The 144,179-nt window shown below is 42.9% G+C and overlaps 1 protein-coding gene across 3 annotated transcripts; it reads right to left on the reverse strand.

Annotated features, from left to right (window-relative positions):
• Positions 1 to 11,931: 11,931 nt before the first annotated feature.
• On the reverse strand, positions 11,932 to 97,814 carry KCNU1 (potassium calcium-activated channel subfamily U member 1). 3 transcript variants are annotated; one of them, XM_083588394.1, is made up of 27 exons: positions 97,564 to 97,814; positions 96,590 to 96,685; positions 93,954 to 94,015; positions 90,091 to 90,181; positions 85,716 to 85,827; positions 84,620 to 84,695; positions 81,897 to 81,972; positions 81,614 to 81,784; positions 80,084 to 80,175; positions 76,942 to 77,052; positions 75,554 to 75,659; positions 73,750 to 73,832; positions 72,469 to 72,538; positions 71,930 to 72,082; positions 69,319 to 69,431; positions 68,745 to 68,813; positions 67,087 to 67,173; positions 64,641 to 64,750; positions 60,017 to 60,119; positions 38,867 to 38,966; positions 32,119 to 32,343; positions 30,083 to 30,257; positions 20,802 to 20,888; positions 19,023 to 19,144; positions 15,898 to 16,098; positions 12,609 to 12,713; positions 11,932 to 12,145 (listed from the first exon to the last, which is right to left on the reverse strand). In XM_083588394.1, exons 1-27 carry the CDS (start codon positions 97,744 to 97,746, stop codon positions 12,113 to 12,115), a joined length of 3,012 nt encoding a protein of 1,003 aa, XP_083444520.1. In that variant the 5' UTR covers positions 97,747 to 97,814; the 3' UTR covers positions 11,932 to 12,112. The 3 variants fall into 3 exon arrangements, with proteins under 3 accessions (XP_083444520.1, XP_083444519.1, XP_083444521.1); XM_083588393.1 differs by having other exon boundaries at positions 11,932 to 12,713; positions 97,564 to 97,790; XM_083588395.1 differs by lacking the exons at positions 11,932 to 12,145; positions 12,609 to 12,713; positions 15,898 to 16,098; positions 19,023 to 19,144; positions 20,802 to 20,888 and having other exon boundaries at positions 30,091 to 30,257; positions 32,214 to 32,343; positions 97,564 to 97,790.
• Between the last annotated feature and the right edge of the window lie 46,365 nt (positions 97,815 to 144,179).

Below are 144,179 nucleotides of genomic sequence, written 5' to 3' on the forward strand. Positions count from 1 at the left end.
GGAAGAAGGCAAGGCAGCGAGCGGGATGGATCCCGCTCGCTGTTTTGTCTTCCCCTTTAGCCCCGTGCAGCCTCTCCCTCCCGGGAGAGGCTGCATGGGCCTAAAGAATCCATAGCCCCGTGCAGCCTCTCCTTGTGGAGGGGTTGCGCGCAGCTATGGAAGAAGGCAAGGCAGCGAGCGGGATGGATCCCGCTCGCTGTTTTGTCTTCCCCTTTAGCCCCGTGCAGCCTCTCCTTGCCAGGAGACGCTGTGCAGGGCTAAAGAAGCCATAGCCCCGTGCAGCCTCTCCCTGCCGGAGGGGTTGCGCGCGGCTATGGCACAAGCCTGCATTCGCTCCATAGGACGCACACACATTTCCCCTCAATTTTTGGAGGGGAAAAACTGCGTCCAATAGAGCGAAAAATAAGGTAATTTAGCAGCAGCAGAAGCAGCAGCAGTACTGAGATCCTCTGCATTTAAGAGTCCAGCTTGCAGCTCCTCTATGCTGCAATTGCCCATTCCTGCACAATTCAAACTGCTGGTCAAACTTTTGCAGGAGATCAGCAGCTGGTTTGCAGGAGAATATTTGACGGGCAGTGAGATTTCTGAGTAAAATGTAATAAACAGTAAACAGTTCCTTTGCATTGCTAACTGTGCATAGCTCCCTATAAAGAAGATGGGGTTGTGGGATGGGGTTGCTGTGCTGCTGTGAGCTCTTCACATGCCTCTGACCGGGGTCGGATTTAGGTTTGGTGAGGCCCTAAGCTACTGAAGGTAATGGGGCCCTTTATATGTCCAGCTGTCCTTTGTCAACAACAAATTGTCGCTTTTTTTTGGTGTTGAATATATGCAATATGGTAATTTATGGACCTAATAGGTATCTAAAGCCATTTGCACATAACAAAATATGTATTTTATCAAATGAATTGTTGAACTGAAATACAATTAAGAAGAAGTATATTAATAGTGATTGGGAGGGGGCAAGAGAGTGGGGCCCTAAGCTATAGCTTGTTTAGCTTATACGTAAATCCGGCACTGCCTCTGACACCCATATGTTCAAAGATTGGATAGAATTCTATCTGCATACCAACATGTGTGTGGAAAATGCCTCTTGGGGCAGGTTATCGCATTGCACGGATGAGCCTTTGTGCATCCATTGCTATGCATGGAAAACTCTTTCCAATATACTTTCAATACACAGATTTGTGCTAGTCGATGTGGCCTGACAACCCCCTCCATACCTTTAACAAAATGAGTTGTCCCCAACAAAATCACTGCAGAAGCTGAACAGCTTCTGCTCATGCAGAGGAACCTTCTCTACCTCTCCTCACCCTGAGAAACCTCCATCTTCTCTGGGTTTTCTCCAACCTCTGGAGGGGGTTGTGTGAGCCCCCATTGTGTAAGCTCAGCAAAGAGTAAAAATTTAAAGCCTGGAGAGAACAGCTTTCTCAGTGAGAGTAAACTTCAGCAAAATGCTATTTGGCAAAATGTGAATGTTAGTTTTTCCCTCCCAGTGGTGGTGCTTTTCAATTAACTTGATGGTCTTTTTTTAAAATAAATAAATAAATAATAATAATAATGGACAAACTATTTGGTAGCAATTTCTCCGGAGAGCCACTGTGTTGTAGTGCTGAGAGGGGGTCCTGTTGAGCCATGAATCTCCCTGGGAGTAATAGGAGCAGATAAGCATGTCTAAACCCTTGAGCTCCTAAGGATTGGGGTTGGAATGATAACAATTAAAAAGTAAAATAAAGAAAAATAAATACATAAAATAAAAATAAAATATCTGAATAGTTTGTCATCTGAAAGGCCACCAGCCCTGTGTAGACCTGCAAGCAAACTTAGAACTTATGTATCACCACTTTCGTAAGTTCACTACACCACTCTTCAACAGTGTGATGTGATGAGAGCCGTCATAGTATAATGGTTATACTTTGGAGACCAGAGTTCAAATCCCCACTCAGGCATGAAGCTCGCTGGGTGACCTTGGTTTAGTTACTGTCTCTTAACCTAAAGAATTAAATGGGAAGGGGGGGGGGGAACCATGTACCGTATTTTTCGGTCTATAAGACGCACCAGACCACAAGACGCACCTAGTTTTTGGAGAAGGAAAACAAGAAAAAAAATATTCTGAATCTCAGAAGCCAGAACAGCAAAAGGGATCGCTGCGCAGTGAAAGCAGCAATCCCTCTTGCTGTTCTGGCTTCTGGGATAGCTGCGCAGCCTGCATTCACTCCATAAGACGCACACACATTTCCCCTTACTTTTAGGAGGGAAAAAGTGAGTCTTATAGAGCAAAAAATACGGTACATCACGCTGAAGGTGGGTATAGTTCTAACAAATGAATAATACAGGGAAAATCTACCCATGATACTGAACCCTACACAATATCATGGGGCAGTAACCTGAAAATAGGCATTTTCTGCTATTCCCCCTGTACAGTGGTACCTTGGGTTAAGAACTTAATTCATTCTGGAGGTCTGTTCTTAACCTGAAACTGTTCTTAACCTGAAGTACCACTTTAGCTAATGGGGCCTCTTGCTGCCGCCACTGCACGATTTCTGTTCTCATCCTAAAGCAACATTCTTAACCTGAGGTAATATTTCTGGGTTAGCGGAGTCTGTAACCTGAAGTGTATGTAACCTGAAGCGTATGTAACCTGAGGTACTACTGTATTATGGAATGGTCTTCCCATTGCTGTACATGAAGCAGCAACCATCAGTTGTTTCAGATGTCTTGTGAAAGAATCCTCTTTGAGTAGGCTTTCTCTGACCCATAAGATTGGAGCACAGTTTTAATTTGTTTGAATTCCCCGAATTCTTGTTTTTATATGCTTTAATACTATTGTTTTACTGATTTTAAGTTGTAGTTTAGTATTAATGTTATTTACTGGTTTTTGTGTTGTACACTCTTAAAATATTTTTAAAATAAAGAAAGATCCAAGCTTGCACAAAAAGCTTCAGAATTTGAAACTGGTTCTTAAGATTTTGAATGATTTCAAACCCCTCTTCTGAAATTTGACAAATGTCCATATTTCTGTGTTTTATGCTTAAGTCTTGTGACATCCCATAGTGTGGAACGTTCAGCCCCTTGGGCATTCTCTCGGAAAACTTCATAGCAATTTCCCACTTCATCTGGGATAATATTTTGGGTTTTCCAATGGTTGTGAGTATCAAATTTGGCACAGACATCAATGCTAAAACACCTTTCTGCATTTCTTATAATGAAAAGAGGAATGTAAAACAGAATCAAGACATAACCCTAAAAAGAAAGGAAAAAGCTGATTTCCCTTTCCCTGCAAACAGGTGGGTTGTTTGCTGTTGAAAGAAAATTCTAGCACCTTTGAAGAGTTCCCATCACAGGGCAGTTGTAGCTCATGGTATTTCCACAGGAGAGAGACTTCCGTGTAAACAGGGAGACACAACCCCTCCCTAATTACATAATAGCTGTGCCAGATGCAAGCTCCCAGGTGGAGTCTTGCTTGAGACAGGTGAGAAGAGAGTGATGACAGAAATGAGATGTAAAGGTATTTTTGAAGAGGTGCCCAACCATAGCAGATCTCATCCCTCATCAGAGGAAAGGAACCCAAAATCATCTGTCACTCAGGGATTAGAACTTCTTTTGGGGGATTTCCAGTCTTTCATTCTGACAGTGTGGGTGGCTTTGACTGTTCGCTTGTCAAGGTAGATTTCTCCCCCTCCCTTTTCTTCCCTGGGGTGTGTTTGGCTTGTTATATACAGCAGTTCCAAGGCCCAGAGAGACGTCCTCTTCTAGGCTTGTCATTTCCATTCATAGTGCAAAGAGATGCTGCTGATCGACGGAGGCAGTGTCAGAAAACACATTGCTAATCATCATGAGGTTGCTGTGTACTACAAGCCTAATTGGAGACAATGAAGCTTAATGTTAAGAACAGACCCAAGAGCTCCAGACTATGGGGAGCCCAGAAAAATTAATAATTACAATTTGGTCTTTTTTATTTCTTATTTTTGTTTTTAATCATGATGTGGACATGTTGATTGGCTGTTTTTATTGCAAAATCAATAAAAATGATTGATTTATTTATTTTTTAAAAAAGAGAACAGCCCCCAGAGTTTTACATTGCAGGGATGTTTGAGTGAGACTTTGGTTGGGGTCTCAAGTGTGTAACATTCCATGCTCAGTGAGGACAACATCCCTCCCACTGCACTGGTGGTCACCACTACCACCCAGACTTTGCTTTTCCACTGAACCTTTGAGATATTTGATGTACAGTGGTACCTTGGTTGTCGAACAGCTTGGCTCCCAGACAAATCAGCTCCCAAACGCCACAAACCCAGATCGGGTGTTCCAGTTTGTGAATGCTTTTCGGAAGCCGAACGTGGCTTCTGCAGCTTCTGATTGAGTGCAGGAAGCTCCTCTAGCCAATCAGAAGCTGCACCTTAGTTTTCGAATGGTTCCAGGAGTTGAATGGGCTCCTGGAATGGATTAAGTTCGACAATCAAGGTACCACTTTATAGCGTTGTTCATTGTATGTGGGTTTTTATCTTCTTTGGGGGTATATCACCCTTACTTACTGCTGCTTGTTGCATTTTTAATGCTTGTTTTATTTGATGTTGTTTATCATATAGTTTTTTTTTTAAATGTGCCTATATTGTTAGCCACTGTGGACACCTTCATTTTAGGAGGGGGGATTGGGTGACTGTGTGTATTATTAACCCTTTCTCAGCTTGTCAATCTCCAGCAGGTTTTCCTCAGACATACTTGTTCTCACTAACATGTGCATAATTAATTGGGAGAGGAGGCTCATTCGCAGAGCACATGGTTTGCATGCAGAAGGTACTACCCCTATAATTTTCATTTAAGAAGATCAGTGAGCAAGTGATTAGAAAGTCATTTGTTGGCTTTGTGGAGGAGTGGAAATGGCGTCTGTCCTTTATGTGATATGGCTCTTGGAGAGTGTAAAATCCACACAGGATATGTTTGTTTTCAACCCGCTTGTGAAGATTATCAGAGATCACAAAGAAAGGAATATATGATAACAACAAGAAGATGAGGAAAATAACAAGGAGACTATCTGGACAGAATTGGACAGAACTGTGTAATAAATGCAGCAGCAAGAGTGATGTTTGGATCCCTTTCGGAGCTCGAAGTATGGGTACCCCCAACAAAATTTTAAAAATTTGGCTGTATAATTTGGAACTAATGTGATTTGGAATTAATGTGATTTGATTGGCCTGTTAATAAAAATTATTAAAAAGAAAGAAAGAAAGTCATTTGTCGGAACCACTACTAGTCAATTGCAAACAATTGCCCTCTTGGATCAAACTCAATACCTAAGTTGCATGAAGCTGCCCAGGTGAAAGTAAGATGAATAATGTGGTTTTTGGTGGAAGACAAACTGCAGGCGAATAGGAACAGTGTTGCATGCAATGAATACAGGGTGTAATGGAAAAGGATACCATCTTGCATCCCTAAAACCAGAGAATATGGTCACTGCCTCACTCCCCTGCATGGCCTAATTCCAGCTGGTCTTGACATACTGTCCTTCACTCTTTGCTAGCATTAGAAGTTAATAATAAAGTCATATACTGCTTATTCTTCTCTGAGTCTCCTTTATGTGCAAAGGTGTTTCTGCTTTGCAAGAGATAGAAAATGTGGAAACACAGCTTAAGAAAGGTAAAAGCATTATTTGGTCAAGGGCTTTTTTGCATAATACTATTATCACCCAGAGGACTTGGAAATAATCGTGTTATGCGTGTGTGGTGGAGCATTGAAGTGAATGGTCTCATCTTACTTTTTGATGTTGGAAGGATTTAGGTTCTTCGCAGGAACAAGGTACTTCAGACAGCTGATGGAGTCAGAATGTGCTTGATGGAGCAAAGCATAGGCTGAATAAATGGGATAATTAAAAGTTGTGTGTGATCAAAAACATGGAAAAGATGAGAAGGCTGTTTTTGCAGGACCCAAAAAAATAAAAATGGTCTGTGCAGTGAAGGAGAGTTGGAGTGTGGTAGTGCACAGTTTGTTAGTCTTTGTTAGTCCAGCATAATTAAAAGATTAAGGAGCTACACATACATGAACTGCAATGCAGTTTTATTCATTACAAAGCTAATACTCCTTTCTTCCTTGGAATTCAGAGTAGCCTCCATGGGTTCTCCAAGTGATCTCCCATCTTAAACCCGCTGGTTGCATCGTTTGTCTTCACATCATGCCATGTTGATAGTGGAACTGCCCCCAAAGGGATTGTAAGAGCCACACAACCACTGTCTAAACAAAATTCACAATAGCAACCAACGTATAGGCTAGGCTAACATGGTGAGGTCTGAGGAATTGTACTTTATCAGCACCTACATAACAAATTTCTGTTTGAACCCTGGGGAAAAGGTGATTTCCTTGCAAAATAAGTGCTGATTTGAGGAAAGAGCTCTGAATCACCTGTAAATGGCGAATGACAGCTGTAAAGTAGCAGTGAGGTTCCTCCGGCCTTCCACTTGTTGGACTGCCATAATCCCTCACCACTGGTCATGGTGGCTGGGACTGATGGGAGTTGTAGTCCATCAACATCTGGGGGGGCCAAAGGTTTTTCCAGTCCCGATTTAAAGGATCCCATTGACCAAAACAATAATGATTGTACATTGTTAATGCTAAAAATATTTGGTGAGGCTCTCTATCTACCTTGTTGCCATTTTCAAATGCTTGTGCATACACCATTAAAAAAGAAAAAAGACTGCAGCATGCAACAGCCGACTAATCCATCAATCATAATCCTGGAGCTGCCAGAAGTCATGTAACTGCTTAAAGAATTTAGCAGCCCTCTGGCACTTATAGGGGGAGGAGGAAAGCCCCATCTAATTAATCACAGGTGAAACAGCTTGGCCTTACTCCAAAAAGCCTTGGAATATCTGCCAAGCTTTGATGGTAATTTTCTTTCTAAATAATTTACGATTAAGTAATTAAAGTGATGAATAAAGAGATACTTAGTAAATGGAAGGTGGTTTTGGGGGGAGAGAATAAAGTTCCAATCCATCTTCTCCCCTCCAGAATGAAATCCATTCCTTCTTTTTACATCTTCATTATGTATAGTATAGTATAGTATAGTATAGTATAGTAATCAGATCCTAATTCCCATAAATGTGTGCACTCTAACACTCCCTGTTTACCTTACCTTACCTTAATTTTTTGTTTTCTGGTGATGCCAAAATTGGTGCTTGAACAAACATTATTGTCAGGATGCTGTCAGCGGCTCCCAGCTGGTTGCCCAGGAAAGTATAAAAACAAGGAAATGTTTCTTACTGTCCTCTGTTTATTCAGTATTTACAGAGAGAGGCTACAGAACCCAGCCTCTTGGGTAATGACACTGTCCCTAGTGAATCTCCACCCTCCGTCTCTCCCACTTCCTCATTTGTCACTTATACAGGTGCTGCTACATACCCTCTGAGCTCTTTGCTCTCCTACTTTTAAGGCTCGCCGGGTTCTGGGAGATGGCGGGTCTGGAATGTTTCTAAAAACACCATGTCAGCCAGCTGCCATTCCAGTCCTGCCTCCTCCTTTCCCATTATTTCCCAACTTTTCCCCTCATCTGCCTCTGAGCTGTGACCTCCCTCAAACCACTGTTGTAAATCCATACTGTCTTCCTCTTCCTCCTCCCTTGGAAGGGTCAGGAAGTGGAGGCGGTCTCCACCATTCCTCCTCTGCCCAGTCCCTGACAATTATCTGTCTTGGAAACAAAGGCCTTGGAATGTAATGTGAAAATAGCCCTCTTCATGCATCCCTCCACATATATGCTAAATGCATGGAAAAGAGGGGCTGCTCCCTTCTGGCCCCATGCCAGCTCTGCCCCTGACACCCACATAGGCTGAGCAAAAAGTTTGTGGGTAAAGTATCAGCATGTGTTGCAAATGCGCAGGCATTCCATGTGACCAGAAACCCTGAATGATCTATAATCTCAGCTCAGGATGAAGGAGAAATTCAATTCAGTTTGCACTTAAATGTGAATCTATCTGATTTGCACTTTGCAAGTTGTCTTCTTGGAGCTATGCAAAGCCCAAGGAGTCCAGACTTACTGTACATATGTGCCTTACTAAGGCACCCTCTGTACTGCCCCATGGGCTCCTTTTCATTGTCAGGTCAGGGCAATGAGACCATTTCCTAAAGAGGGGAATTTGTGCTTTGAGCCCCAGAACCCATCCCCCATGGAAATAAAGACACAGTGGAGACAGAATTTAGTTTAAAGGTTAATAGGCAAATTTTAGCCACAACTTTATTAAAATACACACATGTGACTGATATTGGCTTAGGCATTGGTATCAAACTATATCTGGCTCCTGCCCCACCCTGCAGGAAACCTGTAAGGGTAAACAACCAGCAGGGGGATCTCCGTCAGTGTATATTGACTGGTGCTCACCCCTGGGGTTCCCCTGGGGTCCTGGCATGACCCTAGCCCCTCTCTGGGCTTCGGATGAGATCCAGACCCCCGGATTCCTTTAATGGAATACCCTACTCATTGGAGGTGCAGGTGATGGCCGCACCTCTCCTCCTCACATTCCCCTAAACCAATGCCTAACCGCCAAACCTTACAAAGTTGTGATGATTGCTAAGAGGTAGGCAAAAACCAAGTGGCCACAGCCAATCTGCCACATTGGAAAAAAAAATCCTACCTGGCCCCCATTCCAAAACAGGCGACCAACCGAAGTCCAAAGCAAGGCCAAACACAACCTAATTAATGGGTGGGTGGGCAAGTGTTTCACGCTGCCAAATAGATACCCCCAACCCCCAACCTTGCCATTCTACTGATTGGCTAAAGGCCATTGGCATAACTGTGGCACCACTGGCTTGGAGTGGGGCAAGCCCCACCCACAAGCCGGTTAGGGAAGAGTTTCAGGGCCGAGCACAACATGGACCCTCTGTTAGGAGGATCTAAGTTGCCAATCACTGCTGAGCTTTTTTAAACAACAACACCACAAACTATGTCAGTTGCACTAAGTTGCCAATGAAATCAATGGGATAAATTCCAGGAAGGGATTACTTCCTCTCATCATGGGTTGAGTAAATTCCAGCTGCTCAGTCCCCTCCCTTGACTTGGAGGACAACATCAAGGAAGACCAAGATTGAGGGCAGGAAATCCATCTGAATAATCCAGTCACCATCCAGACAATTTTGTTCCTGATACCAGACTTGTATATCATTTTTGCAGCGTGATTTTGTTTTTTTTAAAAAAGAAAAAACTTGCTTTGATAGCTTTTCAGGACTGTAATGTGGAATAAAAAGTATTATTTTAAAAGAAGTCATGACTTAAGTCTCATTGATTTCACTGGGCACTCAGCATAACTAATTGATGATGACATGAGGTTTTTATTTTGTCAAGAAGATATGAAAGAGATCTGGTGCATGTGTGTATATTTCTGGCAACAGCAAAATAACCACTCACATCAACTTCACACAAGGCAGTGCACATTTTATTTGTAGGGTTTTTTTTGTTTTGTTTTGCTTTTGCTTTTGCTACATGGAAATGATTTTCATGGGGAGAAAAAATGTTGCATGTGAAGCAGTGAAAAGGTTGAAAGAGGGAGCGACTCTGGGACCCAATGGGATATTTTTTGAATGACATGGTACAAAGCTGAAATAACTTTGGGGATCATCTAGCCATCGCTTCCTTTCCAAATGAAATGAAGCCTGAGGATAGTTTGCTCACCTTGCCTACCCCAACAGAATCCCTGAGGTGAAAAGCTCTCAAAGACATTATGATGACTGTCACTCGTGCTTAATTAGAGATGAGTGATGATCGGAGATGTTTTCCCTTCACATATTCAGAATGGCTGTGGGAAAGATATGGATGATTAGGATCATGGACAAAGGGCATAGCAAAGAGGTGACCTCGATCTCTTGGGCCTGAATTAAACAGGAATCCAGGTAACAAAAACCCAATGGCTGTGTTGGAAAATTTAAAGGATTAATTATCTTACACAGGAAAAGTGAATTATTTGGAAATGGAAGTTAACAGTAACAGACTTTACCAATCAGGTGTTTTCCAGATGTTTTGGACTAGGATGCCCTGAGGTCCTTGGAGGAAAACCAGGGGGAGATGCCATTAATAAAGGAGGAAGGCTTTCACAGGAAGGGTTGTGTCCCTTACTCTTGAGATTTTGTTGGCATCCATCTGTCTCGGAAGACGATGGGAAAGTGCACCTATGGGGCTGAAGTCAAACCACTGGAGAGTTACAGGGCCTGCTGTGGCTGTAGAAACTGATACAGGAGAGACATGTTTTGTTGCAGCTGAGGCAGATGAAGGCACCCAGTTTTGCTGCTACAGGTGCACCAAGGCACTTCCACTCTTTGCATTCCTCCTCTGGTCACCACTGTGGATTCACAACCTGTCTGTCTTGAGATTTAGTCTCAATATTTTCTGTGAAAAGGGGTCCATTTGCAAAGCAGGGAGAGACCTTGGCCTGAAATCCTGGAAAGATGAGGTTATGACCTATTGCTTGTCCATTAGATGTGTGAGTTGGGATGGGGGAGAATTTTGATTCAATCTGCATTTACATGTGAACCTCTGTTAATTCACTGTAATTTTCAAAACCATACAAGAACCGAAACACAACTGTGCTTCAAAATTGGCACATGCCTGAATTCTGCAACACAGTTCTCCAGTCAACTGATGTGCAAAAAAATCTGTATACTGGTAGAAAAATGTGCATAAAATGCGTAAATAAATGAAAATAACATAAAAAATGCATTTTTGGATAAATTGCATTGCAAAGCATGCATATTGGACTAAATAGCGTACAGACAGGTGTATCTGGAGAAATTCTCACTAAAATGCTGGTGAATTTATAATGACTTACCCCCATAATTCTCAAACTGATGTGAAAGTGTGGAGAACTAAACTGAAGATTAGAAAAATGAGAAACAGAGAGAAATAGAAATTGACATGTTTAGCCATCCCTGAAAAATAAGGCCTCTTCTTACACTCTCCAGTTTAGTCTCTGCTATGTCCAATATCTCTGTGAAATTCCACGGTGAAAGTCATGCTATTTATTTGAAACAAAGTCTAGTGCTTCCCCTTTTAAAGAGAAAGCAGCGCAGACCTTTGTCTCCAGCCTCAGGGATCACTTAATTGGCTCCCCCGTAAAAATGCAGTGAGCTCAGTTGCCTGATAATGATTATAAATGACAGAGACTATCAGATTTACCTTGGGACATCTCCAGGGAGTTTGCAGTTAGTTTAGTCTGAACTCTGCGTCAGCTGTTCAAGCTTCTTTCTTCTCAGTATGTGGTGGCTGGACTCAAGCTGCAGTCTTTCAAACCTAATTAGTGTTAAGGGAAGGAGGGGAACCCACAAACCCTCCTTTTCCTCTCCCCCCCCAATCGGTTTTGCAGAACAAGGCCAGAGATTTATTCAAGGTACAAGTAACTTACATATTTGTAGGGAGCTTGATCTTACATAATAAAGTATTTCATCCGTGCTTGCAGATTTGAGACTTTAGAAGGGCAGCTAACATTCTTGGGCCTGAAGACTAAAAACACTCTGCTGGCAACTGGATAAGCAGGGACTGGGAGATGGCATCACTCTTCAGCTTATGGGGATGCAAATCGCCCCTTCCTGACTCGTCAGATGATCAACAGGAGGAACAGTGAGGAGGTGATGTGCTTCCAGGCCAGGGGTTAACCAACCCTTCACAGACCTTGTGAAATGCACTGGTGCACCAGAAAACACACACAAACTCCTAATGTCCTTGTTGTTCCGTTCTGGCCGTTCTGGCCTGGGAGCAGCAGAATGCAAGTAGAATGCAAGCGGACTCCAATCACACTCCCTTCATGAAATGTGAGGTCTCCCCAGAAGCCCCTGAAACAATCACATGGGTTTGTCTAAACTATACTTGGTGAGAATTTTGGATTTGGATCCTGGAATGCTTAACCTTAAATCATACCGCAGGGTAAAGGATGGAAGCGGGGAGAAATGGTTGCAGACACTTCATAAAGAACAAAGTATTTATTTGAAGGGAGATGCTGGCATATTTCATGATAAAAACACTTGGTCTGGTGTCAGCAAAGCACCCTTTCGTCTGACTGTTCGAATGGACTTTACCACAGCTGTCAGGTCATTTACTAAAGTGTTGAATGGGACAAGGCAAAAGAACTGATCAGAGGCGTAGATCTCAAAATTGGTAGGTGGCCGAGCAATCACAAATCTGTTTTTAGAAAAAAAGAGTCAGCAATATCACAATTTGAAAAACTACACACTCAAAGGAGCAATTGTTTTTTGGACATATATATTAAGGGGTTTTGAATGTGTTTTTAAAAACTTGCATAATGGTGCAAAAGATCTGCGTAAAATGGGAAGGGGTTAATGGGAAAGAGAAAATTTCATTCTTACTTGTGTAATAATACCCTAAAATGTATCATACATACATGATACAATCTTTTAATGCAGTAGTACAGTATTCTCATTTTGCATTTTTATGTTGTGAACCGCCCTGTGATCTTTGGATGAAGGGCGGTATACAATTAATAATAATAATAATAATAATAATAATAATAATAATAATATTTGGACCAATACTGATCCATGCAAATGTGAACTATTTTCTTATTTCTTTTGAAACTGACACACTCAAACAGAGCTGCATCTGTACGTTTCGATTTGCAATATACTTTCCTATTTTCAACCAGACTGGTCTCATCTTTCTGACGGTAGAGGCCGAAGCAAAGGATTCCAAGCAGCTCAAGTGCTAGATTGTAGATATCCCCAAAGAAGAGCTGTGAAGAGGGGGAAAGTGACAATATTGTCTTAATGCCATATCAACATTCCTTGATAAGATTAATTTAATTGTTTATATCTTCCTGGGCGGGTGGCTTTGCGGGCGGGCCCTGGGCTTCCCCTGTGAACTGGCCTATTGCAGTCCACGTTGTCTTTCTGCCACCAAATTGGCCAATGGCAGTAGGAATGTAGAGGGCGTTCCCCCCTGGGCACGGTGCCAACTGACCAGTGGCGGCGCTTGGCACTGTGCCCATGGCAAGGATAAATGCCTGGCCTGCAGGGCCTTTCAGCCTCTCCCTTGCTGTGTATGTCCCATAAACTACTGGTTGAAGGCCCTGGTTTAAAATAGTAGTTTCCATGAAGATGATGGACTATATGGGACTGGCAGAAATGACTGGCAGAATCCGGGACCAGGGAGAAGAGGCGGTGGAAGAAGACTGGAAGAAATTTAAAGACTATTTACAGAAATATTGCAAAATTAATGAATGTTAGAATGATGTTGGATAGAAATTGAGTGGTTTCCAGCTGTAATGCTTTAAGAATATGGAAGAAGGGTTAATTAGGTAAAAAAACAAAAACTAAAATGGTGTTGGATTGGAAATAAGTGGTATTGGCAACAAAGTTAATAAGAATATGCAAAAATGGATTGATAATGTATGAAAATACTGAGTTATAAAATGTTAAGTTATAGAGATAAGATAAATGAAAGAGGGTAAGGATTTGCTGATTTGATTATTTAAATGGGAATAAAAGAAGGGGAGGTGTGAGGAAGTCAAAGAAACAAGCAAACGAGTTTTATGTTATGAAAAACAATTGTTCTTAATTTTTGTTGTTGTTTCTGTATGTTTTATTTATCTTTTTATTTTTTTTTCCTCTTTTGTTGTTATGTGTTTTTGTATGTTTGTTTTTGTGAAATCTTAATAAATATTTTTTTTAAAAAAATAAAATAAAATAGTAGTTTCCAAACTTATTACTCTCCTTGGTAGGGTAGGAAGCTAGAGCTAACTCTGAAACTCTCCTCATCCACTCTCCTTCCTCATTTATAAAGCACCCATCTCCCTCACCCAAAAAATGTGGAACACATAGATTAGGAATCATTTGTTATTCTGGTTTAAAATAAAATAAAATTCTTAATTTTGTATGAATTCATATGCATGTGCATTTTTACCACAGGTTCCGGTCAGGATTGCGGTGGCCTCACATATAATGCATTGGTCAATGGGGTCAGGTAGCTGTCGGGTTCACCGGTGCCTCCACTGGCAAAGTTGGATCCAGACGCACACCTGAAGTATGCAGCCTTTCTCAACCTGTGGGTCCCCAGATGTTGTTGAACTACAACTCCCATCACCCCTAGCTAGGAAGGCCAGAGCTCAGGGATGATGGGAGTTGTAGTCCAACAACATCTGGGGACCCACAGTTTGAGAACTGCTGCTTTAGAGGGAGTGAACCTTGTAGAGAACAGGTGACCTGCCAAAGTCCTGAATCCAGGAACCACCCACTCTTAGGATGTCAGGATTCAATCCCAGTATATTGGCCCTCATCCACCCCGCAACTGCTTCCAAGCCCTGGCCTAGGTCCTACACAGACTCCCCCTGCTTAAATGATGCACAGAAATAGAGCTGAGTACAGTAGCAGAAAGAGGGACGCGGGTGGCGCTGTGGGTTAAACCACAGAGCCTAGGGCTTGCCGATCAGAAGGTCGGTGGTTCAAATCCCCGCGATGGGGTGAGCTCCCGTTGCTCGGTCCCTGCTCCTGCCAACCTAGCAGTTCGAAAGCATGAAGTTCAAGTAGATAAATAGGTACCGCTCCGGCAGGAAGGTAAACAGCATTTCCGTGCTCTGCTCTGGTTCTCCAGAAGAAGCTTAATCATGCTGGACGCATGACCCGGAAGCTATACGCTGGCTCCCTCGGCCAATAAAGCGAGATGAGCGTCGCAACCCCAGAGTCGTCTGCGACTGGACCTAATGGTCAGGGGTCCCTTTACCTTTACAGTAGCAGAGCTGGCTGCATGGGCACACAGGGTGGCGGCTATGCTGTGCACTCGGGGGGGGGGGGGTATCTGCCGCGTGGGGGCGGGGCAATCTGCTGCGCGGGGGCGGGGTGATCCTCTGCGCATGGCGGCGGGGCGATCCTCCGTGCGTGGCGGCGGCACAATCCTTCTCGCACGGCTGCAGAGGTGAGATCCCTCGGGGGCGATGGGGCAAGTCGGGGGGTGCCTTTTTGTCATCCCATTCAGAGATGGCACCCAGGGCGGGGTGTACCCCCCGCATCCCCCTTCCTATGCCCCTGGCTGAGTGTCACATTATCTACAAAGTAGTAATATCTAGCACCAGATCCCCTAATGACCACTTCCCCAGGGCTTCATACAGATCACGCCTTTCCAAACTGAGCTTCATTTGGATGAAACAAAATAATAAAAATTCCTTCCAGTAGCACCTTAGAGACCAACTAAGTTTGTCACTGGCATGAGCTTTTGTGTGCATGCACACTTCTTCAGATACCTTCATTTGGGTGGTACACAGCATGTTTTTGAAGAATGGCAGATGTAGTGGCTGCACTTGAAAAGTGAGTCCGGTGGGCACAACAGAAACATCCACTGCATTAAAAATTCATATTGATTTGTAATTGTGCTTTTAATGCTTTTATTTCTTATATAGTACAATAAAATTTGATACTTAAGAAATAAAAGAAGCAATAAAAATACAATTAAGAATCATACAACAACTAGCAGTGCATTACAATTGCTACCACTAGCAGAAAAATCATTAGGGGGTCCACCAGGATCATCAGCATTTTTTTTTTTAAGAAAAGGAACCAAAGATATAGATGTTAAAAGGCATTGGCATCAACATGGTAAGGATGGATGGATCAGACCAATTCTTATTCCATCCAATTTCACACCTTCTCAGCATGTTCTAAACTGAGGTTCATCTGCCTTTGTCCCATTGTCTTCACTGACTTAAGCACTTCTCAAGTGGACCTTTTTAAATGAGGTTATTGATATGAATGCTGATACAAAGCTCATGCATGTGATTCAAAACAGTCTATGGATTGCAAATCCAAGAAAACAATAAATACAGCTTCCTGTCTTCCTAATTCACTTGCTCATGATGGTTTGAAGCACATCAATGAGATTTAAAAGAGGTACCGTAGCTTGAAGGAAATGAGCTAAATACAACTCACCAGTCGTCCGTCTGCTACACTTGGAGAATCTGTCAGTGCTAACAGTGCCAGTTTACACCTGTTCCTCGATCCAAAGTGCACCACATTGCTAGTACTGCCACTCAGTGAAGCCTCCTCTGCCAGATATTCTTCCAGTTCTGGACTGGTCCCCCCAGTCACCAGTGACTGCAGTAAAGCCAACACATGGTGATTATGGTAGGTCTGCAATGAAAATGTACAGAAGACAAACATTCATTTCTACCAGATGATACAAAAGACAGCAAATGTCTATCCAATTAGACTTGATAGGGCCTTCCTGTAGGTATTCTAGAACAATGGTTTTCAAATTTCCTATAGTCAAGCAATGCTAATTCACATTAATTTGCCTGCCACCAAGAAGCTTGAACATTTTCTGTGGAGTCCATGTGCATTTTCAGAAGGATCCAGCCTGCCTTTTCAAATATTAACATCGTTACGGTACTGCTCAAGGTTCTCAGACCTCATTTTCACACAACACAATTTGAGTGCACTCACAATGCATTTTCCAGCAGGAATGAATATCAGGGAAGGTTGTGGTGGACAGCCTCTCTGCCAGGTAATATATATGGCAGGATTAGGACTGCAGGATTAGGACCTCTGAACAATTTTGAGGGAATCTTGGAAAATTTCATCAAGCAAAGTTTGATTGCTACTCTAACTGATATCTCTTGAGTGTGCAGGGCATGCTGTATTGGCCATCAGCTTAATGTATATGAGGAATCTGAATCCTCACTGGTCTGACACTGGAAATGTCCATATTATTGTGGAGATGTATGAGCAAGAAAATAGAGGATCAGCATGGAGACCAGTATAGGGCCACAAACTATTAAATTCAGATGACTGGGTGACTATGATTATTTCCGAAAAATAAGGGGACACCAAATCTCTCATGACAGCCTCAAGCAGGGCCTTAAGCAGGCTTCCTCAACCTCAGTCCTCCAGATGTTTTGACACTACAATTCCCATTATCCCTGACCACTGGACCTGCTAGCTAGGGATCATGGGAATTGTAGGCCAAAAACATCTGGAGGACTGAGGTTGAGGAAGCCTGGCCTTAAGATTAGAAAATCAAGAACCAGCAAAGTACTCCAACCTCTTAAAGGTATTTAGGGAATCTGAAGGGATGGTTCATATGACATGTAGATGGTAGCATTATTTATGAGTGTTATTTATTTGTTTCAGAGAGGATGTACATGTTGGTGAAGTCCTTTCCTTTCAACCTGGCTTAGGTAAAGGTAAAAATAGAGGACCCCTGGATGGTTAAGTCCAGTCAAAGGCGACTATGGGGTTGCAGCGCTCATCTCACTTTCAGGCTGAGGGAGCCGGCATTTGTCCACAGACAGCTTTCTGGGTCATGTGGGCAGCAGGACGAAACCACTTCTGGCGCAACGGAACACCGTGATGGAAACTAGAGTGCACAGAAATGCCGTTTGTCTTCCCGCCACAGCGGTACCTATTTATCTACTTGTGCTGATATGCTTTCGAGCTGCTAGGTTGGCAGGAGCTGGGACCTGACATATTGTTATTAGGATAGTAAAGTAAATACCATAAAACCTGCCAAGCATTTAAATAACTGAATGGTCCTTGCAAACTTACAGGCCATGCTGGTGAATTGCACTTCAATTTTACTTGAGCCTTTTCTGCCTTTTTGAGGAGGGATTTTTTCAGAATTATCATGTTCTCTTGGCCAGGCTTATCTAGCTCAGAGGGAATCAACATTTTACATACTTTGCTGAGCTCTTTAACATATCATGGCTAAACTTTTTTGACATCAAAAGGATTTCATTTACATACTTGGCTTAATTAATCGGATTTATGTGTCACCTGCATTTTATTTGCTGAGTTATACACTGTTTGAGTTTGCAGAGTGAAAAGAAAGACAACTAAAGAGAGCTGAGTTTCTTTAAGAACATCCCTGCAGTAAATGTGAATACATTCAAAAGAAGCTTCAGTCTCATTGAAAAGATCGCACTCCTGCAAAAATCCTAATTCACCTAGACATTACTGATATGCTTAGCCACTGTACATTGATTAAACAGGGTAACAACAACAAAATCAGTCTTGATGTAATTGTATGCATGATTACATCAATATTATTTTGGTGGTGTTTTACCCATGCTCAAGAAGTGCATATGCACAACTGTAAAAACTGTGCACACACCAATGTTCAAGATTAGTTTTGGGCAGTCTTTGGGCCCTGAAAATGTTAAGAAATTTGCACATGCTCTAATTCCAGCATGAACTTTAGAAATTCCTCCACTTAACACCACAATTCAGGAGTAGAATGCATGACAGAGGCAAGTTATGAAAAGCAAAGCAGTGAAATGGGTGAGATCTACTCAAACCTGGCTTTAAGATTTTTAATAATATGGATAATTGGTTACATATTCACACAACTTTGTTATCTAGTGTTAACTATCATTAGTACAACATTGGCCTATTTCTAAAGTCAAATTAGGGTGGATTTGTATAGTATTCTGAGTGAGTGAATTTGCATTTCTTATTGTGTCCAACTCCGTTCCAAAGTCCATTCCAGGAATCTAGAGATGTCACCAGGTTGTGCTTGCATCCTCTAGGACCTTTCGGGAACCAAAGAAAACTATCCTACACCATGTGAAAATCTTATAGCCACACAAGTAAAGACATAACATTATACAGAGGCTCCCTGAGCTGCTCTAGACTTCAATGTACACGTCCAGAGGTTTTGTCTATTGCAGAAGAAGCTGTCCATTGCTGAACATGGTAGAGGTCTGGCCTTATATACTTACAGGAATACACTGCACCCTGGGCCCATTCTAGAAATAGTTCTGCCAAAATAAACCCTGCTCCTATAAACCCTAGTTATACATTCCACCAAATTTCAGAAAAGTAATTCCTGGCTTTAATGCGAAATAAATGCATGTTTTAGGTTAGAAGTGCATAATACACTTTGTAAACAAAGCAAACATGGACAGCAAGTCAAACTGCATTTCTGCCCATAGTAGAACTTTTCTGGAAGAGGTTAACAATTCAGTGGAGAATCGTGCTTAACCATTTCTACCCAGCAGTCTTCTAGAGATGGGTGATTTAATATGAGACTCAAGTTGGAAGGTCTAGAAGGGACTTACAGTGCACATTACAGCATCCAAAAAGCTGTCAGAAAATACTGTTCCTCTGGATATCTGTTGCATTCCATAAACAGATTCATTTGTGTTGCTCTGTTCAAAGAATTGTGCATTGGAGGCAATCTCTGAAAGAGGACAAAGCAATAGCAGAAGCTCAACCGCTTGCAAACACCAAGGTTGTATATAATCAATAGAAATTATCATAATTAAACTCAACAATTTCCTGTGCTGTAAAATAATGGAAATAATGTGAGAGAAAGGAAGGAGTGGTTGCTTTAATGGACTTGTATGACCAAATTATTTACTGAGGCCAGGAGTTGAGATCAATCAAGAAATGAGCTCTTGTGACAATAAATAATGGTGGTGATTATCAGTAAGCAAGCAAGCTAGATGCATTTATAACTTGGTGGCACTTGATTAATTATATTATGATAGATCAGAAGTCTTTTAGGCTTTGTGACAAGGCTGAGTACTAAGACTCACCTGGTTTGTGAAAACAAACAAGTCAACATTTAATTACATTTCCCCTACCACTCATGCCCATATTTACCATATTTTTTGCTCTATAAGACTCACTTTTTCCCTCCTAGAAAGTAAGGGGAAATGTGTGTGCATCTTATGGAGTGAATGCAGGCTGCGCAGCTATCCCAGAAGCCAGAACAGCAAGAGGGATCGCTGCTTTCGTGGCGCAGCGATCCCTCTTGCTGTTCTGGCTTCTGGGATTCAGAATATTTTTTTTCTTGTTTTCCTCCTCCAAAAACTAGGTGTGTCTTATGGTCTGGTGCATCTTATAGAGCAAAAAATACGGTATATTAATACAGTGGAAGATGCAGGCCAAAAATATTTGGAAAGCAATATTTGGAAAGTAAGTAAAGTTACTTAAGTAAAAATAGTTAAAATAAGAAAGATGTTCTCAGTTGAGATAATCATTACTGTGGCAGAAAAGCCACCATAAAGTGACTTTTTAAACCTGCATTTTTCATATAAGAACATTGTGAATGTTTCTGATATCTCAGGAGACCTTGACTATTCGAAATCCCTCACTGCCAGGCCTCCACTGCCCCCAGCCTTCCCAGAAACCAAATCCCTCAATTATTGCATTTCATCCCTTTCTTTTCCCCAAAGGCGATCTTCCTTGAGCAGCAACTGAATGTGGAGAGTGAAGGGCTGCTCCTCAGGTCTTGAATGGACCCATACACCTTCACAGCCCAAAGGTATCTTGAGGACCCAGTTGCTGCTGGGGAAAGTAACTATTTGGGGAAAGGATGGAGGAATATTTCAACAGGTTGAGCTTCTGTATAAGCCCAACCCAAACACAAAGTGGTTTTGGCTTGGAACATAAAAAGTTTGTTATTTCCAAAGTGGAGGTGCTGTTTTCAACCACCTCCAATTCTGAAATCCAGCCACATCAGTAGTTTTAATCATTACAAACTGTCAAAAGATCCAAGAACGGTGACTGAAAGGAATAGATGCTCACCAAAACTTAAAAGCACTTCTAAATCCTCCAGAAACATCCATGTGGATGTTGCAGGGATGAAAAAAAAAAGTTTTGCTTTAGTTTCATGCTGAGTCTTTGTAACACTTTGTTACATATATTCTCCTTATAAGCTATTGAGACTTCTTCAAAGCCTGTGAATTAACATTTAAGTCAAATCTTTTTTATGTTCCTTGGACACGGCATGCTGTCATTTTCTGTCTTTGAATTCTAAAGAGGTTTCAGGAGTAAATAAATAATGCATCAGGCATAACACTGGTGAAATTTGTTCCCAAAGAAGAACTTACTCAGCTCAGTGATGATGGGAGTCCGTTTGGAAAGGATGGGCACTGGTGGACTATCAATTGTTCCCTGACTGATTTCCATTCGAGTAACTTTCAGTAACAATGCAGGAAAAAGAAAGAAGAAGAGAAAGTCAGGGATCAAAGAGCTAAATTTTGAGACTGCCCAAAAGTGCTTATTGTATATTACTGTAACTATAAAAGACACTTCTGTTTTTTGCATGCTGTTCTCCCAAGCTTCATTGTCTTGAAAGATTTGAGATATCTACTTGAAAACTCTTCCTGGAACTGTTTATTGCATGGACAGGCGGAGTCCCCAGATCCCGCGCGGTCCCCTCCGTCATGTGGAATAACGACTCATGGCAACGTGCTATGGGATTAAATTGGCCACAACTTTATTAAATTTCAAATGTGAGTAGACCTTGGCTCAGGCATTGGGCGTTCTCCCTCCCCAGTCCCCAGCCGGGGACCTAGGGAGCATCAGGGTTATCCAATGTGTGTGGGGGGGATGGGCCGGCTCTGGAGAACATATGTTCAAGCAGAGATAGCCGCCCCCGTTACGCCGCCACCGCAGGGGAGAGCAATGACGACCTTTCGGCGTACGGTCAAAGCCTCCCTTCAGAAACCCCTTTAACGGGGAACCCTGGTATCGCTGCCGCAAAGAGGAAGATGGACTAAAGGATTCCGCCCAAGGCCTGATACTGCCAAAGTTGTGACATTTTGCTACGGGAAAGGCGAAACCTGCCAATGCAGGGAAATTCCTTTCCGGCCCTTTAACAGCAAGCTTAACGTAGCAGCGCCCACATACCTGTGAAGAAAAGTTAACCTGCAAAACCTGTGAAGAAAAGTTAACCTGCAAAATAAGACATTAACTGAGGGTGGGTAGGGTGGGAGAAGCTCTGGAGCCAAGTGAGGATTCCCAGGTAAGATCCTCCCTCTATTGTGTGGGCAGGTAATCCCTCCCCTACCTGGCCTGGTCTCCTTGGCAACGCTTCCCCCAGGTGGGATTGGACAACTGACTGAGGTAGGTGGAGACCTCCAGGTATCCCACCTGAGGGAAGGCAAAACAAGCCTATGCTGTTGGAGCCGCTCCAGATCTAGGGGCTGCGCGCGTCCACGCAAAGGGCGCCCTCCGTTTTAAGCGGGGAGCGGTCATTGTCATCAGATATCAGTCAGTCAAACCAGTGGTCCTGAAGCTGTAAATGAAGTCAATCCTAAATTCCGTAATTCCTCTTCTCTACTAGCCTTCCAGAGAGGGTACAAAGTAATAAGATCCCTGCTGGATCAGACCAAAGCCCATCTAGTCCCACATTGGTTGTATCCAACTATGTTCTACTCACAGTACATCTAGTGAAATTAATGAACCAAAGTTTGTCATATCAATTAGCTTCAATGGAGTAGGACTAGTGTTGGATACAACCAAGAGTGGTCAACTGGATTCCTACAGGAAGCCCCCAAGTAATTTTCCCATGCATAATTTCCTAGTGACTGCTATGTAGAGGTATAATGCCTCCAACAGTGGCGGCATCTTTTTTATATGGGTTGCAGCTCAGCCGATGAGTTGCTTCAGTGCTGCTTAGATCCAGTGTGCTTTGCAATTTTTCTCCTAACTGTTTTAGTTATCCCTCCGTGTTGCCTTGAGCATATGGGAAAGCTGCTCAACAAATAGATTTAGCAAGACATCAGTTGAATTTATCTTAGTTATATTAATTGTTCAATGAAGACCAAAGCCAGTCTGCAAGAGACATCTTTCAGTGTGCATGTGTGTGTACGTATGTCAGTATGCTTGTGTGTATTGTCAGCACCCATCTATCTCAAGAGACAATGGAGTGCGCCTCAGTCCAAAGCTGTAGCCATTTAAGGGTTGTGAGTCATCCCAGAGCCATCCCCACCACCTTGCCTGTAAAAAAGTGACTTTTTCTCATGCAGGCCAGCAGTATTCTTCCCAACTGCTCACTTAGACCTCCATCTGCACTTTACATTTTAGGGTGCTAAAAGTTTTAAGAGGAAACCCCTATTCCCCTCACAAAGCTATGATACAAAAAGGGATTTAATATCAATCTCTTTTCCCAGGGAACTCTGGGAATTGTGGCTCTCTGAGCATAACAGGGGTCTCTTAACAACTCTCACCACTATTAACAAAACAAAAAACAAAAAAAAAATTCCTTCCAGTAGCACCTTAAAGACCAACTAAGTTAGTTCTTGGTATGAGCTTTCGTGTGCATGCACACTTCTTCAGATACACTGAAACAGCCTTGCTTTTTCCTGTAAGACCTATTGCAGTCGTTAAGAGTCGTCAACAGGCTCATCACAGCTATCTGCCAATCACCCATTCCCACCACCCTTCTGAGTAATACCCCTCCCTACCTTCTCACTATATAGAAGGATCTGGCAACTTCTGTTTCAGTGTATCTGAAGAAGTGTGCATGCACACGAAAGCTCATACCAAGAACTAACTTAGTTGGTCTTTAAGGTGTTACTGGAAGGGGAAATTTTTTTTTTTGTTTGTTTTGACTATGGCAGACCAACACGGCTACCTATCTGTAACTGGCACTATTAACAAACTACACTTCCCATGATTTTTTGGCATAATATTTATTTATATGCACTGTGAACACAAGACTTTAGACATAAACTTGCTGGCTCCCATTTCCTATGTTTCTGGTCAGTGACTACAAAGGCATTAGAATAACCTCTGGGAACTAGGGGTGTTGGTGTTCATTTCAAATTACATATGCACACCTGAAAAAAGACCCAATTTATGATATAGGAACAGTTTCAGTTTGAAGGATTGGTACAATCTGATTGCAGATTGTGACATAAAAAATACACAGTCCTGTTTATTTGCTTGCAGACAAAGTAAAATAAAGCAAGAATTAACCCCCACCATTTCTCGATTTAAACCCAGGAAAGCATTTGGTGTATTTTCTTCTCTCTCCCATATGCTAATGAAGAAAACAAGGTCACACTACCAAGGTGGAAATAAATTGGATTAAAAATGGAATTGGCTGTATAAGCAGGAATTTGGGTGGTATTAAACTTGTTGGTGGGATATTTTTGTCACGAGATAAAGGAATTATAAAATAGATTTCGGAGTGCACATAGACGAATACAATCCTACAGGATTCAAGGGGGGCACACCTTTGTGCAGCAGTTAATCCAATTTCAAAGTCAGTGAGGCCTATAGTAGTCACTCAGCAAGTTGTTAAAAAAAACAGACCGGGAAGATGAAAATGTTTTCAAAGTGCTATAAGAGGCGCCTGTCTAAGACAATGAAATCTTCAGTGTCTTAGAGAGCAGATCCACCCTGTTGAATATTATCAATTAAGTCTCATATACCTTATCTGTAGGTACTTTACTGTAGGTATTTTACTGACTTCATTTCAGTTATTTGAGAATATCTAGGTAACAGACCAATGTCACACTCTGGTGCAATGATGGGACGAAACATCACTGCTAATACAAATAGGCCGAACGACTGAAACTGGAAAGTTATGGGGGCAGTATAATTAATTTGCCATATTGCTAAAGGAAGGTTTGTGCAACTGAGTTGTTCTATATCTTTTTTGAGGTTTCACTCAAAATGGCCACTGCCCTGTATTCCAGCCACAGCCTCCAAACCATCTTCAAGGGCAGACCCCAATGCTAGGTAGCAGGCAGGTTCTGCTGCCTATGAAGGTATGTGAGCTTGGCAGGACACTCACAGAGTCCTGTAGGCAGATTTGCAAGACCTGGCAGAAGCCATATGCTGCCTTTGCCAACTAAGGGCATGGCGCAAGCTGGACAAGGCAGTCCCACAACAGAGGGCCAGGTGGCAAAATGTAATAAAAGAGTGCATAACATTCATATAACATGTACGTGACCAGAGCATGGATTACTATGTCCAAGCTATCTTAAACTAGGGAATGGCTAACCAAAACTGGAAACAGTCACTCTAGACCAGTACTGGTAGCAGCTCTCCAGGGTCTTGCACTTTGCCACCGGATTATTTTAACCTGCTGTGCCAGAAATTGAACTTGGGACATTCCGCATGTGAAGCATATGCTAAACCACAGTTCCTCCCATAGGAGGGGGCAGATAGAAAAGGCCTGAAAGAAGGGGCAAAATGCAGCAAGTGAAAAAAGGATAGAGAAAGAAGTTGTTACATGAGGAAGACAACGTAGTAGGGGCCAAGATGGGGCAAAGTCACCTGGAATCGGGGAAGAGAATCTGACGTTCTTGCCCACTTTGTCACCTACAGTCTATCTTCTTGGCTGCTACCATCTCCACTATTTGATGGACAACTCTCTGATTTCTAGATTAATGGTCCATTCTTCTCACACAGCATAAAGTTAATGGAGGGAGAGAGAAAATCACAAGACATTCTTTTGACTGAATGTGGCTCTGTTGATAAGGAAAACTGTGTATTAAGATTTCAGTTACATGGTTAAAGTGGTTATGGTGGGGGAGGACATGTGACTGTGTGTGTGTGTGTGTGTGTGTGTGTGTGTGTGTGTCTGTGTGTGTGACACTCCATTGCTCATGCTTTTATGAAAGGTATTTCTAAAAAATATTTCTAAAATATATACGTTTTAAAGGGGAGGAGGAGAAGGAGGGTTCTGTAATGCCCTATTGAGGTTATTGGAGGGCATCGGTGGAGCTGGATCTGACTTCTGGCCTTGGCCCCTTTTACCCCAAACTTGGGAGAGTGTTTTGCACAAAAGCCAGAGGAGAAGAAGAAGAAGAAGAAGAAGAAGAAGAAGAAGAAGAAGAAGAAGACAATGATGAAGACAACGATGAAGACAGAATGGTGATGCATCACATTTCAGAAACAAGGCCAGGTAACTGAGACAGGTAACTATCCATGGTGGAAAACATGCCTTGAAAACATGCAAAAGACCTCAGGATTGATCCTTGGCATCCCCAGCTGAGTCTCAGGGGATGGAAAAGACCCTTTTCTGTCTGAGACCCTGGAGAGCTTCTACCAGGTTGATGAGACAATCATCTGACCAGATTTTAGGAAGCTCCACGTTACAAAGAAGCTCCTTTAATAAGGAAGCTCCATACAACTCCAAAAACTGGTGGAGAAAATCAAATGAGAATTCCAGCAGTGCACCTATTCAGATGAGACAGTTTGATTTTAACATGAAGGTAGCCATGCCCTGGCTACAGTTTCCTTATGTCAATATTTTTGCTCCCCAGGAGTACACAGCCCTATACCTGAAATCTCTCATCTTGGCAGGCTGCTATTACAAAAGATTACTTAATTGCACATTTCTACTGTATGTTTGGATTGTGGCAGCATATTAAGCTGTCAGGCTTAATTATTGTTGTATGTTTAGATTATGCCACAGATTATTTAGTTCAGTACCTAGGTTTGCCAACCTGTTTGTGATGGAACATGACAGGATACTAATTACAGCAATGCTGAGAAATCTATTTTTTTTCCTCCTATGGGAAACAATGTCATGTTTCCACCCCTATTAGGAGAGTTCCATACCCCTGTATTTAGATAACAGAAGGTTATCAGCTAACTGAGCCATATAAGATCTCCCATGAATGAAATGTGTCTGCCTGAGCTCATTGTGAGTTCTGAAAGGTTTTTATGCCAATGAAAAATCTTTAAAGAAAAAGATTTTATAAAGAACTTAAAAACAGCAAACAATATTTGCACAACAAGAAAAGATGGTATGAAAGCAGAGAACATTTAACAAAAATCTCAGTGTAGCAGCTGAAATAAGTACAAGCACATTTTGAAAGCTTACTATGAATTCCTAAGGAAGTGGAGTTAGTCTTTCATTAGACATCCTAGTCATATGATCCCTCTGAGCTTTCCCAATGAGGAAGAGAAGAAGCCTCAATGAAGTGAGGGACTAAGGCAGGTTGTGGGGAAGCTGTGGCTCTTCAGATGTTGCTGAACTACAACTCCCATCATCCCTGGCCATTGGAGTTGTAGATCGGTAACACCTGGAGGTTCCCCACCCCCCACCCCAAAGGTTCCCCACACCTGGGCTAGACTGTCATTGAGTTTCTCTGAACTGGGATCTAATATTTATACCCTTAAAACCATGAGCTTTGCTAATCATACCTAAGCTGAAAAATATATTTGACATGCATTTTTTAACAACTCAGTTATTTGCATTACAAGCTATGACAAGAAGATGAATATAAGCTTCATTTGTATAGGTAAAGGACCCCTGGATGGTTAAGTCCAGTCCAAGGCGACTATGGGGTTGCAGCACTTGTCTCACTTTCAGGCCTAGGGAGCCGGCTTTTGTCCACAGACAGCTTTCTGGGTCATGTGGGCAGCATGATTAAACTGCTTCTGGCACAACAGAACACCGTGACAGAAACCAGAGCACACGGAAACACCGTTTATCCTCCTGCTGCAGCGGTACCTATTTATCTACTGGTGTGCTTTTGAACTGCTAGGTTGGCAGGGACTGGGACAGAGCAATGGGAGCTCACTCTGTCAGTGGGATTCGAACCGCTGACCTTCTGACTGGCAAGCCCAAGAGGCTCAGTGGTTTAGACCACACGTCCCTGATTCTATTACCCTGTTTGTTTGAACTTTCAAAATATCCTTATTCCAATTTTTGTCTTTTGAAGTTACCACTGAACAACAAACTGTGTGAAGCTCAGCTTATCACTAAACAATTTCTTGGCTTTAGGTAAGGTCTGTGCCCTACCTGTGATTCTCTCAATATATCTTTTTAAGCTCCAAAGTTATTTCCACTGTACCTTCACTGTATCCTGTAAGCAAGCGATATTAATAATACTAGCTGAGACCTAACTAGTTCAGGACCAGGTTATCTCCAAGACCACATTTCCCTGAATAATCTTCCCAGTCCATTCCTTTCTGTTGGAGGAGAAAACTGTTAAAGATAAAAGTTTAATGTACATAAAATGTACATAAAATGTTATGATTGTATGCACTGAAGAGGGTAGAGTTTTCAGTTTGAGTATTTAGGCTAACTGATGACTCATCCCTGGAAACCTAATCAGCAATCTCTCTCAGCAGAAGATAAAACCAGAGACAACCAACCACTCAGCTGAGCGTTCTTGAACAAGCAAGTTCCATGCATAGGATATCTTTCTGGGGCCAGAGAGCGGAAAGTTTTTGAACTGTATTAAGAACTTAAAGAAAGCTGGATCATGTTACCAAATAGTTTGTTTAAGAGCAATGTGTTACTTTGTATTTGCAACATTTATTATGTGACTAGTTTATAACAGTTGGCAGTAAAACTTTTTCTTGCGGTGGAGAGCTCATTCATTTCTACTCTGCACAAGGTCCAGATCAGGGATTCCACTTGCAACAACCCTAACACAAACTGTGTGTGCCACATAGCCTGCCCTGCACCTCATAAGCTAGCCTACTGACCCTACTCCAATGCAGAAGAGTCGACTTCCAGTCAGGTTGGCCTCTGCATTGTGAAATGGAGGGAAATTGCATTTTGTCCTTCATCTTAGGCAACAAAATGCCTTTGGCCAGCCCTGGAGACAGAATGCTGGGATAGGTGGATGGACTTTTGATTTGGACCTATTCCTCTTATTCTCTGTACCATACTCCCTTTCTGTTCCATTTTCCTCCCAGCCAGTATGGAGCCTAGCAGGTGGGAAAAGGTCTTTGACATTTTTTAAAATCACATCTTCTGCTAATGTAGAAATGGTTAAGGCATGCCCTCATTTGAAGGCACAAGTCTAGCACCACCACTGGTTGTTTTTGGCCCCAGAGACATCCAGATCGTAAGCGTGAAGATGTTTCTTGAACATCTGAGCTTCCTCTTCAATGCAACACAGTCTGAACCCCTTAAAATCCCCATTCCTGCTTAGTTATTACCATCTTTTTTTAAAAAAAATGCAGACCCATCATTTCCTGATTCCACACACACACACACACACACACACACACACCCGACTTATTCAAAGGAGTTACATTATGAGTCTACATCACATTCATGACAAAAAAATGCATTTTTGGCAAAGTTTTTGATGTGAAACAAAGAGACTTTATCTACTGTTGCAAAGTTTAAAATAACAACTGAATGGGAACAGCAGGGTGGCAGTATGTCAAAACAACTCAGAAACTGGTCTGTCAGCAGCTGAGAAGAATTGTGTTTAAAAGGCAAGTTTTTAATTGTCTTTATTTTCTATTTTATTTTTTAAAAAACAGATGAGAATCTTCTCAGCCTTACTAAAAAGCACATTAACAGTACAATCCTATGCATATTTATTCTGTTGAATGGGAAAATATCCACTGAAGGCTGCAATACCATAGCCATTTTTCTTGGAGTAAGCCCCATTTAACTAAATAGGATTTACTTCAGAGTAGCCATGCATAGGAGTGCACCACTGATCTAATTTCCAGTTCCTGAAACTTTGCTGGATTCAACACTCAAGAATTGAGTCTGCTGCATTTATTCCCCATCATCTATCACAGTTAACCTTCTCTGTGGGAGACTTTATGGAATATTTTTTTGACAGGAAAATGTCACCTCATGACAATTTTTCTCTGTCATTGCACAGTTAAAGCTTTCTTATGAAGGTGCCCACACACACTGTCAGTCTTATCGCCCGACTTACAATACAAAGTGACTTCAAAACTGTGGTAAATAATCCACATGATCATGTGACGATGCCTTCAGAAACAATTTTCTTCCTTTACCTAGGAAAAGAACTACTACTTCCAAGTTATTGGGCTCCCTATTAGATAATATTCCTCCACAAGTGGAGCTGATTTCTGCTTGCGCAATAGAGTGTTCACTTCTTTGCCTTCACCCGTGTACACCCTAAATATATTCAGTGCTGGATTTATGTATAAGCTAAACAAGCTATAGCTTAGGACTCCACTCTCTTGGAGGCCCCCCAAAAAATTAAAGGGAAAAAAACCTGGATGTACATTTCCAAAATATAAGATAAAAACAAATAAAACAAAACTTACATACAGCAACAGTGTTTTGTGTTGTGTAGGTGCCTATGATGTAAGTAATGGTCCTTGCCTGCTAGCCTGCTCCCTAAAATATCACTGGTTTGCTCATTTCTATATATAGGGTGCCTACATTTTGCATGTGCAAATGGCTTTAGATACCTATTAGGTCCATAAATTACCATACAGCATATATTCAACACAAAAGCAGCGACAATTCGTTGTTGACAAAGGACAGCTGGACATATAAAGGGCCCCATTACCTTCAGTAGCTTAGGACCTCATGGAACCTAAATCTGGCCCTGAATATATTCTAGGGGGTCCCCTAACCCTCTGGAGCTGATGCGGAGAGAAGTCCATGTATCCTCTTTTCCTTTCTTACCTAATGATGAATTTGCTTTAAAATGTAAGGAACGGATGTTCAGAGTAGCCAGGATAGATTTTGTATCCACCAGGATTTGATCACCAGGACCTCTTGCATGGGCTGAGAGAACGGCACACATGCTACAAAACTGGATGTTGGCTGCTTTGAGATCAGCACAGGAAAGTGCACTGCCCTGGTAAAGAAAAAAGAAAAGGAGTGGAAGTCATGAGGGTCAAAGGACTGGCAAGACTTAAAAATCCAAGCTTCAGCTGAAACATCATCATCATTTGAATTTATATACCACCCTATACCAGAGGGTCTCAGGGCAGTTCACATAATAAAATCAAGATATAAAACCACAAAATACCTAATAAAAATAAAAACAACAGCCCAATACCCCCCAAAAAAAACCCACATTTTAAAAGGGCATAGGATATAAATTGGATCAACCAACGGCCTGGTTAAAAAGGAATGTTTTTGCCTGGCACCTAAAGGTGTATAATGAAGGTGCCAGGCAAGCATGTATTCAGAAGCTTCGGTGTTTGTTCAAGAGAAACTTGAATCCCATAAAGGCAGGTAAGTCCCATTTCAGGGACACTGACTAAAATACATCCCTTATTTTCTGTTGAATATATGAAAAAAAGGTGATGCTCCAGAACAAGGGGCAGATTTCAGATTAAGGAGGCTCTAGCAGGAGGCCATCAGAACCTGAACAGGAAAGCAAAAAGTAGAGAGCTTCTGCACAGAAACAGGACATTAATAGTAAAAAGAATGCACTGGATTCGGAATGAAAACCCAAGTTCCAAAGGAGAACCCAGCAGCTGTTGTACAAGGTGGTTGGGAATAACATGTTCCAAGGTTTTCTTTCTTCTGAGGCAAATCTTCTCAGACGTGATGAACAAGCATAGCCAGGCCAGTGTGTGATCAGTTTTGTAATACTGACTTTTGTTCATCTCATCCAAAGGGGATCTTGGATAGGAAAGCTGTTCAGGTTGCAGCTGCTGGCTGCATCTTTCCTATGCAAGATCTTCCTTCAAATTACACCAACAAGTGCTGTCAGTTAAATGAGAAAGTGACCATGCATTAGATTGGCTGAAATTGTTCATCACATCCAAAGAAAAGTAGCTGCCTAAATGGAAGATCCCATAAAGCAGGAGTGGGGATCAAATTAGGCCTGAAGGGTGTCCACACTCACTCATCTCACACTTGATGTGATATCAGGTGTGGAGCAGGTAGAGTTAAGTCTGCAAGGGAAAAATAATTTCTTGGCAAGTGGAGCTTACTGAAAGCACTGATTGGCTCACTGGTGCTGACAGCAAGCTCCTCTGAAGTCATACATTTGCAGGTGCAGGCTAGATTCAACCCTCTCCTCAAAATGAGTGTTTCCTTTTTGCAGACAGCTCTGATGATCTGCAGAGGAAATATATCTATTCCCAGGAATGCTCTGAATCCAAACTGTGCCTGCAAACTAACAAAGCTGGGCTCACTGTCAGAGCAAATCACTGCTGACAGTGAGCCTTTTTACATTGTCATGTGACAGCATAATGACATAAAATGATTGGCAGGTGACCAGACACACCCACTTGTCAAAAATAACTCCCAGATGGTAGGCCAGTTTTCTTTCTGACCCTTGGGTTGAAAAGGCTTACTCACCCTTACAATAAAGTAGATGTTTGGAAACATTAAGGCAATAAATAGAGAAGGTTTGTTTCATCTATTCATGCTGACCATGATGGGAAAGCACTCTGTTTATGTATTGCTAACTTGTTTGTTTCTTCATTTTTGACAAGGCTTTTACTTCCAAAGGCATAGCCTCCTTAAATTATGCCATGTGAACATGTTAACTCCTTTTGATCAGTTGTGCTCAACTCAATCCCAAATGCCCACAAAGAGAAGATATTATATAATTAATAATGTCAGGGATGTTTATATTTTGATGATCCAGTATCATTAGAGTTGCTCTGAGGAAGTTTTGAGTTCCATGATTTTAACATAAATGCATTTTTAAGATGAGAATATTGGGGAGGGGTACGATATGTAAAGAATATGTATACCCTCAGTAAGAATAGTTTGGGGAAATTTTGGATGAATTCCCATTCTCTGTGGAGATAGTCAAGTGATCCAACAAAGACAATATCCTTCAGCTCACTGAGTGTGAAGTTACTGGCTCGCAGAGGCATCACAAAGTTCCGCAGTCCAATCAGCGCAGAGGTAGCATCTCCAAAAACACAGACTACAATGTGCTCACGCATATCATTGGATTGCCCCTTGTGCCGGTTCTAAACAGGACAAAACAGAACTATATGAAGAAATGAAACATTATTTTAGAAAAATAGTTAAAGGAAAAGGGGGCGGTTCTCATGTTGGGAAAGGGATCCTTGATATAATGTCATATGTGCTGCTTTCAGATTTTGGTGGGCCCTTCAATATTATGCTTGCTCACTTCTGTCACAGCGACAACTACCCATTCATTGTGACTGCAATTAATCCAGAATGCGGCAGCTAGACTGGTGACTGGGAGTGGCTGCCGAGACCATATAACACCGGTCCTGAAAGATCTTCATTGGCTCCCAGTACGTTTCTGAGCACAATTCAAAGTGTTGGTGCTGACCTTTAAAGCCCTAAACACCCTCGGTCCTGTATACCTGAAGGAGCGTCTCCACCCCCCTCGTTCAGCCCAGACACTGAGGTCCAGCGCCGAGGGCCTTCTGGTAGTTCCCTCACTGTGAGAAGTGAGGTTACAGGGAACCAGGCAGAGGGCCTTCTCAGTAGTGGCACCTGCCCTGTGGAACGCCCCCCCCCCCAGCAGATGTCAAGGCAATAAACAACTACTTTACTTTTAAAAGACAACTGAAGGCGGCCCTGTTTAGTGAAGTTTTTAATGTCTGACGCTGTATTGTTTTTAATATTCGGTTGGAAACTGCCCAGAGTGGCTGGGGAAACCCAGCCAGACGGGCAGGGTATAAATTATAAATAATTATATATTATATTATTATATTATTTACCTTCTCCCCTTGGACTCAGTTCATACCATTATCGAGAGGGAGAGGAGCAAAGGGAGTGACTATCAAGAGTCTTTGGTGCCTTCTCCTTCCACCTAGTCCTACCAGTTTTCTTGGAAAGGGCAGGCAAAAGGATACTGACAGCAAGGGAAAGCAACAGAGGTCAGGTCAAAGACTGGTGGTTGAAACAAACTGAGAAGGGAGGATACCAAGTTAATTTCCCTGCCCAAATCTGAAATTCAGAATGTATCACACTATCTCAAAATGTATTTTTTCGCTTATGGAGGGGAACCTCCTCCCCCTCCCCCTCCCCCTCCCCCTCCCAAGATCAGAATTTCAAGTGTGATATTCTAGGATTTCAACTTCTGTGGTTTGGAACGTGGATTTCAGTTTAAATGACACACAAATGTTGGCACTTCTCTTCTTTAAAAGACCAGTGATTCATAGGAAATCAAATTCATTCAACTGATCAGACACCCATAAGCAATTATCTGGGCAATGTACATTTAAAAAACCAACAACAAAGAAACAAAAACCTATTCAAAATCAGTGTTATGATAAAACAAGTTAAGAAGCAGCAAATAAGACAATTTTGAAATCAAAATAAATCACTTTAATCCAGAGATCAAGAAATTAAAACATTGAAGTACCAATTTGAACAGAAAGCTGAAATAATTAAAATATCACAGAGCTAAATAGCCATATGTTGCCTTTTAAAAACTAAATGTTAACATTTTAAAAGTCCTGTGGGCAGTGTGTGTGCATGTGTGTGTGTCTGTCCTTGGTACTGAAAAGCCATTAAAGTAGGCAACAGTTAAGCCTCTCTGGGAAGGACATTTCACAACTGAGGGGCCACTCCTGGAAAGGCCCTTTCTGTTGTTGCCATTTTCTGTATCTTAGTGGCTGGATATTCTAGAAGAAAGACATTGCTTGATGATCTGAAGGCTTGGATAGGCAGTCTTTCAGATACAGGCAGAGCAATCCTATCAAAAGCTGACCAAATTTATGTCAGTTGAAATTAAACTGGAGTAATTTACACCTATTCCAGACATTGTTCAGGTGCTGGGCAACTGCCATGTGAACTGGCCTGAGTCTGGCACCCTTTTTACTGGCATGGTGTCCACCAGATTGCCAGGTCATGTGATTGAACTGAAAGAGGCTGTGAACAGCTGTCAGTCTTTCCTTGTCCCATCACACCCTTCCATACCACTTTCTGGGGACTTAGACGAGCATATGTTCTGCCAGCTGAGCCCTGGCTAAACTGGGATGAGAGTTACACTGGCTCAACTGGGACAGTTGGATATCTGCCTATTCTAAATTCACTCATTGTGGTGGATCTTGGGTTTGTGTGGGACTTTTAGGTCCCATACCAAGAAGAACTTCAACGATGGGGGTGGACACTTTGTGTCTGGTGCAGAAATATATGTTGTGCCTATCACTGGTCTAGCACACACACACACTTTCACAATTCCTCCCCTTTTTCAGTGACAGCTCCGACCTGGTGGAATGCTCTGTCCCACAAGACTAGGGCCCTGCGGGACTTGATCTCCTTCCGCAGGGCCTATAAGACAGAGCTATTCCACCTGGCCTTCAATTTGTATTAGCCTGATCCTCTATTCCCTTTTCCCCTTTCCTCTTCTATGAAGAAACCCTTTCTGGGACCCCACATTTAAATTCTTGCTGGCCCTAGTAGGATCAACTTGGCTAGTTAGCCCTGGTGATCATTTGATGTCTATGACTGGGTTGTTATTTTTTTCTTTCCCCAAAATGACTCCTGAATTTTTGAATTTTATTGATATTGATGCTGCATTTTATGTTGTATGTTATGCTGTTTCGTGCTGTTTTTAAGTCACATTTTAATCAATGTCTTATATTTGCTATTAGCCACCCTGAGCCCAGTTTTTAAACCAGGAAGAGTGGGGTATTATTATTATTATTATTATTATTATTATTAATAATAATGCTAGGAATTTTTCAGTGAGAGATGTCCAGCAACATTTCTCAGCAGCCCACGAAGCATGCCAATGAGAATGATGTTATGTCATACAGCTCAGCAGTATTCCTGGGGCAGGTTGCTCCAATAGGAAGGATGCTATGTCATGAGATAGTGTCATTCCTATGGGGCATTCATTCCACGAACAACAACAAACTACTTAGGGAAGCCAAACTGCCACCTCTTGTGGTAACAAGGCTTTTTGGGGTAGGTGGGATGCGTAGGTCTGATTCAACCTGTGGAATCAGTGCAACCGGAAATCAGCACAGGATGCCTTGTGATTGGCAGCTGCCACTGGGCAAAACTCTTAGGTGAATGAGCATTCAGCCATGGCCATGTTCTTCACTGGTCTTAAATGTATTCTGGAGATTAAGGACTTCACTGACACTAAGATCAATGAGTTTCACACTTAACTGAATACCATCAACATCCCAGTGGCAATGCCCTTTGAAAAGCACAAGGTACCCTGAAGCCTGCTAGCATATTTAAGCAATTCACAGGCTAACCAACAAAAATTGGTGTTCCTGCTTTGAGATCTGATGTACTTCTTGATTTCAGTGCATTACTGCATAATACAACACAGCTCATTTTGGGATGTTTTCTGTGTATCAACTGATGGAATCTTTCCATAATTGGTATACATAGTATATGCTAGGGATGTGCATCAGATCTGTGGAAATCTAGCTGGTGAGAGTCTTTTCTTTCTTTCTTTCTTTCTTTCTTTCTTTCTTTCTTTCTTTCTTTCTTTCTTTAAAAAAACAACAACCACGGAGGTTCTTTTTTTAAAAGGTAAAATGCTCTGCTTTAACAAAAAGGAACCAGAACTCTTCTAAACTCTACTGCTACCTCTTGGAGGTCTGCAAGGCCTATATTGAAGGCCACAAGCAACACCAGAAGGGAAAGGTCAGTGCGAAGTAGCAAAGTTTTTATTTTTTAAAAAACAAAATATGCTGTACATGCAAGGCTACACACCACTTGGCTATCTCTTGGTTATATTATGGTAGAAAGTGAATCACTTTTGCTTCTTGCACAAACACACCCACACACAAACAACATGTTAGTCTGCAATTTGGCAGGCTTCATTCACTCTGGAGGGGTTCCTGTCCCTGTAAATTTCATCCACTTTGGCCAAAAGGGTAAAAGGTTATAGCTTTTTTTTATATTCTCTGTCATAGTGAGTGGGGGAACATTCATTTTATATGGAGCAGCTCAGAACCCAAAATACAGATCTCAGTGGAGAGAACACAGGGTGACTCAGAAACAGATTGGGTTTTTTTAAAATAAAAATGCACAGATACAGATACAAGCCAAATCACGGAGACTATACAAACCCCAAGTATATGTCCACATTCCCAGTCAAGAGCTGCCGAACTATTACATTCATAAAACACTGTCTTCACAATGGTTTTTTTCTTTTCTTCAGAGGGCAATAAAAGACTCATGTCATGGGAACTTTGCTGATGAGTGATTAGAATCATAGCCAAATTAAATGATCATCTTAACTAATTGGATTAGTCTAAATTGAATAATGAAACCTCAAGCTGTATTTAGTGGAACGTGCCTTAAATCCAATTATTAGTCTGTCAAGTGGTGCTAAACAATGGAAATGATCCATTCTATAGACCTTTTAATAGGAACTATTGAACAACAACCTAGCCAGACTAAGATATGAGGAGATGGTGAGGGGAAAGGCAGTTGGCGTCCGGGGGAGGGGGAGAGAAGCACACATTGTAAGTGTGGTAGAAATCATTTGAACAGACAGTTTCTGACCTGAACTAAGGATTCCTCTTCATTTTTTAAATTATTTTTTATTAAAAGATTTTCATGAATAACAAAGGTACATATAACGTCTCTGTTTTCAATTCATAGACTCCTTTCTACATGTCAGCTACATTTGGTGTGAGACATTGTTATCATAGGCATTGTGAGGTTGGGGTGGGGGGAAGAGATGTGGGGAGAGAGGAGGGACACAGAAGAAGGGCTAAGGATGCTTCTAAAAAACCAAAAAAAATTCCCACTTTAGTTCATTTCCAAATTGACTAGTTTTGTTTCTGAAATGAAACCAGTGATTTAGGAATTCTCACATGTTCTTCTTTAAATTTCAAAATTTGTACAGAGTACTGTGCATGGGTAGTTTGATGGTGCTTCCACTTCCTTCCTGATTCCCCCCCCCCCTTTATTGGATGTCCTCTGGGTTAACAACAGGCATTTGTGCCTTGAGAAAACTGGTTGTACTCAAGATTACCTTTTGTGTTGTATTTCATTAATCTGGAGAAGACTGAAGTATTACCCAAAGCAACACATAAAACAAATCTTCATATACCTCCCATCTCCGGTGGGCCCATGAATATGTGTTAGGAACTGATGCTATCTTTGCAGACATTGCAACATGCTTGGGAAGATGTGCAACTTAGTACAGGGGCACCTTGGTTTACAACCATAATCCATTCAGGAGGTCCGGTTGTAAACCTAAAGCACGCTTTCGCCAATGAGGCCTCCCCCCCAAAATTTGTTGTAATATAAAAAAAATGGGTTGTAATCCAAAAAAGGGACACACACTTCCAGGTTTGACATGGTTGTAATCCAAAGCAGTTGTAATCCAAAGCGGTTGTAAACCAAACGACCACTGTACTTGATGATATGACTGCATGGTCTTTCCAATTTCTCTGAGTTTTTTAAATGATAACTATTGTCATGCTGCTGGATTCTGACTGTCAGTTGGTTTAAAAAAATTCTCTTGTTTTTAAAATCATGGAGAAGAAATGAATAGGCAGGCACCTTTGCTATGTTGTTTCCAGTACCTGCTAAGCCAGGCATGTAATTTTAACATGCAATCTTATTTTTATTGTGCTTTTAAAAAAACTGACCTTAATTACATTTTGCTAAATTTTAGGTCAGCTTATTGAAGGTTTGATTTTCTCAGTATTCTTTAATGAATATTTTATATTCTTTTATGTAAACCTCTTAGATGTTTTTGGTGATTAAGCGGAATATAAATCCTGATAGTTAATAAATAAATAGATCCAGCCCAGTGTGCTGAATGATACCTGACAGCTAGGTGTAAGTGCTATTTTAATTTCCAACAATACCCAAGATGTAAAGTCGTTTAGGAGCATTGTTGGAAATTTAAATGTTGGCTTAATCTAGCTCAGCGGTTCTCAACCTGTGGGTCCCCAGATGTTGTTGGACTACAACTCCCATCATCCCTGAGCTCTGGCCTTGCTAGCTAGGGGTGATGGGAGTTGTAGTTCAACAACATCCGGGGACCCACAGGTTGAGAAAGGCTGATCTAGCTCCCCAGCTAGATATTGGAGAAGGGGCCTGGCTCAGTGGTAGAACACCTGCTTTGCATGCAAAAGGTTCAATCCTTTGCATTTCCAGATAGGGTTGGAAGAGAGCATTTTTTAAAAAAATGCTGGAGAGCCACTGCAAATCAGTGTAGACAACACTGAGCTACATGGACCAATGATCTGATGTGGTAATAAGGTAGCTTCCCCTGTTCCTATGCACTCAGAGTATGGCTGAGGGTGCTACCAATGCTTATTGCTGCCTGCCCGCCAGAGTCCAACAAGTCCAACAATGAGGGGGTGTTTTCCCCAGGCAACCCCATCACACTTGGGGCTCGGCATGGTGCCTTAGGAACTGCATTAATAACTCTTATTTGGCAGGCAAAGCTTTTCCCCAACATGAGGCTGCCTCCAGCTTCCCTTTCCAAATCTGTGCATGCCATGCAGGTGTTACTGGCACAGGCAGCTGGCTAGAAACAAGTTAATAAGCTAACACCCACCCTACATATAGTGCACCTACCAAGAGGGCCTTGTCAAAAGGAACAGCTTTACACCAATGGAACATTCCTGAAGAGTCTAGAGTGGTTTTTTCGTGTTCATCACCCAAGATTTCTGAAGGTCTGGATGAATAAAAAGGGACAAAATAACAGGTGATGTAATAATATTAGCAATAGCAACATCAGCAACATGGCACCATCTACTGTATGTACATGACACTGTGCAAAGAATGTGAAGGCTCCGTTCTTTCCATCCAAAGGGCTTACTATCTGGAAATGGGCAAAGGGGGAGAAAGAGGGAGGAGAAGGTAATGGAGGAAGGGCTCAACAGGATCCTACTGGCACAATGGGGCTTTCCCCTTTCTCCCCTTGTGTTGCCCTGGGCGTGCCTCCCCCAAATCTGCTGGAGAACCCCAGAACAGCATCTAGAGAGAGGAAAGCAGGATAATTTCATCTAGAAATGTTTGCTGCAAGAACCATCAGAAGAGCATGTTGTTGCATCCCTCCAACAATTATGGTTAAAGTGTTGACATGCTGTCTGACAGACATGGTGTTGCTTGTCTGTGGTCCCTGATTTATTTTTGAGCCTTCCACTCATCCAAGAAAGTTGCTGCAGGTTTCAAAATGACCAAAAACATGTACACATTATGTGCACATCGGCGTTTACTTTTGCAAGTAGGCAGCAGGGTGCAAGGCAATGGGTCCAGCAAATCATATTGATGCCACTAAGGGTGATGCTGTAGGAAAGAAATGTGATCTGGCTAACATCACATTGACCTCATCCATAAGGACTTCTCCAGAAAAGCAGCTTCATTGATAAATGGGATAATCACAACTCAGAGCTGTTCTAGGGAAATAACATGTTGGATTGTATCTTGTATTTTCCTCCATCTTACTCGCTTCCTCGGAAAACAGATGTAGTGGCTGAACTGGTAAAAAAGGTAAAAGGGTAAAGGACCCCTGGACGGATTAAGTCCAGTCAAAGGTGACTATGGGGTGCGGCGCTCATATCGCTTTCAGGCTGAGGGAGCCGGTGTTTGTCCACAGACAGCTTTCCGGGTCATGTGGGCAGCAGGACTAAACCACTTCTGGCAGAACGGGACACCATGACGAGTGCCAGAAAGCATGGAAACATTCCGACCACAGTGGTACCTATTTAGAAACTTGCACTGGTGTGCTTTCAAACTGCTAGGTTGGCAGAAGCTGGGGCAAAGCAATGGGAGCTCACCCCATCATGCAAATTCGAACCGCTGACCCAAAGATCAGCAAGTCCAAGAGGCTCAGTGGTTTAGACCACAGAGCAACCCATATCCTGACTGAAGTGGTATTCAGACTTGAAATGTTGCATCATACCTTGAACATAGATATCGGATCCCATTCCAGTATCTCAGTGTTTGACCAAGCTATTGCATCACAAACCAGCATAAGTACAGACTGGTCCAACTATCTTAGTAGCAGCAGCTCTCCAGGGTCTGAGTTCCCCACTAAGTTCTGCTATCTGACAACCTTCGGAAATAAACCAATGGGATGCCAACTGCTTGGGTGAAACAAAAGGCTTCTCTTTGCTTAGTCAATGAAGTGGCAAACAGGGTGTTGTGCAAAACAAGGGAATTTTTTTCTATACTTCAAATGTCATGCAGGAGAGGGACTGAACATGTGGCAAGCGCCACTTGGGTGGAGTGGCTGAAGCAAATATGAGGCAGAACTGGGAGAAATAATGCCCCTCCAGTAATATTTAGTAATGGACCACTGCCCAAAAGGGCACTGTTTCAATCCCAATCACCTCCAGTTTAAAAGGATCAGGTAGCAGTAGGGATACAGGAGGCATTTAGTTCAGTTCACACTGCAAGGCAAACCTATCTACTTTGCACTTTCTGATGAAATATGGGAACCAAAATGTAGCTTATCTGTTGAAATTTGCAGCTCTCTATATTTCATGATAGAATTTTCTAATCAATTAATGTGTACTGAAATACAGTCCCTAACACCTTGGATCCCTAACACCTTGTGAGTCAAACATTTTGGCTCCTGAACACCGCAAACCCGAAAGTGAGTGCTCTGGTTTGCAAACGTTCTTTGGAACCCAAATGTCTGACGCGGCTTCCAATTGGCTGCAGGAAACTCCACTGTACATATATTTGGAAATCAGAAGCTGCACTTTGGTTTCCAGACGTTTTGGAAGTTGAATGGACTTCCGGAACAGATTTTGTTTGACTTCCAAGATACCACTGTATATATATTATGGGAAAGTGAGCATCAAAATGAATATATCTGTGAAAATAGCATGCAAAAAAATGCATTATGATGGGGGAAACTGAGCGCAAAAAGTGTGTATTGCACAAAACAGCATACCAAAATTTGCACATTACGGGGAATGCACTCTGAAATGTTGATGAATTTTCATGAGGGCTCTTTTAAAAAAATAAATGGGTTGCAAACTGATGTGGATATGTGGATAACAGAATTTACAATGGGAAATACAAGAAATTGGGAGAAACTGTAATTGACGGATTTGTCCATCCTTTGGTAGCAGGTTCCTTGAAACCCATCTGCCAAAGAACTTGAGAACTGCTTTCAGTCCAAGAAGAAAGTGCTGGGCTAGATGGACAAATATCATGACCTATATTTCCTAAGAGCTATAATTCAAGCATTCAAAAGAACAAACAAAGGGCTTAAACCTGGAAGGAGAAATGGGCCCATGCATGTCAGCCACGCCCCAAATATTCCCGAGCGTGTCCGCTGCACCTTTCCCAGAAGGTCTGATGGGAGTGTGTAAACACATTTGGCTAAACACACTTACAAGTTTCCTTGTGGTCAAGAACCCTGGTTTCCTCATCACAGGAAGGAGTGTAAGCACTTACAAGACCCATTCAGACCTTTCTACTCAAAGTACAAATATTGGAGTGGGGGTTAAACCAGTACACTCAGCACATGTGCCCCCTCTCCCCAGTTTCAGTCCAAATGTGTTTATTTGAAAGCCTGAATGGGGTTATGGTTGCAATCCTATCCATGTTTAGCTGAAAGTAAACATTTCAGGTAATCATTTCATTTATCATTGTGAAGCTCCGTTCCAAATAAATATGCATAGGGCTGAGGCTGCATGTTTCATTTCTAGAAGAGGGCATGCAGATACACAGAGTGCCTTGTTGCCTTAAATGATTTCCAGGGTTTACAAATGCCCTTTCATCGTGAAACCAGCTCAGAGTTATACAAGCTGAGCCCTTAACGGCACCAGAAATTAATGACAGCTCTTTGCCAAATACCCTTCCAGCCATTAATGAATAGCTGGTGCTAGAATGTGTGTCTGGGTTCAAGTTTACAAAGCAAAAAAGCAAAACACAGTAGAGGGGCATGTTCTTTGTCATTTCAAATAAGCTTCTTTAAAGGGAAACACATACAAAGCTGCCTTATGTTGAGTCAGACCATTGTTTACACTGACGGGTAGCAGCTCTCCAGGGTTTCAGGCAAGGGACATCCTAGACCTACCTGGAGGTGCGGAGGATTGAAACTGGGAATTTCTACACACAAAGCAGGTGCCCTACAGCTGAACGATGGCCCTTGTCCATAGCTGAGTAGTAGATTGTATTGTACCCATAGCTGACAGGATGCTCAGATGGCCACTCCAAATTTCCCAACTCATTTTCAGCTTGAGAAACGTGAGGGCTGCTGCCAACCAGAACAGGAAATGCGAGGCTAGGTGAACAGTCTGCATGTAGAGCAGAGACTCTACAACTGAGCTACAGCCCTTCCCTGAATATCAGATACTAGTGGATAATATGGGAGAATATGTTAGCAGTGTATCTCAGTCCTTCCATGCCAAGAATAGACATTTCTGTCCATTAGTCATATGGCACCTCCCCAGCATTTGAAACCTCCTCCCTCCTGCCTGGATGATGGATCGGTCAGGTGGTGATTAAATTGTGTTTTGGCAAGAGGGAAGATATCTTGTTGCAAGCTCTTTTAACTCAGCCCAGCTCAGCAAATCAATCAGTGCACACTTTTCCATCATCATAAAACCATGATCTATGTACACAAGCTGTCACAGATGATATCTCCCTTCACTCAAAATGTTATAGGAAGCATCTATGCCCCGAAGGAAACACCTGTCAGAGCCCTGGGTAGGGAAATAAAAAGGCAAGACTGCTTGAAGCACACTTCATCAAAAAGGCATCCTTCTCCAGATATCATTGCGGGGGGCAGGGAGGGGGAGAATGCTCATCTATCTCTCTGTGTCTTAACTAATGTTCCCTTCTGCCATATTCTCAGCAAATGATGTGAGATTTTCAGGAATCTACTTTTCTTGGGAGAGCAGTGAATCATTCTGGTGATTCCCCAGTATCTGCACTGAGGATCTCCAGGAAAATGAAGCAGGAAGAAGGTAGGCTTAGCAGAAGTACACACAGATACAGAGCACAAGGGGATAACTGATGGCCTGGTCTTCCAAGGAAATTTCACAAGCCTGGATCTGGTTTTGTTAAAGCCTAAGATTGTCTTTGAAATCTAGCTCTTAAAATAGGAAGCTGGGAAACTGCCTTCTACCAAGCAGTGCCAGCTCCAGGTCCTTGGGCAAGGAGTGACCATTCACTTTCTTCCTCACTTGGGACAAAATCCACACAGTTGCCCACAAAGTTATGGCAAAGCTAGTGCAGGAGACTCCTCCATTTCCCTGACTCTTGACTAGGGATTGGCAAATCTGTTGATTTCAGTTTTTCTTATTTTCTCATTATTCTGCTCCTAAGATCAGTTTTTTTTTTGTAGTTTCCCATCAGTTTGTGATTCCCATCCCCCTTAAAAAAAAAATCCCACCAGAATTGTAACATGCATTTCTCCTTAAACTGACAGTTTTTCCAGACATTTTCACTAATTTACTCTCTTTCTGCTTGTTATTTTCAAGAATGGATCCATTTTTAGGCACCTCCTCTGCATTTTTATTTACATTAGTTACTTGGAGAACCACATTGCAAAATTCAGAGAAGTGCGAATTTCAAAAGATGGTTATGTTTCAGTTCACATACTGTTTCACTGTGTGAAACATTACCTTTACATTAAAATACTGAATTTATTGCTCATCCCTGCTCCTAACACTGCTCAAAAGGAGCAAGTGAAAAGGCAGAAACATCAAGGAGCAGCAGCACCGGCAAGCCCAGCTGCACCTCTGGTCAGGAATAGCCAAATTTTCATTGTGTATGTTCTGAAAAACTCTAGGTTATACTACTGTCTTATATGTGGGGCTGCCTCTGAAGGTGGTTCAGAAACTTCAGCTTGTGCAGAATTCAGCAGCCTGCTTGCTCACCAGGGCAAGATGATTTGAGCATATAATGCCAATGGTGGCCCAACTTCACAGGCTGCCAAATAGTTTCTGAGCCAAATTCAAAGTGCTGGGCTTGACCAGCTCAGGACAGGACCACAATACCTCAAGGACACTAGGCAAAAACTTTCAGGCCTTTGACCTTTAACAATCTGTTTCCTTTCAGAAGTGGGTGAGGAGTTTTTAATGTAGTTCTCTTTCCTCTTGGTTTCAATGTGTCTATGTGGGGATTCTTGTATGTTTGTTTGGTTGTTATTCGCTTTGGATTGCTGTGGGCAAGATAAAGTGACTGGCAAATTGAACAAATAATAAAATAAATAGAAATAACGGAACAACGGAGATCTATAAACATTACTGCATGTTGTACAGAGGATGGTGAACTTTGGTGAGGAGCAGTAGGGTGAAAAACCATCACAAACCCTCTCTTCTACAACTATGAATGGTTCAGAGGCCCACTCCTTGTTTGCATCTGGTGGCTCTCTGATGCCCTGTTATTTATCATATACTTTTGCTTACAGGAGCTCAGGGTTGAATATTACCATCTCTCCTTATTCTATCTATACAAGGATACTGTAGGACAGGTTAGGCTGAGGAAGACTAACTGTTCCACCATCACTCAATGAACTTCACAACAAAACAGGAGTTTGAACATGGGTATCCCAGTTCTGTCCAACATATACGTTATATGGGCTCTCAATCCCACCTCATCACTACTTTTCAGAACAGCATATAGGGGAAGTGAATGTGTAGGAATCCTTTTTACCTAAGCCTAAAGAAGTTTCCCTTGTCACTTCAGTGCTAGGGTTTTTTGGGGTGTTTTTTTTAATCCATTCCCTTCGCTGCTGCCTCTCACCATTGCCACAAATTAATGCCACTTGATTTAGAACAACTCAGCAAAGTGTTTTGCTACCCACTGTGCGAAACTTAATAAATTAGCACACATATAAAGGCGCTGTTTGTAATTGAAAAAGGATAATTATTTAGAGCATTCCAACCCCTAATCAGCAAAAAGCCTCTGTGGACAGGTAAAATCAATCACAAAACCAGCTGCAATAATCTACTAGTGATTATAACCACCAAATCAACACTGCCTCTTTGTAGCAAGACTGAATCCTAGTGAAGACCATATGTTTCTATCTGCCTTGGGTGAGCTACAGCAACAGCCCCTTAAGCTTATCATGACTTCCTTTCTCTTTCACACTAAAGACAACCAAGACATTCCCTCTTACAGTGTTCGTGATGACATGGGAGCTCAAAGGAAGGGATTGATATCAGTAGTCTTGGGGCTATTCTCTACCGTTTATTGGTGAGTTGCCTACCTTCCTTCCTTCTGGATGTTGCAGAATTTCAACCCCATCAGCCCCAAAAACTGGAGCCAGGAGCAGCTCACCAGTGCCATGGAGCCACAACAAAGCTCTCTTGCCAGCAGTGTCGCTACCACATACTGGGAGAGGTATGACAAAACAAGTTTGGGGCTGCAAGGGTGCACTTGCAGAACCAATCTAACACTCCTACCAGAACCACCACAGGGCTCCAACCTCCATTACCTTGTCTCCCTCCCTCCTGTTATGTGGCAGCGATGCCACAGATGGGAAGCTCTTGCTGCCCCTCTGACCCACCAGGGAAGCCGCTCCTATCTGGATGGCTATAGGTTCCCCATCCCTGATTTGCAAAAACTAGGTGCAGGTTGTGTATTATTTTCATAGGGGCAAAGACTGTGACACTGTGATGTAGCACAGAAACTATGCAAGCTAATTGGGATTAATACTGAAAAGGAGGAAAAGAAAGAGAGAGAGAGGGTGGAGTTGGTAGAAAATTACTGTTGCTCTAATAAGAGATGAGAAGGGTGCAAGGGATGTGGCAGGCTGTACAATAAACACTATGGGCCTGAATCCATCCTGGCTTGAGTCTTGCAAGACCTGCTCCCTGCCTTGCTGCTCTTTCTTCACCTGGCCTTGACTGACTCCAGCTACAAAATTGAGGCTGCTGAAAAGACTCTTGGGCCAAAGCATTGTTTAGGGGTGTTTCTTGTGTGGGGAAGAGTGTTGCTGTTTTTGACATTATTTCTATAATTATTTTAGTTTGATTTGGTTGTGTACTTTCTATGTTTTATTTATTGTTGATGATTACTTTTGTTATGAGCGTAATTATGTATTTTATTCATGCTGTAAGCAGCTTTGAGCATGATTTTAACTATGGGAAGGTGGAATACAAATAAAATTATGTATGTATTATGTATGCAATTGAAATACAAATGATAGCCAGGGACAATGTGAGTGGGTGGGGAGTCTGGGCACAAGAAGAAAAGGCAGACAATGAAGAGGGAAGCAGCAATGTTGCAGTGTGGATATTTATGGGGCTGACATACATCTGGAATTTCCTGGACAAATACAGCAGTTGGAAACAGTGTCCGGGCAAAAAAATCACTGAAATGTCCGGATTTTCACTTTTTAAAATATGGCATCACTAATAGGGCTACCGTACATCTAGATTTTCCCAGACATTACCAGGATTTCAAAGGCGGAATTGAGGTCCAAGAGGAATTATCGAAAGGCGGCGCTTTGTCCTGGATTTTAGGGAAGTCAAATTGTGGGTTTTTTGGCGGGTTTGTAAATAAAAGCTAAACAACTTTGGCGGTTTCCTTTAAAAAGCTTGATGACTTCTGGGGTTGTCTTGGTTTTTACTTTTTGAAATATGGCAACCCTAAACCCTAGATATTTACCTATTTCAGAAAGGAGAGAGGGTGACATCAAGTCATCTCTACTGACAGCATGTCATTTATGAGACATTTCTGACAGCTTCTCTATGTATTTGCACGGCTAGTTAGTAGGTTAATTTAATTAAAAATTTGCTTGTCAACAGGGTGGTGGATAGTGCTCATTACAGGGGTTGGGGGGTTGGGGGGGCAGCTTGGAGAAGCTGTTCTCAGTGGAACCTCCCCCTCCCCCTGTCCTCTCCCTCCTCAGTTTTGTTGCAGTTCCCTATTCACTGGCCTCTTCCTCTGGGCCCAGATGGCTCCAGTTCAGAGAGAACGAGAAGGGGAGAGAGAGAGATCCATGTCCACACTTTGCTTTCCAGGCATTGGACAAGCAGAAGTGTGGTTGAGCCCAGAGATAGAGAGATAGAGAGGGTGGGGGGAACAAGGGGATCTCATTTATCTTACTGATTTTGCCCCTGCAGAGGTCAAATGACAAGGGAGGGAGGAATGGGGCTCCAGGCACTTGTGGTAGAGTCCCTACTGAAAGGTGCCCAGCTATGTCAGTCACATATGTGAGCACCTGAATGCCACAGCAGCCTTTTACCTTTTACCACTTTTCATTGAACTATTAATGTAATAAGGAGGCTAAAGCCCCTTTCTACATGTGGGAGGATAAGACTCTGTGCTTTAAAGGAGGAATAAAATTGAGAGTTGTGTAATTGTCCAGACTAAACTGCTAATCTTGAACTAAAGGGTTCAAAATTTGGTCCTACCTAAAGGCTTTATGTTTTGTTCTCCCAATCTAAATTGAGAATGCAGGCAGCTGCAATCCTTGGAGCCTGGATCTCCTTATTAATCCCCTTCATACCTGTTTAACTTGAGTTCCCAGTCCAGCAATTAAATAAGGATCATTATGATGTGATTTATGGTATACGTGTAAATGTTAGAAATTAGTGTGGGTAATTAAAATATAAAGTGTGCACTGCCAGGAGGTTGAGCCATTCTCCATGTCCTTAGCACAGAATAAGGAGCTGGCCAGATTATAAATAGACAGGTTTGCACAAGTTCACAGGGCAAAACCAATTAGCCAACTCATCTTTATGCGCTTGAAGTAGGCAGGTTGGGTTCAGATAACCAGTTTATCCACAGCACGTGATTACTTGTTGGAGAGATCCTACCTAGATATTTAGTTGTTGAGATCCCCTATATTGCTATATATGGGCTTTGAAGTTACATGTGAGCCTCTTGCATGCCCTACATCACATCACATTCCTTTCCCCACCCCATTGCTTTGTTTTCTAAACTTCTCATTGTATGCTAAGGCAGAACATAGAAATACAAGGTGTTCCCATGTACATATATAACCCTACAGGCTGAAAGTCATGGAAATCCATACAATTGTCGGAATCAACATGCAATAGGTTCTGTGGTCTTAATTTGGGGGGTGGGGCGGGGGTGTTAAAGCATGTTTGCCAAATCCATGGTATAATCCAGAGGCCATCAGTGCAACTTGCAACATAATTTGACCAGGCTTTGGGTTGTATCAAATGCTAGTCTTACTCAGGGTACACCCAGCGAAGTTAGAGAGCCAGTGTGGTGTAGTGGTTAAGAGCGGTAGTCTCATAATCTGGGGAACCGGGTTCGCGTCTCCGCTCCTCCACATGCAGCTGCTGGGTGACCTTGGGCCAGTCACACTTCTTTGAAGTCTCTCAGCCCCACTCGCCTCACAGAGTGTTTGTTGTGGGGGAGGAAGGGAAAGGAGAATGTTAGCCGCTTTGAGACTCCTTAAAGGGAGTGAAAGGCGGGATATCAAATCCAAACTCTTCTTCTTAAGGGACATGACTATTTAAGGTCCATTAATTCCAGTGTGTCTGCTCTAAGTAGAACTTAGTTGGACACAACCATCCTTTGAAACCAGCACTTCTCTGAATTTTGCAGTGCCGTACGCTAGCCAGGTAATGTGTACAAAAATGCATTTACCAGGGTGAAGTGTGCAGGTATCATCCAGGATAACATTAAAAAGGCATTATAAATGCATTAAACATTAAAATGCATTATAAGATTGCTTTGTAAAAATGTGTTTATTAGGCAAAAGTGCACATAAAACCATGTGCCTATTAGGAGAAATGTTGATAAACGCAGGGACTTAAAAAAAATAAATCCAAACTGATGTTGAAATGTGGATGACTGAATTTAAGCTTGGGAGGGGGGGTAGACAAGAACCTGAGAGAAACCAAAACTGACAGATTTTGCCCATTCCTAGTGGCTGCAGAGAGACATATAAATGGCAGAAGAAGAAGAGGCTAAGAGGAAGGAGTCCTGCGGCTTTTTCTGACTGAAGCAAGGCAAGGCAAGGCAAACAACAGCAATGGAAAAAGGCTAAGCAAAAAAGCACAGCTAACTGAGCCAAGGCTGAGTCTACTGTATGGCTGAAGGAGCCTGAGGCTTGTGCTACCCCTCTCCTTACACAAAACAAATTATGGAAGAAGGGGCATCATTAACGCCCTTCCTACATGCATCAGAGAAAAGAGCCAGTGGCACATTTGATCATATCGGCTGCACTACAAATGGCAGTCATGATTTGGCAGACAGATTCCATCCCAGAAAGAAAGAGGGGTGGGGAAGTGGCAAACCCCAGTTTCTGATGTGCCAGGTGTTGCCTTCTGGCCTGTTTTGCTTGCAATGAAGATTTTCCTCCAGCAAAAAAAGCAGGCAGCTTGGATTTCCCAAGAAGCTCTGCTGTGGAGGAAAAGCCAGGTGAGGTCAGAAGTTAAAACCACCCTGTCCCAGCTGACGGGGGTGAGGGGGGGAGAGGCGGAGGGGAAGCTTTCTTTAATGTAACAACACATTCACCCACCCCTGCCTGTCTCCCTTTCCTGGAGAACAGAGTTTTACACTTGTCCTTCACACAAATAACCCGAGGGTGGGAATTATTCAGAAAGCTCATGTTTGACACCCCATCTGTTCATTTCTGACAGCGATATATAATGTAAAGCTATAAAAACTTGAAAAATAATGCAACATAAAAAGGGATTGACTCGGCTCCAAGAGGCCATAAACGGTAACAAATACCACTGTGTGATTTATTTTGTGCTGTAATCTTTACAGTAAGTCATCTTTCAGACATTTCCTTGTGACAGGTTTTAATAATATTAATGCCCAGAGCAATCCAAATCATCGCCAATAGACATATTTATCAAGCTGCCAATCCAAGTAAATGAAATTCTATAAGCAATAATGTAACATGTTAAAAGGGAGCTAATAAAACAAGTCAGCGGAGAAATATTACTTCAAAGAATTCTCCCTTCTCTCTCTCTAATCCGTCCCTGAATGTTATACAGCCAAAATGCAAATCTTTTCCCCCCTTTCGTGATTTATCGCTCCAAAAATATCAGTGACCTTTCTGCAGACTCCTGCACAGCCTCTCCTACGCATTCATAAAGAGTGCAATGCATTCTCCCAGATTAAGTGAATGCAGGAGTGCTTAGTATTATTACTTTCTCTCTCTCTCCCCACCCTTCCACCGACACCCCCTGCCTTGCCTTTGGACCAGGATTTGATGGGTAGCATCAAAGGGTGAGATCTGAGGTCCTGGAAATTTATTAGAGACTGACATGCTATAACTGTACCTTGGCAACTCAGCAGGTATTTATGAGCAATTATCCAGGTGTTAGATAAGTTTCAATTAAGATGGAACACAAGTGTACTTTTTGTAACCTAGGTGTGGTTTGTTCCCATTTAAAAACAAAACAGTTTGGTTTGGTTAAAAGATTTTGGGTTTTAAAAAACTCAAGATAGAAATCAGTGTGTGCGGCTGTAGCCAGCTTTGTATGATTACTATTTTATGCAGCCTCCCCCAATCTGGTGGCTTCTGGAAGTTTTGGGCTATGGCTCTCATCAGCCTTACCGGCATGGTCATAGTCCAAGACATCTGTAGGGCACCAGGTTGGCAAAAGCTGATCTTAATTAGCAAATGACCCCTCCTCTGCCCAGATTGTAAATGTAACCAAAATGAAATTTGAGACTTGATGGCTTCCCCAAAAGGAGAGTAACCAAACATCTGGGGGGAAAAGGTGCCAGCACAGCGGACCCTGGAGTACCCCCCCCCGGGGGGGGAACAGTGGTTAAAAGTGTGGCACTTACTGGAACAACTTCATGGCAAGTACTGGCCCCTTTTTCCTAAAAGAAAAACTTCCTATAACCAAATAAGATTTTGTCCTAGCAGTGCAAGAAACAGCTTGAAGATACACAAGGGGTAATAGTCAACTAAGTTTTACTCAACACAGACCTGTTGAAATTAGTGGACCCAACTTTGTCGTGCTGGTGCGTATACTCTGAATAAGGCTTAGTTAAATGCCACCTGTGGAATTTGAGTGGAGGAATTCATCCCAGGGTTAAGTTTCCTGAAAGCCATTAAAAGATTATCCCACAACATTATAATTATCCCTGGAACAAAGAGAAAGTGTTTAATGGTTCAGAGATCAAAAACATATTAGCATTTAATGAATGCTTGTGGTAGGGGATAATTAGAGGTAGTTTGGTAGGCACTGGTGGGGGGGATGTCACATGACATGACATGATTTTGTCCATTGTATTTTTGGAAAGGATTTGTAATTATTAATTGGTGGTAATCCTTTGGGTTGTTTTTGTTTTATTGCTTTCTGATATTTTCTAGATATTATCTGTATATAAATGAATTCCTGAATTTTATTAATTCTTTAGGGTGTTTTAAAAATTGTTATAGAATGGCAATGTGAATTTCGTTGTATGTTTAGGCTTCTATGAGCTGTAAACCGCCTTGAATATAGTCCTGTAGAAAGTGAGGTATGGGAAATGAAATCACCCTATTACAATTTCCGCTCCTTTTTCCAAGTAGCAGCCAACGAATGGAGGTGATGGCAGAGGATGGTGTAGAGATACACCTACATATTGGCATTGTTTTTTATTACATGTTATGGGTTGGAGTGGGGAAGAGAGACTCTGGCTGCAGTGCTGAAACATCTCCCAATAGCATGTCCAAAATGTAATCTCATGTGCAGGGCAATTCTATATAAATTAACTCTGAATCAAATCCTAGTGAGGTCAGTAGAGCAGGGATGGAGGAACCTGAGAATGTGCAGAAACTACAACTCCCATTATCCCTGATCATTGGTCATGGCTGGTTGAGGCTAATGGGAGTCAGAATCCAAAAGAACCAGGTGGGTCACAGGTTCCCCAGCCCTACAGCCGAGCTTATGATAGCACACAGAGTTAATGGTAGAAGTTTCTCTTCCAACTTATAGAAGCAGAGAAAATTGTGCAGAAACAAGCAAATAATAATAATCTTTATAATTGCTGAAGATCTCAACAAGAAAGAGATGTTGTTAGTAAGCAACAATGATTCTCACAAGATGTTAATGGAAACAAACTATAAATCATGAGATATGAAACAACTCAGGTGTTGGACATCAACTCCCATCATCTTGGACCATTGACCATGTTGGCTGGGCTGATGGGCACTGAACTCCAAGAACATCTTGAATGTGCTTGGCTGGCTACCCTTGAACAAAGATTTCTCTCATTCTATTTACATTCTTATTTCCCAACTAACTCTGTCCAGTAGACTCCCTAACTCTCCCTAACTCTTTTGGAATACCGTCAAATGCAGTAACACGCAGTTTCTCACTAACATTCCAGTGGGTGAGGGCATTACACCCAGGGAAGTAATTGTGTATAGAATTGCAGCCTAAGGGAGGTTTCAAAAAGGAGAAGCTGGAAGTTGACCATGTCTGGATTAAATGGAAGAGAGGTGTAGCCTTTGATGATTGCTACGGGAACATAATCAGGTTGAAATTATAACTTTTAAGATTGATGACACTGACCTAAGAGAGAAAGGCTTCTCCTGTATGCACACACCTGTACCTCACGAGTGGGGGACCTCAGGCCTGGGGGGCCAAATGCATCCCTCTAGTCCCAACTATTGGGCTCTCTGGACGTGCAACAAGACATGGTTCCTTCTCAGGCAACACTCCTCACAGCTCTTGGTCAGCACCTTCCTCAAGTGCTTCTGCATGGCAGGAATGTGTTCTTGAACTGGGATCATGCCTGTTGCTTGCCTAGATGAAGGCTAGAGCCATGTGTGCATGTCAGAAACACTTGATTTTTGTATGTTGTTGTTTTCATCCGTCTATCTTGGGAGACAACGGAAGAGTTCGCCTTCGGAGGTAAAGTCACAGCGCCTGCTGTGTCCGTAGAGACAGATATGGCAGAGACCTGTTTTGTTGCAGCTGGGGGCAGATGGTGTCCAGTTGTGCTGGGGCAGATACTCTGCATCCCTCCCTGCATTCCTCCTTCCTCTGTTCACTGCTGTGGATAGAAGACCTGTCTGTCTGCAAGCATTGCAATCGTCTGCAAGGGATTCCCATATGACGGGGTTAACGTCAGCCTTCATGTCACATTTGCAGACATCTTCATAACACAGAGTTGGTCTGCCAACAGTCCTAGAGCCTGAAACCTGCTTCCCACTGAGCATGTCCTTGGGGATCTTGCCATCTTCCATTCTGTGTACATGACCAAGCCAGCATAGACATTGCTGAGACAGAAGTGTGAAGATGCTGGGAATGTGGGCTTGGGAGAGCACATATTTGCTTGAGACTCTGTCCTGCCATGTGATGCCCAAAATCTTCCTGATGGCATATGGAAGGCATTGAGGTGTCACTCCTGGAGTCTGTAAGTTGCCCACAACTCACTTCCCATAAAGCAGCTTGCTCAACATGCAAGCCTGGTAGACTTTCATCTTGGTATTGGTCATTAGCATCACATCCTCCTGTACCCTTTTGGAGAGGCCAGCCATTGCTGTAACTGTCTTGCCGATGTGTTTGTCTAGCTCAGTGTCGATGAAAAGCTTGCTGGATATGGTGGAGCCCAGGTAGACAAAAGTGTCTACCTTCTGGATAAAAATAAGAGTAACATCTTTTGCACTTGTATGACTCTGATCCCCAGCAATCCCTGATATGTTGTCCTCTGTAGAACAGGGCCATTGGGCTGAAAAGGCTCCCCATCCCCCCTGTTCCTTGTGGTTATCTGCTGATGTCTTTCTCTCAGAGCCCCCTGATTCTGAAATTCAGAGACTAGCTATGAAAGAGGGTTCCTGTTCGGTGCCCAAACAAGCCATGGAATTATCTCTCCAGTGAAGTTCACCAGGGATCCACACTGTTGTGCTTTCAGTGCCACACTAAGACTTCCTTGTTTTCCCCAGGCATTTTAGAATCTCATTATTTCAGTTCTTCTGGTATGGCATGTAGATTCAGCTCCTATATTTCCTGGTTGTCTTTTAGCTGCTGTGATTCAAGTTGTTTTATTGCATCAGTCTTTCCATATTTCAGTTTTAAGTGAGGTTACATCGCTTAGAGTAATGGGTTTTCTGTTGTATTATTTTGATTGATTTTGGACAACACCTTGTTTTATGAGCAGGTTTCACATATATTAAATAGTAAACAAATACCTTTGCATAGCTACTTGTTCATTGAGTTTTGCTCCAGGAATTTAGCAATAATAATAATAATAATAATAATAATAATAATAATAATAATAATAATAATAAGTGACATTTAAACTGAAACCCTGAAGCAAAATGAAAGGCCAAACAATTTGGGAGGAAATCTGAGGACATACAGTTTTGACATGGAGGGACCTTTATGGGAGTTGTAGTTCAACAACCTCTCGGGAGCCAAATGTTCACCACACCAGCTCTAGCTGATTTCATCTTTACACAATAACATAAAAAGGTAAAGGACCCCTGACAGTTAAGTCCAGTCACGAACGACTCTGGAGTTGTGGTGCTCATCTCGCTTTACAGGCCGAGGGAGCCGACGTTTGTCCGCAGACAGTTTTTCCGGGTCATGTGGACAGCATAACTAAGCCACTTCTAGTGAAACCAGAGCAGTGCACGGAAATGCCCTTTACCTTCCCGCCAGAGCAGTACCTATTTATCTACTTGCACTTTGATGTGCTTTCGAACTGCTAGGTTGGCAGGAGCTGGAACTGGACAACGGGAGCTCACCCCTTCGCAGGGATTCGAACCATCAACCTTCCGATCGGCAAGCCCAGAGGCTCAGTGGTTTACACCACAGTGGTTTACCCACGTCCCCAACAATAACATAGGAAGCTGCTTTTTACTCACTACTGTCAACATGAAGTGGCAGAGGCTTCCCAGGGTTTCAGGCAGGAATTGTTGTCCTAGTCCACCATCTACAAAATCTTGATTGTCAGAGCATATAAGCACATTATGTAAAGCTGGATGTTATCCAGTGTCCAAAAATGAGCCAGATTAGATGATACCTGTCCCTTAATTTCAGTGCTGCTGCAGTGCTTCTGGAACATCTTATTAGGTTCCTTCTCTGATTTCTTTTAGACAGAGACTGAAACTCCCCACCACCACCGGGAGGGTTTGATATATACTTTTGGTGCTGTTTTGTCCATCTTTCCACTGCTGCTTTTAAACTGATGCTGTGCTTTTCATTGATTAGTTTAACGTTTAAATCTTCTTGTGTATTTTTGTGCTGTAAAAGTACAGCACTCTGGGTACTGTATGAGCAAAAGAGCAGGCACAACACCAGAACTGCAAATACTAATACTACTGCAATTAATACTTCTGCAATTAATAGTACTGCAATTAATAGTAGTAATAGGGAAAGGAAATGCTCTTCATTACTAGTCAATCCTAGATTTAGGCTGTAATCTAAACCCATTTTGCACTGAGCTGGAATCAGGGTTTGGATAGGGTGGGTGCGTCCCTCTTCCTAGCCCTAGTCACCTCTGACAGCTTCCACCCACTCCTCCAGTATGGCACACTGGCTTCTTCACTCCAGATTCACAGGTGGAAGTACCTCTAGTGGAATCTCTGCTGATAGCAGCCCACAAAAATTCTTTGGAAGAAGCCACATGCTTTCAATGTATGGTCTAGATGTGACCACATCCTCTGAATGAACAGTGCCAGTGTGCAAATGCACCCACTGCATTCTGCCCAAAACGAAATAGCTAGCTATATATAAATATTTATTGAACTCTAGTACTAAGGAAACCAGTTCCCTATGTTTGGGACAGGCACTCACTGTACAGAACTCTGGCTATGGGATATATGATATCACAAGCCTCTTCTTCTTCAGATAAACTTGCAAGTGCTGTTTTCAGATATTTTAAAAGAGAGAGGGAGAGGTGCACATATAAAGAAGGCAAGTCAGTCAACAAACACTATATTAATTAATGAATAAAGCTACCAAGGGCATTGCAATGGTGCTGGTGGGGAGAAAACACCAGACTCATTCTGCAAAATAAAATAAAAAACCCAGCGAATTACCTTCTAAAGCGATTGAGAGGCATTGCAGTGTACAGACTACAGTGGTGAACTTGGATTGAAAGGACTCCATTTGAGCCACAAAGCTCACTGAGGGACCTTCAACTGCTCACCATCTCTCAACTGATCCTACTTCACAAGGTTATTGTAAAGATAAAATGTGGGGGAGGGACCATATACACAGCTTGCCACCTTAAATAAGGCTTACAGCCAGCTAAACAGCCCACAGAACTTTACCCTAAATATAGTAAATGAATATTGGCATGTTCTGTAATATATGATGCATAAAATATGGTTGCTTAGTGCTGATCTTTTGATGTTAATTGCAATGCTGTCCATATATTTCCAAGCGTCTCTGCCTATGATCACGAGGACTACCAACTTGATGTTTTTCAAAAACTGAAACTATGGAGATTCTCTGGATTGTGGGGGAAATCAGAATTTACTTAGACTTCCTTGCCCTCCACTACCATTCCCCCATTTTTCTGTTCTTTTAAAATTGCTTATTTCTATAGCAGCCTACTGACACAGATCGAAATAACTCAAGGAAATCAGATCTTGTTACGTGTTGCAATCAGTCTATGTTTTATTGTTGATATATTTTTTCTGTACTTGATTTGATTTTCTTTCATGCATATAGTATACATTGTGCAATTTGTGGGTTGTTGTTTTTCTTCTTAAGATAACCGAGATCAGAGCTGGGATGAAACATAACCAGCTGAGTGGAGCACTTTATAGAATCATTGGAATGCACCCAAATGGTCATCTAGCTAAAGAATCCCTGACACATGGTCTTCCAACCTCTGTTTAGCAAAGAATTGAAAGAAACAAAATTTACCAACTATTGAAGAATGGCAGATGAAGATGATGGACTATATGGAACTTGCCGAACTGACTGGGAGACTCTGAGACCAGAGAGAAGAGACAGTGGAAGAAGACTGGAAGAAGTTTAAACAATATTTGGGGGAAAAAAACCATATTAATATTTAAATCTTAGAATAGCTTTGGAAGTGGATATAGGCTGTAGGGTTTTGTTGTTGTTGTTGTTTAGTTGTTTAGTCATGTCCGACTCTTCGTGACCCCATGGACCAGAGCACGCCAGGCACTTCTGTCTTCCACTGCCTCCTGCAGTTTGGTCAACTCATGCTGGTAGCTTCAAGAACACTGTCCAACCATCTCGTCCTCTGTCATCCCCTTCTCCTTGTGCCCTCAATCTTTCACAACATCAGGGTCTTTTCCAGGGAGTCTTCTCTTCTCTTCTCTTCTCATGAGGTGGCCAGAGTATTGGAGCCTCAGCTTCACGATCTGTCCTTCCAGTGAGCACTCAGGGCTGATTTCCTTAAGAATGGATAGGTTTGATCCATAGGACTCTCAAGAGTCTCCTCCAGCACCATAATTCAAAAGCATCAATTTTTCGGCGATCAGCCTTCTTTATGGTTCCAGCTCTCACTTCCATACATCACTACTGGGAAAACCATAGTTTTAACTATACGGACCTTTGTTGGCAAGGTGATGTCTCTGTTTTTTCAGATGCTGTCTAGGGTAGTATTAGAAGTAGAATATAGTGTATTTTAAAATATTATTTGTAAGGCATAAAATGTGAAGATTTTTAAGGTAAAAGTAAGTGTGATTTAAAAAATGGTTAAAAATTATGATATATGTAAACTGCTAAAGATGAGCTAAAATGAAAATCAGATAGTGGGGACTTGGGAAAGCTCACCTAACAATGTTTAGAAAAAATAAGGATAAGTCAAGAATTTGTTTGTATTGTTTGTTTTTATGTTTATGTTGTTCAATTGTGTTATAAAATGAATAATTTTTTTGGAAAAAAAATAAAATAAAAACCTCCCGTGAAGGAGAATCCACCACCTTCCATGGGAGTCCATTCCACTGTTGAACAGCTCTGTCAGAAAGTTGTTCCTGGTGAATCTCCTTGCTTGTAACTTGAAGCCATTGGTTTGGGTCCCACCCTCTGGAGCAGCAGAAAAGAAGCTTGCTCCATGTGACAGCCCTTCAGATATTTGAAGATGGCTATCATATCACCTCTCAGTCTCCTCTTTAGTAATGTTTGTATTTTGAGTTACATACCAGTGGGGGCAGGGGAGAACTGTGATCTTTTTGGTGTTTAGGGCCTCTAAAGGTCTTAATCTGGCCCTGTACGGGGCAAACCTTTGCTGCGGTAATCTCCTCCTCTGCTGTTTGATGGCAGGAGTTAGTTTCAAGGGCCACGGGAACAATGGCTTTCCTTCAGTGCTTGCCCTCCTCTTGCGAGGGCTATAGAGAACATCTGACAGTGAAAATCCTCTCCTCTTTTAAGTTAAACAGCTGCAAAGATTTCAGCAATCTCTGTAATCCCCAAGGTGTAATCCCACAGTAAGGAAACTCGCTTCTCTTAAATACCTCCCTCTGGCATAATTGACTTTTCATGCACATTTTAATAATGATATTTCAGCAGGTTGAGAGAGTCTCTCTCTCCCCACCTTCTTCAAATTATGCTGTGGACACAGGGGGCAGAGAGAGACTGTATTGTAAACTTAATGACGAATTCCTCTCCTCCTGATCAAATTGGTAGAACGCCCTTGTGCATGTCTGTCTGTGTACACACATACATATAGGGGGGGCATTTAAGGTGCTCCCCTCCAATATTTTACCATTTACTTAACTCATTAAAGGAAGATACTAAAACAGTGTCTAAATCAATAAATGAAAATGTCTTTTTTGCCATTCACTGGAGGAAACGAAACCCTCCTGTGAAATCAGGGGGACAGTGTGGTGTAGTGGTTAGAGTGTTGGACTAGAAGCTGGGAAACCAGGATTCAAAGCCCCACTCACTTATTAAACTCACTGGGGGACCTTAGACCAGTGACTGCCTCTCAGCCCAACCTACCTTACAGCTGTGAGAATTAAATGAGGGGGCTAACATTGAGCTCCTTGCGGTATAAATGAAAGCAACCACTTGGTCATGAAGGTAGGGAAGAATAGTCTCCAATTTTTTCAGGAGTGGGTTGCTTCCTTTACTTACCTTTTGAGGTGGCCAAGGGCTTTTTTTCTTCTTTATATGGCTTTATAATAACTATTTTAAAAAGTAACATCTACATCATTGTGATAAAGGTTCTCCCAGTAGCTCTCCACTGTTTTCACTTCTGGAAATGCCTTTGGATAGATATCCTGCTATAGTCCATTGTGTCTTATCCAAGGCATTTGAGGAACTGTTGCTTGTGGAAAGGGACACAAGGTTCTTCCCACAGGAACTTAAGTGGGACCTAGTAAGACAGGTGTTTGGGAATACTGAATGACAGCTCCCATTAACCCAAGAAAGAATGGGCAATGGCCACCAGGGGTGGAGGTTGAAGTTCAGCAGCATTTGAAATATCAAAGGTTCCTCACACCTACAGGACGTGCCAAATCCCTTCTGGAATTTTTGGGAGAATTCTCCCCCTAAAAAGCAGTAAGAAAATATCCCCATGGGGGGGGGGTCAGCCTATCATTAGTGAGCCTGACCTTTGTTTCAGAAAGAGGTAGACCTGGCAGAGAGATGTAACCAATGGCAGTTGGGTGAGAACCCCACTTCAAACCAGAATTCAGATTGATGTGGGCTCAGCTCATAATGCAGCACATAATCCCCAAATTTCAAAATGCCCACCATAAATAGTGACAAACTTCAGCCAGTCAGATCCAGCTGCCCCCCGCATTAGATGTAAAGTGCAAAGAAGGCTTAAGCATCATAACTTTAAAAGAAGCATAACCTCCTTTCTCCCATCTCATGCTCACACAAATTCACAAGGAATTCAGACCAGGAAATGGTGCACACATAGATCTCCCCAATGTCTTACCTGTCCTCACTGTCAGTCTGAAAGGGGAAATTCAAGAAAGGGAAAAATCCAAGGGAGCGTGAAACTACTAGACTGCTCGAATCCTGCGCTGGTTTCAACTTATCTGAAATAAAAAGCATTAAGAGGCCATTTCTTCTCTGGCTAGTCTTAATTGTTTTTCAATAGCCTAGGGTCAATCAAAGTCATTTTGATAGTGGCAAATAAGTGCATGTAGAAGCATCTCATTACCAGTTTCAGGTTCATGGTAGCCCCTAAGCCAGGCTTACTCAACCTCGGCCCTCCAGATGTTTTTGGCCCACAACTCCCATGATCCCTAGCTAGCAGGACCAGTGGTCAGGGATGATGGGAATTGTAATCTCAAAACATCTGGAGGGCCAAGGTTGAAGAATCCTGCCGTAAGCCAAGTGAAATGGTAATGTTCAACCAATTAGATCATCCCAAGTTGGTGTCAACATCAACATGGTTGGGCACTTGCTAAGACCCATGTTCCAGGAAGTGGGCGTACTGGCAAGAGCTCCCTGTACCTCCTCACAATTCCCCCCACCTGCTTGTTCACCTTGTCCTTTCTGGACCAGAGCTGGTGAGCGTGCCATGTATGGTACTATGAAGACAAGGAACAGTAGCTACCAATGTCCAGCGGCAAAGGAAGCAGCTCGGGGGCCTGGGGCGGTGCGCCCAGGGGCGGGACGAGCTAGCCATAGGGGCAGGGTGAGGGTGGGGTGAGCTGACCATAGGGGCGGAGTGCACCGGGGGGCCTCCAGACTCTGCCTGCCTCCTCCCACTCAGCTGCCCTACAGCTGGGGGGAGGCAGCAGATGGACCGTTTGGGCAGCGCAGAGCCTGTGCGCGCCCCAGCCACCATGTCTCTCCCAGGAGGGACATGTGGCTCGGGCGTACTGCAGGCCCTGTGGCGAGTGCCGCCCGGCATTTTGTCACCCCCTCAGTGGTGAGACCCGGGGCAGCCCACCCCCACCCACCCCCGTTCCTCCGTCCCTGTCAATGTCTGGTGCCTTGATGGTTCTCTGTCTGGCAAGCAGGGGCACCAGCTATAGAGGGCAGAAGGGGCTTCAGCCCCCTCAATATTTCTAGGCAGGGAGCTGAGCCCCCCCAGTATTGAGGGGACTGCCATCTTCTGCCGCCTCCAACAAGCACTGGGTGGGGGCAGGAGGCATGGAGGGTGATTTTCACCCTCACTGCTCCCCGCCATGATCTCCAGAGCATCTTCTGGGAAGACCCCCCCCCATGTTGGCTCCCAATTGGTAAGCCTGCTGGCAGGCAAGGAGGTGATAGCAGTGCTGAGCTTTAGCAGGAACAGCTAGTGATACTGGCCTTTAGAAAGAGGTAGACACTCTTTGAGAGGGGGCTTCATGGAGATATTCACACTGTTATCACACACCAGATAACAGTGTTGGGTGAAACTTTAGTGATTATAAAGCAGGTAAGAGGGGTTGGCATGGTAGTAGGGCAAGGATCAATTATTATTATTATTATTATTATTATTATTATTATTAATCTTTATTTGTTTCAACTAAAAAAAGAGAAGTTTATATATACAACAATATTCAATACCAAAGCTGGAACAAAGAAAAAAGAAGGAAGAAGAAGAAGATAAGGAAAAACAAGTACATAATTTTATACAATTCTTCTGTACGAATATAATAACAAATTGTCCTTTATGTTCATACAAATAAAATTTCGTAAAAAGAAGGGGAAAAGGGGGGAAAAGAAAAAAGATTTCTATAAATAAACTTTTAAAAGACTTCCAAAAATTTTAATTTACTGTGTCTATTCTTTCCTTTATAACACACAGCCTCATATTACATTCAGTTATCTTCATATATCCTAACATAATATTATTTACAGTTTTTGTTTTGCAAGAATCAGTCTAGTTCTGTTAAGAGAAATTCATTCTTATAATGATTTTTAAAGTATTCTTTAAATATAAAAGTTATCAGGAAGAGTAAGAAACGGCATGAAACAGAGAGTCAATAAGGAATGGAGAATATTTAAAGGATCAATTATTGATTCCCACCAGCACTTGCTGTTGGAATGGCATTCTGTTCAATGGTTGGGATTGCACAGTCCAGTCCTGCCTTCCATGGAAGTTGACTAGTGTTAGAACCTGGCTACCATACAGGACAGGCCAGCATCCAGGATCCCACTGGGCAATCAGGGGAGACATTCTGGCCTGGCAGGACTCCACCTCAGCTAGGAGCATACCCTGAACCTATCTTTTCTCCAAGCCCCTTATGGCCCCCTTACTATTCTGATACTACCCAATACCATAACCACGCAGAGTTGTCACAGAATATTGAGAATGCTTAACATGATGAAGCACTCATTAAGAGCCAACTGATGTTGAGAGAAAAATCCCTTTCTGCTCCTGTTAATCAATGACCCAAGGAGCTCAGTGAGGCCACTAACATCACAGGTGGGCAGGTGCGATAGCTCATCGGGCAAAAAGTGCCCAATCTACTTGGGGGTGAAGCTTTTAAGCACTTGGCCTTTCCCACGCCATGTGAGCTCCCATGGGATAATACAACTTCTTGTAGACTCTTGCAAGGGCACTGTGGGAAACTTATGCGCCACCTGTCCACTGTCCCAGAGCCACTGAGTCATTGGCCAAAGATGCTCCATTTGCTTGGTGTGTGGAAGAGAACTTACTAGACCTTCAGCGGAAATTGAATGCTGTGGAATTACAAGAAACCACACTGGGCTGAGCAGTAGCTTTTTTATTTTATGTAGCCATGGAACTGACACCAAACGTGAACACTATAGAGAAATCACATTCGTCTGAAGATAGGCAAATGCTTACATTGGGTTTTCTACATTTGCATGTCAGTTTGCTAGACCTTGTGAGACTTCTTCAGCATTTTAGTGCAGATTTCTCCTCATAAACATGCACATTTATTTTGTAAGATATTTATCCAACCCTAAATATTATTACAGCCAATTTCCTCTAATGTAATGTGTTCTATTTTCACTAATATATGATTTTTTAAATGCACACTTTCCCCTAATATATACATTTGCATAGACATTATGTGGTTGGGGAAATACAGCACAAAATTCAGAGAAAGTGAGAATTTCAAAGGATAGCTGTCTTTCGTTTCACAGATTGGTTTGGGGAAGTGTGAATTCAGTAGGTTCATGTTAAAAGTGAACTGAACTGAATTCCCCCTCCCACCCCTATCTCTCATGAATGTAATGTGTGAACAAGCCCACAGGTGTGCACTTCTGAGATCTCACTGAGGATGTGTGTTCCTGAGAAATCTACCAAGGCAACAAAACATTCGGGTTAGCAATGGGGCTTGCCTGCCATCTGCTGTTCAAATAAAAGATATAATGTTTAAGAATAAATCCTTGAACAGACCATGGCCAGTTCAAACACTCTGTGGGAGTAACAGTTCTCAAAGCAGTAAAGCTGGCATTAACTACAGCTTCACATACTCTGGGAGATAAATGTTCCTATTTGGTGAGCCTCTCTGCTCATCTTCATTAACCTAGTAGCCTCCAGATGTTTTGGACTCCAACTTCCATCAGCCCCAGCCAGCAAGGATGGGCTTGATGGGAGCTGTGGTTCAAACACAGCTTCAAACAAGCTGTGTAGAGCACCAGGTTGCTGAGGGCTGCCCTGTGCTGTTTTAGCAACTTAGCACAAGCATGACTCCCAGTAACAAAGACCCAAGTGGCTACAATTGTGCTCAGCAGTAGCTGGTAAAGCAGCCCAAACAATGAAGCAGCCATCTCCCTTTGCAGTAACCATCAGGAGGAATTCCCATCACTAAACACCAGAAGGCAGTGATTGTGGAAGCAGAGGGTGCTTCAGTCAGGGCCATGCAAGCATGTGGTCCTAAAATTGGCTAGCCAATTGGCTCACTGACAGCAGCCTGGTAAAGGATGGCTAGCCAATTGGCAATCTCATGCCCCTACAACTACTTTCTGGTGCCCCTGCACACACTGGACTACAGTGGCAGCTCATGCTTGCCACTAAACAAAAACCCTACTTCAGCGAGGGCACCAAATAGATCTTAGACTTGGAGCCAGGTTCACTTCCCTAGGAAGAGCATTCCAAAAATGGAGAGCCACTGCTGAAAAGGTCTTTTCTTGTGCTGTCTCCCTCTGTACCTTCCCCCGAATGGAGTCCTCTGAGAAGGGCTTCTGAAGATGGCAAGAGGGTCCAGGCAGGTTCATATGGGAAAGGGTAGTGGGGTCCTGAGCTATATAAGACTTGACAGGTTAAAATCAGCCCTTTGAATTTGGTATGGAAACCAAGCACAAGCTAGTGTAGATGGACCAGTGTTGTAAGCTTGGTCCTCCTTGTCATAGTTATAAGTCTGGCCACCAAATTAAGCTTCAGCTTCTGAACTATCTTCAAAGTCAGCCCCACATAGAATGCATTGCAGTAGTCTAGTCTAGTACTGCTATAAACTGCCTTTTCCCATGCATGTGGTGTTACTAAGCCACACAGCTACGAGCACAAGAGTCTCCTTTCCCCCGTATCTTTGGAGATATACATTTTATATCAAAATAAAATTGATAGATGACGGACTTGAAGGCTAGCTATGCAATCCACCTCTGACTTATACATGGTTAGTCCAGTCTGAAATGTAGGGAGAATTTACCAGAAATGGAGATTGAGGATTTTCTTGGGACTTTCGTTTTGCAACGACACTTTACAATTAGCTCTGGATTCAGAATGTCACTGTGGCATTGTCTACAGTAATACCGCGCCCTAGACAACAAAGGAAAAGAAAAATCATCTGGATTAAATTTAACAGGACAGAAAATAGTCAGAACAGTTATTTGTATGTATGCATTTCCTTGTTTATTTGTGCATTGCATTGCATTTATATCCTACCCTTTTCTCCAAGGAGCTCAAGGTGGTGTACATGGTCCACCCCACCCACCCCACCCCACCCCACATTTAGTCTCCAAAGCAAGCCTGTGAAGTAGGTTAGGCTTACAGGCAGTGCTTACAGGTCACCCAGTGAGCTCCCAGCCAAGTGGAGATTTCAACTGGTAATTTGAACCACTCTAAGAATTGATGCTTTTGAATTATGGTGCTGGGGGAGACTCTTGAGAGTCCCATGGACTGCAAGAAGATCAAACGCATCCATTCTTAAGGAAATCAGCCCTGAGTGGTCAATGGAAGGACAGATCGTGAAGCTAAGGCTCCAATACTTTGGCCACCTCATGAGAAGAGAAGATTCCCTGGAAAAGACCCTGATGTTGGGAAAGATGGAGGGCACAAGGAGAAGGGGATGACAGAGGATGAGATGGTTGGATGGTGTTCTCAAAGCCACAAACATGAGTCTGACCAATCTGTGGGAGGCAGTGGAAGACAGGTGTGCCTGGCGTGCTCTGGTCCATGGGGTCAAGAAGAGTCGGACATGACTAAACGACTAAACAACAACAACCCCACACCTGGGACGCGGGTGGCGCTGTGGGTTAAACCACAAAGCCTAGGACTTGCCGATCAGAAGGTTGTTGGTTCGAATCCCTGTGACTGGGTGAGCTCCCATTGTTCGGTCCCAGCTCCTGCCAACCTAGCAGTTCAAAAGCATGTCAAAGTGCAAGTAGATAAATAGGTACCACTCCCATGGGAAGGTAAACGGCATTTCCGTGTGCTGCTCTGGTTTGCCAGAAGCGGCTTAGTCATGCTGGCCACATGACCCGGCCAATAAAGCGAGATGAGTGCCGCAACCCCAGAGTCGGCCATGACTGGAACTAATGGTCAGGGGTCCCTTTACCTTTAACCCCACACTGGCTGTCTTTTCTTTTGTTGTTTTGTTTTTGCCTGCTTTTCAACATAGGTTCACAATGCATGATAACATTTTTAAAAAGCAACCATAAAACTCACTGAAAATAGAAAAAGTAATAATTCTTGAATGCTTCCAGAATATGTGTACCTCAACCTATTTTAATTTTCTAAATGCTTCCAGAATAAAGTTTCTGTTTTGGTTTTTAATATATTTCATAAGGCTAGTTGTATGTGGAAAACAGGTGATAATGAAAAAAATGTATCTAGTTGTGTGTGGCAAGGGAGGGGAAAGAGATAGTTCTGAACAGTCTGGACAAAAGTGTCAAAGGAATTTGACTTTTGGGAAAGTGACAGTTAGGGAAATTAGGCCAGGGGGTGGAGAGGAGGGAGAAGGAACGGTGGGTCTTGTGAGGATGAAGAGAATGTTATTATAAATTTGTGAAGTGCATCGGATGAGGGGAGATTGGAATCAAAGTCCTGGGGGAGACTATGGTGGACAAAGATGGAAAGCTAGGGGGACAGAATGCTTTGTAAGGTACAGAGAGATCTGGTAGAAATGACTACAATGTTGATTCATTTTATGGGAAAAGATACAGGCCTGTAAGAATGTTATATGGTGGAGAAAATTACTACATTTCACTTCTCCCAATTCTGGGAATAGCAGTGAAATGTGTGTGGGGGGGGGAGAGAAATGGCGGTCAGGCATGTCATTCAGAAATGTATATCCTTATATGGCTGGTGTGGGAAATCTTTGACCCTCAATATATTGCTGAATTCCTATTCCCATCTTCTCTGGCCATTGACCATGCATGCTGGGCTGATAAGAGTTATAGTTCAGCAACATCTGGAAGACCAAAAGTTCCCCACACCTATTATATGTGTTGTGCATGAGTCAAGGCTGTCTTTGTGTTGGGGGAGGATATGTGCATTTTGTTGCATGCTTTCCCTGACAATATGCCTTTTGTAGCATTTTTTTTAAAAAATCACAAAATTTGTGCAAATTTGTTCAAATTTGTTCAAATTTTTGCAATCACAAAATTTGTGCAAATTTCAAAGGGCAGAATTGTGTGGGTTTGTATATTGTTTGGAAACTGCAAATTAGGTAGGTTCACATTTAAATGTGAGATTCATCCGCATCTGTTTTCACCTGTATATATAAACGATGAGAGTTTCCCTTCTTTGGTTGTGAAACACAGCACAAAATAACACTGTTACAAAAAACACCTGCCCAATGTTTGACATCCACTCTAATGTTTAACAACTTAGAATACAGTTCAGATATGGATGCAAGTAATTAAAGAAATTACCTTCTGAGTTGCACTGCAGATTTGGCGATGAAAAAGCCCATTGTGTCGAAATGGAGTTTAATAATGGAATGTGGATTGATCAGGATGCTATTGTAAAACAGTTTGAGAACAACAAGAAATGTCATTTAAGCCTCCCTTCGTTTACTGTTTAAACATTTGTATTAAATCTGTACAGCTGCTACATGCAGAATCAGAGACTAGGAGGTGATGGGGAAAGATGATCTTTAGGGCAAACGGAGGGTGCAAATGCAGATTTGTCCAGGATAACTTGAAGAGCTTCCCCAATTTACTGAATTCAGTGTCTCCAACAAAATAACTCCAATATTCTATCCTGGTGACCTACTTCTTCTATGGAAGGCAAATATTTACATGAGCAAAAAAAGAGAAAAAAGTAGAGAAGCCTTGGATGTAGTGCCAAGACCTTAGCAACTAATCTGATTGTTCCATCTGCCGAGTAGGGTGACTAGTCAATGAGCCAAACAAAGCAGGCAGAGACTGAATTGGGTTTAAATCAGGGGCAGAAAACCTGTTTCCTCCAAATGTAGTTGGACTCCAACTCTCACCAGGCCCCTGCCAACACCAGGGGAAGATAGGATCTGTAGTCCAGCAAGGGGCGTAAGTACCCCATCTCTACTCAAAGTAAGTGAATCTGCTATCACATCCAGAGTTTCACCACTTGAATTCCCTACATAGGCATTAAACATAGAATCATAGAATTATAGACTTGGAAGATACCCTAAGAATCACCTAATCCAACCCCTGAAATGCAGGAACATGCAGCCACCCCATACAGGGATTGAACCTGAAACCTTGGTGCTATCAGCACCATGCTCTAACCAATGAGCTATCCAGGCTGACATAATGGAGTGGTGTTTTGCCTTTTCAAAAGCTCGCCCACACTTCCGTTTGTGTCACCCCTGAAAAGACCCACTCTTTAGCGATAGATCAGAATAAACGGCAATCCAGGGCAAGTCCCGATTGCAATTTGCTCCAATTAAACTCTAAAAAGCAGTTTTCCCTGGAGGAAAGCAGTGGGACAAGTATGGATAAGCCCCATGGGCTTCTGCTGGAGATAAGAAGAAAAAAGTGTTTGGGAGGGGTTATGTTGGAAGAACAAAGATGCTTTAGATCTGATGCTAGCAGGGTTGGGGCAATTTTGTAATGTACAGCCTTCCCTTGGCATGGCTACTCTGAGGCCCTACTCTGAGGCCCTACTCTGAGGCCCTTGTCCCAGTTTATCTATACATAAGAAGAAGAAGAAGAGTTTGGATTTGATATCCCGCTTTATCACTACCTGAAGGAGTCTCAAAGCGGCTAACATTCTCCTTTCCCTTCCTCCCCCACAACAAACACTCTGTGAGGTGAGTGGGGCTGAGAGACTTCAGAGAAGTGTGACAGGCCCAAGGTCACCCAGCAGCTGCATGTGGAGGAGCAGGGAAGTGAACCCGGTTCACCAGATTACGAGACTACCGCTCTTAACCACTACACCACACTGGCTCTCATATTTCTTCCTCTGCTTTTCTGTAATCTCACAGCAATCTGTCCTGCTCAGGTCTTAGGCAGGTTGCTCTGGCCATGGTGACATTCCAACCCAAAGATTTTAGGATATCATAGTTAATCCTGCTAAATGCAAGAAGTTCAGAAGGATAGGTGCCCACCTATTTCTTTGCGTGCCAGATCGAAACTCGATAGCAAGCAGCATGAGATCCAGCTTCAAAAAGCACAATCTAAGAAAGAGATTAGTTTGTGTTATTGACAAAGGAACAAGCAAGTGAAGAAAGGAGGGGAATCTGGGGGATTCAGAGTAGCAACCATTGCTGAAAACTGTATCAGTTCTTAAAACCTACTGGAGACATTTGCCAAACAGGTAAAACACAATGTGAGTGATCTGTCCCATGAGCTCTACTTGGGCAAAATGATTATTATGCATGAGTGAAGATCAAGACCATGTCATCACACACTAGACCCATCCATTGGCTTCCTTTGCTTACAACACAAACCCCTGGATGGAATGATGCCCATAAGCAACAAGACTTCTGAATACCAGTGGCTGTGAAGCATGAGCAGAGGAGTGTTGTTGTGCTCATGTCAGGTTTGTGGGCTTCCCATAGATATCTGATTTGTCACTGTGGGAACAGAATGCTGGACAAGAGGAGTCTGGTGTGACCCAGTAAAGATTTCGTGTTCTTACTAATCAACTAAGGCAGTGGTAGTGGGAAATCCTGGACTTACTGGGCCACGTCTTTGAAGGACATGTCAATAAAATCGTTGGATAGAAGCTGAGTCATCACTTTATAATCCTGGCCTTCTATTTCATGTAGGTGCTTATTCAAAGTGATCAGTTTCTGTAACAAATATCATCATTGTCATCATCATCTGGCCAACTAACAACATCTAACAACTAAGATAGATGAAATGCACTCTGATTTTATAAGTTTGTTGTTTGCTTGCTGTTTTAACACTTTGATTTCACTGTCAATTTCATAACACTATTTTTGTTGTTGTTTAACTGCTTCAAGAACATTACTGTTCCATTGATATAAATAGATATAACACACATTTATTTTATTAAACCTTGTTTTAGCCTTGTCGCATTCAAATATATATGACCACACACACACAAACAAACACACAAACACTCACCGTATTTTTCAGTGTATAAGACTATTTTTTCCTAAATTTTCAAAGTTTAAAATAAGGGGTCGTCTTATATACAGATAGTGCATAGTGTATTTTCTTAAGTTTGGATTAAAAAAAATTGGGGTCGTCTTATACATGGGGGTGTCTTATACACAGAAAAATATGGTGTGTGTGTGTGTGTGTAGAGATATATATACACACACAGTGTGTGTGTGTGTGTGTGCGTGTATACTGTATTTTTTGCACCATAACACTCACTTTTTTCCTCCTAGAAAGTAAGGGGAAATGTCTGTGCGTGTTATGGAGTGAATGCCTATGGATGGCGGGGGGATCTGCTGCAGTTGTGAGCAGAGGATCCATGGTTCCCCTTCCTTCCCTCCTCCATGGCTCGCTTTGAAACAGCAAAGCGGGAGAAGAGCCGCTGAGTGGGGAGGAGAGAGGGACAGAGAGCCTGCTTGCTTTAAAGGAGCAAAGCGGGAGAGGAGAGGAGCCTTCTCCTCTTATACCCCTCTTCTTCATTATTAGCAGCATCCTTCTCCACCCACCCCACGTGTGTTCCTTCTCCCCTTAAACCCCTCGCCTGCATTATTAGCAGCATCCTTTTTTTGCATTGGGCTACCCCAAACTCACCCTCAGATCACATGTCTGTGGCCACAGCATGAACCACAAAAATCATACATCCACTATTTCGTTTAGAATATTTTTTGTTTTGTTTTCCTCCTCTAAAAACTATGTGCGTGTTATGGTCGGGTGCGTGTTATAGAGCGAAAAATACGGTATATATATATATATATATATATATATATATATATATATATACACACACACACACACACAGTGGTACCTCGGGTTAAGAACTTAATTTGTTCTAGAGGTCTGTTCTTCACCTGAAACTGTTCTTAACCTGAGGTACCACTTTAGCTAATGGGGTCTCCCGCTGCCGCTGTGCTGCTGGCACACAATTTGTGTTCTCATCCTGAAGCAAAGTTCTTAACCCGAGGTACTATTTCTGGGTTAGCGGAGTCTGTAACCTGAAGCGTCTGTAACCTGAAGCATACATAACCCGAGGTACCACTGTATAGTAATATATATTTGATCATATCTAACTATCGCCATATATATTTGATGGTATCTATCACCGTCTGTTTTGCCATTTGAAGTACTGAGGGGAAGATTGGCTGGTGTCTCATACCAAGATAGGCTGTGCCCATGTTCCCAGGATGTTGAATGTATGAAGCATATTTTATTATAATGTAGTCTGTATAAACAGGTCAGACAGCACCTAATCAATCCAATATTAACAGAACAACCTGGAATTGCTGGCTCTTTTCATGTCAATGTTCTCCTCGAGAATAAGATTGATGCTATTACACTGGCTGTAGCAAAATTCCTCTCAGAGGCAGTAAAAATCAGAAATCAGTATGTATAGGCTAAAGCTCCTCTGTTGCCTAGCAAGGCCGAACTTACACCTTATTAACTGTTGATATATACTATTGTTGCACTGTGTACGTTGAGTCTACGGACAGCAAAAAAGCTGTGTGTGTGTGTATAGTGATACAGAGATAAAAGGGGGAAAGTGAGGGGGGACAGCAAAGATGTGAGATGTGAGGTGTGTGTGTGTGTGTGTGTGTGCACGCGCACATGTGTGTGCAATGTAATATACTGCCATGCATTATTATATAAACTGGGAGTTGCATTCTGATCTACAGTGGTACCTCGAGTTACATACGCTTCAGGTTACAGACTCCGCTAACCCAAAAATAGTACCTCGGGTTAAGAACTTTGCTTCAGGATGAGAACAGAAATCGTGCTCCGGTGGCGTGGCCGCAGTGGGAGGCCCCCTTAGCTAAAGTGGTGCTTCAGATTCAGAACAGTTTTAGGTTAAGAACGGACCTCCGGAATGAATTAAGTACTTAACCCGAGGTACTACTGTACAAGTAAGTTTGGGAAAGTCAGGTATGGAGAGTCCACTGCAAAAAGCAGACCAGACAAATTCCTTCTGCATCCCTAGCTGCTATCCAGGTATCTAGAGGGCTGCAGGTTCTATGGAGAATCACCCTAGCCCATGGTGATGTCCAAACCTGTAAAATATATATCTGTTATTTATTTAACTGTAAACAGTGGAACAGCTGTACTGATAAATCTGCAGTAAGGAATGCTCTGGTTAACTCAACACCCATTAAAGAATTGGAAAATGAATTACCTTGGAGTCTTCCCTAATGAACAGACTGGTCAACAGTGTAGTCAAGCCGGGCACCACACAACTCTGTGCTATTAACGCAAGTTTGAGCTCAGCAAAGCAGATTATACTATCCCCTCTCCTCCAGTCCCAGTTGGGGATCTTTGGAAGGTAGACCTGTTTCAGGTGAAAAAGGGGGGAAATGTGGAAGGATGAGAAACAACAGAATATTAAGTTTCCAATTGAAACAGACAAGCAGGAGGACTATGTGGCCACTAAGGAAGTGACACCCACCCTGGAAGGCTGTCAAGAAAGGAATGTGGCTCTCAGGCTGGAAACATTTTCCCACCACTGGTTTCTAACCACATAGTTTTACATTCATCTGCAGCATGTTGTTGGTGTCTGAGTCACTAAGGCATCACATGACACTTTGGAACAACCTCACTTCAACTTGGGATGGTGACTGAGACATTCCAAGAATATCTCTGAGTTACCACACTTTGGCTTAGGATTTGGGATTTGTCTGAAGCTGATATACACCACAGATAAATAGACAGCCCAACCTTGTTAGATGACTGGATGATCTGTATTATGACTTTGGTGTTTGGGAAGTGATTCTTGATGGACAGTACCCTGAATGAAAAAGAAAATACTTGTAGTTCCAGAACCATGAATCCCACCCACCCACAGAACCAGAAGAAATGAATCATGTTCACTAACACATTCTACTCTGAATGTTCTGCTTCTGAGATCCATGCTGAAGGTATTTTTAAATTTTTTTTTTAAAAAAATCATAAGCCAATGTGAAAACTAAACTTATCATTGGAAAAATTAAAAATTGAGAGAAACTAGGATTGATAGACTTCTCCATGCTTAATCTTGATACAGTATGTATTATACAGATGACTGAGACCCAGTTTTCACTAATGTATTAAGCCTAAATCTCATTTCAGCCACTCCAAATTGCAGGTAGTGACTTACATAAAGGAATAGCCCTCCATTAAAAATATTCTTCTCAGAGAGTAAGGTTTTAGCAAATAAAATTGGTAGATCAAGAAGATGGCTATGTTCAGAGTTTTCCTTACAAATACCTAAATAGATAGATGCATTCACAACTGTGTAATTCTCCACAAGCAATCTAATGTGATTCACTCCACACACAGGTGTACTAGAAGTAGGCCTGTATCTGCTCTACATAAAAACATGAAAAAGGAATCTGAAAAGCAGAGTTTAGCTCTAGAAAAACCTACATATCACCTGGTCAGTAGAACTATTGTTCCTATTCAAAAAAATGAAAGAATAAGCAACCTACAAGACAATTTTTTAAGATGGTTTGGGTTTATGGTTTCAAAGCTTTACTAACAGAACTTGTTCCAAAACAGACACAAAACAATCAATGTTACATCCAGAAAGTTGTATAAAATCACGTTTGTCTAAGTATAGGTTCAGCTTCTTACAAATATAAAATAACTATGATCAGAGTTAAAAACAAAGCTCTGTCTTTCTTGTCGCCTGCATTCCAGCCTAAGGCGATGTTCACCTGAAGAGAAATCATTATCCCATCCTTTGTCCTCTGTGGCTTTCAGAAAAAGAACAACTCTCCTCAAAATGGTTATTTGCAACTGAATAAGTTTTTCATGTGATCTAAAATTAAACACCACATGAGAGAGCAGAGCAGAGATACTTTAACAGTTAAACACTAACCCATCAGAGAGCTTTTCTTTAACTCCTATGGCAATTCCCATACCTCTTTAGCAATATGTAGAGAATCATTTTCTATTTCAATGCACAATTAAACTATTATACTTAACACTATCCCCCCCCCAGCAACCCCCCCACCTTACCTCATGATGTTAGTAGTATCCTCGATATAGGGGTTGGCAGAACATGTGTCAGCCAAGACGAGACATGCTTCAGCTTTCCCCATCTATTTCCCAACAAGAGAAGAGAGGGGAGGCTAGAAGTAAGCTGGCAGCCTAATCTTATTCATATTTACTCTAAAGTAAAACTGTGTTCAGCTGGGCTTAGTCCACCCATACATCTGAACAGGACCGCAGCTTCACCTTTCTACAAGCACTGCTGTTAATAAAAGTCTGGCTCTAATCTGAGCTGAGCATGACTCGCAAATAGAAGTTGCTCTCTGCCCTTATCAACCCTCCCACTATCAAAAATTCTTCTTGCTTCCCCTAAGAAAAGGGATTGGGGAAAATGTCATCCTCTCCAATTTGATACTCCATTCACAGGCAGCAGCAAATTGGAAAGAAGCACATTTTGGTGATTTTCTTTTCTTTTTCAGGGGAGGACAAAAATATTGAAATTATTTCTCAGGAGTGAAGCCTGAGGTCTTCTCTGCTTTTCTAAATTTCCTCCTTGATTTTAAGCTTCACTGCTACATCAGAGCTCCCCTCAGTAGCCTCAGGCTGACAACCCCTACAACCTAATGGGAGGGTGTGGTAGCACTTGGTGTGTGTGTGTGTGTGTGTGTGTGTGTGTGTGTGTGTGTGTGAATGTTTGCTTCCCGACCCTCCCTCCATCAGTTCACATAATCCAAATTCAGCTCAATTGTGCAATACATTAAAGAAACAAATGCTCATATAGAGAGAATGGTAAGTTGCAAGAGCAAATATCTGTAGTGGGCAATTGTGAATGTTTCCCAACAGAATAGGGTAGGAATGGGGAATGTGTGGCATTCTGGGGGTTGCTGGAATCCAACTTCCATTCTTGTTGGTCACCGGCCTACGAACTGGGGCTGATGGGAGTTTGAGTGCAACAACATCTGGTGGGCCAAAGATTCCTCATCCTTGGACTAGAAGAAGCTGCCAAATAATGGATGAAACCATTGACCCACCTATCTAAGTATCTACACTGAATCAGCAGCCACTGCCGCTACACTATAGTTATAATAACTATATACTGTACTGTATATATTGCCCCTTAGGAACAAATCACATGCTTTGGTTTAGTTTTAGTTTCCATTCTGGCTGTTGACAGTTGTTTTTTTATGCCCAGGCAGGAAAAGTTATTCCATGGTTCTAATAAAGTTTTCAACCCTTAGTTACTGGATGTTCGTATAATTACTACTCAAGCTTTGCAGGATAAATATTGGGGGGAAGTTCTGCTCATTCTGCATTCCTTTTCAACTCTGCCCCAGACTCACAGGGACTTGGGATCAACTCAAAATGGAGTTACAGAAAGGTAGCCGTGTTGGTCTGCCATAGTCAAAACAAAAAAAATATTTTTCTTTCCAGTAGCACCTTAAAGACCAACTAAGTTAGTTCTTGGTATGAGCTTTCGTGTGCATGCACACTTTGTTTTTTCAAAATGGAGTGTTACTTTCCTAGTGCAGGAAGATTATTTCCAACTCAAACTCAGTAAACACCTGCAAATTACAAGCAGGGCTGTCGCTCAGTAGTATAGAATCAGCTTGGCACATAGAAGGTCCCACACTCATCTCTGGCATTTCAAAGTTAAGATTGGGAACCTCAACTGCTGCAGTATGGACAATACTGAACTAGATGAGCAATTGTCTGACTTGGTATAATGCAGCTTCCTATATTTCTATCATTCCTTTGGTTCTGCAAAAGAGAATTCACAGCGAAGGCACTCTCCCATTAGACTCTGTTTGTGAAGAAGAAGAGGAAGTCCTACCTGAACTCTCTGCAGATCTTCAGTCTTCATCACAGAACCTTGGAAGAAAGTGGAATATGCAGCATAACATCTGAATATCGTTTCCAGTTCTAGACCTGGATCATTTCTAGATAGGAGAAATGTATGGAGAGAGAATGAAGGTGTCCATCAATTCCTGAGAATGAATATGTATATATAGGCCTGTGATTCTGTGTCCATGCTTAGAATTTACTAGTGAACTGGTTAAACCAATTCATTTGTGAAGGTGATGGTCTTGGCTGGCCTCATCAGCATCTTAAAGAGATGTCTTACCAAAGTGACAACTGATTATGCTTTCAGGAGGGAAGCGTTCCTCGCCACCCCCACTTGGCTGGATGCCAGGTCATCTGATGAAGGAAGACAATAGGACAGAGGAATTTGTTTTTGGTGTTTGGAAGCTAGTGAGAAAGTCTTGACTTTCTAGGCTGTGCTGAATCCAAGTGTATGCCTGGGGGGCTAGGAACCAAATGGGGAGGCAAGGTCTGTTGGAATGTTAATGCTGTGAGACCTTCTATCCTATGCTCAGGTTGTACACGTGTATAAATAAAACCATAAACGCTTCAAACATCATAGTCTCAGTTGACCTTCATCCCAAGGAAACTGAACCCTGGGTAAGCACTGGGGCACCCCTGGAGTCTCTCACCACTCAGATACTGGGGTATGTGCAACAATATATGATTGCTTTTTCAGTACAATTCTAAACATCTGCAGTAACACCCTTGGAAGAAAGTGTGTGTGTGTGTGTGTGTGTGTGTGTGCGCGCGCGCGCGTGCGTAGCTGGAGCAACAAGAGTGAAGCAAGTACTAAATCAAGTAACCATTTTGCCCATCCTGAAAAGTTCAAACCCATCATTCCCTTTCAGCAAGGCAAGGTCCCATTGAAAATTAACCAAGAGTATTTTGTTCGTATTTCTCAAGTACTTCCAACCCTACCTCCTTCTGTCAGTCACCCAGAAAAGGGATCCTTACTAAAATAAGTGGAGGGGGGTGTCCCCCTATGGTTGGGCCTTTGACCTGTGGCACAACAGCTATGGTTGTTACTCAGGTACCAGCTCAGATACTTTATGCATCCATAGGTAAGAGGAGTGGTTTTGGCTGTTCCTGTGTTACTTGCTCAATAAAGTAGTAAGAGATAGGCTTTCTCCCTGCAATTTCATTGTGACAGTCAGCCACACTTGCTGAGTGCTTTGCTTGTACCCTAAACATTTGGTGCAGCACTAAAGAAGGTTAGCATTATACGTTCATACAATGCAAGGTACTTAAGAATGGTAGTTGTGTTGCTAGTAGATGCAAGAATTAATGCAATTTCCACTCCAGGAATCTGGATGGTATTGTATTTTTTTCCCATTGAAATCAATGTGATATACTTACTCTCCCAAAAAGACAATCTCAGTGGCAACCTGCCCAGAGCCTGGGGCTAAAAAGTCCCTTAGGAAAGTAGTTACGCTGTGCAGAGTGATATAACCACAGACCACAATATATCTGCAGGAAGAAGAAATGTCCACAGATCATTTTGTTGTCTGGAAAATGTAGCACAACACTACAAATTAGGAAACTGCAGACCAACGTAGCTGCCACCAAGACAATCCAAATCTATATTGAAGTCTGCTTAGAAGCTTTTGTTAATTAAGCAGTATATAATTCTTAAGAAAATAATAATACAATAAATATTGCAAATTGAGATGTATGCATGTTCACAAATATACCTCACTGAATAAATGAGTCTTACTCCCAAGTAGGCATATAGAAGCTCCTTGTCTAAATTTGATTGATTTTGCTATTTATCTATTTTAAAAGTAATTGTGTTTTATCAACCAATATCTAAGGTAAAGGTAAAGGGTAAAGGGACCCCTGACCATTAGGTCCAGTCGTGACCAACTCTGGGGTTGTGGCACTCATCTCGCTATATTGGCCGAGGGAGCCGGCGTAGCTTTCGGGTCATGTGGCCAGCATGACTAAGCCACTTCTGGCGGACCAGGGCAGCACGCAGAAACGCCGTATATCTTCCCGCCGGATCGGTATCTATTTATCTACTTGCACTTTGACGTGCTTTCGAACTGCTAGGTTGGCAGGAGCAGGGACCGAGCAACGGGAACTCACCCCATTGCGGGGATTCAAACCGCCGACCTTTTGATCGGCAAGTCCTAGGCTCTGTAGTTTAACCCACAGTGCCACCCACGTCCCTTATATCTAAGGTACTTTTTATTTAATGAAGGGACAAAAGTAGGTTGAAATCTAAAGTTCTGTACTTCACATTACCCCATCCCCAAACATCTGCATGTAGTGCTGTCAGGCTGGGACTCAACTATGCTTCAGTGCTTTGCGATTTATATGCTGCACCAGAGCATAGAAAACATTATTTGAAAGCAAGATTCTACTGCCCTAATCTACATTCATTGTTCAAATAGCAGGGGTAAAAAGATTTCCCTTGCTCCATTCCTTTAGTGTTCTGTTGGTTTGATCCACCCTGTTTTGCATTCCTCATGAATCCCACTCTATTTCTGCTTGCTGTGATATTTACTCAGATTTTGATTTTTCAAAAAGTGCACTTGCAGATTGGTAAAACACTACACAAAAATAATCTTGATGAAATTATATGTTTTCATTCATATAATGTATGGCTTTTTATTCATATGATGTTGCTTCTAATTATATAATCATTATATCACATATTTAGAGAGCAATCCTATAGTCCTTGGAAAGATGTCACAGAACCCAAGAGAAACTGCAGATTTGTCAATGTGCCCTGCAGAGAAGGAGGTCTATCCTTGCAGACTACTCCATCATGGGGGTGAAAACCTCCTCCACATTTGTCAATCCATGCAGGGGCAGAGGAAGGGGGGCGGTGGGGGTGGGTTGCCCCAGGTGTCACCACTGAGGGAGGTGACAAAATGCCAGGTGACACTCACCACGGGGCCTGCAGCACACCCGAGCCACGCATCTCTCCTGGGAGTGACGTGGTGGCTTGGGCGCCTGCAGGCTTCGTGCTGCCCAAACGGTCTGCCCACCGCCTCCCCCTCAGCTGTAGGGCGGCTGAGTGGGAGGAGGCAGCCAGATTCCTCAGAGCCCCTGCGGAGTGTCCTGACCCAGCTAGCCCCATCCCGCGGGCAGCTGGCCCCGCCCCTGGGTGCAGGGCATGCACGCCACCCCAGACGCCCAATCGGCTTGCTTTGCCGCTGAATCCACTGTCAGTTCCAAGGATGATAAGAACAAAAACGGATCATTTCGTTCCAGGGTGGATTGGGAAAGGCTATAGAACCACTGGATCCACAGCTCTCCCACTCTCCTGACATGGTTCCATCACAAGTGGGAAATACAGCAGCCCTGGAATTGGCATACTGATTTCCTTTCTGTTTGGGAGCAATGGGAGGAAAAATTGGTGGGGAGAGGCTCTAAAAGATGAAAATATAGAAAAATGCACACACACACACACACACACACACACCCTTTTGCTTCTGCCCAATTGGTTTGAGCTCAGCAGGGCTTTGGATTTCACCATTCATGTCCCTAGGATTGTATCCCAGCAGTGCAGCTCAAAATCATGCCTCTTCCTAGCAACATTTTGTTTATACATCTCTATTTTGCCTCAATTTGACTTTCTTTCTTTATTTATAAAATCTCTTTAAAATTCAAAAAACAAAAACAAACCACGTGTGGTTAGGAAAGGGCATTGGGAAGGCAAAACAATGCTCACGGGAAACCTAAAATTCTCTAAGGAAGAGATGGATGGGCTGGAGGGAGAGAACAACTAAACTTAAATGTGGACTAAGTGCTTTTGGAATACAAGTTGTTTTATTGCACTCTTACATTTCAGATAATAAATGTATAATAAAACTGTATACAAAGGAAAAGATTGTGGTTTTTCCCCCTCCATTTACAACTGACACCCATGCCGCATGGAAGAAAGGCAGAGCAGGACGCTTAAGAAGACACAAGTGTGCAAAGACATCCCACTGTCTATGTGCCCTAAATTGCTATTCTTTTAGCATCTACCCTTCACCAGCAGGTTCCAGAGTGAATTATAACCATTTAACATTCAATATTAAAACATCTAGAGCAGGTTACAGTCACAGGAAGAGGGTAGGTCCTGAAGACACCTATGTCACGTGTGAAAGTCCAGGGAAAGGAGATGTGCCTTCAGTATATGTACAGTATAAAGAGGGTACCAGACACAACCTCTGTGGGGAGGGAATTCCACAACCTAGGAGCTGCCACAGAAAATGCCCAATCCGTGGCCACAACTCCCCAAACTTATGAGGGTGGTGGAACAACCTAGAAGCACCCACAGAGAAGGAGGAGTTCTTTCAGATATTTGGGGTCTGAGTCATTTAGGGCTTTATAATTAAGGGGAGTACCAGGAATTGGGCTCAGAAATAAACTGGCAACCAATACTCACAATCTCTTACTCAACAGCAGCCAGTATGATCAAGCGATACCAATTACAAAAAACTTTCACATTCCGAGCTGTTGTTGTTTTAGTAATTAAAATAAAGGAGAACTTGAATTTACTCACTTTCTGCCTTTCACAGCCACGTAGGAACCCTTGTGTAGTTTAGTGCTTCCAACAATGTCTACCATTTCAGGCACCAAATTTGCAAAAAGCATCTAGGACAATGGAAATATACAAGCTCAGTTAAATGAAATGCCGGGATGAAAATTCTTCAGTAAATAAATAGGAAACCCAAGGACATTTGAGGAAGAAAAAATAAATGTGAGCACTGAGGCTATTATTCACCATACATTTAGAAGTCTCGGGAAGAGCTGCAGCTCGGTGGTAGAACATCTGCTTTGTATGCAGGAAGCTCTGGGTTCAACCTCCAGGTATCACGGACTGGCTGGATGCTGAGAAGTGGTGGAAGGCACCAGCTGGGGGATCCCCAAGGGAACCCCATGGGGAAGAAGGCTCAGAGCCAGGGGATTGGTGGCGGGACAACGATGCGTGCTCAGAGGGAGAAGAAGGAGCAGATTGGGAGGTGGAAGCGTCAGAAGTAGAAGTGGTAACAGGATTTAGTGAGGAGGAAGAGACTTTGGCAGAGAGCAGTTCAAACTCCAAGGCTGAAGCAGAGACTGGAGAGAAGGCTGGCCAAGAGGCAGCATTGAGATAGGCTGTGGAAGAAACCAGGGAATTTCCCCTCCTGTTGCAATCAGCTCTCCTCCCCCTTGGTCTCCTAGAACATGCAGAGAAATGAAAAGAGCAGAGCAGAGATTGGTTGTGTATAGATGGAGTTTGCAACTGCTTGGGGAAAGACCCTGGAGAGGAGGAGCCTTAGGGCAGGCTTCCTCAACCTCAGCCCTCCAGATGTTTTGAGACTACAATTCCCATCATCCCTAACCACTGGTCCTGCTAGCTAGGGATCATGGGAGTTGTAGGCCAAAAACATATGGAGGACCGAGGTTGAGGAAGCCTGCCTTAGAGAGTGGTGGGAAGGTGGGGAGCTTCAGTCCTCACAGCTACCTTGTTGGAGTAAGGCCTATTGGGAAGGGTTGCTGGAATCACAAGGTCTGTACTGTTCTGGTTTCTTTGAAATTAAAGGCACAGACACTGTTTCAACCTATGCTTGACTCTGACTCCTGGCACCAGGTAGGATGGGAAGAGACTCCTGGCTGAAACTCTGGAGGGTCACTGCCAGTCAGTGAAGACAATGCTGAGTTGGTCTGATTCAAAAGAAGACTGTTTCCTGCACTTCCTAGTGCACGTAAGATGTCATTGACCTGACACACTTAATGAACTGAAATTTCTGAGACAGAAATTCTGACCAAGGTTTTGAGGAAATGGCAGGAGGGAACTCTCCTCTTGAACTCTTTGAGAATCTCAGTCCTCCCCTTGAGATTATTCAGCAATGTGGCCTCCTCCATCATGTCATCTGTCAGTTTGGCAAATGAGTTACTATAGTGGTTTATGCACTTGGGAATTGCTACTTAAAGGTGCCAATGAAAAAAGGCTGTTCTGTAATGCATCAAATTAGGTAGAACTAAAGACCTCAGATACAGGATTCTGAAGAAGACTGTAGAGCAGATCTGAAAGGGCTAAGAAATTTCTTACCAAGCCAGCAATGATGAAAATAATGATGAATGAACGCCCTAAGGAGGTTTTTACCACCACATCGCCATATCCAACTGTAGACATGGTTACCATGATCATGTATAAGCAATCAAAGTAAGTCAGACTTTGGGAATTTTTAGTATATGCCCAGGGATCACCAGAATTTTCGATCTGTGCAAAAAACAAGAAAATGAATAAATTAATTAAAATAGAAGGGAAAATGTTGTGTAAAAAAAGCATTTCACCTGAAAGCCTGAGCCATTGCAGCCATTGTTTTACGTACCCAATGAAGAAATCCTGCAGCTGTGAGACAAGTGCTGACAGAGACAGCTAGGAGTTTGGACAGCTTGACTGCAGTGCTAAAGCGGCAAGAGAAAACATGACCTGAGTGCCAAAGTGCCAAAGTCATCTCTACTTATTCCTCCTAACATTACTCAGATGGGTAGAATCCCACTTGGGCACCGTACCGCTATCATAAGTAATTCAACTGGAGATAAATATAGATCCATTCATGAATTATGCTTTACATTCTGCCATTTGGCCTGTGGTTCACACAAAGTGACTAACCACCAATAATCACAACATACTGTATGTATGAATTTCCCAACAAAATACCATTTTCCTCTTTATCTTAATTTCTCTCCAGATTTCAGAGTTCCAGGTTTTCTGCAATTGCATCCGAAATGGCACTAATGCATTAAATATTTCTTTTACTGCTCTGTTTCAATTTTCATATGTTGTACAGAGCACATTTTGCCATAGCTTTCAGTTCCTGCAGTTCGTTTTTTATCTTCCCATCCATTGCATTTTAACCAACCTGCAGTTGTGTTTTGATGAAAAACTACAAAAAAGCAATTAATACAACTGCGTGTGCTCTTGAATAAAGACACTTTTTGTGTGTGGTGTTTTACCAATGCACAGTAGGACTCCCAAAGGACATGCAGGACATGTAACAAAATGTTGCAGTGCAGCGTATGCAGGGTTCTAGCAAGCCAGCCATACCCACTTCCAGGATATACCATTCCATCCTTACCCCCAGGTTATGCATCCATTCCCCAGTCAGCTAGGATTCTGTGATCACTGAGCATGTTCAATCCTCAATGGGCCGTTTAGGGTTCCCCCCTAAAGTTGTTGTTGTTTCCCAAATCATAAAACTTTCCCTGACCCTCTGATGCATGGATGTTTTTGTTTTTTAAATAATTTTTATTAACTGGCCAATCACATCAAATTAAATCACATCACATAAATTCCAAATTACAAAGCCAAATTTTTAAATTTTGTTGGGAGAACCCATACTTCAAGATCCAAAGGGGGATTCAGATCATCTTCTTATTACTGCGTTAATGTCCAAATCAGTCCCAATCAGTCCAAACAAAATTCATAATTCTATCCAGTCTTATCTTGGTGTTTCCACATCATATCTTGTTCATATAATTTCTATTTTTCCTTTACGATCTCTTCTGTTAGTCTCCTTAAGCCAATAAGCAAAATAATAATCCTGTGTGGATTTCTCGTTCCTCCACTAAGTCCAGATGGTTTCCATATATCTCCTTCGTAGATAACATCGCTCTTTCCATCATAAAATTGGCATTTGTCACTCTTAAGTCCCACCGAGAAGTTGATCCACGATATGTAAACAACTCTATTTCTCTCTTTCTCCTCCCAGACCCAAGAGCTCCAACAATGCCTCCCAAAATGGTGATGGCATTTTTAACTGCGTCATTCCAAAACTCTTAGCTTTCCAGCTTCATCTTGAAACATTGCTTTGGTTCGAAAGTTTATCTCCACACAGCCTTAAATCCACAGCTTAAGTCCTTAGTTTCTGACTCATTAGGGGAGGGGATTCTTGTTAAATCACATAAGAAAAAGGAAGGCAGGTTTTTCCCCCCCTCCCCCCTCAGTCATACCGTATCTTGACGTATCTTCTCATATTTTATTCTTGTCTTGTTATCAGAGATCTCTTCTGTCAGCAGTCTTTACTCCCCTTTTTCCTTGAAGCATGTGCAATTTATCTCGTCCAAATTGTTTCTTTTGAAGATGCTTGCAACCAGCGGCGCGAATCAGGGACGGCGTCCAGGAGTGCCGGAATCCCACAGGAGGGCTTTGTGCCTAGTGCCCCCACCCCCACAAATTCGGGGGTGGTATAGGGCACAGCAGGCAAGGGCCGTCCCCCCCACAATCCTGGGGGGTTAAGGAGGCTAATTACCCCCATCATAGCCTCCAAATTACCTCGTGTGGGTTGGAGAGATGTTATTGTCAGCCATCTTCCGATGCGCCACCTAGTGGCCCTTTTGACTACATAAGAAACCACACTCAGTTAGAAAGCCAGTATAGTGATTAGAGTGTTGGGATAAAGCCTGAGAGACCAGGGGCCAAATCCCCACTCATCCAGAAAATTTGCTGGCTGATCTTGGACCAGTCTCAGGCTTGTGCCAGTCCCAGGAATCATCCACGCTCATCCTCAACATGCAGCTTTTAATCTAATTTGATTCTAGATTCTTGCTGTCCAGGTGAACCAAGAAGGAAATGGGGATTGTGATATTGGCATACACCTATGTGCAATGCCATTGGGCACATGTGTGTTTAAACACACACCTGTAGCCAGGGCAAACTGCAGTGTAATGCAGAATTCACCTGCAATGAGCTTTGAGCTTTTATTTTTGGAATGAGACCAGTTTCCCAAGAAGCACTTTTGAGGGGCAAAATACACATTAGATCTGGACTGTGTGCGGACTACATAGAAAGTAGTCTCCATTGATATTGAGAATAAAATGTTGTGCGGATACAGCCTCAGATAACGAGTTCTCTATACAGGATTCATGGTAATGTCAGGAGGACATTACACAAGCACAGTCTGGAATTTAATTGGATCCACAGAACTCCAAGGATGAAACACTCTAAGTGGCCCCTGACTGCTGGAGAAGTTAGAATCATAGAATTGTAGAGTTGGAAGGGACACCAAGGGCCATCTAGCCCAACCCCCTACATTATGCGAGTCTGACTTACGCAGTCGTCGTAATCTGGAGAAACTGTAAAATTTTGGGAAGTTCCATCAGTCTGAGTGCTCGCAAGAAACGTAAACCTACAGGGAAGGATGCAGAATGAGACTTTGTGAGTGGGGGTGGGTGGGTGTCCTTGTATTGGTGAGCATTTGTGCATAACCCCTGTTATTATCTGGTCTGCTACGCTTAGGTTGAAAGCCTAAGCTTCCTTACCTAGGTGTAACTCCCACTGAACTCAGTGAGGTGGACTACTAGAGTATAGCAATGGTTCCTGATGGAAACAGGGTTTTGAGGAGAAGAGTTGGTAGTATTTGATGGTCAGCATGCATGTACTGAGTATTTGGTAGTATTTCATGGCTAATTACAGTGTCATTTAGCAGTATGTGCATCGGTTCCTTTTGTATCCTGAAATACAAGGTCAATTGGGCTGATTTTCAGAAAGTTCACATATTTCTGTGTTGGGCTGCACTATTAAAAAGGCATCCAAAGTTGGAGCAGGGAAAGCCTAAGCTTTTGAGTAACTCAGGGCTTCAGTTGTCCCTCACACAGGGGTGTTCCAAGGTGGGGGCGGGGTGTGTCTGCTCCGGGTGCCATTCCAAAGGGGGGTGTCACCCTGGGGTGACAAAATGCCATGCACCCCCCTGAATGTGCACCACACCCCCACAGGTGGCATGCCACGCCCCCTGGGATGCATGCCACACACCCTGGGACGTGCGCTGCTCTGGGTACCAGAGCAGGTTGCTTCACCTCTGCCCTCAAATCCTGTGGGTTTTTCCTATTGAAAAACAAAACCAAACAGACTGAGGAAATGCTCAGGGCTTGACAGGGAAGGGGGGGGTTCTTTAAGTTTGATGGGCAGATCTAACTTTTAACCACAACAATTATGTTCTCAGAGCACTCCAGTTACAGCAATTTGTGGAAAGGAGAAGCCTACCATATCCCTCATGGGGACAGAAGCTTGCTCCAGTCAACCATCCTTGGGGTAAGAGGGTCCTTGGTGTGTGAGTGAGGGAGACTGAGTGGTATTTTCACTACCTCAGTCTTTCTTGGGAATTTATGCTGTTTTCTATGCAAGTTAATGGAAATATTGGTGTACTCACCAAGCCAGTTTCTTCCTAAATAGAAAGAGATACAGACCGGAGTAATGGTGAAGAAGTCCACAATGGAATTGAGTTCAACCCAGAAGGTCAACTTGTCACTTGCTGCAAAGAACTAGAAAAACTGCACAAAATCAGATGACACAAGGACCATATCTGTCTAGCTGTCTTTCCGCCCACCCACTCATCCAATAGCCATCCTCCCAAACTAGCTATGTACACCATTTCAGGGAGGGTGACTGGGTGAAGTTGCTGTTCAATGCCTTCTTCTTGCCTGCTTGCCAGCTGATGATCACCCACCATTTCGCTTCAGATATTAGCCCTTCATATGAAAAGCTAGTACAGAGAAGGTTATTATACTGAATCCTGCATCCTTGACCTATCCTCTATTTTTTGTACAGTGGTACCTCAGGTTAAGAACTTAATTCGTTCTCAAGGTCCGTTCTTAACCTGAAACTGTTCTTAACCTGAAGCACCACTTTAGCTAATGGGGCCTCCTGCTGCCGCTGCACAATTTCTGTTCTCATTCTGAAGCAAAGTTCTTAACCCGAGGTACTATTTCTGGGTTAGTGGTGTAACCTGAAGCATCTGTAACCTGAAGTGTATGTAACCCAAGGTACCACTGTATATGCTGGAAGCTGCCCAGAGTGGCGGGGACAACCTAGTCAGATGGGCAGTGTCAGAGAGCAGACTGAGGATTACAACTCTGAAGAGGAATGGTGAGAACCTCCCCCTCTTCCTGCTCTTGACCAGGAACCTGAAGCTGCTCAGGAACAGTGGAGCAGTATAGATTTAGAGAACTGGTTTGCAGAGGGACATGGTTCGGAAAACAGCAGCTGGGCAGAGCTGAGTGTGAAACAGTTAGAAGAAGCAGAATAGGAAGAGAGAGAGATAACTGACTCCCCTTCTCTAGAGAGTGCCCAGCCTATCTCTCCAAAGGCAAGGAGAGCTGATAAGGTTGCTATGCAGAAGGCTCAATGGTTGCGAGATCAGGTTGCAAGAAGGGGAAGTGATGGTGACTTGCGGGGGAGGAGGAGGAAAACTTAATTGGGAGCACCTTAGCTCCGAGAATGGCTGCTGTGTTCTTTTGCTGTGATCATTAAACACTCTTAAACTGGTAAGGGTCTCTAAATGCCTTGTTCTGCTGCTCGTCTAAAGGGGGGAGGAAGCCATTCTCCGAAGCCTGACAGGTGGGGTACAAATAATAAAATTATGGCGATGATTAGTATTTCCAGCTAGGAATGGGGGAGAAATTGAATCCATTTTCATTTTTCCACCATTTTTTAATTTATTTCCACAAATATTTTTCCTGATTCAACAAGATAAAGGGGCAGAGGGGGAGAGGGAGAAGAAAGAAAGAAAGAAAGAAAGAAAGAGAAAAAAAGAAAGAAAGAAAGAAAGAAAGAGAAAGAAAAGAAAAGAAAGGAAAAAGGGTTTCCAATTCTCCCCTTGTTATTTATATAAAAATAATTATTCCAATAGATTTTTATTGTTTATGGTTAATGGCCATCACAACACAATATAAGCACAAATCACATAGCTTCAGAATGAAAGACATTGCATGCACTGGACCAAGACAAATCTACAATTTCCAGATTTTTTTATTTTATTTTTTTAAAAAAAACATTCCTTCTGGTCAGCATCCTTAGGGTTTGACAGTTGGACTATCCATAAAGGTTGCCCTTTCTTGCTGCTTGAGCAAAAAGTGCCACCCTACAACTGATGCATTTATCAACATCTGCCACCAGCCATTTAATCTAAAAAACATCTGGTTGACCTAAGGTGGTCTGAAAGGGGGAGATAAATTTGGGGAAAGAAAAGAAAAAGGGTTTCTGATTCTCCCCCTGTAAGTTATATAAAAAGAATTATTCAAAGCATTTGCCCCACAATAACATCAAACTATTATACTTTCTACAAACCAGTATTATCTCAATCTCCCAGCCCAAATACTGAGTATTCATTTTCTTTTTCACACAAAAAGTCCAGAAGGGGTTCCCCACCTATGGAAAGTTAATTGGAAATTTACGGCATGTTTTATGTTAAGGGAGAACCTCCAAAAGATGCTATATTGATTGTATTTAACCCCCTGTAAACTTTCCAAAATGTACAAAATGTTCCAAATACATGCTGGAGATGTGGAGAACCAGGTGGAACTCTCTTCCACATGTGGTGGATGTGTAAAAAGATTAAGACCTTTTGGAATGATATACATAGAGAGAGCTCAAAACAATGTTAAATGTATCTTTTCTGAAGAAACCAGAATGATTTTTATTGGGCATTCCAGGTCTAGACAGTGTTAAGAAGATAAGAAAAGTCGTTCTGTGTGCCACCACTGCCGCAAGCATACTTATAGCAAAACATTGGAAGAATGACAAAATTCCCACTAAATCTGAAAGCTAGTAGATCTAAATCTAGTAGCTTTCTAAATTAGTAGCTTTCGTAAATCTAAAGCTAGTAGACTATGCTGAATTAGACAGTCTCTCAGAAAAGATCAAAGATAAGTCAAAACAGGAGTTCATTTCAAACTGGGAACCTCTAAGGAGATATTTAAAGGATAATTGTTGCAATCTGAAATTGGTAGCAGCCTTTGAGTAACCTCTGCAAGTAATATAGGTTAAAAGGGAGAAAACAGATTTATATATGTATGAAAATTATTATTTCATGACTAATATATTGAGGCAATAGGTTTATTAGAGTGGAAAAATTGGGAAAGGATGGGAAGTCAAAATATGTACTAAATATAGTGTAAAGGTAAAGGGACCCCTGACAGTTAGGTCCAGTCGTGGAAGACTCTGGGGTTGCGGCGCTCATCTCACTTTACTGGCAGAGAGAGCTGGCATCTTGTCAAGCTGGGTCTTGTGGCCAGCATGACTAAGCTGCTTCTGGCGAACCAGAGCAGTGCACGGAAACACCGTTTACCTTCCCGCCAGAGTGGTACCTATTTCTCTACTTGCACTGCGTGCTTTCAAACTGGCCATTCTTTTGTTGGATTTTCATTTTGACAAAACTGACATATGCAAAATAAGGAAGATATGTCTTTGATAGGGGACGCGGGTGGCGCTGTGGGTTAAACCACAGAGCCTAGGACTTGCCGATCTGAAGGTCAGTGGTTCAAATCCCCGCGATGGGGTGAGCTCCCGTTGCTCGGTCCCTGTTCTTCCAACCTAGCAGTACCCTGGGTATGGCACTCCAAACTGTAACTTTAAGTTGCAGGTTCAGTTTATTATTTCAGTTAGTGATGTGTGGGGTTCATTGTGGCTTACATTGGGGATTGGCTCAGATATAAGCTGGACTACTTTCCCACCAGGGACGCGGGTGGCACTGTGGGTTAAACAACTGATCCTAGGGCTTGCTGATCAGAAGGTCGGCGGTTTGAATCCCCGCGACGGGGTGAGCTCCCGTTGCTTGGTCCCTGTTCTTCCAACCTAGCAGTTTGAAAGCACGTCAAAGTGCAAGTAGATAAATAGGTACCGCTCTGGCGGGAAGGTAAACGGCATTTCCGTGCGCTGCTCTGGTTCGCCAGAAGTGGCTTAGTCATGCTGGCCACATGACCTGGAAGCTGTACACTGGCTTCCTCGGCCAATAAAGCGAGATGAGCGCCGCAACCCCAGAGTCGGCCATGACTGGACCTAATGGTCAGGGGTCCCTTTACCTTTACCTTTATGTCTTTGATGTACAGATGCAAGTTTGAACAATAAAGCGCATATATATATATATATATGTGTGTGTGTGTGTGTGTGTGTGTGTGTGTGTGTGTGTGTGTGTATATATATATATATATATATATATATAAAGCCAAAGGGGGTTCCCAATTATACAGAGGCTGGCTTCATTTGCACAGGTTCTTTCACATGAGCTGTGGATGAACTCGGCTCCTGATCACATTGATGAGGTTCTAGGTCAGCTGTCCCTTTGCAGGGCAGCCTCTGTTATTTCTTTCCTCTGGGTGGGATGAGACCAGCAGCACCTCCTGGTCACTGAGAGGCTGCAGCAGAGGCAGCTTGGGTGGGCGACTGCTGAGGAGGCAGAATACCTGGCCTCCAAGGAGCAGGCTGCAGATGTCACTGCCACCAGAGTGGCAGAAGCAGAATCTGTTGCCCCTGTGGATCTGACCACCTGAGGCAGTCACTTGACCCTGCTTCATGGGTGGGCCAGCCCTGCTGACATATGTCTCCCATCATGCATTTCATGACGTGACTTTTCACCAGCCACCTGGGGGGGGGGAGTTTAGTACTTCACCTGCTACTGAGAGTGTTGGGGCAGTGTTGGGGGAGATACATCTCCTCAGTTTTGCCATATGTTATTCTAACAACTGCACATTCCTTTATGCATGGCCATGACTTTCCCTATTAATTTATAAAAGAAAAATATTTCTTACCCGCAATCCAAAGTAAAAGAGGAAGAATAAATTGAAGAAGAGGTCAACAAAAACTGTCTGGTCTTCAAATGAGAGACAGAACTGTTTAACACTGGAGAAGAGAGGGAAAGTGATTCATTATTTTTTTACAAGCCGATATGAATTCCCATGTCAGTGTGGTTTAATGCTTAGATTCTTGGACTGAGACCAGGGAGACCAGAGTTCTATGTAAATAATAATAATAATAATAATAATAATAATAATAATAATAATAATTTATTTATTTATTTATTTATACCCCGCCCATCTGGCTGGGCTTCCCCAGCCACTCTGGGCGGCTTCCAACAAAATATTAAAAGGTTAAAATACATAACCCTGAGATCATTGGATGAAATTTGGGATAGAAATAAATATTGTGGGACATGGTTTGTTTGTCTGTTTGTTCCTCTGCTCTCTTTGGATTTGGATGCCACTTCATATACTATCGCCAAACTCAGCATGAGGGTTCCTGAGGTGAAGAGGTGGTAGTATTTGCCAATGTTTGGATTTAGGGCACCATTTTGAATCAAGATGATGGAATGAAACCTGATTTTAGCATGACTTCACCAGCCTTCTGGCATAGATTCGACCACATCTCAAGATACTGTCACCACAACCAATTCAAGCATTCCAGAGGTGGGGGTGGCAATCTTTGTCAATGATAGGATGCCAGGCACCATTTTGATTCAAGTTGGCAGACCAAAATATGACTTTGGCATGATTTCACCCATTTTTTTGGTCATAGGTTCATCACCATCTGGAGCCAGAACCAGTACTAACACTTATTCTAGGAGTGAAGCTAGCAAAAAAACATGGAAGACTCCTGTTTCTGGGCAAAGGCCATTCATTGGAAATCCAGAAACTGAGAAGGGGCACCTCAGAAAGTGCTGTACTCTCCTTCATTGGGAGTTTTTAAACAGAGGCTAGATGGCCACCTGGCAGGGATCCCTTAGTTCTGATTTCTACATTGCAGGGGTTGAAATAGATGACCCTTGATATCACTTCCAACTCTATAATTCCATGATTCTATGATATATATTGTAGGGCAATGGAGGGGTAGTGCTGTTTTGCTTTAAGTCAATCCATCTGAAACTGTTAAGTTACTAGGAGACGGGGCAGGTGTCTGAGATGAGCTGAAGTTCCTGGCTCTGTATAAAGAGTAAGAAGCTTTCTGTAATTTAGATTAGGTAAAGAGAGAGGTGGATTTTGGGGGTTCATCACAGAAGGAGCTGGAGTAGTTGTTGTTGTTGTTGCTGCTGCTACTGCACAAATTTTAACCAAAGAGGAGGCCAACATGCCCTAGTTCCTTTTCAAATTAATATAAGCCAGGCTATTGAATAGGGCACCACACAGCAGCCAGTGTAGAGTCATGAGTGATTGGAGACATGGGCAATGAATGGTCCTTGTTTTGATAATGGAAGTCTGAGTGGAATGCTATGCTGTGGTTAATGTGGCCCATTTCATGACACTCATCACAACATTGACCTTTTTTCATGGGAACAATGGAACTGTAATATGCTGTATCTAGTCTCTAGGATTTGAGGAAGGGTTAGGGAAATACTCATCTGGAGATGACAGAGATCAAACCAGGGACCTTTTGTTTGCAAAGCATATGCTTGTAAAGCATATTAAGGTGTGACATATGCCTGACTCTCTTCCTTCAACCAGTATAGACTGGTGCAAGATTGTCATTAAAAGCAAATTTGGGTTTAATGAGATATTCAGAACTGGCAGCAACTGAGCAAAACCACCCTCATGCTGCATCACCATGCCATGTCCCCTCCCAAATATCAACAAGTTGAATTTCACATTCCATTTGGCACCTTTGACAGTTTCCACATTTTGTGTTTTTGACAAGTGCAGAATGACAGAACGAAATTGCCAAAGCCATTTTGATTTGTGCTTTTCAATATAATGTTGCTGTTTCCAACCCAGAAAAAAACCCCACTTTTCAAGATGTAGCCTGTACCCTATATCTTTTAGCAGGACCATATGCTTCAGTTGCAAGTATCTAACAGATACAGTAGCTGTTTTCTCACCATTTATTCCCCAGCTGCTCATGTGGGTCCTCAATTTGGAGCATTAGCGACTTTGATAGAATACCTTGTATTTTAAATTTCTGAATAAAGTATGGAATTTAGTACTTTAATCTGAATGTGAAAGCCGAAACATATACACTGTGCAAACACACCACACAGTGCCACTACTGTCTCCTCTGTGTTTGTTACCAGTAGGTTCCAAAGATCAATTCAAAGTACTGAGGTTGTTGCTTTAATTAAAACCCTACAGGGCCTAGAACAAGAGTATCACTGTCTACTCACATATGAGCCTGTCTGAGCAAGAGTAACCACCAGCTCAGTGGTTAAACACATGTAAGGTGATTGCTGTTGCAATTAAGTTCTGCTTGCAGGTTCCTCGTGGGCACCTGGTTGGCCAAGTGAGAACAGGGTCCTAGACTGGATGAGACTGAGCCAGAAGAGCTCTTCTTCGGTTGTTATGCTTCACATGCAAAAGGCCCAATCTCTGGCATCGGGAAGGGACATAATTTTGTGGCAGAGCATCTGCTTTGCATAATAATAATAATAATAATAATAATAATAATAATAATAATAAATACCCCGCCCTCCCCAGCCAAGACCGGGCTCAAGGCAGCTAAGAACCAATAAAAACCAAGTTGATTGAAATGCAACTTAAAAAACAAGATTAAAATACAACATTAAAACATTAAAATGCAGCCTCATCACAGGAGGAGAAAGGAAAAAGAAAGAGGGGGAGGGAATCAAATTAGCTCCAAGCCAAAGGCCAGGCGGAACAACTCTGTCTTACAGGCCCTGCGGAAAGAAATCAGATCCTGCAGGGCCCTGGTCTCATGAGGCAGAGCGTTCCACCAGGCCGGAGCCAGTGTTGAAAAGGCCCTGGCTCTGGTTGAGGCTAATCTAACTTCCTTAGGGCCCGGGACCCCTAGGGTGCTGCTATTTATGGACCTTAAGGTCCTCCGTGGGGCATACCGGGAGAGATGGTCCTGTAGCTACGAGGGTCCTAGGCCGTGATGGGCTTTAAAGGTCAAAACCATTCATGCAGAAGACCCTTGGTTCAGTCCCTGGCATCTCCTGGTAGGACCAGGAGAGACTCCTGCCTGAAGCTCTGGAGAGCTGAGGCCAGCCATTGTGGACAAGACTTAGCTAGATGGTCTAATGGTCTGGCTCAGAAACATAGGGAGCTGCCTTGTACCATTTCTGGGCAGGGCTAGGAAAGACTCTTGTCTGAAACACTGGAAAACTGCTGCCAACCATTGTCTGAACTATAGCAATCCAGGTGTGCCAATGGTTCTGACTGGTATGGGGAGCTTCCTATGAGGGTTGAGGTCAGCCTGAATCCTGCTACAGGTTCCTCTAACATCAGAAATATGACAAATATGACAAATGGGGGGAGAAGGCATTTTCTGTGTCCCCAAGGGAAGACCACCTGGTTCCATTTTTTGCTCACCTTTCAACCTTTGCTCACCGCAAAGATAGATATTTGGGGGCATTTTGCCTCCAAATATAATTCTAGTGAGCATTTCTTGGAGTGCTCCTTCCCAATATAATATGTGCATTTGATTTTTAATGTGATTGATGGATTACTGAGAGTTTCAATACGAATTTTAACATTGTCTTTTTATTAGTATTTTATATTTTATATTATTTTATTATTATTATCCTTCCCTGTTGCTTGTATTGTTTGCCATCTTGGTGATTTCAAGAGAAAAGAGGATACAAATATTTTGAATACCTATATCACTTGTTTTTTTAAAAAAGCAACAAATTAAAAATACACTTTAGGATAGATATCTGAATTATAATTACCTTTGACAGTTGATGAAGTAAATGATGAGTGATCCAATGCTAAACAGGAACACCAGTATGACCTAAAACAGTGATAACTGATATGAAAATCCAGCTGATTCTAAATCATGCCATTCAAATATCAAGATGCGAAACCATTTTACTCTCTTTTTAAAACAAGGATGGAGACTCTGTAGCCCTTCAGATCCACTTGGACTCTAATTCCCATTATCCCTGGGTGTTGCCTATGCTAGCTGTGGCTGGTGAAAAATGTGTCCAACAATAACAGTAGGGCCACAAGTTCCCCATCCTTTCCTTTAAACTTCACTAAAATGTTGGGTAGATGTACACTTTATGGCTTTCATGTGCAGATTACTGGACACTCTATTTTGTGATGATGCACCATCTCTTTCCAAGCATATGTTCATCACACAGTTCGTACTATGCAGGAATGGGACAAATGGATTAATCTGTATCAAGCACTTGTTTGTTTTTATGTATTTTTTCCAGCACATGAAATTAAACATGTCCAGGAATGTACACAGATGTCACAACATAAATTATTATTATTTGCAACCATCATCAGCTAAAATCTTAGGGTAACATAAAGCAACCCTCAATTTTACACAGTGCATTCAATTTTACACAGCGCACATAGAATAATAGAATTGTAGAATTGGAAGAGACCCCAAGGGCCATCTAGTCCAACCCACTGCAATGCAGGAATCTCAACACATGGTCCCCCATCCAGTTTGAAACCATAGCAGACCCTGCTTAGCTTGGAAAATGTGCTAGCAGTTTCATTGCCACACTTTATATGAATTTCCCCTGGTTCCATTTTTTTAAAAAACTGTTTCTGTTTCACTTTGTCCTGCTCTCCACTCCTCCTGAATCTTGGTTTTAAATTATAATTTATAAAACCAATTCAGGAATTGTAGCATGTCCAGGTTGCACATGTTTGCATTCATAAAACTCTGGGGAGGGGAAGGTTGGTGTGATTGACAGCATGACTGCAATTGAAGTTGGAAGTGGTGCACTAATCACTGACTCTGTCCAGAATATGAGGCATCTACTAGGAGGGAAAAACTGGTGTGAATGCTCTGGTACACTCTGATCTTAAAATGCTATTACTCAGAATACAAGCCAATTCCACTGAAATCAATGGAGCTTACCTCCAAGCAAATGCTATTTAAGATCAGAAGTGGTCGGCTTCAATCCAAAGAATATTTAGTTGGAAGTAAAATCTATGAGGCTTAGGACTGGAATGTAAGTTTGTGATCTTTTGGGAGGGCGCAATCTGTCCATATATTGCAGTACATTGTCGTTATAGGCCTTGAACTCTTGACAACAGAGATTTTGGTGGAGCATGCTGGCTTAGGGCCTGCATTTCAGCTTCCATATCATGTAATGCTGACCTCAAAGCAGAGGAAGTCAAATATTGCTTGGCTTGGAAATAAGCTGAGCTATTTTTTAGGGTTTGGTGGCAAAGTAAAGGTAAAGGTAAAGGGACCCCTGACCATTAGGTCCAGTCACGGATGACTCTGGGGTTGCGGTGCTCATCTCGCTTTATTGGCCGAGGGAAACGCCGTTTACCTTCCTGCTGGAGTGGTACCTATTTATCTACTTGCATTTTGATATGCTTTCGAACTGCTAGGTTGGCAGGAACAGGACCAAGCAACGGGAGCTCACCCAGTCGTGGGGATTCAAACCGCCGACCTTCTGATTGGCAAGCCCTAGGCTCAGTGGGTTAACCCACAGTGCCACCTGCGTCCCAGGTGGGAAAGTAGTTTAGCTTATATCTGAGCCAATCCCCAATGTAAGCCACAATGAACCTCACACATCAGTAACTGAAATAACAAACTGAACCTGCAACATAAAGTTACAGTGTGGAGTGCCATACCCAGGGTTGATGCTTTTGAGCTATTTTATGGAAAATCGGCAAAAACAACACAGCCGACATGGGTTGCCATATGTCTGGATTTTCCCAGACATTTTGATGAATTCTGCCCGGACACTGCTTGCGACTGCAGTATTCTGGATAGGGTTTTTTCTCCTAACGTTCTTTTTCTTTTTGTACTTTGGAAAACCTTGAGATTTTATTGAATCTGCCTGTACCTTCTGATTTTGCATGAGTGGTGTTGTTTTGTGGTGCCTGAATGCAAGGAATGTGTATGGGGGTGGTTATCATCTTGCAGCCCTGCCTCCTCTCCTACTGCATTATCATGTATGATTATTTGTAGTACTTCTTCATGTCCCTCCTCCTCAAGAGGTCCGGAGGGTGGCAACATGAGAACGGGCCTTCTCTGCAGTGGCTCCCCATCTGTGGAATGCTCTTCAGAGGGAAGCTCACCTGATGCCTTCATTATACACCTTTAGGCACCAGGCAAAAACATTCCTTTTTAACCAGGCCTTTGGTTGATTTGATTGACATCCTATGCCGTTTTAAAATGTTTTTTTTGTGTGTGGGGGGAACTACTGGGTTGTTGTTCCTATTTTTATTATGTAGTTTGTGGTTTTATAGCTTGATTTTATTATGTGAACCGCCTTGAGACCCCCACGTATAGGTTGTATATAAATAATAATAATAATAATAATAATAATAATAATAATAATTTTACTTCCCTCCCCAGTGTGTACATATTAATTAAACAACTCACCAGTATACGTCCCACAACAGTCTGAGCAGAGATCATCCTGACCACCCAAACCTGAAAGTATCTCTTCCATAGATTTAACCTAGGCATCCTTCGAGTCTGTTAAGGGGAAAAGAAAGGAGCTGAGTCCTTGAAAAGGGCCACAATCCACATTGCTTTGCTACAGGCAAGCAGGGTGCTCTCATCTGTCAGATTATTGGTGTATCCCCCTGCTACTTCTCCACATCCCCACTTCTCCACACAAGTGAAATCTGCACACCTGTCTCTGTAAAAGCATGAGAACACTGACCAGGTGTTTAAATAGGGGCAGAATCTTTTGGAGAAACTGGGAGGGGGAAAAATGGCTTTAAAACCAAGCACACACCTGCTCATTTTGCTCCTGCTGGTGAGCAAGGCAGATCTCCATTTGGAGCACCAAGCCCGAATATTAAATAACGGACACAAGTGTAAAAGGGGGTGAGAGAAGTGTGGTTTCTGGAAATATTGGAAACCCCTCAGTGTGTTGGTGTGTTAGCAATAAAAACTAATAGAGAAAATTACGCAAATTCCACTAACACTCCCCAATTCTTTAAAAACATACAACGAACAACTGGATAGCAATCATGAGCACCAGAACTAGATCATTCACAGCCAGTCCCAGCTTTCAGTTTCTTCAGTTTGTTTACATTTTTCTTAGCCTTTTCGGTTATATTTCCCAAGGCCATGCTCATGAGCTGTTTACTGTACTGTTGCACATGTATGTTGTTGTATGTTGTCGGAGCATCACACAAGATAAATTGAAATGTATATTTGAGTACAATCGCACCAATATTTTATCCCTGATGTGTGGTTGGGGGGCGAGAAAGCAGCCCCCACCCCGAAGAACCAAGATGCCTCCCCAAGGATGGCTCTTAGTAACCAGCTGTAACTAGTTCCATCTGCTGTATATTGTCCAGGCATGCAAACCCTCCTTGCTCAGCATCCAATTGTGTGTTTACCTTCAATCCAGCAAATTTAAACAAGGACTTCAATGTGTATTCAATTACTCTGAACATCAAGATGAGGAGGATGCCTCCCACAAAAATGGAGAGACAGGCGGACATAAAGGCCAGCTGAACATATTCAGTGCAGTGGCTCCCAATTTCCTCATCCCAGCTTCCACCCACTTCATGATAATACATATCTCATTCCTGTGCTGTCTCTTCTGCTTTTTTCCTACTGTTCACTTGGGATGTTCTAAGAAATACCCTTCCTTTCTAGAATCTTTGTGATGTCACTGCCAACACATGATGTCATCCATAGAGCGAGCTGTAGACATCAGCTATGTTTATGGAAAACCAGCTGAACAAGGAACAATGTGGATTACACAAAGAAAGTTGCCTCAGCTGCTGCTTCCTTAGCCCCGAAAGGGTGACTGGGTAAACCCACACTGTCCCAGGGTGGGTGGATGAAACACCACAGCAATCAAGGTGCAGTGGTGTCACTTGGCTGGAATGAGCCTTTATGGGCCAGACCCATCCCTTTTCTGATTGACCCACTAAGGTACAAACATCTCCTCTTCTCCACCTTCAGGAGGAAGTCTGTCAAGGCTTCCTCCTCCATTCGAGTGAGCCCAACTTATCTCCATGTGAGACTCAGGGGAGTGGCATGTTCTCCTCAAGAGGGACCCATAGTAACTTTGGTAAACAACACCAGTTGGCAAATGGAATATGGGAAGAATTAACCCCAGCACTCCTTTCACAATCCTTCAGCAACTCTCATCACCGTTAGAAGTAAATAAAAAGAGTTGACAGATCTCCTATGTCACCAGGGGCATAGCGTGGGTTGCCTGTGCCCAGCATGGGGAAGTGTTGTGCCCCCCTAGTGGACTGGGAAACTGGGGTGGTGGTGCATACTGGGCAATCACATTGGTGTTGACAGTTGTACTGCTCCTTCCTCCCTTGTCCCACCCCAACCCAGAGGCTCCTAGCAGACAATGAATGATGCTGCCACCTGGACAATGAGGCAGCTGGAACCCCTCACAGGAGAGGCGAAAAAGCGAGCAGGGAAGTGTGACTTACGGGGTCCCTCAACCCTGCATTAAGTCTCTATTTGGGTATGTCTACACAGGTAAGGGACTCGGGTGGCACTGTGGGTTAAACCACAGAACCTAGGACTTGCAGATCAGAAGGTCGGTGGTTCGAATCCCCGCAATGGGGTGAGCTCCCGTTGCTTGGTCCCTTCTCCTGCCAACCTAGCAGTTTGAAAGCACATCAAAGTGCAAGTAGATAAATAGGTAGCGCTCCTGCGGGAAGGCAAATGGCGTTTCCGTGTGCTGCTCTGGTTCGCCAGAAGCGGCTTAGTCATGCTGGCCACATGACCCGGAAGCTGTACGTTGGCGCCCTTGGCCAATAAAGCAAGATGAGCGCCGCAACCCCAGAGTCGGTCACGACTGGACCCAATGGTCCTTTACCTTTACCTTTACCTTTACACAGGTAGGACTTGGATGCACTCATTCAATGGATTCAGTCTCTGTAAGAGTGTAAGAGAGAGGCTCAGGGAACAGGTGGTGAGTGGGCTGCACAGATTGCAGAAGCTCCTTCTCAATGCTTCCTCCCTTCCACTCCCCCTGACCACCACCTGCCTCCCCCCTGCTCCCACAACTGGCTCCTTCACAAGAGCAGGGAAGCTACAGCAGCCTCCACAGCAGCAGCTGATTTTTCTCCTCCTTCCTCTGTGCTTCTTTCTCGCTGCTAGCTCCCTCCCTCCCCACCACCCTGCCATGGCCCTCCTCTGGCCCAGGCAGCCCCTCCACCGTCCTCCACCCCCACTTGCAGTTGCCTTGAGAACCCCTGCACTGCACTGGGCAAACTCACCAGCAGCAAAACAAAACACAGCTGCTCTTGCAAAGTGGCACATGGCTAGGGTGCAGGGCCAGCGTGAGGAGGCAACAGGCATTCCTCACAAAACTGTGCCCCCCCCAAATGTGCCCGGGCCCACCACCCCGGTGGCTCCCACCATGCCACAACAAGCCCCCTGTGTGTCACAACAAGTTTGAGTCTCAGGCTAGGCCTTGGGCAGAGGGAACAGACAATGGAGACATAAAGGATGATGCACTATATATCTACATATCGCTTGATATAACGGAACATCCCTCTTTCCTCCTTCCCCTGCTTCAAGCCTCACTTCTGCAGCTGCTGGGATCAGATGGAGCTAGTTATCTCAGCCGTTCACTCCCCATTGGAATATAATTTCATCAAAATCTCTAGGGTTCATAGAGAGGTTTTTAAAAAATCTTTTATGAAACCAATGGATGAATAATAACGCAATCAGGTTTCTCTTCATGCAATCAGAACAGTTGAGTGGGGAAATGGTGATTTTTGTCTGAAAAGGGGACACATGCCCAGGAAAACCAAGTAGCAAAACAGTTCCCTAGCATGAGGGCTGATGGGCAAAGAATGCAATATTTTGTGGCCTTTAAATATAGCTATTACTGAATGCATCTCCTCCCCACTGTGAAAGCCAAAGGGGGCCAGTTCAAGTCAGTGTTACCGTGTGAATAAAGCAATGTGCCAACAGTAGCCATTTTGTAACTTTGGCAATGTGACTCTTCTTCTTTATATTTCCACATGTGTGTCCTTTCCAGCTGACCCAGCACAATTATCATCAACTCTCCATTGTGGAATACCCTCATGCTCAAGCCAACATCTGCTGAAAAGCAAGTTTCTAGAATTAGATTGTATGCATGCAAATACAAGGGTGGTCCCCACCCCTAGAAGCAAGACGTGACTGGGATTCAACGTCACAACTTTATTAACTATCAAGGCACTGAGAGAAAATGAATCTAGGGAACTGTAGGAAGCCTAACATGATGAAGGTGCTTTGAGAACTCCCCAGCCCTTCATCGGGGCAACCCAATCCTGGCTCAGGGTCCCAGATTTAGATGGTTAATGGATTAGTACCCCTCTCTGTCTGCTTGGGACGCGGGTGGCGCTGTGGGTAAAACCTCAGTGCCTAGGACTTGCTGATCGCAAGGTCGGCGGTTCGAATCCCCGCGGCGGGGTGAGCTCCTGTCGTTCGGTCCCAGCTCCTGCCCACCTAGCAGTTCGAAAGCACATCAAAGTGCAAGTAGATAAATAGGTACTGCTTTATAGCGGGAAGGTAAACGGCGTTCCATGTGTGGTGCTGGCTCGCCAGCTGCAGCTTCGTCACGCTGGCCATGTGACCTGGAAGTGTCTTCGGACGGAGCCGGCTCCCGGCCTCTTGAGTGAGATGAGTGCGCAACCCTAGAGTCGGTCACGACTGGCCGGTACGGGCAGGGGTACCTTTACCTTTACCTTTATGTCTGCTCACTTAAAATCAAGCTGAGGTGGGCATCCAAGAGTTGTATCCCAGCATTTCGAAGGAAGCCTGTTCTACTGCTCAAGGTCTTTTTCTTCTGTTCCTGGTGAGGAGTCAGGGTAGATTGAATGAACATCCCTTCACTGAGATGTTGCCCTTGGGTGCTCATCAGGGGTGCTAAGCTAAACTCCTTCCCTGCTCATACTATGTGCCACAAGAGCTTAAGCTGGGCTACCCTCTGCCCACCTGCAGAGCACAAGGTCGGACAGGCCCCTATGTGGATCCTTGATAAATAAATCACATCCTGCAGTAGAAAGATGAGTCAGTGAATGGTGGATCTGCTCATATGCAATGTATGCACACCCGTGTAACCTCCTGATTCTCCATGGGGCACTGCAGTGAAAACTGTCATCCTAGGGTTCTAGATTCAGGTAGATAGCCGTGTTGGTCTGACGCAGTCAACACACACACACACACACACACACACACACCTCTGGTTACATACTTAATTCATTCCAGAGGACCGTTCTTAACCTGAAACTGTTCTTAACCTGAAGCACCACTTTAGCTAATGGGGCATCCTGCTGCTGCCGTGCCACTGCCGTGCGATTTCTGTTCTCATCCTGAAGCAAAGTTCTGAACCAGAGGTACTATTTCTGGGTTAGCGGAGTCTGTAACCTGAAGCATAAGTAACCTGAAGCTTATGTAACCCGAGGTACCACTGTATATATAATCCAGTAGCACCTTAGAGACCAACTAAGTTTGTTCTTGGGACGCAGGTGGCGCCGTGGTCTAAACCCCTGAGCCTCTCGGGCTTGCTGATCAGGAGGTCAGCGGTTCAAATTCCTGCGACGGGGTGAGCTCCCATTGCTCGGTCCCAGGTCCTGCCAACCCAGCAGTTTGAAAGCATGCCAGTGCAAGTAGATAAATAGGTATCGCTCTGGCGGGAAGGTAAACAGCATTTCCGTGCTCTGCTCTGGTTTTGGTGTTCTGTTACACCAGAAGCAGCTTAGTTATGTTGGCCACATGACCCGGAAAAACTGTCTGCAGAGCAGACAAACGCTGGCTCCCTCAGCCTGTAAAGCGAGATGAGTGTCGCAACCCCAGAGTTGTTTGCGACTGGACTTAACTGTCAGGGGTCCTTTACCTTTTTAAGTTTGTTCTTGGTATAAGCTTTTGTGTGCATGCACACGAAAGCTTATACCAAGAACAAACTTAGTTGGTCTCTAAGGTGCTACTGGACAATTGTTATATTTTTTAAATATTTTGTCATCCTAGGGGACTGAAAGGTCTGGTTATTGATAACATGGACAGTAAACTGATTATTGTTGTTGTTTGATTTATATACCACCCTTTATCAAAAGATCCCAAGGAGGTGTACAATATTAAGAACATACTTTATGGAATACTAAAAAGCATAATATAGAGCATAATGATAAATAGCATACTAATAATAACAACAATGGCCTCCCTCACACGAATATAACAGGCCATGGATTATTTAATAGCCAAAAGCCTGGTGCTTAAAAGACATATCATGGCACCAGTTGATCATCATCACAGCAGAACCTCACCACCGAATCCTAGAAGGCAGTAGATCAGATGTTAAGCGACTGCAACAATTGGGAGGGGGCGAAGAATCATGGAATGTTAAACTCCTCGTTACCTTAGACAAGGTGTAGGGAAATATTGCGCAAATCTTTATCCTCCTTTTAGACAGCATAGAAGTGGCCAAATGTACCCAAATGATGAGACACAGAGCATGGCCTCAGAAAGCAATCTTCAGGCTTGGGCAACTTCATGCAGATGATGGTGTTTCTTACAGAAGGAGGTGAGGCAGGGAGATATTGCCCAGGATGAAAGGAGGGATATTCCCCCACCTTGTTTACAGACAGATTCCACCTGCCTGCACTTTTTAAGTTTGGATTGTTGACTGTAGTTCCTAATGTTATATTAATAAATATAACCTTAAACCAAATGTCCTGTCTCTCAAGTCACCTTGAGAGTGGGCAGGGAATAAGACATTAATTCTGAAGAAAGAAAGAAAGAAAGAAAGAAAGAAAGAAAGGAAGGAAGAAAGAAAGAAAGAAAGGAAGGAAGGAAGGAAGGAAGGAAGGAAGGAAGGAAGGAAGGAAGGAAGGAAGGAATTTTATTATTTCAGTCACAGACCAATTCCAGCCCACATACAATATCAAGGAAGTCATAAAACACGATAGGGATACATTTGAATTTGCAATTAAGTGTAACAGGGACAATACAGATATAGCAACAGTTAAAAAATGTAGTCTTTGTTATATTTGCATAGTCTTTGTTTTTAGATAACACTCATTACAGCAAGCGTAATCCTCCAAATCTTGCAGCTGTATCTCCCCCACGATCAGGCCACACTTCCTCCTATCTATTAATGCTGCAGTGGTCTGCTTATTCAACCACCGGTATCCATAGCTTTCCTGATAACTTGCATTTTAATGCCACTGCAAGCACATAAATGGGCACCATTCTTGGTTTATAGTCACAGCCATCATCTGCAGCTTGTTTTGGTGAAGGCAGGCTGATATATAGGGCTCACCATTGGATGGCAGCATTCTCCTGCCTTTAAAATGAAGTGCCACCAGCATTCACTTCTTAGTGCAAACAAGTCAGTCACAAATCACAAATTTGTACAGCAAAAACACAAACAGGAAGGGTGTAGCGGGAAATGTGCGTGATTTATTTTTTTTTTTTTTTTTTTTTTTTTTTTTTATTTTCAATGCAAAATCATAACAAAAATTACAAACATTGAATCCAAAATAATACTATACAAACAAAAATCCCCGGAACGTATAGGAAAAAAAAACAGAAAACAAAAGGAAAAAAAAACAAAAGAAACAAGACTAAACTAAACAAAAACGAAAAAGCACACATCTACAGAAAAAAAAACCATATCATTACGTACATAAACACAAATTGACTTCCTTTCTTTGTTCCAAGACCTCAAAAAATTTACTCTTACTGTGTTGTTGTGTCTAATTAGATTACTTCCACCTTGGTACTTTTTTTTTTTTTTTTTGCACCATTTTTCTTTTCCTTTGACCCTGTAAAGCATCATTCATTACATACCAATATACTAACTCCAGAACAATGTTTTTTCATATACTCTTTAGCACAACCCCATTCTTTTAATAATTTCTGGTCCGATTGTCCCCTTATGTAAGCTGTGAGTCTTGCCAGATTTATGTATTCACAAATTTTAATTTGCCAATCTTTCACTGATGGAATTTTTCTGCCTTTCCAGTTTTTAGCTATAAGTATCCTGGCAGCTGTTGTTGCATAAAGGAATACTTTCCTTTGATTTTCGGGGATATCATTTGTAATTAAACCTAAAAGGAATGCCTCCGGTTTTTTTCTGAAAGATATTTTAAACATCTTTTTGAGTTCTTCATAGATTTCATTCCAGAATTGTTTAATAGGTCGGCATTCCCACCACATGTGAAACATTGTTCCTATTTCTTTTGTACATCTCCAACAGGTATTCGATTTTAATTTGTAAATTTTAGCCATTTTTACCGGAGTTAAGTACCATTGGTACACCATTTTCATAAAATTTTCTCTTATTGTATAACATGCCGTGAATTTAATATCATATTTCCATAATTTCTCCCATTGGTCCAGCCGAATTACATATCCTATATCACATGCCCATTTAATCATAACTTCTTTTATTTCTTCATCCTTTAATTCCCATTCTAATAATAAATTGTACATTTTGGATATATATTTTTTTGAGTTTTGTAATAATACTTTTTGTAATTTTGATTCTTCTTTTTCAAATCCTATTACTTTATCCTGGTTGAATATTTGTGCAATTTGGTGATATTGTAACCATGTGGTACAGTATTGGGTCACCTCATTGTATGGTCTTAGTTTTACTTGGCCCTGTTCTTCCTTTAGGAGCTGCTGGTATGTTGCCATTCTTCCTATAGTATTTATCTTTTTAACCGATATAACTTCTAGCGGTGAGACCCACCATGGGGTTTTTGGTTCTAACAACCTTCTATGTCTCATCCAGACCTTGTATAATGCATTTCTAATTACGTGGCTTAGAAATTCTTTATGGACTGCCACTTTGTTATAAATTAGATAGGCATGCCAACCATATCTGTTGTTCCATCCCTCCAAATCCAAAATGTCACTGTTATCCAATTTGATCCAATCCTTGATCCAAGTAAAGCATGCTGCATCGTAATATAGTCTCAGGTCTGGGAGTCCAAAACCTCCCCGCTCTTTTATGTCAGTTAATAATTTATGTTTGATCCGTGGCTTTTTGCCTTGCCATATGAACTTTGTTAGGTCCGTTTTCCATTTTTTAAAACAATCATCTTTACCTATTATGGGGATCATTTGAAAAAGGAACAGAAGTTTTGGTAAGATATTCATTTTAATAGCCGAGATTCTACCCCAGAGTGTTAATTTCAATCTTGTCCAAGTTTCCATTTCTCTTTTTGTTTCTTCCCAATTTTTTTTATAATTATCTTCAAACAAATTTATATTTTTCATTGTTATTTGTATACCTAAATATTTCACTTTTTTTACAATTTGTAATCCGAATTTTTCTACCAGTTCCTCTTTCTCTTGATCTCCCATGTTTTTTACCATTAGTTTCGTTTTTTCTTTATTCAAAGTAAAACCTGATACCCTTCCAAAGTTTTCCATTTTTTCTAGAGCCTTTGCTATGCTTTCCTTTGGATTTTCCACCATTAACACTAAATCATCTGCAAATGCCCTTATTTTGTATATTTTCTCTCCTAGGGATATTCCATTTATTTCTTGATCCAATCTGATTTCTTGATTTAATATTTCCAAAACCAAAATGAATAATAAAGGTGAGAGTGGGCACCCTTGTCTGGTGCCCTTCTGTATTTTAAAATAATCAGTCGTGTCATTATTTATTATTATATTTGCTTCTTGTTGTTCGTAAATTGCTTTTAACCCTCTTGTAATTTGGTCGCCCATGTCCATCTGGTCTAATAGTATTTTTAGAAATTTCCATGATACTTTGTCAAACGCCTTTTCCGCGTCCACAAAAACAAAGGCTACCTTCTTACTTGGTTTCATGTCTAAATACTCAATCATATCAATCACTGTTCTTATATTGTCACTCATTTTCCTGCCCGGCAAGAACCCTGCCTGTTCTTTATTTATACAATCCTGCAAAACTGTCTTTAATCTTGTTGCCAATATTTGTGCATATATCTTGTAATCATTATTTAGTAATGATATTGGTCTATAATTGGTTATAAACTCTTTATTTCGTCCTTGTTTTGGGATTACTACTATGTGCGCCTGTTTCCAGGTGTTGGGAATCTTCCCGTCTTCTAATATTCTATTTAAGAGTGTCTTCATAGGTGATAATAGTGGTTCCTCTAATTTTTTGTAATGTATTGCGGTAAGACCATCTGGGCCTGGGGATTTTCCCAGTTTCATCTTAATTATCGCTTGATGAAGCTCTGTTGTGGTTATTGGGGAGTTTAGCTCTTGAATCTTTTCTTTTTTAATTTTAGGTATATCCTTTCCACATAAATACTCTTTTATTTCAACCTCTGTCTCATTTCCTGCTTTATATAGCTTATTATAATATTTTGTAAAACACTTTTTAATTTCCTCAGGGTTATCTAAAGTTCTCCCCTCTTCCACTATTTTATCAATCAGTTTTTCCTTTTGTCTCTTTTTCAGTTGCCAGGCTAGCATCTTTCCGGGTTTATTTGCAAATTCGAACGACCTTTGTTTCATCCATTTAATATTGTCCTCAATTTCACTATTTAATATTGCTGAAGCCTGGATTTGTAATATTTTTAATTTTTGGTTTATTAATTCATTTTTTGGTTGTTTTGCTAATAATTTTTCATTTATTCCTATTTCTTTCCTTATTTGTTCTAGTTTTTGCTCTCTGTTTCTTTTCCTTATTGCACTTTGTTGTATGTAAAAGCCTCTTATGAAAGCTTTACTTGCATCCCATATTGTCCTGAAGTCTGTATCCTGTTCTTTATTTAATTCAAAAAATTCTTTCAGTAGTTCTTGCGCTTTTTTCACAATCTTTTTGTCATTTAATAATCTTTCATTAAGTCTCCATCTTTTATTAGTTTTCTTGTGTTCCTTTAATTCTAATGTGACTGGGTTGTGATCTGTAATAATTTTGGCCTGTATTTCTGCTTTTTTAATTTTAGTTGTTAAGTTACTTGATACCCATATGCTGTCAATTCTGCCGGCTGATTTTTTAACTTCCGAGAAATGTGTATACTGTCTTTCTCCTGGGTTTTTATATCTCCATGTATCAATCAAATTTAAGTTTTCTACCATCTGAAAGAAGGTGTCTGGGAGTCTGCCTTTTTTTGATTTTCTTTCTCTCTGTGTCCTATCTAATTCTATTGATGTGACACCATTTAGGTCTCCCATCAAAATAATTTCCTCTTCTATAAATTCCAGTAAATTAGCTTCTACTTTTCTGAAAAATTCTGTTTTATTACCATTCGGGGCATAAACTCCTACTATAATTAAATGTTCTTTACCTTTTGTTATTTTTACCCCTAGTAATCTGCCCTCATCATCCTTAAAGATTTTTTTTGCGTCTAATTTGGGGTTCACATAGATCACAATTCCCCTTTTCTTTTTTACATCTGAGGATATAAATTCTTGACCCAATCTCTTGTTTTCTAAAACCCTTCTGTGGTTTCTAGTCACATGGGTCTCCTGCAAGCATATAATGTCCCATTGTTCTTTCCTCAATACATGTTCTATTTTATTTCTCTTCCTTTTATCATTTAAACCGTTAACATTCCAAGATATAATTTTTAGATTCATTAATTTTTATTTATTATCCACAATGGTTTCGTTGAGTAAATAAAGAAAGAAAAGGGAAAAAAAGAAAAAGAAAACTCAGAAATTTTAGGATTTTGATAATCTGCTTCTTCCAATCTCTCCCCCCTCCCCTTAATACGCGCTTGTCTCTCTATGCTTCTTGTGGTGTCTGCGTTGTTTCCTCTCGCTCCAATGTTGGATCTCCAGTTAGTTCTTTTTTGTACTTCCTCCAGAATTTTCCCAGCTCGTCGACTGATCTAAGAGTTTTTCTTCTGTCCTTATATGTGAAGGTGATGCCCTCAGGAAATTCCCACCGGAATCTAATCGAATTCTTCTTGAGTGCTTCTGTTACTGTCTTATAATTCTGCCTTTTCTTCAGAATTCTTTTTGGGATTTCCTTAAATATTTTGATAGGCCTATCATCTATTACTAACTTCACTTGTCCTTTTTGATGTAATATTTTGTCCTTTAGAAGTCTTGAGTTGAAAAAAATTAAGCAATCTCCTGGCCCTTTATAAGTGTCCGATCTTTCTGATTTGATCCTGAAAATTTTATCAATATCCAGTAGCATCTCTTCTACCTCTACTCCCAACCAGTTTGCAATCTCCTGTGATAATTTCTCTTGAATTTGTTCATCATGAGTTTGTGGGACGCCTCGGAAGCGGAGGACCATCTCCTTCTGACGCATCTCCATCAATGATATATCATCTAGCAGCTCTTCATGGGCTCTCTTTAGGTCGTTTATTTCTTCCTTCGCTGAGTCTTGTGATTTTTTAATGTCCTTATTTTCCATTTGCAATTTCTTCGTCATTTCCTCTTGTTTGGTAGATTTACTCTTAAGTTCTTGTATAGATTTATCCAGTTCTTTATTTTTAAGTGAGAGGTCACTTATTTGTGTTGTTAGGTCTATTATTAGCTTTGAGTTTTGTTGGATGTTGCCAGCTAGTATGTCCAGCTTGTCATTCAGGCTCTTTTCCATCCCCATTATAAGGTCTTTTATGTCAGCATTGGGGTCTGTTTCAGCTGTTGATTGTCTTCTCACTTGTAGTCCTGACCCAGATGTCAGTATAGTTTGGTATTTTTTAGAACCCATATTTGTCTTCTTCCTTTTGGTTCTGATCTAGATGTCTTTATTTCAAACCAAGAATGTATCTATTCCTAAACTTTGAAAATGCTCTGTTGATAGTCTATAATTTGGTCCTTTTACCTGTTGGGATTGAAAGTCAGTTAAGATTCCGGTGGTTTTATCCTATGTTGTTATCAGTTCATCTCAAATATTTAATTTTTTTATTATTAAAAAAAAACCAAAAAAAAAAAAAAAAAAAAACAATCCAAATTTTAATAAAAAAATTGTTAAATATTTTTAATTACTTTGGCAGTTTTTAATTACTTTGGCAATTATCAGAGAAAAATTCCTTCGCAGTACTTAACATCCGTCTTAAGAACTTATTTCCTAGAAGCTGAACTTGGTGTTTCAAATGTCCTTTCGTGTATAGCTAATTTTCTTTATGATTGTACTTCAAGCCTGTGTCTTAGCAGCGTTTTTAAAATTATGGGAGTAATTTTATTTTCCGCCACTAGGTGGCGAGATTTTCCAATTTGCTTGTGAGGTGGTCCTTCTTGTTTTGTTTCTCTAGCCTCTCTTTGTTGCAGTGACTGTTTCCGCCACTATTCTTCTTCCGGCTTTTTTCCCTTCTGAGGGCGATGACTCACTCTTCCCCCCCCAGCGCCATTTTCGCCAGCTGCTTTCTTCCCTATTCCAGTCTTTTCCTCCTTCTTTCTCTCCCTTTGTAAGTCTCTTCTCTTTCCTTTTCACTTCTTTATCTTAATCTTTATCTTCCCACCGCTGCCTGGTCTTCAAATCTTTTCTATTCCTTCTCTTTTCCACTGTCTCCTCCACGTTCCTCCCCCTCCTTTTCCTTTTTCACTCACCCCTTTGTTTAACGCTGATCTCCTTCTTAATGGCCGCTGCTTTGTTGTCACCGCTGCTGCTGCTTGTTATTTCAGCTCCTTGTCTCTCTCAACAAGCGTCCCCCTGTAGAAGCAGGTACTCAGTATGTCTCAGTTTTTATTTTCTGCCTCTTTACAAGGCTTATTTTCCACAACTTGATAAGTCTCAGAACGCTGAAGCTCCTCTCTCCATTAGCTTTACTGTCCTTTATAATATTACTTTAGTCCGTACTCCTTTTATTTTAATTTAAGCCAGCGTTATTACCTTGTTCCTTCAGGAGTACTCTTGTTTTTACAGTTTTAGTTTGGAGCAGCCTGGTGCTTTCTCATTCAGGTCTCAGGGGCGTCTCACGGTCGGGTGTGCGATCTTTCTGCGCTGAAGTTCTTCCACCTCCCTCCACTTTTTGTGCTGGGACGGCAGAAAACCCCTTTATGCGCTGCTTGGATCTGTTTTCTTCAGTCTGGAACCTCCTCTCAGACCTCTTCAGGGTTTGCGTCGCCCTCGCTTCCCCGCTTCCCCGTCTTTTTATCCCGTAACCGTGATTGGGAGCACTCTTACTGCAGCAGAGCGCTTTCCCTGACCCGACGCTGAGCGCACCACGCCAGGAAGTCGAAATGTTTCTCTGGTTTCTCTTCAGATCGTATAAATCTTTCGCCTTTTACTAGAAATGTGCGTGATTTATTAGAGACAGTGCTACTCCTACTCTGATTTCAAGCTGCAAGGTTGTATTTACTGCAGAGTTGGTGATGCGCGGAGGGATGTGTCGCAGTTGACTTTGCATTTACTTCAGTATATAAAAGACAATCAGTAGTTAGCAATCTTCCAGAAATGAATTGCTGCTTGTATAATCATTGATTTCAGTACATGCAAATGGAAATTGTCCATTAAGTAACTAGGACAGTTTTTTTTAAAAAAAAAAGTTAACTCACAGATGAACGGGATTTGGCAACCACACATTTAAAGCACCCCACCTCTGCCCCAAGGAATCCTGGTAACTGTACTTTAACCCTCCCAGAGCTGCACCCTTAAAAAATATTTTATCCAGGATTCTGATAAGGGGGATGAGTGATTCAATTGCAGTTTAAATCTATGGTGTGTATGTAGCCTTTGTTTTCTTCCTATTAGACTCAAACTCTATCTCACAAATGTGATTGAAGGTAGGTTGTGATAAATACAGGACTAAGGCTGGAAAGGGCTTTTTCGTGTTTTCATTATTCTTAAGCTGCATCCAGGCAGCGTTTTATTCCATTTTCCTCGCACTCCCTTACCTGATATTTTCCATTTTTTATGTGAATTTCCACACAAGGAAAATGCCACTTCTGGAAACCTAGTGGAATCTACCTGTTAATTGTTTACAGAGGTGAGGGATCTATTTGCAACCCAGTTCACTTTGAGTTTTGTGTTGCAATTTCATGTGTTGAAATTTGGGGCAGTATCCTGGCATACAATTCCCCCTCCTACCCCCACCCCCACCGCTTAAAGTTTAGTGTGACTTGGTGGTATATCAATGAAAAAGTCACAGATCCATAATGCAACAGTTACTGCAGTGTAAAGGGAACATTAGAAAATGGTGCTAGCATTATAACATGGAAAACTAAACCAATAAACCCCACATCCACGAGTGCCAACCATATGGGGGGGTGCCCCAGACGTGACTTCTGAGCTCCCCAGGTGCCGCTGTGGCATGCACAACCTGACTTCATGTCATGGTGTGATGTGGCATCATAATGTCATGTTATGTTGCGCACCACTGGGCATCCATAATCTGGGGCCCAAGTTGGAGCCCCTGCCCAGGCGAGGACAAATATTGTCCTCCAGACCTCCCTAGTCTTTGCGACTTTCCCCAGGCCTCTCCTTTCCCCTGCCATTATTCCCAGGCCTGTGGCAGAATGTGTGTTTGTGTGTTTGTGTACCTGGTGGCTAAATGGGGGTGAAGCCAAGGAGGTTGCAGTGATGGAGACAAGGAGTTCTTCAACTTCATAATGATAATGATTAATGTTGATAACACTGCAGAAATGGGACGTGGGTGGGGCTGTGGTCTAACCACAGAGCCTAGGGCTTGCCAATCAGAAGGTTGGCAGTTCGAATCCCCGTGACAGGGTGAACTCCCGTTGTTTGGTCCCTGCTCCTGCCAACCTAGCAGTTTGAAAGCATGTCAAGTGCAAGTAGATAAATAGGTACTGCTCCAGTGGGAAGGTAAACGGTGTTTCCATGCACTGCTCTGGTTCACCAGAAGAGGCTTAGTGATGCCGGCCACATGACCCGGAAGTTGTCTGTAGACAAATGCTGGTTCCTCAGCCTATAGAGCGAGATAAGTGCCGCAACCCCAGAGTTGTCCGCGACAGGATCCAACGGTCAGGGGTCCCTTTACCTTTACTTTAACGTTGCAGAAATAGTGTTACAAACATGTTGTGACGTGTTTGAATGGTATGGGTGTAACCCGAGGTTGCAAGCGCACAGCAGTTTATTTTGTTCCCCCCATGTCTCCCTAATTGTTACTTTCTACATTATCTCTGAGCTTTCACACGTAAGAGCCACTTCTGAAAATCTAGCAGAATATAGTGGAAGTTTAGTGCTCATTTCCATGTTAATTGGTTCCAGAAATAATCTGTTTTCCAGCCACATTAACCCACAAAATTGGAGAAGTAAAGTGACGAAATTTGGGGCAGTACATCGGCGCACAGTTCTTTTCTGCCATTTTCATGGGGGCAGAGAAGCATGCATGTGCGAAAAGGGTGGGGGAGTAGTGACGTTGTCCAATCCCGCTGTGGTGCAGTGCATCTACTGGTGTGAATGAAGTTTACCATGACATGCTGGTATAATGGTCAAAAAGCCACAGGTCCACAAAGCAACAGGTACTGCAGTGTGAAAGGATTGTTAGAAAAGGGGACCAAAAGTTACCATCACGACCAGGAAAACCAACACAATATTTCCTATGTTTGAATGCACCCCTTTTGAGACATTCTTAAGTTCTGTTTGCGGAAGCAGGTGTGCGCACTCATTCTCACCCCTCCTCCCCCTTGTTGTACCCAACTGCAGTGGTGTTCCATCCTTTGTTAGCATCTGGAGTGTCCGCATGCATGCATGCATACAGAAGGCAAGACTGCAGTAGTCCTGTGCTGTCAGCCATGGCACAGCTCAGTGGAAGGAGAAACCAACCAGCCGAGTCTCAGAGGGTACCTGCCTGGAGGCAGGGGCCATATACAAGGTCCAGTCCAGTCCTAAGGTCAGGAGTATCGCAGTTCATGTAGTCAGACAATCCAGGGGTCAAGAAAGACAAGGGTCCTAGACAGGCCCAGAAAGAGGAGGGGACCATATGGGCCACTTGGCCCGGGCCTCCGATTCCAAAGGGGGCCTCAGTCAGCATATTCACAATCGCAGGGGATGCACTGTCTTTATATGCAGATACGGTTCAAGCCTTGAAATAAAATTATTTGTCAGCATAACTTTTGTGAAAATTATTTATATACTTACTTATTTATAAGACTTCAGTTATCCCCAGGGTAAAAAAAAAAGGGGGGACACATTATCTACTTGGCCCGGGCCTCTGCCTGGCTCTGCAAGGCCCTGGTTCTAGACACTGGCAGAGGAAGGTGGGTGCAGGGGGTGAGGTGCGCACCGGGTGTCAGCCGTGAAGGCGGGTGACATCACCGCATCACACACACACCTACGCTTGCTGCACGGGTGGTGGGCCGCTAGGGACGATGCTGCCACGGGCAGCTAGCGGTGCCCACCAACACTCGCTGCATGGGCAGCACGTGGCTAGGGACACTCACCTCGCGGGCAGCAGGAGGGGCAGCGCGGCACTCCCCCCCACTTGCTGTGCAGGTGGCTAGGGACACTTACCGTGAGGGCCGGTGTGGTGATCACACAGGGCCCCCGGACATTTGATGGTCTATTGACCCTGTGCCACCACTGTGATTTCCTCTTCGTTGCCACCACCCCGCTTCTCACGGGGACACACAGAGTCCAGACAGTTGTTAACATTAACAAATAATCAAGTTTATTTTCAAATGCAGGAACAAGCGTATGGTTTCAGTTTATTTTTCTCTTGTCAGTTTCTTAATCTTAGTTCCTAACAACTCCAAACTGATTATTCCAACTATCTATCTGACTCAACCTAACAATTCCTCTCACTCTCTCACAATACAACTCGACCAACCCACTGCCTCTTCCTCCCTCTTCCTTCTCCAATTCCACTGCCTATTCCTCCCTCTTCCTTCTCCAATTCCCAAACCTCAACACCCAACTCCCAAACCTCAACTGACTTTCAAAACCTCCCACTCTAACTTTTACTCCCCCCCCTTGCATTCTCACTGGCCAATCACATCACACCCATTTTAACCCTTTCCTATGACCCATCCTAGGAGGCAAACGCCACAGCTGGCTAGCCCCATTCCCCCACCGCTCCTGGTGCCAGGGCAGGTATCTCCGCCCCTGGTCCTAGATCACAAGAAGCAAGAAGCAGCAAGATTTGGTCAGGAACGACAAATGTTGTTGTTGTTGTTGTTTTTTTTAAAATAATTTTTTATTAAAGGTTTTTATAACAACAACAAACATATAACAAATACATAAACAGACAAAAACAAAAACAAAACAAAAAACATGTACCATTTCATATCTTAATTTCTTATACCTTTCTTCCCCGACTTCCTCATGCCTCCCTTTTCTGTATTCCAAATTCTTATCAATTACTCAGCAAATCTTCCCTTATTTTAATTTGAATTTAATCTAATCTTCCTTATTCTCCTTGTCTTAACCCTTGCTAATAGTAACCATTTACTTTCCAGTCCAACATCATTCTAACTTTCGTTAATTTTATAATATTTCTTTAAATAGTCCTTGAACTTTTTCCATTCTTCTTGCGCTGCTTCTCTTCCCTGGTTTCGGATTCTGCTCGTCATTTCTGCCAGGCCCATGTAGTCTATCACCTTCATCTGCCATTCTTCCAGTGTGGGTAGTTCTTGTGTCTTCCAGTACTTCGCAATAAGTATTCTAGCTGCTGTTGTAGCGTACAAAAAGAAAGTTATGTCCATCTTTAACACCCCCTGTCCGACAATACCCAAGAGAAAGGCCTCTGGTTTCTTAGGGAAAGTATATTTAAATACCTTTTTAAGTTCATTATAGATCATTTCCCAGAATGCCTTAATCTTCGGGCACGTCCACCAAAGGTGAAAGAATGTACCCTCCTTTTCTTTACATTTCCAACATTTATTATCAGGCAAGTGGTAAATCTTTGCAAGCTTGACTGGGGTTATGTACCACCTATATATCATTTTCATAATGTTTTCTCTTAGAGCATTACATGCCGTAAATTTCATCCCGGTGGTCCACAACTTTTCCCAATCAGCAAACAAAATGTTATGACCAATGTCCTGAGCCCATTTAATCATAGCTGATTTAACCGTTTCGTCTTGTGTGTTCCATTTCAGCAGCAAATTGTACATTTTTGACAAATTCTTAGTACTGGGTTCTAACAATTCTGTCTCCAATTTTGATTTTTCCACCTGGAAGCCAATTTTACTGTCCAATTTAAACGCTTCATTTATTTGATGATAGTGCAGCCAATCTCTCACCTTCCCTTTTAATTTCTCAAAACTCTGCAATCTCAATTTGTCCCCTTCCATTTCCAAAATTTCCCAGTATCTTGGCCACTTCGACTCCATGTTTAACTTTTTAACTGCCTTAGCTTCCATTGGCGACAGCCACCTTGGAGTTTTATTTTCCAGCAAATCTTTATATCTGATCCAAACATTTAATAGTGCTTTTCTGACAATATGGTTTTTGAAACTTTTATGTGCTTTAACCTTGTCATACCACAAATATGCATGCCACCCAAAAATGTTATTAAAACCTTCCAAATCCAAAATGTCTGTGTTTTCAAGAAGCAGCCATTCTTTCAGCCAGCAGAAAGCTGCCGCTTCATAGTAGAGTTTAAAGTCTGGCAGGGCAAACCCCCCTCTTTCCTTTGAATCCGTTAATATCTTAAATTTAATTCTGGGCCTCTTGCCCTGCCAGACAAATTTAGATATATCTTTTTGCCACTTCTTGAAACAGTCCATTTTTTCCATTATTTGCAATGCTTGGAACAAAAACAACATTCTTGGCAATACATTCATTTTTATAACTGCAATTCGACCTAACAAGGAAAGCTTTAAGTTTGACCAAATCTCTAAATCTTTTTTCACTTCTATCCAAGTTTTTTCATAATTGTCTTTAAATAGGTTCACATTCTTAGCTGTCATGTTTATACCCAAATATTTCACTTTTTAAACCACGGTCAACCCTGTCTCATTCTGAAACCTTTCTTTTTCAATCTGTGTTAAATTTTTCTCTAATACCTTTGTCTTTATCTTATTCAATTTAAATCCTGCCAATTGACCAAACTCTTGGATTATTTCCAAAACTCTTTTCGTACTAGCTTCTGGCAGGAACGACAAATGTTGTTTCCAGCAACTGACTGAGGCTGGAAATCTTGCTTAAGAAAGCTGGAGGCAGCTGGTTCTCATCAGGAGCAATAAGGCTGATCAGCAGCAGGTGGAGTCACTTCACCCTCTGCTCCTTCAGGATGCTGCTCAGCAGATGAAGTTGACTCCTGTCCCATGACATAGACCAGGAGCTGGGTGTGGAGGGTGAACAAAACCCACCAGATCAGCCCAACCCTTGCCGCCACCAGGCAGGTGTGGGGCACAGAGGATCCATAGGGCCTCACTGTGCTTCCTGCCCACCACACAGGGAGGAGACCAGCTGGCTGGCATGGTCCTTGGTAGACAAATCCCCCCACCACTGACTGGGTGGCCAGTCTGCGAGGGGGGCAGAGACACGATGGCCAGACCAGGCTTTGTGGCCCATAGACCCCGAGAGGAAGGTGGGGATCTCTGCTTTGGGACACCTAGCTTGTGCCCCCTCAAAATAATGTGCTTGGGGCTATGGCCCCACTTGCTCTCCCCATGCTATGCCCCTGCCCAATTGTGGGCAGGAGTCTAGAGTCCAATGCGCTGGCAACCCTCCCTTCAAATTATTTCTGCTCTATGGTTAGGATGAAAGGCCCTGTGCCTCTACTACAGTTAGAATGCCTAGGTAGGGCTACAGGGAAGACAATAGAGAAGTAGAAGTGCTCTCACTCAAATACACTCACAATTCCACAAAGATGTTCTTCAGTTTTTAGGCACAGTATTTATTTTATAAATACTGAGAGCTGGACCATAAAGAAGGCTGATCGCCGAAGAATTGATGCTTTTGAGTTATGGTGCTGGAGGAGACTCTTGAGAGTCCCATGGACTGCAAGAAGATCAAACCTCTCCATTCTTAAGGAAATCAGCCCTGAGTGCTCACTGGAAGGACAGATCGTGAAGCTGAGGCTCCAATCCTTTGGCCACCTCATGAGAAGAGAAGACTCCCTGGAAAAGACCCTGATGCTGGGAAAGATGGAGGGCACAAGGAGAAGGGGACGACAGAAGACGAGATGGTTGGACAGTGTTCTCGAAGCTACAAACATGAGTCTGACCAAATTGCGGGAGGCAGTGGAAGACAGGAGTGCCTGGCGTGCTCTGGTCCAGGGGGTCATGAAGAGTCGGACACGACTAAACGACTAAACAACAACAATAACAACAACAACAATTTATTTTAGCCATTCCCTGGATTCCTAGGGAAAGCAGTGTCAGCTGTTATATAACGTAGTATAATGTGGTGCCTTCCAGTTGTCATTGGACAACCATTCCCACCATCCCTGGCCATGGCCCATGCTGGTTTGGGCAGATGGGAGTGGTAGTCCAACAGGAGCTAGAGGATACCACATTGGCCACCCCAGTGTAGCCCAATGCTCTGTGTTATCTCCTCTGCTACTGAATTATTTCTGATCCAGTCTTTCAAAGGCTGGTCTTACTCTGCTAAATAGAGATTTGAGGTAATCTTTGTGTAGGCATAAATGCTATTTGAGTATCCTAGTGTGGTGTGCATGCTCTTCATCCTTCCTTGGCTGTATTTAACCTACATTTCTGCAGCTTACAGTGAAGCAGGGAATCTTCCTTTCCAGATACACGTTATAAGAAAATGAGAGACCCCAAGGCCCGAGTTTCTCCTGTATAGTAAGTTAAAGGCTCACAGCACAAACCCAGAGAAATGTATTTATTACTAGTTAAAAGTGAGTTGGGTTTAACAGCAGGTGATGGAAAGGTAGCTCTATTATTTCAGTTACCATGCTTCACAATGCCACAGGCTGTCAGCGACAGTGGCAAGGGTTGCACCAGAAGATGGAAGGGTGAGGTGCGACTGGAGAGCTCCTTTTTCATCCGTTCCCAGATCTCTGATTCACCCATAGGCACCGACTCCTGGGGGCCAAGGCAGTTTTGGGCACCCCAGTTGTTTTCCAGGGGGTGGAACCCCTCAGTGTTCAGAGGGCATTTGGCTCCTCCCCCTGGCTCCTTGTGACATGGCATCGGGCCCAGGGGTGAACAAAGGCGTCGTGACACCCAGGGTTGGGCGTTGCTACGTAGGGTGCATGTGCGGCGTCTCTACGTACGACGCATGCTCTGTATGTAGCGATGCTGCACATGCACTGTACATGGTGGTTTGCTGGCGGCGCAGCTCCAGCGCCGTATGGACAGTGCTGGGATCCTCTGCTTGCGGCTGGAGCGGTGCAATGGCTGCTTGTGCTGCCGCCATGGGGCGAGCCCCCATGGGGTGCCTTCTTGTCACCCCCCCAGGCATGGCACCCAGGGAGACCCACCTGCCCCCGCACCCCTGTTGCAACGCCACTGGGAACTTGGTTCTACAGGTATCAGTAGAGGAGGACACATGTACAGATACTGCTGCCATAAGAGCTGTGTGCACTATCCAAACCCACCCACCCCTTGATTTGAAAAGTCTCACCCACCCACCCCAATTGATCTGAGAAGCAATAGTTTAAAGTCTGTCATTTTATGCTCCAGAATTTGAATTAAAAAAAAATCAATCAACTGGAGAAGCTGGTGCCTCTGCATTCACCACAGGGCCATTGTCATGGGCAGAGCAAGGACTAGAGCAAGACTCGTTGTCAGTAGTGAGCTCTGCCTCCTCTTCAGTTAAATCCAATGCTTTTTTTCTTAAAAACAAATATTTAGGGGTACTCTCATTTTGACTCAAGGGGGTACGTTTTATCACATGTGGTGGGAATGCAAAAAAATAAAAGACTTCTGGGAAATGATTTATAATGAAATTTTTAAAATGTTGAAATATACATTTGCAAAAAAAACCCAGAAGCTCTTCTACTTGGCATTGTGGGTACAGAAATCCACAAGAATGATAAAAAAAACAGTTTTTATACCACTGCAGCAAGAATACTTTTAGCCCAACAATGGAAACAGGAAGAAATACCGACGTAAGAAGAGTGGCAAACAAAATTGATGGACTATGCCGAGTTGGTGAGTCTAACGGGGAAAATTCGGAACCAGCAGGACCAGACTTTCCCGAAGGACTGGAAGAAGTGCATGATGTATCTGAAGGACAATTGTAATCAACTGACATTGCTTGTAGGGTTACAAGAAGTTTTGTGGGGAGAATTATATAAATTACTGCAAAAGGGATTAAGTATGAGTTTGTTTAGGATTTGGATTTATAGCAGTATTTATAGTAATAAAATGCAGAATTAGAAATGATTTTAGAAAACCATTAGATGGGGTTGAAGGAAGTCTTAGGCTGTAATAGCTAAAGATTTGGTTTGATGTTTATGAGATGTTATGCTGGAAAATATGTGTAAAAACCAATAAAAATATTATATATATAAAAAAGAATACCACCATTTTATAGTTCAAATCGGGAAAAATAAATACAGTAAATGGACAAAAGTACAGAGATTCACAAAATGTTTAGGGGTATGCGTACCCCTGCATACCCCCAGAAAAAAAAGCACTGGCCAGATCACGTACAGCTCCTAGATGAAGTCATCAAAAAATGTGTCTCCCATCCCATACAGCTCCTGTAGAGCATAATGGGCATATACTGAAGAGCCATCTATTGTCAGAAGGACATACTCTGTAAAGATTTCAAGGAGCGCTGGAAATTTAACTATGAAGATAAAGGATCCCAGTCCTCTTTTATATCTCATTTGGATAAATATGGGTCTATGGTGTGGAGAAGAGCAATGGGGTCCTTGCCCTCTGAACTTGCTTAGGAAACACATCTAATACTTCTCCTTGGAATTGTGCTATAGTGTCATTACTAGGGCATTGTACAGAACAAGAAAAAAGATTTCTTGAGAGAATGCTGTGCTTTAAAGTAAAGTAAGAGCAATCCTGACTGAAAATGTTAGTTAATTATTTTTTCTTCCCCCTCCCATGTTTTGGAGGTTTGCCCCATCTTGTCCACTCATCCATCAAATGGCAAAACATAAATAAATAAAAAAGACTGAAATTTTCAGCTCAGCTCAGCTGAAAATTTAACATAACAACAACAACAACAACATTCCCAGTTTCTGTTAGAATCTTCTTATTATCCTCCATCCTCTTTGGCACTCAGATTAAAATAAACACCTACCCTTAGCATCCTTCCATATATTCATAAAAGTCATGTGGCTAAGCACTTTCCTTTCAAGTCACTTAAGAAAGAAAAAAGACACCTAAACTTTCTAGATTAGAAAATAAAGAGGTTAGCCCGAAGTTTGGAAGCAAATAACCCAGTCGGCTCTGTTCCTTCCCAGTTTCCAGTTTAATAAACATGCATCTATATCTAATGGGCAGTCTGTCAGTTCTCTTTAATAGAAATCACCTACTTCTCTAATAATCATTAAACAAATTGACAGCGTAATAGCCAGGGCATCTCATTTTAATGCCACCAGCTCCAAGAGGAAAATTTCTTGTTAATATCTTTTCCGAGAGGCCATTACTCCGGTTAATGCAGGCAAGGCTCCTGATATGACACAGCATCAAAAGTATTGGTGTGGGGAATTTATAGTGTTATATATATATATTCTCATTCAAGTTTCATATTCTCCTTGTGAAGATGATGATATTTCCTGCCAAAGAAGGACAAACAGGCGCTCTTATAACTCTCCACCAGGCTGTAACAATGATACCAATCAAAGAATGCCATCCCAGAAATCTCCTTACATTAACAGTTGTCACGTATTATGTTCGGTGAGTGTACAAACCATTTTCCTGTGTACACAAATAGTCAAGTTGTGCAGTCGTTGTACACATGAATTGCTATATGGGTATACACTGTAGTTGCCGTGTACAAATCAACCAGTGTATGCATTTTCACACAAACACTTGGTAGAAACAAAACAAAAAAGGACTCAGTTGACACACAGCCTGAATTTGGGACAAAAGCTGCCATTATTGAACTCACTGAATGGGGACAAATATATCTTGTCTTTAGTGCATGCATAAGTAAGCACATGTGCATGAATGCAAAGTCACATATTATTGGACAATCCGTTCTCCCCTCCATATATGTTTAACCAAGGAGCAAAACCACATTAAAAAACAACAACAACCAATGGAAGCCTGTCTATTGCAGAGTAGAAATATACAACAGAAACTAAAGACGTTGGTATTGATCTCAGACAAGAGCATGGACATTTATATTAACATGTGCATGAGGAGCAGAGGCATGTTCACCAGCTATGTTCTCTGATATTGAAACTTTCCCTTCAGAGGTAGCCTGTCCCATTTATCCACCTGAGGCTAAACCCCTCGCTTACCAGGGTGATGTGGGTTTGTGGTGGCAGCTTCTGGGTTCCACAACCACTTCTCCTCACTTCTCTGCCTCATGGACAGGACAGCCCCGAGTCCCTTGGTCATGCTTCAACATCCACACATTCAATGGAATGCCTAAAAGAGGCCCCTTTGCATGTTCAGATTTCATGCAATCAAGAACCCCCATCATATACAATGGTACACATGTATCCAAGTTGATAGGTATGCCACCACTTTTTACATGTTCAACTATACACATGAATGGCTGGGAGAACCCAGCCAGATGGGTGGGGTATAAATGATGATGATGATGATGATGATGATGATGATGATGATGAATGTTGGCTAAAGGGGGATGTTATACCATGACCCAACATATCACCATTTCTTGTTGCTTCGGCAGTGGCTGTTTTGGTTTAACATAGCCAATATATTGCAGAAGAGTTGACTATTAGAATGAAAGGATTTTTTTAAGGTTTTCCTGTTGATGTTTTGATTCCCCCCCCCAACAATTTTAATGGACTAATAGGGCTACAAACATTTATAAATAAACCAGTGGACATCAAAGCTTTGTTTTTCTGGATTTTTTCATTGCAAAATCATGAATTATTTCCCAAAGTCAATTTCACTTGCAAGGTCACACTCAATAAAGAAAACAGCTAGGTGGCTCTGCTGTCCTTAGCCCCACTGAAGAACGCCTGCAGTTTTTGTTGAGTGCTATCAAACTTAAACTTTCTTTCCACCGTCACTGGCAGCATGCAGAAAATATGCACATCTCTACACACAGTGGTAGGTTTTTTTTCATTTTTTTTGAAGAACTCATTTAATAAGGTAGGTCTGTGTATTTCACATTTCCCCCCAAAAGTAGGCTTGAATATTTGTTTGCGCCTTGATATAAGAAGACACCCAACAGTCTTTCTGTTATTTATTTCTTGCTGATAACTTGTTAATATTTGTTTTTGATTCTCACTGTCCATGTCCACTCAGCAGTGATTTTATGTACAATGCTCTTTTAATATTCAAGAGGTTTAGTACCACGAAACATGGATTCAAGATGCTATTTTTTTTTTTTGTAATTGTTGGGGTGGAGGAGAGAAGACCCACTTTTATCACAATGGGTGAACCCCTTGTTCACAACAGGTGAACAAACAACAAAAAACTCAACCAAATATAGCATTATAGTGTCAGGCTTCGGGGAACTGGCTTCCTCCCCTGTGGCCATGAATGATAAGATCAAATGAAAGGAATGTCTTACCAGTTAGATTATTTAATAATCACAGTGAGAGAGAAAAGAACATTTCTCCTAGAAATGGCGGTGCTCCAAATTAAGGTTTACTCCCCCGCATACCTATTAATCTACGTCACTCCTACGTTTTAAAATCTGAGCTTGTGCCCTCTCTGCTTTCTATTCTAACACTATCTGAGCTCTCTGTGTCTTTGGGGATGGGGGCTGAATGCTGTCCAGAGACTGTGAATCAGTTAACCCTTTCTCTTCTAGTGTTTCTTCTGCTAGATGCTCCCCATCCAGTATTTCCCAGCTTCTGCCTTCTGAACTATGCTCCTCTGCAAACCACTGTTCCGGATGCTACATTGCTTAAACCTGTATTCAGGAAGAAGTTTATATGGAAAACAGTACAGCATTGACTTGGTAGTATTGCAGATATTAATATTGCACAGCTTGGAGCAACTGGATGCATAAAAAACTGGCTCTGTTTGGAATAAACTATGTCCAGACCCATAAATGTTATTCAAAACTTTACTTGCAGAACTTTTTTTCCCAAAACAGAACAAAAACAATAGTGATACATCCAAAATTGTTGTTGTTCTTTAGTCGTTTAGTCGTGTCCGACTCTTCGTGACCCCATGGACCAGAGCACGCCAGGCACTCCTGTCTTCCACTGCCTCCCGCAGTTTGGTCAAACTCATGCTGGTAGCTTCGAGAACACTGTCCAACCATCTTGTCCTCTGTCGTCCACTTCTCCTTGTGCCCTCCATCTTTCCCAACATCAGGGTCTTTTCCAGGGAGTCTTCTCTTCTCATGAGGTGGCCAAAGTATTGGAGCCTCAGCTTCACGATCTGTCCTTCCAGTGAGCACATCCAAAATAGTTGCATACAGTACCTTGTGCATGTCCAGCACAGGCTCAGTGTCTTATAAGAAATAACTGTACTTCTTCCAGAAATCAAAACTGTGTCTCTTTCCCATTCCTGCCTGCATTGGTTTGAATGCAGCCTAAGGAGCTCCTAGAGAGCCATTATCACATTCTTTGTTGTCTTTGTGGCATCCAGAGAAAGACTAACTGGCAACTCCCTTCGAGATGGAGAATTTGCAGTTGTGATCCTTATGTGACCCGAAGCTAAATGCTCAGGTGTTTAATATTCTCAGTTAATCGTTGACTCGGTTAGAGCTCAGAAATATCTCAGTATGATGCCACAGGAAATCCCCATCATTAGAAATACACAGGCATTCTCCATTTCAGTGTGAATTAAACAATTATACTTAAAAGGTAGTGCCCCTAAAATGTCAATCTCTTGGTATCTTTTCTTTCCTCTTATATGCAAAATTTGGAAATAATGGCTACTAATTCCCCTTTTTGGACATGGGTGGCGCTGTGGGTTAAACCACAGAGCCTAGGACTAGCCGATCAGAAGGTCGGCGGTTCGAATCCCCGCGACGGGGTGAGCTCCCGTTGCTCGGTCCCTGCTCCTGCCAACCTAGCAGTTCGAAAGCACGTCAAAGTGCAAGTAGATAAATAGGTACCACTCCGGTGGGAAGGTAAACGGCGTTTTCGTACGATGCTCTGGTTCACCAGAAGCGGCTTAGTCATGCTGGCCACATGACCTGGAAGCTGTACGCCGGCTCCCTCGGCCAATAAAGCGAGATGAGCGCCGCAACCCCAGAGTCGGTCACGACTGGACCTAATGGTCAGGGGTTCCCTTTACCTTTAATGCCCCTTTTGGCATTCATTTTTGCAGCATCTGCATAGCCTTGTTAGACCCAGGGTTAGCTGTACTAGTGATATTTCCTAATGCAATGCAGGATTTGCTTTATAAAAATTTGATTGTCTTTCTGCTAATGGTACTGTGCTCACCTGGAAATTACCCATCACTGGACATATACGTCTCCGTTCAACATTCACATTATTAGATTGTCACATTGAGAAGGTCAACAGTGTGGTGCATAGTCTTAGCTGAGAAGGCAACACAGCAAAACTGAGTTCTCAGGCGATAAAGTCAGAGGGTCCTTTTATAGAGCCATGGGAGCCCTTCATTAGGCAGGAAGGGGCTTCTAGTACCATCAAGTCCTCAGAACTCCTTCTGGGAAGACATATTGCCAAGACATCTGTGGTCTTGCATTTCAGCGCTGACAGTGTCCCCACCCCCACCCCCGATCTTTATGTAATCAGACTCTCTTCAGATATCTGACTCTATGCACAATTGAATTTTGCCACGTTAGATTGTTTTTGTTTTCTGTGCATCTGGTCTACGCATGCCATATTGCATTTGAAAAAATAAGTAAACAAATAAAAAATCTGTTTTAAAGTATGCATCTATTCTAAGTTACATTACAGTTGGTAAGCAGGGAGGTTTGATCCTGCATAGTGTCACTTGCTGCTGGCTCCCACCCCCAGGATAAAATCTTCCTGCTCTTGGTTGGAAGGGTGGAGAAGGAGATGGCTATGTCTCCTTTTTCCTATCCCTGCCTTATACCATGTGTTGAAAATGGAGTTTAAAAAACCCTTAGCCCTGCCCCTGAATTGCTTTGGGGATGGATCCATCATCATCACCAAACCTTTATTGGCATCACATACAAACATTCAGAATAAATAGGCCAGTGTGATCTTGTCACCATTTCAACAGTACAGTCATTTGCCAAAGGGAAGAAGAGGTGAGCAATCTATTTCATCTCTGTGGGTCTCCAGCAAGGGCAGGATCTTGTAGCGTCCTTCGGCGACAAAACATCAAATAGAGGAACTTAGCTACTGTCTTGGTGAGCTCCTGGTCTCTCCCCTGTAATAAGAAGTGTATAACCTCTATCTCTGGTTTCCATGTTGGAATACATAGATGGTCTAGAAATTGTTGGCGGAGATCATCATACATTTTACATTTAAGGGCTATGTGAGCTAGAGTTTCCACCAGGTGGGCATCACATGGGCAGATCCTATCTCCTTCTGCCATACCCGCAAACCTACCCCAAAGGAGGTTAGAAGGATTAGAATTGAACCTAGCCAGCAGAAAAGCCCTTCTTTCTTGTGGGTTAAACAAAAATTGTAAATAATTCAGGTTAAATTATTGCGCCCAAGAGAGTTGAAAATAAAGAGGGGAACATATTTTTTCTGCAGCTGAGATTAGTTCCTGGCAATCTCTGTCCCACAGCCTAGTTTTTAACATGGCCTTGGTGATTGGGAAAGCCACAGCACCCAGGAGATCCTCTGAAAACCTGAGTTGCTGTGAATGGATCCATCATGGGTCAGGTAATCTCTGGGTTGGCCCTGGGTGGGCTGACTTTATTGAAGGGCCTGGGCCTGGGCACAGTCTCAGTGATGACTATTCCTCATCACCCTGGTACTTAAGCAATGGGATTTCTCTACGCTTTTCCTGCCCCCTACTTTGGCACTGCTAGCTGATGCAACCCCAGTCATGTTCTGGAAGATCAATAAGCTGTAACATCTTATGAGCATTGCAAATGCACCCCTATTTTCATCTGTGAAATGTTGGAGGCTGTGTAAACCCAGAAGTTTTAGATCAAGAAATGGATATGCAGATCTAAAGGAAGTGTATTCTGATGAAAACATTCAAAATAATTCCAGTGGTTTGACTGGCATAGTTTCCAGTCTGCATAACCATCTCTGAACCCTTTCAGCCCATCATTTTGGCTCTTTAGGGTCGATGGTCAATGAGTTTCCTTGGCTGCAGCATTCATATAAAAAGGGATCCTTGAGGCTAATGAAGGATTTTAAAAAGCCTTGTGCAAGCAGCTTGATTGCCTCAATCAGGCTGATTTGGAAATAGTATTTTTATCTGATGGGGCCTCTTAAGCCTAATGAGGCTATATGCCAGGAATAATAAGGGGCCAAATGCCTAAGGCATTGCAGGCACCACAGAGAAGGGTTCACAGTGGCTCAGAAGTGGTGCTTCAAACGCTGAGGCCCAGCAGCTTTGCAAGTAGAAAGCAAAACCCCCACCCACACAGCAAATCCCGTGAGAGTCTTGCCCACTGCACAAAATCCAATCTTCCATGACCTTATGGCATCCAATGCAGCTTTCTGATCATTAGCTTCTAGTCATCTTGATGGGTGAAGAAGTCATAACAGGCAATAGTTCTAGCCTTAATAAACACCTGATGGGTTTTATGTTTGTCTGTCAATACGTGAATAAAGCATGGGGATATGGTTTGAGTATTCAAAAATTAAGGATAGTTTAAATCAGAAAATAATCTCCCACTCCTTCTGTTTCCCTTTAATGCTACCTAAACATTCAATATACCCTGGAAAATCACAGGCACCTGTCAAGCTGCTTATTTGCTGATCTTGTTTTCCTTTTGATTTGCAAACTTATATACTGCATACTTAGAGGGTTCCCCATATAGGCTATGTAGAAAGAAACCCCTGCTTTATTTTTGAGTGGCACCATTTTGCTCCCATTGGCAGGTGCTCCACTGCATACAGGTAGGTTTGCAATTAGGGGAAATGGCTTTGCCTTGTGGTTTTAATGCTAGGAGATTTCTTCTTACATACAGACTTAGCATCAGGCCCCATCCCTGCTTGCCTCATTACTGTATTAATGTGGCATTCATTGTGAAGGGCCGATGTACTCTAAGAATGGTGGTTATATTCCAAACATCCACAGAGACTAACTTTTGAGATGTTGAAGCCCACAAATTGCACCCTATGAGTCCTCAGGACTCTCTCTCTCTCTCTCTCTCTCTCTCTCTCTCTCTCTCTGCCCCACTCATTGCTTGCCTACCCCTCATTGCAACCCTGCCATATTTTCAGGCCTCTGCAAAGATCTTGTGCATGGATAAGGTCAGGAGTTACGAGGAAAAATGATAGTGGGAAGGATGCATTTATCATGATTACTCTTTTCGTTGCAAGGAAATCTCACATTTAAATGGTCCCTTTAGAATAAAGACCTCAAAACATGCAATTAAAAAAGTTTGGCTGGAGCAAATGGTATAGTTTCTTATTTCTTTTTGCAGATGGAGAAAGAGAATTGGGACTATTATCTCCCTGCCCTGCCCTACATCCTGCACTCTGTGAACCTTCCGTTCTCCCCAAATTATTGGGAGATGCTGCTTTTAATGGTATTCACAGCCACAAAACCGGTGGGATCTTTTCGGTATGTGCCCCAAACAGCCACTTTCTTGCTCTAACAGTGGCTATACAATCTTATTTTTGCATGACTTGTTTTGCACCTGATAATTCCAAAATGAGATTAAGTGTTTCCTCTACATGTTTGTTTAATCAATGTGTATAGTGTCCTCCATCACGGGATTCCAAGGTGGCTTGAAACAATGTAAAACAAATAGCATAAAATCTAGTAAAAACAATATTAAGTCTGGAGTTATTAAAAGTAACAGAAAACTGAAACAGCTAATCAGAATGATTAAACTCCTGAAAGGGATACTCTTAAAACTGTCTTTTTCACATGCCCCCAAAATAGCTACACAGGTGCCTGGCAAATGTCCTTGAAGTAGGAGTTCTGTAACAAGTGACCTGGTTTCCGGTCACTTCCCACCTCACCTCAGTTGGCAGCAGGGCCGCATTTAGGTTTGATGAGGCCTTAAGCTACTGAAGGTAATGGGGCCCTTTATATGTCCAGCTGTCCTTTGTCAACAACAAATTGTCACTGTTTTTTGTGTTGAATATATGCTATATGGTATTTTATGGACTTAATAGGTATCTAAAGCCATTTGCACATAACAAAATATGTATTTTATCAAAGTAATTCTTGAACTGAAGTACAATTAAGAAGAAGTATATTAATAGTAAAAAAAGATATTGGGGCTCCCAAAAGAGTGGGCCCCTAAGTTATAGCTTGTTTAGCTTATTCGTCGGGGTGCCCAAACTTTTTTCAAAGAGGGCCAGATTTGATGAAGTGAACATGCATGAGGGCCGACCAAAGTTGTTGAGCTTTGTTTCCTTGTACTCTTGATGGAGGATAGAGAAACGTGAGAGACAGAGAGAGGAGAGTATAAACTAACGTTCATTGTTCCACTTCTGTCTCTGGCCTGTGCCTCATTGGAAGGTTACCCTGAAGGAAACATGACAATTGAGCTGAAAAAGGTTCCTGCCCCAGTTTAAGTCCTTATTGGTAAGCCTCAGAAACACAGAACTCAGAACTAGACTAAAAGACAGTCAAATCAATCTGATATGTTCCCTGTGACCAGTCTGAGCAGAGTGAGCCCAAGACATTTTTACCATCTGAGGTGGACATGGTAGTGCCTCATATCTATCCATTCCATGAAGAGAAACTATCAGACAGGCAATGGAATATTATTTCAGTGTTACGGACAGGTCAGAGTCTTTCACTGCATGCACAGTGGGTCAGTTTGTCTGGCTGTTAACCAGAAAGTTGGTAGTTCAAGCCCAACCAGGGATGGGTGTGGACAGGATTCATGTGATGCAAACAGTTGGACTAGACGACCCTTACGGTCCTTTCTGTGGGAATGTTCAGAGAGGCAGGAGAGGGTATATTGTTTAATGATATCCCTCCTAACTTGCATTAGCAAGTTCTATATCTAAACATTCCCTTTTTAAACACACAGCGGTTTGCTTGTTGCAGGCTAGTTTTTGTCTCTAAATAAGGATTCCGGGTAAGATCCCTTCTTGTCCCTCTTAAAAAGGAATAAACACGGCAATCTTATTAAAGTCAATATAAAAGTAGTTTACTCACATTCATTCAGTTCACAGTTAGATCTCTGGAGGCAGACTTATGTTACAAAAGTATATACACATGTAGAACTATCCCATAAGAAAAACATAGAAAAACAAAATGGAGAAGAACTGAAAGAGAAAGAGGTGTGCTCCCTGCCTTGCTCTTGTTCCCAGGCAGAGAGCGTCAGATTAGACCACACCCACCTCTAGTCACATGCAGAGAGAAGTCTGTCTCAGTTCAGGGGGAAACAGGAAGTTTTCTCCTGGCTGTTACAGATCATCTCCTAGCATGTCCTTTCTAGGAATTTGTACTTGACTGCTATGTGTTTCACATCCCACACTTTCCAACTCTACAATTCTATGTAGCAGGCCAGCTTAGAGGATGCTGGACAGACACACCACTCTGTCCTCAAAAACTTTGCCACGTTTCCTGCCAACCAGCGCCTGCCACCTGGGGGAACCGCTTCACTCTGTCTCATGGTAGAGACAACCCTGAATCCCAGTTAGAAACTTCTCAAGTATTAGTGGGCAGATCCATTGGCAGTGAGAGGGAAGTTGGCAGCAGCCATATGTCCTGTAAATGGAGGAAGCCAAATTCTTCCATGAGCAAATTCAGATCCTGAAGAATGCTGCATTCAGACATGGGGTTTATTTCATTAGGTGGTTTTTGTTTTTTTGTTTTTACTGGTTATAATGCTAGCATTTCTGCCCTGATCTTTAACTTGCCTTTTCCACTGCAGTACCTGCTGAGCTTTGGAACTGTGGCTTTTTGATCAATATACCATCAAGCTGTGCTGAATTTCATTCACATCAGTGGGAGTTGCCCAACACAGCAACAAATGTCATCAGATGTCTCGCCACTCCCCCACCGTTTCCACACACACTCACTTCCACCCCCCCTTGATTCACCAGGAAATATTTTAAAAATAAAATCCACATACCATATATGAGTGGCGGGGGCATGATCCATGAAAATTGTGGGAAAATTACAGCACAAAAATCATGTGATATTCCAGGATTCCAGGGTTGCAAATGGATTTTTTTTTCCTGGAAACAACACAGAAATGAGTTTTACACTTCCACTAGATTCTGCTAAATTTCCAGAAGTGGCATTTACATCGTGTGAAAGATCATATAAAACACAAAAATTAACATGTAACAAAATGTCAGGAAGATAGAATGAAGCCTTAGAGAAACACTCCAATTTTCTGTGCCATTTTAAACAGGAGTTGGAATTGCAATGCAGCACTCAGTTATGTTTCTCTCTCACACTTTCCCCTCTATCTATAATGACAAAAATATCTTCAGTGCATGAAGATCAGCCCTTGGAACCAACAGGTGGGGGCACCGACTGCAGAGGCCTCAAGAGATCTTGTATCCTGGTGTTGCAAAGTAGCCATGCAGTTCAAAGCATTTGAGGGTTTGAAAGTGAGCCAAAGAGTCAATCAGATTCTACTTAAACGGCTATAAAAGGAAACAAACAAGACTGGTGAGGGTAAGTGAGGAAGTGAACAGTACTGAATCAGTGCTGTTCTGCATCCCATGCATTCTGCTGGTGTTCCCAAAGAGTGTCATGGAGTCCTTGACATGCAGTAAATGTTAGCATGATCTCCCTTACTCTTTCCTGAGCTGATCTCTGATCTCACCAGACCCACCAAGGCGAGCTGTTTGTAAAGAGCACAGCTTTGCAGCAATGGGGATTGCGAAAACAATCAAGCGCTGGGCTTTTTCTGATGAAGTGGTTCAGCACAAGGCTTGACCAATGCATTACCTAATTCCATAATGCCAGCAGCTCTTCAGAGTGGGAGGAAAATGTGTCAGCATGTTTTTTTACACACTCGAAGCTGTGATATTAAATCTCTCAAGCTCAAAGGGATCACACTTCCAGGGCACCTCTTAAAACATTATTGGCATATGTGTATTACTGTACTGCTGTGCTGGGGGGGGGGGGCATGTGGCCCCAGGAGGAAGGGGGTGCGGTGGGGGCGGTCCACACTGGGTGTCACCACTGAGGGGGGTGACAAAATGCCAGGCAGCGCTCACTGCGGGGCCTGCAGCTTGCCCAAACCACACATCTCTCCTGGGAGTGATGCGGTTGTTTGGGCACACACAGGTTCCATGCTGCCCCAAATGGTCTGCCCGCTGCTTCCCCCTTAGCTGTGGGGGGGGGGCTGAGTGGGAGGAGGCAGGCAGGCTCCTCGGAGGTCCTGCAGAGCATCCTGCCCCAGCTGGCCCCGCCCCCATGGGCAGATGGCCCCGCCCATGGGTGCAGGGCACGTGCGCCACCCCAGGCATCTGATGAGCTTGCTCTGCCGCTGTGTCCATCCCACCTCTGCTGAAAAACCTTCAAGGAAAGAAAATCTACTGCCTTCCAAGAGATTTCTTCCCACTGTCACGCAGCTCTTACTGTCAGAAAGTTCTTCCTGAAGTTGAGACGGAATCTCAATTATTGTAACTTGAAGCCATGGCTTCAGGTCTTGAGGGCCTCTGGAGTAGGAGAAAACAAGCTCCCTCACGCCTCTCTCTGACAGCCCTTGAGATATTGACAGGGCTGCATGGTGTGGCTCTCAGATCAATGGAGAGAGAGAGAGAGAGAGAGAGAGAGAGAGAGAGAGCGCAAACTGTTTCTCTCTCCCCTATCTCCACTCCATGCAGAACTGCAAGGGGTCTGTGCATCTGGCTGGTAAGAAGATGGTCAGAGTTTGGAGCCCAGCCAGGGCTGGCTGTGGGCAGGAACAGGTGGAGGAGCAAGATTCAGAACAAGGGTGTCAGCAGCACTTAAAATGCACGAATCCGGCTAATTAAAAAGGATGATTTATTGCAAAGAACAAACAGAAAGTCCTGTAGCTCGCTCCCGTGCAGCATCCATAAAAGCCTAAGATGATTCAACTGGGCTCTGGTTTCCCTTTCTCTTACTATGGAAGAAGCAACGAAGTACGTCTTCATCTTGTGCTGCTTCTCTCTGTCTGTCTTGTAGGCCTCCCCTTCAGCGAAGTCTGTGCCTGATTGGTTCAGATTCCCTTTCTGACAAGCTGTCACTTTCTGCAGGTTCCCTCGCTCTATCACCCTACTACACCTAGTTCCTGTCTGCTTGTTTCCCTGGCAACCTGCATTCCATTCTCTCCCTCCTCCCTCTCTTCAGCCTCTGAATGTGCTCTTCAGACAGCGACAGATTCTTATATGAAGGTTCTTCAATCCTGACATCAGGGAGGCAAACTACACACCCCAACAGCACACCCTGGCCTGACCCACCTTGGCTTCATCCCAGCACCCTTTGACCCTGTTGGTTTTATTTTTCTTAATTCAGCTCCCTAACAACCCAGCAGCCACCCACCAGCTGTTTGCCAGATGATGTCACAAAGTGCCACTTTGCAAGCAAGCCTTATAGTGCCCTGCAAGAGTGATGCCTGTCAGATGATGGTGAGATTCTTGCCAGGATACTTGCCCATCACTCAGCATGAATAGGAACTGTGAAGGTAGGAGGATCCTGAGGCCCAGAATAGGGGAGTGGCATAGAAATAATAATAATAATAATAATAATAATAATAATAATAATAATAATAATAATATTTCTATGCCACTCCCCTCCTCTGGGCCTCATCCTTCACTGGTGCATGTGACTTGGCTAACTGGCTTGACTTGTCCACAGCTGTTGATAGCTTGGCAGATCCTCAGCTGTGGTCCTCAGATTATATTTACTGTTGTGAATATCTGGTTGGTTACTAGGTTGAACAATATGGCCTTTCCATGCCTCTATTCTCTTTAAGGCTGTGTACACATCACACCACATCATGGGGTCATTCCGTTAAATGTCAACCTACAGTCTCATTGTTCCTAAACATGTTCTAGTTCATTTTCAAGAGAATTTCCCAAAGTTTCAAGATCTTGCCACTGTGTGAACTGGTTTTAACAGGTAGAAGAGTATACGTTAATGGAAATTTATCCCTCCAGATACCCACAAATGTGAGATGAACAGAGGTTTAAAATCCCCTCCTTGACAGCAAAACTGAAAGCTTAGGAATTTGGCTGCAAAACCTTGTTTGGAGGAACTCCAGCTATGAAGTCAGCTGCCCACTTCAGAAAGAATCAGACCACAAGCTGAGAAGTTTTAAAATAAGCCTTCCTTGCTTTATTATCATACACTGGTTCATAGCAACAGTAGCAGTAAAAGCTATGCAGGCAAAATACTGTTATGGATTTGCAGAGGACACCCCTAAACCCCAGAGATTAATAAATGGTAGGATTTTGATGATCTGGAGCAATGAAGGGAAGATTGGAAGTCAGTGGGAAAGTACAGGGTCAGATTTATTTCCGAGTCAGGGCCTCACCTGATATAGAGACAGGAACATGCCAAAAGGGGTCGATGGCCCATTGGATAGCCTGGGAGAGATGCCTGGGACTCCAGGGCTTCCCTGCTGTGGGGGACAAGCCCCTCCTGACAGGACCATGCTGTCAGATGCGGGCTCCCTCCATGCAGACGGAAAGTGCAAATGGGTGAACAAACCGTCTTTCTTAGAGCTATGACATTCTCTGCCGTGTCTCCACTCTCCAAAGGAACACAGATCTTGGGTGACTGCCTGGACCCCCCTGGCATCTTGCAGAGTGTAGGGGTGGCACCCAACTTTTGTAACAATTCTGATATTTATGTGATAACCAACCCCAGGCACCTGCGGAAGAGGCATGTCTGCATCCTACAAGGGTCCAAGGAAATGAGAGGAGAACTCAATATGGTTCTTTCCCTCAAGGAGAGCAGGGGAAAGGACCTCACACAGAGGCCTCTCTGCCAATTGCATTTCTAAGGTCCGAGTCCCTGTCTATCAGTAATGCAGCCCTGCAGACTTAGCCCCTTTTCATGCTGCAGGAGCCCTAAATCAGGGGTCAGCAACCTTTTTCAGCCGTGGGTTGGTCCACCGTCCCTCAGACCATGTGTTGGACTAGACTATATTTTGTGGGGGGAAATGAACAAATTCCTATGCCCCACAAATAACCCAGAGATGCATTTTAAATAAAATCACACATTCTACTCATGTAAAAACACCAGGCAGGCCCCACAAATACCCAGAGATGCATTTTAAATAAAAGGACACATTCTACTCATGTAAAAACACACTGATTCCTGCACTGTCCGCGGGCCGGATTGAGAAGGCAGTTGGGCCACATCCGGCCCACGGGCCTTAGGTTGCCTACCCCTGCCCTAAATGGATGGTGTGTACACAGCCTTTGTTTTTAAGGTAAAGGCATCTAGCGGGCTTCAGCTTGCACAGGGCAGGAGCCTAGTGAGATTTCTTTTGTATTCTTTGCACCATCGCTGCATGTGACCCTTGAGAAACAGGTCCCTGCTCCAAGGGGCTTACAATCTTTAATTTGACACAGGGAGGGAACCAGGAAAGGTTGAGGTCCAGGGTGGATCCTGAGTCCTGCTGCGAGACATAAACCAGGGTCTCTGCCTTTAGACTTTGGGATTCCCAGACATTTCTCATCTGTAACCTTTTCCTCTGTTTTTTCAATATGGCAATTGAGGTGATGCTATTAGAATTCCTAAGGGAATGTCAAACAGGGAGGGAGGGGGGAAGGGAGAGAGAGGGGAATTCTGGTGGAGACGGAAGATTGGAGGAGGCTTGGAAAGGGAAGTGTGAATGTTGGGGGGGAGGCAGGTGAGAGTCGGTTAAGAGCGGTGGGTTCTAGAAGGGGGCACTTGGTGGGGGACCAGAAGCTGGGCTGGGCTTAGGCTCAGTATTCCAGCTGACATCGCCAGGGGCATGTGGCCAAGAGGGGTTCTGTCAGCTGCCCGGGAACAGAATTCCCTCCATTTAGGTGAGCCACAGAGCCAGGGCTTGGCATCTACTGCGAATACCCAGATGCCTCGCACCACCCCGTCCAAGCACCTGGGAAACAGCTTAAAAAACAGTTTCCCCAGACATTGCCCACCTGTAACCTCTTCCTCTGTTTTTATTTTCCTTTCTGTCTCCCAGGTCCTAGGACAAGTGGGCCACATAGGCAGCTGTGGATATCAAAAGAAGGCGAGGCCGCAGTCAAAGTCATGGTATGTTAATTCCATGGGGAATCCATTCCCCACATGTGCCAGGAGGTTGTGGCGCCATACTGAGTGAAACGGGGGGGGGGGGCAGGCCCACCTCACCTCACCCCAGCCCCTCACCCCCTCCTTCCGAGCCACAGATCGGGCCATTGTGTCGGCAGCCAGTGGTGACGTGGGCATGGACATGTGCTTGTTCTGCCTCCCTCCTTCCCTGGGTCAGCTGGCCAGGCACTCACCAGTGCTCAGGCTGTCCCCACAGTAATAATAATAATAATAATAATAATAATAATAATAATAATAATAATTTATTATTTGTACCCCGCCCATCTGGCTGGGTTTCCCCAGCCACTCTGGGTGGCTTCCACAAATACCAAAAATACACTAATATGTCATACATTAAAAATTTCCCTGAAGATGTATTCTGAATGTCAGGTAGTTGTTTATCTCTTTGATATCTGATGGGAGGGCGTTCCACAGGGCGGGCGCCACTACCGAGAAGGCCCTCTGCCTGGTTCCCTGTAGCTTTGCTTCTCGCAATGAGGGAACCGCCAGAAGGGCCTCGGTGCTAGACCTCAGTGTCCGGACAGAACGATGGGGGTGGAGATGCTCCTTCAGGTATACTGGGCCAGGCCAAGTAATTTTGGGACTGGCCCCACAAGGGCCCTATGTCCCCACCCCAGTAGGGCCCTGCCTCCACTGTCTCGCCTTCCCCTGCTCTGCTGCTGAGCTTCTCTGTGCCATGCAGGAGAAGGAGGAATGAGGCTGGGGGGAGGCAGCAGACTGAGGTAGGGAGGTAGCTGGAAAGGCAGACAGGAGTGTGGGGGGGAGAGAAAATATTGAGGGGGCTGTGCCCCAGAAGAAAATCATTGGGGAGGGCCCACGGGACCCTGCTACCCTAGAGTGGATGCTTATGCCAGGAGAATACAATGTCCTTCCATTGCAGTGCCATGGTTTAGGAAAGTCTCTGGCCAAGCAGGCCCATGTCCTTCCCTTAGACAGAAACGGACATGGTGTATGAAACTGAACCATAGGAGGAAGTGGTCCTCCCATTGCTGGAGATGGGGACAGAGGCGTAGGAAGGGGGGTGCAGACCGTGGGGTGCGGGGTACCGCCCGCCCCAGGTGTCATCAGTGAGGGGGGGGTGACATTTGGAATGCTGCCCGCCTGCGACTCCCAAGCCTACCCCAAGCCTTCAACAAAAAAATTCTGCACCGGGTACCACCTGACCTTGCTACGCCTCTGTGTGGCCCCCCACATATTGCTGGACTAAGAACATAAGAACAGCCTGCTGGATCATGCCAATGGACCATCTAGTCTAGCATCCTGTTCTCAGATGCTTGTGGGAAACCAGCACACAGGATTCGAGCACAATAGCACTGTCCTCTTCTGAAGCTTCTGGAGACTGGCATTACTGCCTCCTTCTTTGAAGGCAGAGCATAGCAGTTATGTAATAGCTGCCAATGGCCTTTGCCTTCATGAAGTTGCCTCACCCTCTTTTAAAGCCAACAAGGTTGATGGTCATCACTACCTTCTGTACTGTAGGAGTGACTTCCATAGCTTAACTATGCATTTCAAGAAGAAGTACTTTCTTTTTTCTTGAAGATTTCCTGAATCTTCCAGCTTTCAGCTTCACTGGATGTCCATGAGTTCTGTTATTATGAGACAGGGAGAAAACAACTCCCCAAATTCTTGACCATTGGCCATACTAGCTGGGAAGAGGGATTGACTGTTAAACCACTCTGCAAATTGTAGCTCTGGAATAGGGGTCTTCAAACAACTCTGAGCCAAACCACAGCTCTAAGAATTCTTTTGGGGAAGCCACGACCATTTAAAGTTGTATCATAGCGTAGTGTGAATGAAGTCCCACAGGGCTGCATTTGGACCCTGGACATGAAGTTTCACACTTCATGTTTAGAGAGGTGGTTGGTGCTGTTCTTTTCCTTTTCTTTTTGGGAGTTGACTCTGCCTTCTGCCTATCGGCTTTATTTAAAAACTGCCAGAGCTTCTACTAGTTGAGGACGACCCAAATGACGTCAAAGGCAGAACAAGATTACCACGCCTAAATGGGACATGTGTTCTTCTAATTAGAAAATGTAATCACCTCAGGCACACTCATTATTGCAGTCTTTATGTTTGTCATTTTGGCAGCCTTAAGGTCCATGCTAATTCCTTTATCTGACTTGTACTCAAGGACATCAAGTTTTTAATCATTAAATACCTTAAACTCCCTCTTTCAAGGAACTTTGAAGAATAATTACTTTTTTGTCATGTAAAGGCTTTTGTGTCTCCCAAAAAATCTCTGTGGAAGGTCTTTCATCTGTGACTGCTTGCATCAAGAGATTTCTCCTGCAATCAGGATTTCATCAAATTGGCCAAAAAATAGAAAGTGGGGTAGAACCGCATGTAGCGTCCAGAATCTGTGCCCCAGTTTCTTGAAAGTTTTCTTCTTCAGCTAACGAAGCTTCTATTTTTCTGCCAAATTCTCCAGCCTCTTTACAATGTCATTAGAATTTTGGTGGGTGGTTTGGGATGTCAGGTCTACCAATAGGAAAATGTGGGGTGGTCGACTTGAGCATCCAAAGGCAAAGGAGCCAGGTCTCCCCCTTTAAGTTTCAGTTTTGAGCTTGCCTTTCTCATTGTGTGTTTCGCTTTCCAGTAAACATTTCACCAGCCCTGAGCAGCCTCCCCAGCTGCCTGAACTTTGTGATATACAAAAATGTATTATCTCATGATACATTCCCCTGGGATTTAATTGATGTGCAGGCACCTGGGAAAGCTGCAGGAGCAGCCAGCCAGAGAGATGTTTTGTGGAAGGAAAGAAAATACACTTGTAAACACCTGCTGGCCACCTTCAAAATAAGATAAGCACAAGAAAAATCCTGTACCCATCCATAACAATTCACCCAAATTTTCTTTCTGCTCTGATATTTTTTGAATGCAGTTTCCTTTCACATTAATTAGTGGCAGATGCTATGGAGAAATACAGGAAATTTAATAATGCAATAATGCACTACTGCAACTGTTTGGGCACACATCAGAGCTAGGATCAAGCTGCATGCTAAGTTGCTACAGTCAGGGGCATAGGAAGGAGAGGGCGAGGGGTGGTCCGCCCTGGGTGTCACCCTGATGGGGGTGACAAAATGGCAGGCAGCACTCAATGCGGGGCCTGTTGCAGAGTACCCAAGCCACGTGTCTTGAGTGCCTGCAGGCTCCGTGCTGTCCACCTGCTACCTCCCCCCAGCTGTAGGGCAGCTGAGGCCCCAGGGCATGCCCCGTCCCTATGGGCACCACACGTCTCGCCCAGCCCTCCCTATGGGTGCCCACGCCCTTCCCCATCCCTATGGGCATTCCACGCCTTGCCCCAGCCCTCCCTATGGGTGCTGTGTGTCCCGCCCCTGTGGGTGGTTTGCCCCACCCCTGGGCGTGCCACCCCAGGTGCCCAAGATGCTTCCTCCGCCGCTGGCTACAGTAGCTATGGAGCTGTGTTTTTAAGGGAACTGATGTTTTAAAAAATAAATTACAAGCAAAGAGGGTGCTCCCATCAGGACTGGAAGGGAATTCTGATAAGGAACTTAAACCCTTTGCCCGATGCTGTGGTCCCAATCTGAATCATAGCCCACATGCTTGCAAACTGAACTAGGAAACTTCCCATCTGCTTAAGTGGTTGGGTTGAGAGTCTTACCCATACTGGGACCAGCCCAGGGACTAAATGATGGAACTCCCTATTCTCCATGTTAGGTAATTTGTTTGTTTTAAAAACTCGTCAATTAAAGACACAGCTACGCCATGAACATAATGTGTACTTTAGCCCTTATGTGACTCTTTCGTCAACTGATATAGATCAGAGCTTCTCAAAATGGGAAAAGCTGTTTGGAGTGCCTCCGGTAAGCTCATGGAAATACAGGATAGCAGCTGCCCCTCTATGGCCTGGTGGAAAACAATGTTGGGGCCATCCACAGCTGCCACCTTGTTATGGTGCTAGCCAAGATCAGGGAAAAAACTACAATGATTTGTTCATTTATTCCCCCCTCCCTTCAAATAAACAACCCTAGTATGGCTTTAGAATAAGGATAAAAATGAAAAAGTAATGCAAATATAGAACAAAATCAATCTCTTCCTCTGTTCCCCTCTCTCACACACACATATCCCAAAATGTCAGTAATATCTAACATAGACACCTGCTGACAGAACAGATTATACTGAGCTAGATGGCCAGATAGTCTCACCTGGCATGAGGCAGCCTATGACTTCACCCAGCCTTTGGCAAGCTCAGCTGCTCCTGGAGCTTCAAGCCCATCTCCCTCCATTCCCCCTGCAGATGAAGGCTTGAAACTCTTTAATGCATAACTCCGGCCCCTCTCATTCTACACTAATTTCAGTTGTGGTGGGGCAGGGGTAGGCGAGAATTGGCCTGGAACAAGAAATGTGTCATAAGCAATATGTTACAAGTTGGACTTGAGACCTATTTCCTGTTTGGGAGAGAGACTTCTTAAACTCTTGATTTCCCTTGGAATTTGCCTGGTCCTTGCAAACTGTAGATTAAATCTTGCACATTAATCCAAGTTTCATATACATGGCTCAGGATCCTCTATTATTCAGAATTGCCAGACAAAGCGGAAGGCTTTGAAGCATACAAAGTGTGTGTAGAACAGCGACTGCCTTATGCCGTCTGTACTTGCGGAGGGCTGGAGGTATTAAGAGTGATTTATATTCTGTCAGTTTTATTCAAGAGAAATGATATTCTATATTTCAGCCTTTTCTGATTAACACTGTTGGGAGAAAGGGAAACTTTTCTTTTTCTACATTGTTGAGCTTAATTTATTCTTTTCCCTACCCCCACTTTGCTGCCTTTGGAACTAATGCCATACACAGAAAACTGACAGTATTTTAACACGCTTGTGAAAAGGACACCATTTGTTAAATTCAGATACCCTGCCAAATAATGTGTGCTTTGTGGACAAAGACCTAAAAGTTGGCCATAAAATTTCATTTAAAAAACAAACAAACACAAAACCTAGAAAGTGGATTGTTCTTACTGTTGATTTCACATAGAAGCAGAACTGAATATTTTATGCATCTCCAAATGAACCATTAAATAAATAACATCCAGCACGTCTTCCAGAGAAAACCTCGTTGCGCTTTCAGAATAAATCATGCAGATTATATACAAACTTGAAAATTGCTGTTGTCTGGGGGCCCCTGGCAAGCAGATGAGCTGTGTCAAGGCACACTTACTGTTAGGGATCCTGGTGAACTTCTCCATATTACAGGTTGAAGAAGAACTATCAGGATTTGTAAAGTCCACCTCAAAGGAGAAGCAGGCTTTTCAAACCCTGAAATTCTTCTCTGGCTCATACTGAATTATGAGCCAGAGAAGAATTGTTTCCCCTGTGCCCTTCTTTGACTTTGGCAACAAATATGAGACAATTTATCAGGGAGTATCCTTATTTTCTGCTACCTGTCCTGCTAAATCACCATCCCTGTATTGCTTATTAAAATGCTAGAATGTTCTGCTCCCTTCCCAAGGTCTCAAAGGGAAATTGGGTGAGTGGGTTCATTTTATCACTAGTACATATGTAGGCAGATCCACACATGAACATTAAGTCACCGTGCAGTATTTTTTTATGGAATTGTATGCATCAAGGCTTCAGGGCAGGCTTCACTATCAGAAGTTGGCTGTTCGGAGGTTATCTGGGTGGCTGTAGCATCGCCTTTGTGAACAGAGAAAAAGGTGCAAGACGTGCTTGTTAAAGGCAGGGACAATAAAAATAAAAATTCCACAAGCAGAAGGGATGTTAAAATATGGGAGACATGGCGACCAGAGAGAAGTTTTAGCGCTTCACTTTGTTGTGTGCATCTGTGTGTTTTAGCATTCATTCCTTCAAGTAGGGAAAAATAACTGCAGAAGGAAGATAGGAGGCCAATCAGTGGGGTGCTTATGCTGCTTTCCCCACAGGGCAGCTGGATAATTCCCTCCCAAGGCTTTGCAGGTCTAGCAAAGCCTGAATAGATCCTTGTCCTTTGTCTTTGTAATTGTAACTAAGTCAGCAAAGTCAGTGGCAGGGAACATTCCCTTGTGGGTAACCTTCTGGGTGCCAGAGGCAAAAAGAGGCAGGGCTCTGAATATAAATGTTACCTTTGTACAGCAGATTGGTTTCTACATCCATGGGAACAAAAGACATTGGCACATGCCAATAAAAGTTTGAGTATCTGAATCTGAGTTCAAGGACCCATTCCAGCCAGATCAGCTTCTCAGTAACAATGACCCCATTCCAGAATTATAGGTGAAGAAGGAAGGGGGAGATCTCTATCACACCATGACTATTTTTTTTATAAACCTCCATCTTCTCCACTTTTCATAGAGGTTTACAAAAGTATGTGTAATGGGTAGAAAGCAGAGAGAGAGAATTCACTCCAATGCCACCGTGCTAGACCACAGGGCCGTCCAGTGAAATTGATTGACTGCTTTTCAGAACTGCTAATCAGAGGCTGGTTGGAGAGGAAAGGCTCATGGGGCTTTTCTGCAATACCCAACTGAGAATCTTGGGAAATTGACTCATGAATATGCCAGCGCATCTTTCTTGCAAGGAAAGCTCTTCTCCCTTCCCCCCTTCACTTTCAGCAGCATGTCTGTTCCAAAAAGTGGACAACGTTAATCGTCTCTACAGATATTCTGCTCTTGTTAGCCTTGTCTCTGTGACAGCTGCCTCTCATGTTAAACCTTAATTCCAATACTATTGATTTACGTGAAGACATGTGAATAGTTTCCAGCCTTTCTGCTCTAACTCTCATATCACGGTTGCTCATTTCCATTTTACTTAAAGGAAAACAGTCCCTTGGCAACTTCCTGTCTGTTTCTCAGAAGGAATATTTTGACTTCAGGCACAGAGTTCTGAATGCAACCGAGCCAGCAAAATTATATCTTTTCATCCAAGCCAATATTTCAGAGGTGAAAACAGGTCTGCTTGTCATACACCAATTCTAACATGAAGAACCAGTGCCTGAACCAGCCTCTCAATATTACACATCTCAGAAAGCTTCTATGTGCTGTTTTCATTTGCTCTATAATAAACCTCACCCACACAGGTTTTAAAAGAGGGTGTCTGGAGCTCTTTGCTTTGTTTTCGAAGATACTCTAGTCCAATCTCCTGGGCCACTCAGAGAGGGCTGTCCAGCCTCTCTGCTTGAAGACCTCTAGATAATTGGTTCAGTTATGAAACTGATCTTACCATTAAAAAGTTCCTCTTATCAGAAAAGTTAACCCCAAACATACATTTCTAGAAAGTACAGCATAAAAATATAAATTTAATAAAAACACATCATGTCAAATAATGAAACTCCAGTAACCCCAGCTAAGTATGCAGGGTAGATGGAATATTTATAGCTGTTACAGACCTTCCACACCCTAATTATTTCCAACTGCATTTCCTGAACTCTCAGAAAAGTGAAACTGTTAAGAAGGACTCCAGGGTTTGATGTGTGTGTGCAAATACAGTGGTACCTTGGGTTACAGATGCTTCAGGTTTCAGACTCCGCTAATCCAGAAATAGTACCTCGGGCTTAGAACTTTGCTTCAGGATAAGAACAGAAATCACGCTCCAGCAGTGCAGCAGCAGCAGGAGGCCCCATTAGCTAAAGTGGTGCTTCAGGTTAAGAACAGTTTCACGTTAAGAACGGACCTCCGGAACAAATTAAATTCTTAACCCGAGGTACCACTGTACAGGCAACTCCATTTACGTGCATTCAGTATGTGCAAACCCGGAAGTGACCTGAAAATGTCACCTGGATGGAGGATACAGAGGGATGCCTGAGTGTGTGTATGGATGCCATACGTTGTTCCACCCACTTTTGCCTCTGACTCCACCCACCGCAGGCATATAACCCTAATAACTTTTTCCAGAAGGGAATGTGGCGCTCAGGCTGAAAAATGGCCTGTACTACCCAAGTTATAGGTGGGCTCTCCCTGAATCATGACAGTACTGGGAATGTAGTGCCAGCCCTCCCAAGTCCTCTTGTCTATCAGATTGCAAGGACTCACAGTGTGGGGGTCTGTGAAGAAGACCAAAACAATGTCCTGCCTAATAGCGGCTGAGATTTTACACCAACCTCACTAGTCTCCTTGTCAACAACCAGTGGAATTTGCAAGGCAGAGAGGATAGAACCAATAAGTCCTTCTGTCTCACCACTGCAAGCTCCTCACAGGTACCCTAGTGCCAAATATTTTGCACTTCATATTTCCATAGTGTTGGGTGTGTGTGTTTTGGGCTATTAAATTACCTTAGTGGCTTGGAGACCCTTTATGTTTCATATCCTTCCAGATTCCAGCAACAAATAAGCCTACAAACCATTTGCCATAAAGCACTTGAATGGCTCTATATAGTGTGGATTACAGAACCCAGACATGGTCTAAAGCTGCAATATTATGCTTCCAAAGGAGAATTCTCTCTATTATTAGAAAATCAATTACACCTTCCATTTGTTGCAGGAAATATTGGAGACAAGAAAGTGCATTGTACTCCTGTTCACTCATAAACTTCCTCTCTCTGCACTAGGATCACCACAGAGATGCTAATAACAAAACGGAAAAAATTGTGTGGTGATTCACGCACATTTCAGTATTATTCTCCTGCAATCCAGCCTGGTGAATGAAAAACAAATTTAAATCATGATAAAAGCTTGGGCAGATGCTATCCATAATGTTAACTGCTAGTCATTGGAAGAGATGTATTCAGGGTCCCTTGGGAATGGCAGTTCTCATTTCTCTTCACTGTAAACCTATAACATTTATTGTCTGTAAGCAGCAGCTACAAGGTATTCGACCAGATTTTTGTGTGTGCATGTGTACAAATGTACGTAAATGGTTTATCATTCACTTTTCCTAGTCTCTTCTCATATTCTCTTTCTGCATTTCTCCTAAATATTG

This window comes from Podarcis filfolensis (genome assembly GCF_964270895.1).
Source record: "Podarcis filfolensis genome assembly, chromosome: 15".
NCBI lineage: Eukaryota > Metazoa > Chordata > Lepidosauria > Squamata > Lacertidae > Podarcis > Podarcis filfolensis.

Excerpts from the sequence above, each read along its gene's own strand:
- KCNU1 (XM_083588393.1), bottom strand. The coding sequence starts at position 97,746 with ATGTATTATCATGAAGTGGGTGGAAGCTGGGATGAGGAAATTGGGAGC. Across the intron at positions 96,686-97,563 it reads TTAAATTTGCTGGATTGAAG|ACTCGAAGGATGCCTAGGTT; the intron begins GTAAACACACAA and ends TCCCCTTAACAG. Across the intron at positions 73,833-75,553 it reads AAGATCTGCAGAGAGTTCAG|ATGGGGAAAGCTGAAGCATG; the intron begins GTAGGACTTCCT and ends GTTGGGAAATAG.